The sequence below is a fragment of the Alosa pseudoharengus genome, unplaced genomic scaffold (genome assembly GCF_046254945.1).
Source record: "Alosa pseudoharengus isolate Yale_2024_CS ecotype anadromous, Long Island Sound unplaced genomic scaffold, YU_APseudo_1.1 YU_APseudo_1.1_scf_13, whole genome shotgun sequence".
NCBI classification, from domain to species: domain Eukaryota; kingdom Metazoa; phylum Chordata; class Actinopteri; order Clupeiformes; family Clupeidae; genus Alosa; species Alosa pseudoharengus.
The window spans coordinates 18418968-18546467 of NW_027468598.1; the positions used below are offsets into that span (position 1 = coordinate 18418968).

Sequence of the window (127500 nt, forward strand, 5' to 3'; positions counted from 1 at the left end):
TGCTCTGATACCCTGACAGAGAAGAAAAGACAGAGAGAAAAGGCATCCTAACCCTTGGCAATGATTTGAGACAGACAGACAGACAGACAGACACACAGACAGGAGGAGAGACGGACAGAGGGAGAGACAGACAGGTTAACCGGAGAGATTGAAACGGTGAGAGTGTGATGGACTATGAGACAGAGTGAGTGAGCTAATGCACTAGTGACAGACAGACAGAGTGAGTGAGCTAATGCACTAGTGACAGACAGACAGACAGAGTGAGTGAGCCAATGCACTAGTGACAGACAGACAGACAGAGTGAGTGAGCCAATGCACTAGTGACAGACAGACAGAGTGAGTGAGCTAATGCACTAGTGACAGACAGACAGAGGGACAGAGTGATCCTGACTTTCAGGGGCTTTCGCTGTAGAATTATACCATCATATGCTGTAGTTTGTGAGTCATAAGCTCTATAGCCTCTTTTGGGGGAGGAGGATTAATGCATTTAAGCTCTAACACACGCTTCTAAAGTGAGGTATGGGAAGGCAAAACGAATACCAAAAAAGTGTGTGTGTGTGTGTGCGTGTGTGCTTTTGTGTACTCCAAGGACAGACTGTGTATATGCTTAGTATGCCTCTGGGCTGCTTGCTGAATGACTAGTTGCAAATATGTGTTATGCACTATATATTTGTGTGTGTGTGTGTGTGTGTGTTTAGGTTATTTAGCATTTGCTTGTCTCTGCATGTGTATACTGCATGTGTGTATATGGAAGTCACTAGCCTGCAGCTCTTTCTCAGAAGGTGCACTGAAGGCAGCAGTAGAGTGTGTGTGTGTGTGTGTGCATGTGTGTGCGAGTGTGCGTGTGAGTGGGTCAGACTGCCGGCACTGCAGCCATAGATCAAGTTTTATTATGCACCAAAAGCTCGGCGTCCTCGTGCTTTGCAATGTCATTCTCTTTAGGCCTGCCTCCCTTACGCAACCTGCTGACTGGACAGCAAAATGCAAGCCCATGTTCTACTCAGCAGCATTGTATCTCTTTGTGTGTGTGTGTGTGTGTGTGTGTGTGTGTGTGTGTGTGTGTGTGTGTGTGTGTGTGTGTGTGTGTGTGTGTGTGTGTGTGTGTGTGTGTGTGTGTGTGTGTGTGTGTGTGTGTTAGTGTGTGTGTATGCTAGTGTGAGACTGTGTTGTGTGGGTGCAACTCCAATGTGTAGGCTTGTGGGTTTGCGAGGGTATTTATACTTGTTTGTGTGTGTGTGTGTGTGTGTGTGTTTCTCTGCTTCTCTCTCTCTGTGTGTGTGTGTGTGTGTGTGTCAGAAGGAGACAGAATGAGGGATAGGGGGCTAGAGCAAGGAGACTGGATGGAAGGCAAACACACTTTATTCAGTGTGCACACTCTCTGCATTTTTCCATCAGCATCTTGTATTCAGTTTGATTCAGTCTGCAGGTCTTGTGTGTGTCTGTGTGTGCATACTTGTTTGTGTGTGTGTGTGTGTGTGTGTTCAGGGAGGGTGTGAGTGTGATTTTGTGATGATATTTCAAATGTGGGGTCTGTTATTTTCTCTCTGGTTCTGTCTTCTAATCTAAGTATCCCCATCTCATCAGCTGTATTTGAATGACTGCACATCTGTCAATGCATCCAACTCTTTATTTGTCTGCTATGATGGCATAGCTTCATTGGCAAGCTACATGGCAATTGCTTGTTTTTATAAGTCAGGCTATATATATTGCTCTCTCTCTCTCTGTCTGTCTCTCTCTCTCTCTCTACAGCTCATTGTGTTTGTGTTTGTGTGTGTGTGTTTGTGTGTCTGTGTGTGTGTGTGTGTGTGTGTGTGTCTGTGTGTGTGTGTGTGTGTGTGTGTGTGTATGTGTGTGTTGATGAGGTCTGTGTCATTAAAATGGAATTCTGGGCACAGCCTCCTCCATTTATCTGAGCAGAGAGGGTGGGGAGGGTGCAGGATGTGGAAAACATGCAGAAGTTATTATGCAGAGATGTGCAGGCTATAAATCTCTATGCCTCGGTCTACTCAAGTGTGGAAGGATGTGAGTGTGTGTGTGTGTGTGTGTGTGTGGGGGGGTGTGTGTGTGTCTGCCTGTCTGGGTGCATGCACACATGTGGATGCACACAGAAGTGTCACCAAATGTATGTGTGTGCTAATGTGGTTGAATATGTATATGTGCAAATGACGTGTGTGTGTGTGTGTGTGTGTGTGTGTGTGTGTGTGTGTGTAGGCAGGCTCAGCTCCTCTCATTAACCCACTTGGTGACAGAAGTGTGGAATGAATCACCGTCTATTACTTCGACACACTCTCATGCTTTTTCTCACGTCTCCCATCTTTTCCCTTTTTCTTCCATTTCCCCCCTTTTTCAGCCTCTTTATCTGTTCTGTCTTTCATGTCACACAAGCTCCTGAAAGGACAGCTGTGCATATCAGGCACCATACACTTACACTTAGCTCCATTTCACCATGGCTTTGTTTTTGAATGTCGAAAAAAGTGAGATATAGACATAGCTAGAAAAGAAGAGAGGGAGAGTGAGAGATAGATACAGAGAGAGAGAGAGAGAGAGAGAGATACATAGAGATACAGAGAGATATAGAGAGTAAGAGAGAGAGAGGGAGAGAGAGAGAGACATGGCAACAGGTGCTTGTGGGCATTTCCCGTGGAAGTGCTAATTCAATAAGGCCGCAGCCACTTTATCGAGCGCCCTGAGGCATATGGTTGCGAGGTATGAGACTCCACGAGCAGACTGTGGTTGTGTGGCTTCGGGAGATGAGTGTTCTAAAGGGAGAGGGAGGGGCAGAGAGAGAGTGAGACAGAGAGAGAGAGAGAGAGAGAGAGAGAGAGAGAGAGACAGAGAGAGCGAGAGAGACAGAGAGAGATGCAGGAGTGAGAGTATCGGTGAGGAACAGTTGCAAATACACGGTAGGTATCTCAAGGACTAGATTCTGTTTGTATAGACAGAATAGTGCAGAGGCAAGGAAGGTAAGGAGCGAGGGAGAGAGGGAGGACAAGAAAGCGCTGTGAGATAGGAGGCGGGGTATTTGAGGATTCCTCTCCCTATCTCTCTCTGTCTGTTAATTCCCTGTGGGGCGGCAGACACACTTGAAAGCTGTGAAGTGTGCTGTTCTGCCTGTATTCTTGTCGTAATTGGACAGGCGGTGAGGAGAGGAGTGTGTGTGTGTGTGTATGTGTGTGTGGGGGGGGGGGGTTAGTGGGGGATGGTTGAGAGAGCTCTAACGCCCTGATGGCACGACCTCAAGACACCTTTTTTCTGTCTGTCTTCCTGTCTTTCTGCCTCTGGCCCGTCTGCCTGTTTGTCTGTGTCTGTCTGTCTTTCTGCGGTCTGTGGTCTGTTTTGTTTTGTCTGATTGTCTTTCTGTCTTTGTTTTTTTTTTTGTCCAACTGTCTGTCTGTTTGTCTACGTCGTGCCTACATTGTTGTTTGCCTGTGCCTGCCTGTCTGTCTGTCTGTCTTTGCTGCTTGTGAGTTTGTTTGTCCATCTGTCTGTCTGCATGTCTCCTGGGAGTGGGAGGAAATCTGTGTGCTGTTGCTGTAAGTCTTTAATCATTGATGGGCTTTTCCTATTTATGTCTAGCAGGCCGGAGGGCCGTTTTTTCTCTCACTGAGAAGTAAACACCAACCAACACCAACCGACACCAACCCCCACATACACACACATAGACTTTCCTTAGTCACACACCCTGCGCACACACACACACACACACACACACACACACACACACACACACACACACACACACACACTCACACACACACTCACACACATACACACACATATAAACACAGATAAACATACATGTTTTGAGGCCTTTTTGTGGATTTCATGGTGAATATAGTCGCTATGTAATGCATATGCGTGATATGTGTCTGGGCGTAGGGATGGAATCATTTTTTGATGTTCACATGATTAGTGCATATGCATTTCATTATTTTGTGATGCGTTTCATACACAAATGTACATTTTGTAAGTGCATGTGGGTGCACACGTGAATTTGTGTGTGTGTGTGTGTGTGTGTGTGTGTGTGTGTGTGTGTGTGTGTGTGTGTGTGTGTGTGTGTGTTCAGCGCGTGCGTGCGTGTGTGTGTGTGCGCGCGCGTGCTTGTGCCTATGTGTGCGTTTTACTCCATGGGGAATCTCGAGTGTAGCCTGCAAGTGTGAGATGAAATAAAAAGAGGAAGAAAGGACAAAAGAACATATTTCCAGCCGGCTGTCTTTGCTCCGGTCTCTCAGCGGAAGCGGCCGAGCTCTGGCGCGGATTAGACATTAAACGCGGGGCTGGCCGCGGCCTTTGAAGAATCCAAGCTTATTCGCCTCCATAATGAGGGGGCTCTCGCTCTCCCATGTGCGTTGTCAAACTCATTCCACTCATTTGATATCTAATCCTGTTTATTCTTCAGACCCCCGTCACTCGGCCGCACGTTTGTGCGCGTTGCTGGGCAATCCGCAATCATATTTATGTTTTGTTTTGATTTCATACGCCTTATCCTTTATTGTGTCTCGCAAAAAAAAAAAAATAATAGACAGTCGACTCACGCGCGTTTAGAAAAATAAAAAATAAAAAATCCTACTGTGTATTATGAAACTCTTTAAATAGGCAGCTCGCAGTACACACAGCCTCATTGTTGGGTAGCCGGTAATGGACTGGAGCTGCATTGTTATGTGACACACTGGGCCAGACGGTTGCTCATATAATGACTGTGATTTAATGGCTAGGAGCCAGCCTCACACAGCCAGTGGAGTGCTGCTGCTGTTGCTGCTGCTGCTGCTGCTGCTGTTGTTGCTGTTGCTGTGCTCTGCACTGCTCTGGTCTTTATGCAGCCCCCCAAAACTGCACAGACGGGCAGCCCGTCAGCACCACGGACAGCGCCTCTCTCCTTCCACAAACACCGTACCATATGCGGGCGGTATGACCCATTTTCCCTCCAGCAGCACATAAATAAGGCATATTTATTTAATGAGCTCAGAGTTCTGATTTCTACTCGGGATCCGCCATGTTTTTATCTCGGAGGATGAACATGGCTGCTTCATAGTGGGTAAAACGTATGGAGGAGGTCAATTAAAATAGGACCAGCTGGTGGGGCGAGCCTTTGTTAGGGCCCTTTGACTGTGAGACCTTCAGAGCTTTCTTTTGTTGGACACTGCACTATTTGCCACGGGTTCCTCTACATTAATTATACAGCAGGTCCTGTATATTTATATATAGTAGAGTCTCTATGCCTTGGCTCTACTGCATGGCTGCCTGCTCAGTTCTTTTTTAGTGGTCCTCCCATCTGAGGGATTTTTAATGTCATTTCTTTTTTTTTTTCATTTCTCGGGAGATTATTGAGGGGAGCAGCACCATGAAATATATATATAAAAGTCCTGCCGTTATTCTGTGTGCACAACCCCATCACCCCCACCCCACCCCTCTGTCTTTCTCTCTCACCTTCTCTCTCTCTCTCTCACACACACACACACACACATACCGTACACACACACACAGATCCCCCCACCCTCCCCTGAGCATGAGCTGCCCCTCCCCCCTCCGTAGACACTCTCTCCACGGAGGGTTCTGGATTAATGACCTCACTGGAGAGGCCCCAGCTCCCAAATCACCCTACAGACAGGCCTGATTACTGACTCCACTCCAACATACGGCTCGCAGTCTCTGTGTGTGTGTGTGTGTGTGTGTGTGTGTGTGTGTGTGTGTGTGTGTGTGTGTGTGTGTGTGTGTGTGTGTGAGGTTGTGTGTGTGTGTATGTGTGGATATATGTGAATGTGTGCGTGTGTGTGTGTGTGTGTGTGTGTGTGTGTGTGTGTGTGTGTGTACTCAGATATCTATGTGTATGTGTCTCTGGGTGTATTTTTCATGCATGTTTGTGTGTGTGTGTGTGTGTGTGTGTCTGATGTATTTTCATCAAGTGATAAGACACCATATACTTCACGACAATACATCAGCGCTCAGAGCTCAGGGTCCAGTGGCTGTGCTTTGTTTGCTGTGCACTGTCCCCTTTCATGGACGTGAGCGTGTGTGGTTTGCAGATTGTCCGTGGGTTTCTGTGCACAGATGTGCTCACTGCACTTGTACTTGGGGATGGGCTCCATCTTCTCATGGACTTCTCCCACTTCCTGTCTGAGTTCCTCAAGGCACTCAGTCATGAAAATGCACTGCTTGCAGTCTGCACATAGCTATTTAAAGAGAGAAGGGGTGGGGGGGGGAGAGAATTGTAGTGAGAAATGGTTACAGTCAGAGAGAGAGAAATAAAAGATTGAGAGGGAATGAGAGAGAGAGAAAGAGAGAGAGAAGAGGGGAGAGATTTGGAGCATAAAGCAGGAAAATCGTCCTTTACACGTTTCCTCCCGTGTTAATGACATTACAAAATGGCCTCCTGCTGTGCACCTGTCTCCCTCCCTGCACGTGGCAGGTCTGTCACAGCCCTCCCTCTGCTCCTGTGGAAATATTTATCAGACCCCCAGGCCTCCCAGCGGAGCGCTCCCCCCTCCTGTCCCCTCCCTCAGCAGTGCTTCGCTGGCAGAGCGCGAGCTGGAAAGTCCCAGGCTCCGCGTCGGGCCTGCGTGTCTCTCCATGAAGAAAAAAAACAACAGCAGACAGATGGAGGGAAAACCCACAAGCACCCCTCACCACAGGGAGAGTGCAGGCATCTCCAGACTGATTTTAGTTTACCTTTGTGCTTCTCTCCTCTTTTTCTTCTTCTTCATCTTCTCTCTCTCTCTCTCTCTCTCTAGCTCTCTTTCTTTCTCTGTTTCTCATCTCTCTGTGGACATAGCTTGTCTGTTGTAGATTTCTTACTTTGGTGTGTTTCCTTCATTAAACCCACTTGCTGGTTTGGCTGTAAGCTGTCTCTTTTGTCTTTGTGCCTGTGTGTGTGTGTGTCTGTGTGTGTGAGTGTGTGTCCCTGTGTGTGTGTGTGAGTGTGTGTGTATGTGTGTGTGTCCGTGTGTCTGTGTGTGTTCCACAGCCAATAATGATTCTGATCCTCTAGGGGGCTACTGTCCCATTACCTCTCTGCTCATTATGTAGTTGTAATGAATGGGGACTGCATAGTATTTGTGTTAGAGTAGAAAGACAGAGGTAGACCTAAATGCATGTGTTAAATTAATACTCACTGTGCTAATCCCGGCTTTTGGTTGCTCCGTCAGCCAAGAAAGCTGCCGACGGCTCGGTCATCCCGAACGGCTACTGCGACTTCTGCCTTGGAGGGTCCAAGAAGACGGGCTGCCCCGAAGACCTCATCTCCTGTGCAGACTGTGGGAGATCAGGTAGCAACATACAGCCCTCTCAACAGTCAGTCTCACACACATCATCCGCAGCAGCAGTGTGTTTTGATATACCAGTGCTGCTATACCATTTATTTACTATAACGTTTTTTACAAAATGGTTGCCAGCTTTCAACCAAGAACAGTTAAACCGATGGTGGCAATTGCCAAACAGAAACATTGGTTGCTAATTCCATTTCATTCTATGTTTTTTGTTGTCATTTTTAAAGCTCCCTGGTCACTTAAATCAGTTAATTCTATGCAAAATACAAAGGACTGAAGCAAATTGAGTAAAAGAGGATTTATTTTTTTTACAATAACTATGGTGGCCACAGTAGTGAGTTATATAAAAAATAAAACCACTTCAAACCACAAATTAGACATTGGATACTTTATTTCAGACATACAGTATTGATTATTACTTCTGGAGCGGCTGTTTCTGTGTGCAGCAGACCTCCAAGTTTGTGTGGAGCTACACGTGTGATTCATATAGTCACTGCTGTGTGAGTGTACTGCTGCAGATGCTTGTGTGTGTGTGTGTGTGTGTGTGTGTGTGTGTGTGTGTGTGTGTGTGTGTGTGTGTGTGTGTGTGTGTGTGTGTTATTGTGTGGGTGTGTCTGTGTGTGTGTGTGTGTGATCATGTGTGTGTGTGGGTTGGTGTGTGATTGTGTGTCTGTGTGTGTGTGCACGTGTATGTATGTGTGTGTGTGTGTGTGTGTGTGTCTGTGTCTGTGTGTGTGTGTGTATGTATGTGTGTGTGTGTGTGTGTGTGTAGTGGGGGGGCACTGAGACAGTGATGAATGTGAGACAGTTGTCCCTCCCCACAGGCCACCCCTCCTGCCTGCAGTTTACGGTCAACATGACGGCGGCGGTGCGGACCTACCGCTGGCAGTGCATCGAGTGCAAGTCCTGCAGCCTATGCGGCACCTCCGAGAATGATGTGAGCACCTGCCACACACACACACACACACACACACACACACACAATAACACACACACACAATCACACACACACACGCACGCACACACACACATACGCACGCACACACACACACACACACACACACACACACACACACACACACACACACACACAATAACACACACACAATCACACACGCACGCACGCACGCACACACACACACACACACACACACACACACACACACACACACAATCACACACGCACGCACGCACACACACACACACACACACACACACTCACACACACACAATCACACACACACACACACACACACATGCACACACACACACACACACACACACACACACAATCACACACCCACACACACACACACACACAAACATACACACATGATCACACACACACAGACACACCCACACAATAACACACACACATGCACACGCACACACACACACACATACACACACAAATGTTTTTTTTTAACAATGAACTTGTCTAATTTCATCAGCACCACTACACTGTGAATTTGCAAATTGCCACATACTTTCAGCACATTGGGAACGTCACAATTGAAGCTGCATTCAGTACAAACACAGCCAGCAGCAATGCTCAGCAAAGCAGACAGCAACACTAGTCATTGAACTGACATGGTGTTAAGCTTATTAACACAGTTTACAGGGGCCTTAACAACCACAAGTCAAATTTTCAATGTTCATCATCATGAACCTCTTCTAACTATAGCAAGTAGCTCATTTGGGTTGTGCTTTTGTGTCGTGTCCGTCTTTCTCTCTGTCTGTCAAACTCGATATGTGTGTGTGTGTGTGTATGTGTGTGTCTGTATGTGTGTGTGCATGTGTGTGTGAGTGCATGTGCCTTTTCTCCTAGGATCAGCTTCTGTTTTGTGATGATTGTGACAGAGGTTACCATATGTATTGTCTGAGCCCTCCAATGGCTGAACCTCCTGAGGGTAAGTGTATCAATACTAGGAATGGGTCTCCATATATATCAGGAAAACATCATGGTTCAAAGCTCATACTGTTCTGATAAACATGTGGGTAATATGACTGTGGAATTTGGAGTTCAGTTTCACTTAAAACATTATAGCGTTCGGTGGCATGTTAGCATAATTTATGTCATGTGTTTTATCGTTGTAGGCCATGAAATATTGGGACCGATATACCATTGGACAGATTTTGAGATATGCTTTTGGACCAGATTAGTGGGCTTATTTAAGTTTTAATTCAAAATACATTCAAATTTTTACATTTACATTTTAAATTGCATTCACTAAATGAATTACTTAATGCAAAATTGTTTCAGTTCAGTTCAAAATTCCACAACTGTTCAAATTCATGGAGAACGTGGAATGAAGTATGAGGTCACTGGTCATAGTAGTCATCCTCTCTAAACTGTCATCTGTTTTGGTTCTTGGTGTTCCAGGGAGCTGGAGTTGCCACTTGTGTCTGCGGCAGCTGAAAGAGAAGGCATCGGCTTACATCACTCTGACCTAAGCCACCGGAGCCTCGCATCCTTTCCCCTCCTCTCATGACATCGGCCCACCATTCTGTTGCCATGGTAAAATACGATGGCACATCCAAAGAGATATCTCCACCTCTCCTTTACCTTGAGCCTCCGAAACAATTTTTCCACCGCCCATCACTTCAAGAAAGGCAAGCCTTGTCACACCCTCCAACTGTGAGACGGGTGAGAGCACTCTTTTTTTCCACGCTTGAGAGAATGCATCTCCATCTGGGCTTGCCCCAAGTTTCCACCATTATTATTTTTCCTTCCCCCTGGGCTGTTTGCCTTTTTGCCCGTCTCTCTCTCTCTCTCTCTCTCTCTCTCTCTCTCTCTACGTTACTTTCCCCCCTCTCCTCTTCAGCCGCTGTACCCTGAGGCTCGCCACCCTCTCTCGGTCACTCTCTGGCCGCAGGTGGGTTTGCTCTGTCCAGAGCAGGTCAGGTGCGGAGCCTGTGAGTGTTCCGAGAGGAAAAGACTACTTAAAAGCATTCCTTCATTGAAACTGTTGATCATGGATTCCCTTTACTGAGGGTATAGTGAGGAAGGGGTCATGGATTTAGGGACTTCTTTGGAGGGGGTCGTCTCTTTTTGAGGGGGTCTGAAAGAAAAAGCCAGCAGCCATTTTATAGCCACAACAAGTGGTAACATCAGCAAAAATATGTGGACAAGCAGGAAGCCATCTGACAAAACACTCCCTTCACCAAAGTGGAGTCCATGTTTTCAGCAAGTTCTCGTGACCGACCAACCAACCCCACCTTCCAGCCTCACTCACAATCTTTGAGAAAGTATGGGAAATTTTGACGGAGGAACTTGAATATGATTATGATCTGTACATAATGCCTGGGTTTCAGCACGGGCAGAGGACCAATGTTTGTTGCAGAACACCTGCCTGGTCTCACAGAGGGGTGGTCAGTGTTAGGTCACTGACATGAAAACTATACCTTTTGGCCATACATCATCTGACTGACAGTTCAACCTATGCGGGAGGTAGAGGTGCATGCTTAACGCTTGGCGGAAATTTCAGCAACAACAATGTTAATTAGAATGGGACGTCTATGCCATAACCTATTGTACTTAACAACTTTTCTTTAAAAAAAAAAAAAGCCAACAGAAATTTACTCACCATCCGTGCGTGTTTTGAGTGTCTGTATATTTATGAGTAAAATCTGGCTCAGTTTAAAAATAAAACAGGGCAAAATCTTCGGTTCATCTTTTTTAACCATTTGTTAATGTTGTTTGCATGTAACATTTTGTCTTTTTTTAAAAGAAGTATACAGATAAAAATGTTTAAGAAGCACACTTAATTCGCAATAATGTTTCTGTGCCCTCGAGAGAGGTTGATTCTGAGTTTGTGTGTGTGTGTGTGCGTGTGTGCGGGCGTGTTTGTATGTCCATGTACTGTGCTCTTAAATTTGAGGTGGAGATGTGAGAGGGTCGCTCCTCCAACTCTGATTGGTAGAGGCTAAAGATGTAAAGAGGATGTTGGTCTCAAAAGTGAGATCAAGGCATAGGCTATAGAAAGCCTTTTCCATGAAATCGAGGCATTTTCTAAGTATCCTGATTGAAATCACATGTTCCAAAGACACATTTGGAGCATATTTTAAGCATTTTTTTTCCATGATTTAAGCATTTTCTGAATGAAGTCTTTATGTGTTTGTTTTGAAAAACTTAAAAATTACAGTGTGCTTTAAAAAGAAAAATATGTTGGAGAGAGAGAAAGAAAGAAATTAGGAGGGAAGGAAGTAATGAAGGAGGGAGACCTGGTAGAGAAGAGAAATGTAATGACCAGATCATACTTGAGATGCCTAGCATGTGTGATTGTGCTCTGGCACTTGTTTTAACCCAAAGTCCCCTCCATATGCGGCCTACCTAAAATGACACCTTCATCCTTCCCACGTCCACTTCAGTGGCAGTTCTTCCCGAAGTGTTCTGTTGTTAAAACTTAGGCAACGCATTGTAAATAGATTGTTACGTTTCATTGTCTCATCGCAAATGGCTGCTTTTTAGTGTGCTTCATTATGCATCAAAATGTGGAAACAAAGTAATTTCTGCAGACTTTGATTCAAAGGAAATGAAAGTTACTTTTAAATGAAAGGTTTAAAAGAAAGCAAGGAAAGCATTGAACAGTAGTCTTTGATAATGTAAGTGTATGACCAATACGATTATGTGGTGCGTACTGGAATATCAATAGATATCTATGAAACATATGCCTACAGTATGCCGTTGGATTTCTGTCAAAGTCACTTAGCTTACCATAAACCAAGGAGAAACATGCTTTGATTTCACATTTTGATAATTTTCCCAGCTCCTTTGTGTTCTTTGAACATTTCACACAAATGCGTGTGGGCTTTTTTTAATTGTTCTTGAAATAAGACACACACATACACACGCACACACACATACACACACACACATAGACACAGACACAGACACACACACACACGCAAACACAAACTACAACCTTTCCTGTTTGTCACCCAAGGCTGCACAAAGACAACGTGAGGAATGTTCCGGCCCTGTGTTTTTGTCTTCCTGATTGTATCACAGAAACTGCATATCCAGCATGCAGGCTCTTCAGGAGGAAACCAGGAAACAGGACCTGGCCTAACTGATAACTAATGTAAACAGTGTACTACTACATCGATTCCATAATCAGGGTGTGATGTCCGAAGTGGCATTTGGACCCCCTCTCTCTTTTTCTCGTCAGGGCTGAGCTTTTCGCTCCTCTGCCTTTTACCTAGACATGGAGAGACTGGAGTGATTGTATAAAGGTTATACAGTCTCGACGCTGAGTCGGGTGAGCCAAAGGATCAATGTGTACGGAAACAGTGTTCATCTAATGTGTAGTCTGTTCTGATCTCTGGCTGATTTTGGGCCAAGAAAGGCTTTGCTATCAGAAATGACTGGGTGTTCACACACACACACACACACACACACCCTCCTGATGTCAGTGGTTGGGCAAACCAGGGACCCTCCACCCTAGGATGGACTACACCTTCACGTCTGACCGCTCCGATGCCCACTCCTCTGCCCCTCCCCACTGGGAGTCCCCAGGCTCCTACTCCTTTTGAGTGGAGGTGAGAGTTAGAGGTGAATTGGGTGATGAGGTCGGGCAGCAGGGGTCTTTAAGGGTGTGACCGATGTTTGGACAGAGGCAGGGTCTCCTCTTATTTATCATTGTGCTGTGAACCGTGCTTGCACTCTTTCTTTGATTTCCTTTTTGAACAGAAGACAATAATAATAAATCTTGTGAGTGTGAGAGTGTGTGAACAGTTTCTGTCTGTTCTGTTGATAAACAACTAAAATAATGTGTGAATATCTTGTCAGGAAGAGAAAGGGGGACTTCATTTTTGATTGATTGATTCTTTCGTAAATGTGTTTTTTCTTTTTTTACTTGACAACACTCAGAAAAAACAAAAGACCACAGATGTTTAGCTGTCACCGCTGATGCCATCATACAACACAAGGAGACAACTGCTTTTTTTTTTTTTTATTTCCTGTTGAATTCTGCCGACATTTTGAAGAAATAAAAGTCTTAAATCCTGATCTCAAGCTGTTGTGACGTATGCCCTGTTATCTCTCCTCACACCCGTTTGACTTAGTACTCAGTGACTGCAATGAAAAAAAGGCTGGATTTGAACCAGTCTACATTGCTGCCTGCAATGTTCACATCTAGAAACAGATTTCTTGAATTGTCTCTTGTCGCATATGATAGATAAGTGTACTGTATTTTGGGAAATTCTGACACATCCCTGTGTTCACAAATTATATTTGAATATTTGTCTCCCATTTGAGTATTTGTTAACCCAAGTATATATCTTTTCCAATGAGGCTCATAAACCTAGACTGTGAAAAGATGACTTCTTACTCTCAGCAGAGCAACAATTTCCTGAACGGTCACGACACAGGAGTCGTGATGGAGAGACCTACCCAAGCGTGGCTGTCCAAGCACGTTTATTCTTTTCCATTTTCAGGGCTTTTGTTTGCCAAATGTACAAACAAAACAGAAAAACAGTTTGTCCATCCTGCCTGGACCCTCCTTGGCCTATCCCAAATCCCTCTGGCTGTTCAACCCAATGTCCCAACACCCTCTTCCTCAAACAGTCCGTACAAACCCCCCCCCCCCCCAAAAAAAAAAAGATCATTACTCTGACCTCAATCTTCCTGCTCCAGCTCTGCAGATTCCTGTGTGCATGTGTGATTACATGACTGTGTGCGTCATGCCATGCAGTGTGTGTGTGTGTGTGTGTGTGTGTGTTGTTGGGAGGGGAGGGGGGGGTGATTGGAGACTCCAAGCCAATTACCACATCTACCAGACAGACTCAGACTGCCTGAGCCTTGCAGCCAATCAGAAGAGAGCTGCACAGAGCCAGGGCCTGAGGTGGTTGCTATGGTAACTCCGGCGGCTGCTTGCATGGCGGATGATGCTGCTGTGATGGATTACAGTAATGGGATGGGGTGTGTTGAGGAAGACAGAAGTGTGTTTGTGTGTGTGTGTGTGTGTTTGAAGGAGATGGTGGGTGGTGGTGGCGGGAGGGGAGGGCTCATGCATAAATATATTGGAAATGTATGAATAAATCTGAAACGCATTGACTTTAAAGGCATGGTTAACAGAGGAGAGGAATGGGGTGTGAATGTGGCCTTTTCCACACTCCACTCTTCCAAGGGAAGGCTGAATGGCACACAGCCATTCTGACTGCATCCAGACGTCCCCTTCATCTCAAGATGCTCCTGGCTCTGACTCATACTGTACCTGTCAGTGAGGCTCTCACCCTCTGACAACAATGTTTTAGACATCCCTGGTAATAATCACAGGGCTTAAAGCCTTGTTATCAGACTTATTTGAAGCCGTCATATATAATTGCCTATTATCAAATCTTAAATGGCTTGAAAACTTTAAGCCCTTTAAAAACGACTGAAGTATTAAGGAATTGTATCTACATGCTGATTACTCTGTCTGATGGGATAGTCTTCAGGACTGTGTGTCATTTCTATTTGCTGTTGACACATTTGTGGGTGTGTCCCTAGACTACACACCAGTGAGAACTCTGCTCTATCTCTGCTGTAAGACTGTCTTCTAAAAAATGTTGATAGATATTATTTTTCCACAGAGGTTTCACAGAGTTAGCGCTGAGCGTTGAGTCTTCATTATTATGTTTTCTTTTTAATGAACCCCTGTACCAACATATTCCCTCCTTGACGCATGCAGAGTCATGGAGCATGGTGAAGCAGTAAACCTGTGGACAGCGCCAGCTTCACATCTAATGAGGCCATACATTAAATTCTAGGCCGCTCAGCACCTGTACCAAAAGATTAATGCAGGTTGTTTGTGCACACGTTTGTGTGTATGTGTGTGTGTGTCTGTGTGTGTGTGTGTGTGTGTGTGTGTGTGTGTGTGTGTGTGTGTTGGAAAAGTGAAATAGGGAGAGAAAGAGAGCAAGTATTTTGGTACCATCCACAAATTTGGCACTATTGCATTACTAAAATTGTTGTGCCACTCTGCCATCTAGAGGTATCTCATGGCAATTTCACACTGAGCTAGATTCACAACAACTCAACAAACTTACAACATGTCTAAAGAGGACTCCTGGACTCAAAGCTGTATGTTTGAGTTACTCTTAGGACGGGAAACTGATGATCCAAAACAAGAAAAAGCTCTATTTTAAAATACTTCCAAAGCCTTATTGTCATGGCTTGGTCATTTAAAACCTTTTAAAAAAACTCTGGCTTGTTTTAGCATCAAGCCTTTATCAGGGAGTTAAGATATTTTGACTGGAAAGGCTTGAAGGCTTGAAAAAAAAGGTTTCAAATGACCAAGCTATAACAATATAGGCTTTTAACTGTTTTGAAATAGAAAATGCCTTGGAGCTTTTTCTTGTTTGCATTCAAAAATCGTATCAGTTTCTGTTGCATACTAATGTATAATCATCATTTTAATTATTATCATTAATAATTATTATCTTTTTCTTGCTGTTTAAATGAATAATCAGTTACTTGTTGCATGGCTTGACATCATTATAGTTCACACCTAGTTAGTCAAGTCTTGCCTAATTCATGAGAAAATCCTGTTTTGGTTAGCAGGGTCTTGTGCGTCCATGAATTTGAGGGGAAAGTACAGTAAATACTAGAGCTCTCATTTTGATACAGAGAAATCTGGTCAACAAACTTTTGTTGCGCTTATCAGCTTTTTCAAGGCTGATTTCTCACTTTTTAATTCCACGATAACAAGTGCATTGAAGACGTGTCCAAGGTAAACTTGTAAAAGTCTGTTGTAGAAAAAGTACCACCTAGGACCGGAGTATTATCCCAACTAGTTTGGTTAGATCTCCTACACAAACACCTATGTGACTTTGGGTAAAATCAGGTAACATTGTAGCACACACACACACACACACACACACACACACACACACACACACACACACACACACACACTCCTTTCCCACACCCTGTCATCAATATTTAACCCTTGAAAAACACAGCAATGTTGCTGGCTCAGTCTCTGTTGTGCTCTGGCAGTGATCTCTGTTGCACCTTTCAGAACCAGAGGCCATCTCAGGCCACTCTGCCCATGACCACTCTTCTGCCTGGTGAAAGTCTTACAGAGCCGACTGACTAACGTAAATGTAAATGTAAATCAGGTTTCTAGGCCAAGTATACTGGCGTACACAAGGAATGTGGTCTCTGCATTTATCCCATTTGTGAATTAGTGAACACACAGAGCACAGAGTGAACACACAGTGAGGTGAAGCACACACTAACCCGGAGGAGTGAGCTGCTTTGCTACAGCGGCGCTCGGGGAGCAGTGAGGGGTTAGGTGCCTTGCTCAAGGGCTCTTCAGCCGTTCGCACTGGTCGGGGATCGAACAGGCAACCCGAAGCCCTAACCAGCAGGCCACGGTAAGTAGGCAAAGCCGTGTTCGGTGGCTCGGAGGAACAAAAGCAACAGAGGTGGTCAGGGATTCCGGTGGGTATCATGATGGATTGTATTTTAACTCCTGAGGATTTTCCTTCTCTCGTGCTGAGGAGAACACTACTTTTCCTCATGTTAAGTTATACCTGCAGCAAGAATACAGTGACTGTCTACCAGGCATTCAAGAGCCTTGCCATTGTCTTTGTGGATGATCACGTGATTCTGTGGTGGATGGATAGGTGTAGGCCTACTGTTAGTGTATCAACTGTCCTAATGGCATTGAGGTGGAACGTTTTTAAATACAAGGACAGTACTCAACAGTACCTTTTAAACTTTTTAAAATGCCTCACGGACGTTTCACAGAATATGTGAACATAAATGTTCTGTAAGAAAAAAATAGGAAAGGTTTTCTCTTTTTCGGATTGATACAGCAAAGTGGTTTATTCCAGTGTAAAATGGTAGAAAGGTTCACAAAAGTTCACAAAGGTTCAACTTATGCCTGCCCTCGGCATATTCTCTGGAGTTCTCTCTCCTTCGTCCTGTCTGGGTGAACTACTTCGTCCTGTCTCAATGAACAGATAGATAGACAGACAGACAGATAGATAGATAGATAGATAGATACTTTATTGATCCCCAGTAGTAGATAGTAGTAGATAGATAGTAGATAGATAGATAGATACTTTATTGAACTACCAAAAGTTACCAACTTAAGTCATTATATGCTGGTCTCAATGCAAATTAATCTGGCTTCTACCCAGATAGCCTTTTGTCCTATGTATATGATAATTGAGTTAACCTCACACCTTTGGCTGGGATGGTTTTCAATGGCTTACCCCCAAAACCCATTCTATGTTCGTTGGTGTTTCACACAGATAAATACTAGATAATATATTGGTATTGAGGTAGTTAAAACGCAACGCAGGGATAGCGATGGAGGAAAACTTTTGGCATTGGAGACACTCCCTGGGTACTCTCATTCCCAATAAAATGAATGAAGAAATTATTTTGACTTGTTTCTTATGAAATGTCCATGGAGAACATGGGTCATTTGTCAGAAATCTTTGTTGCCTTTTGTAAATAATTGTTACTTTGTGTCATGTACATAATTATAAATGTCATTTAAAATTGCAGTTGGGGCTCCTCCTGTTGGGGGACACTCACTGCTGACTGTGGGGTCAGAGCAAGGGAACGAGTAGTAATAAGCACGCCTATTTGTGTCAAAGGTGAAATTGCCAATGCACGCACAAAAAGGGCGTATGGCCCAAATTGTCTGTAAGGCGATTAAAAAAGTTTAAAAGGTACTGATGAGTGCTGTCCTTGATTTTAAAACTTTATACCCGTTACCTGAAGGATTCAGCACCCAGTCTAGTTGATATTGTCCTTGAAGGTGTTGAGAACATATACTTTATACTTTGAACATGATTATTATTATTATTATTATTATTATTATTATTATTATTATTGTTTACTTTAAAGGTGCCATGTGTAATGTCCGCCAAAAAATCAATTCATACTCCACATTCCATAAAAGATGGGGCAGTATACCTCCAGAAAGTGAGTTGGTCTACCCTAGAGTAACAACCGAGACACGTGTATTGCAGTTTGGCTGGCGGTTATGTTGCCCGCATACCGCCTCCCATGGCCGAAACTGGTATTATGACACCTGTCGGGCTGTGGCTAGTAATTTAGCATGCTAATTCAGGTTGATATCTCTGCAGCACTATACCTTGTCATTTTTTTCATGACATCATCGCCCTTATTTCCTCTCATTCTTTTGATGCGAGGTAAATATTTTTACCTCAATTCTTACACATGGCACCTTTAAGGTGAAACCTGGTCCAAAACTAGTAAAGGAACAGCAGTGAGACTGTGAGGGTAAGGCAGAATATCCATCTTTTCTCCAGATCATTTGTATGGTGAATATGTTTCTTTGCCCCCCCCCCCAAAAAAAAAAAAAATAGCACAACGTGACACCCATCAGATACAGCTACAACAGTATTTACTCAGCGTTTTAGGGGAAAAAAAGCTAATTTTAGTCCAGCCTGGTGACCTTCCCATGTCAGGAAAACAGTGATAGGGGAGGAGCAGGGGGAGATAAAGAAAAGCTATAAAATGCACACATACCCTCTGAGAGCTACTGCATAACACAGTGAGGGATTTGGCCATGCAGAAACCATTTGCCCTTTGTGTCCTAGTGACCACCTACCTGTGCCTGGTGGCTGGGGACGTGGTGTCCAACTTCTACGACATCCCCGAATGCTACGAGTCTTTCCACAAGGGAAGGATTCCTGACCTGGGAAAGGACAGGGCCGAGGTGGTTCACCTCTGCCATCGTTTCAACAACCAGTACCACTTTGCCACGCTGTACGACACATATCACCGTATAGCGGTCTACTCGGCCTACATCTTTGAGCCCAGCAATGGAGGAGGCAGGGAGAAACGCTGGTTCATTGAGCCCCAGGTGAGACCCACAGGTGAGAGCCAGCAGCAGATCAGCTATGTCAGAGATGAAATACCGAGTTCAATGCCAGCTATTTCTTGTCAAAAAATATCAAGACCCAGAAGAAACAAAAAGATCTGATTGTCCTTAAAATTCACTTTGACGTTTGACGTTTGATCACCATGTATCTTTAGGGAATAGGCGATGAGTGATACTGCAGTGTTGTCCATTTTGCAAATGGCCACATTAGTCAAGTTTTACCTTTTGACAGATGTCAACATACAGTATTATACACTGCTCAAAAAATTAAGGGAACAGCTACAGTTTTCCACAAATGTTAAAACACATTTTTTGAAACCTTCCACCCTTTTCTCCATTCTCAAACTACATTCACAGAATGTCTGACAACTCTTGCAAAATAAAACACTCGCCTCAAAAGTTTTACTTGTGCTCAGAACCAAACTAGCCTGGCTAGCGCCACCACTTCTCAATGAGACGTGGTCTGGGAACCGACCGTTAATTTTCTCGTATTTGAAAAAAATGCCCAGATCCGTTTATTGGGTGCCACGGATGTCTATCAAATGTGTCTGTGCTTAGCTCATCATCGTCTTGCTTTCCCCCTTGTTCTGTGATTGGTCCCCTATCTCAGGCGAAAATTTGCTCCATGGTCTCCAGGCTGCCTTAGCAGCGTGAATCAAATCGCGCGCAAGGCAGCATGGGAACACCCAGGCTAGAACCAAACAGTGTCAGAGTACCAATCCAGTGTATGCTTGAAGTGTTCCCTTAATTTCTTTGAGCAGTATACATGTTCTCCGTTATTCACTCAGTTTCAAGGGGTTATAACATACATTCTCCCTTCCAGCTGGTGGATCCCTCATGGAGTGGGGAAATGAAAGACGGCTACTGGCTTGGGCAGGACAACCCTGGCATTTACCTGGGTGAGAAGCAGGCTCTGAATGAAGACTACACACACTCTGGGTTTGACCGAGGACACCTCAACCCCAACGGTCATCATGCTGGTAAGTCCACCTCCACACTGGACTAATTCTGTGGCACGCACTATATGACATTGTCTTTCCTGACTTATCTGACACCATGTATGACATTGTCTTTCCTGACATAGTGGTTACAAGGCTATATGACTTCTAAAAGACATATAGCCACATACATAAGATAGAGCTTTTGTCATCATGTAACATCATTTGTGGTTCTTGTGTTTCCTATTTAGTTCCAGGACGCAACGCCACGTTCACCCTTACAAATGTAATTCCCCAAAATCCTACTCTCAACCAGAATGCCTGGCGAATCCATGAGTCCAAGCTCACGGAGGAGTTTCAGCGTTGCTGGCAGGCCCATGTCCTGGTGGGTGCCATCCCTTCCGAAAACAACTGGATTGTCAAGAACAACGTCAAGCGTGTCAACATCCCAGAGTACATCTGGAACGCCTACTGCTGCATGGACCACAATGGCAGGCCTCTCTTCAGCGGCGGTGCGACGGCCCTTAACACTGAGCAGAACATTGTGGTGGAACGTACACTGGATGAGATGGTTGACTTCCTCCAGCAGTACTCCAACACACCTGTGGGGGAGCTGTTCCGCGGACAGTGTCTGGTATAGAGAATCAAATACTTGTTTTGACAGCAGTAGAGCTCAACATGTGATTTGAACATTGGCTTCAGGCTGAAACAATTAAATGGCCTTACATTATCCTGTGTCTTTGTTAGTGATTAATAGAATGTTGGGGGGATTCAAACTCAGAGTGACCTTTATGATTCACTATAAACATATAGGCCTACTGTTGCAAAATGGCTCTATTCTGAGAGTTGACTAAACACATCCCAAAGGATAACATTATTAAGAAAGGCTAGCATATAAGAATGCCAAATGTTGCGTACAAGAGCTTGTTTTTACCTGGAAAGAATGACAGTTCACAAGGTTTACAAAACATGCTATACATATTCAAATAGTTACAACATAAGAGTAATCAATTCCAGAGGGAGCAGAGAGACATCATATGTTGAAGATCACTTGAGCTGAGGCTTTTCCCTTTCTTGCAATGGAGAACAACACTTACCCTGATGTTAAAATAATACTGTAGCAAATATAAGAGGACTGTCTGGCAGGCCAGAAGAGCCATTACAAATATACTGGTTATTCGGTCAAAAACAGAAATCTTTGGTACGTTTATACTAAGTAGAAAACAATAGATATAAGATATAGATACATAGATAGGTATAACAATGAGACATAGGTATAACAATGCACATCTTCTTTATAAATCTTAATTTTCCCCCCAAAAAATGTGTGTTTGAGAAAACTGAGGTAAGGGAAGGTTGTCAGTGCATATTCACTGTGACTAAATTGGTATTATGAATGCATGTGAAGGTAAGGTTTGCTGCTGCATATGGTGTTCCTACTCACATGAGTAACAAGAGCTCTCTCTCTCTCTCTCTCTCACACACACACACACACACGCACGCACACGCACACGCACACGCACACACACAGACAATGAAGCAGTTCATTGTCAAACAAACAAGGATATTTAAAAAGTAGTCACAGCATTACAGAAGCCCTCTTTCCTCTTTGACTTAACTGGTGATTTATTGACACCTTGTGGCAGCTATGGTTTATTACAACATCAGAACTGATTTATGTGAAATAATACAAAGTGACAACTGATTGAAACTTGTCAGAAGCTTTGTCAAATTTCCCATGCAACAGCCATCTGAAGGAAAGATTTATTTTTAGAATATTTATTTTAGATATAAATGTATTCCACTTCCCTTGTTACTATAAATATATCAGGGAGTTTAGACATATTAACCGACAGCCTGCATTCCTGGAACATATCAATATGAAACCGTTAACATACCTTTTGGGCAGTCCATGAGAGTACATTGCCACCTGGCATCCTTCAAAAGTATTTGTCTAAATACATATCAACCACTGAGCATGTCTGCCTTAAGGGGCGATCAGACAGGACGAGCTTTGCAGCTTATAAAACGTGAGGTGCTTTAGGAAACGATCAGACGGTGTGCATTTTTTGCAGTGAGGTTCGCCTTATTATGTTGTTTTGTATTGGCAGTAAGGGTTTTGCGCGCTGCTTGAGCGCCCAGAGTGCCTCACGTTTTTTGCGCCTGCCTCGTGTTTTTGCTAGGCGCCCTGGCCCCTGAGTGCCTCGAATTGAAAAAAGTTAACGGAAAAGCACCCACGTTGTTATGAAAACATTCAAGACTGGATTACGTAATCTAATTTCAAAATCCTTTTTTTCTTTTGAACAGCCCATTTTCAAGATTTGATCCAATCTGATGGCCTAAATCCAATCAGATTACTTCTAAACAACTGGGTCCAGGTGTTCCCATTCACTTCTGTTTAAGTCAATGGATGGTTTCTTTACTGATAAAGGGCTGCTGTGAGATTGGGGTGGCACAACTTTATCAAGTGTGTATGAACAAGAATCCTGGTTATACTGCCTTTAGCAAGATGACATTTAAAATGCTGAAATAAGCATCGCATGAGAATCTAATGTTTAGGCAGGCCCAGAGCGATAGAGGAAAATGAGTGGCGACACTCCCATAAGAGACTGTGGGAAAATATGGAAGCGCTTTTCCATGGCGGTTTCCGGATAATGGGAGTTTTGGAACTGAAAACGACCAATCACTTGGTCAGTAGTAAATGAGTTACTAGAATATGCCCTTCAGCATCCAGAAATACATCCCACCCTCCTGTCATACAACTATTCAGGGCAGGTTTCCTGTGATACTGCCACTCAGCGCAACTCTCTCTTTTTATGGCTCTGGGTAGGCCTATAGACCCTTTCAACAAGGTAAACACAAACAATGCTTGAACATTCTATTTGGGCCCCAATCTACTTCCTCTGCATTAAGATAACATATGGAATGTTAAAAAGGAAGTCTTGTGGGGCCAACTATGATGCCGATAATGGAACTCTCTTGAAAGGGTCCATAAAACTGCACCCTTTCCATTTTTTTTACAACATCATCCTAGCGCCAGGCCTGCTCAATTAGTCTGTCATTGCTGATGGCCATGCCACACTGAACATGTCAGATGTTGGAAACTAGGCAGTGTTGGGGGTTGCGTGCGAGTTATTGAATAGGAGACCACATTTTTTCCTAATTAGATTAATCACTTGAAAGATAATATGTTAACAGCTGCCAGGTAAAGATCATAACATTACCTGTTTCACCTGAGGCAATATGAATAGTTTAAAAAGGCACTCGTGACAGGCTAGACATCCAGTAGGAGAACAAGACCCTCAGGGTAAGTCTCACTTAAATTCAGCTGTTGGGGGATTTTTATATTTCTATACATTTTGGTCAATATATGTTTGTGTTCTGAGACCTACCCAAATACATATTTGATACTTTACTTAACTGTATCTTGTGCCTATGTAACTAATGTGACAACATGAGGTAATTATACTGATTTGTATTTTTCCTTACATATTTAAACATAACATTTAGAAAATGTTTGCTTTTGCAATTGCATGCATGCATGCTTCATTATTTTTTCCAACAAATGATGTGTGTCCTGTATAGAAACCAATAACAAATGGGGTTTTGGTGCTCATTATATGATGATATGATGACTATAGTTTGGTTTGGTTGTCAAACATGCTCCACTCACAGGATCATAAAGAGTGACAGGTAGACATGTTAGACGTGTTCATTCTTTTTGTCATCTGTCATTTGCATAGACATTTTTCACATTTTCAGGGCAGACAGGTTATACAGCAAAGCAGAGATGCAACACAACTGTCTTCAACAAAAATGTTCAGTCTATATGAGGTTGTCTATATTTTGTCCCTCTCCTAAACCCATTTCTGTATATTAGTGTAAGATTATAATAATTCTAATACTAAATATTCCACAAATATGAAGATACATGACAAACAGAAATCAATCAGAAATCAATACAAATACTGGGAGAGAAAATAAAAGAAAATACAGTAGACTGATGCAATAAAAAGCTTAAAAATGTGTCAGCAATGTATGTTAAAGAAGTTGGGGGCATCCTGTCTCCCAAACAAAAACTAAACACTATGTACAGTTTCTCTGGGAATACTGAAGGGAAGGATAATCTACCTCTTTGGTAAGTTTTCTTGCCCTTTGATTAACATATAATGTACCTTGTTTTGCTCAAAAGCGTCTGCTAAGAAATTTAGATAAAAACATAAACAAACGCAACTTTGTGCACAATCGCAAAATTGGTGACACACACACACACACACACACACACACACACTGCTTATTCAAGCAATGCTAACTGCAATCCATTACCATTAACTTTACTTTAGCAAAACATATATGACACGCCAAAGATGAGGACTCAAAAAGATAATTTAAAGATCTTAAATGAGACTGTATTATAACACCATGCACTTTGTTCATTTATGTACTGTCTCTCTTGATGCATCTGTGATTTCCAGTAGCCTTATGCTCTGCAACAGTGACAACGCTTTGATGCAACTCTAGCTCACAAGTCTATCAGTGGGTGATGGATAGACTTCAGCCAAGTTGCCATCAATGCTGTGGAATGTCAAAGACTGTTAATTATGATCCACACCCTTGTGCCTCCCTGCCGACTTTCCTTGCCAGAAGCGATCAAAGTTGCGCACAAATTGAGCGCCTTGCAGCAGCATTCATGCCTCCTTTACTTCCCGACATTGTACATTTAAAGCACTATTCAAATATTTCAGCTTGCAAATTATCAAATAGGAACAGCAAAAGTAAAGTCTGTAATGAGCACGGATGACATATTTAATATTCTTTAAAATAAGAAATAATGCTTAGCAGTGGCGTAACTATACGCACCAGGGCCCGTGACCTCCCGGGGCCCGTCGCTACCCCCGCCCTGCCTCCTTTTTTTTTTTTTTTTAGAACTTTAGAATGTTAGAGCACGGAGAGTGAAGCGTCACTTTGACGATGTATCGGAAGATGAGCGCTTGAGAGAAGTGCAGGTATTTAATAAACTCTGGACATCATAATCAGTCAGCTCTCCCAAAGATTTGCAAGTATGCGGGAAACTTGTCATGTGTTTAAGTCTTTACGTCCTATGACCCTTCAACTCGCAGGTGATGATGAACTGCTTGAAAAGGCAAGACGTTTGTCAGACCATTATAGCAGGGACATTGCACCGACATTCCCAACACAACTCCTCTCATTCAGGTCTTGCTTTAAAGCAGAGATTTCACAGAAGTCATCTATTTTTCAACTTGCCAAAATGCTGGTGGTAGATTATGACAGTGACAAGTTCTGAGTGTGCCACGACACTTATTCTAAAGATTATGACAGTGTAACATCCACATTCGGGGAAGTGTGTACTCATGTTGTTTCTGACATTGCCTGTGACTGCTCAACAGCTAAGCGATCTTTTTCCAAACTCAAACTTATTAAGACCTATACCTAAGGAGCAGCATGGGACAGGAGAGGCTCCGTGGGTTAGCTATCCTGTCCATTGAAAATACGAGAGCCAGAGCATTAAATATTGAGAACATCGTTGACGATTTTGCACAACGAAAGGCTCGTAAGATGGCCTTCTTCTAATGGCCTAATTCACGCATATTGGGGATTGTATGCATATGAATGATTTTATTTGGTTTCTGGACGGTTAAATAAGTTAGGCTACATTAAGTTTTGTTTCTGCGCAGTGCGAGTTTATAAGCAAGCAATCTACGCTTGCAGTTTCCGCAGAGGGTTGAAGAGGCGCATTGAGTGTTCCCATAATTCCATGCGAGTTGATGTTAATGCAGTAATATTAGATTACCCTAGCCTGCAGGCTGTTAATAAAATTATTTTTTAATGTTTTCACATGTAATGGATATATAGTCGTGTGTTTTTTTATTAACAATTGAAGTCACCCTTAATGTGTATTGCATGTATCAGAGCTAATACATCCTGGGCCAAAGTTCGTCGGTATGGGGCCCGCGTAGCGCTCTCGCATCCAGGCCCACCATTGACTTGTTACGCCACTGATGATGCTTAGACATCGGACCTAGCCTCTCCATCACTTCTTTATGAAATAAGTAGCCAAATAGGCTGTAGCCATGTTACCATCCATGCCCTAACATGTAAAGGAATGTTCAGTATGATCCCCACCTTCACTAGTTATAGCTTATTAAAGATGTGTTAAGCTAAAGCAACACCCAAAGAACTTTTCCTCTGTCACACGCACTATTTGTTTATCCCATAGACCAGTGTTTTTCAACCTTTTTTGTGCCATGGCACACTTTTGACACTTAAAATGTCCCACAGCACACTAACATCCTGTGTGAAGAAAAAATAAACATACCATAGCCTAAAATTTCATATAATACACAGATATGGCCTTATTATGGCTTCTATGCCAGGGTTGTGCAAAATTCGAATTACAATTCTGCTTCCAGTTTACTGCCTCAATTGAAATGCAAAGTGAAATTCAAGAATTGAATTGGAATTTAAAAGCCAGTTTCATTTCAATTCTGGAATTTTGCACAAGTCTGTTCTATGGAAGACCTGCCTAATAAAACAAGCACCCTCTGTTTCATTTGTAGGTGACTATCTAATTTAATTGTTGTTATGAACTGGATATGTAATGATTCTGTGAATACTGGATATGGGGCCCCCGTTGTACAATGCCTGCATACCACAAATAGTGCAATCATACAATCAATGAGAGCATGTGGTTATAAATTCTTTGAAGCAACAGTTGCTTTTCTGGACCAGTGAGTGACATTTGGGTAATTTTCTGCGGCACACCTGATGATCTCTCACGGCACACTAGTGTGCCCTGGCACAGTGGTTGAAAAACACTGCCATGGACTGTATACAGAACTATATATACCGTCTGGTTTATCCAGCACCGGCTTTGCAAATAACAATGTCCACAGACAAGATAGAATTGTTGCATGATTTTATGAAAGTACGATGTATTGACATCAAATGCAAGTCAAATTTGTAGTTTCTTATGTCTCATTCGTTCCATTGAACTACAGATCACCCGCTACCCAATCTGGCAAACTAGTGTGGTAATAGCCAATAGAGGGCCACAAAGTGAATGCAGAAGTGCCGTTCACCCTGTTATACGAGTTGATTAATCGATTTTGTAAACATTATTTTAAGGTACAAAAAACTCTTTGGTGTTGCTTTAAGATGAATAGACAGACAGACAGATTTTTCTTCATAAATAACTGTTCAATAGGATGCAAATTCTATCGATGAGAACTCAAAGCTGGAATATTGGGACAGAACACATAAATAGATAATTAAATGCTAATTTTCAATGTCAAAGGACATATTGCATGCATACCATAGTAGACTAGATGTATGTGTCTGTTTATCCACAATCACAAAATGCAAACAAATTATTTCCAGTGATTGTATGTTCTCTTAGATATGCTGAATCCCCAACCAAAGCAAAAAGGATTGGCATTTCAGACCAAGAGCTGAAAGTTCTCTTCAAAATACCACCATACAGAATCAACCCAGAATGGCCCAGGAAGAAGCCTACTCCGCACTGATGTGTGGTATAGAGGAGCTCAACTTCAAAGAGCAGTCAGTACCCAGTGAGCTGCTGCTAAATGGTCATCATGCGTTTCCTCTGGCTGTGAACACCCAGGATCAGGTCATCATAGCTGCGTCATGCTATGGCCTTGGCCGCATAGTGGTGATGGGGCATGAGGCGTACCTTCAAGACTTCCCAGGCCTAGTTAACAATGCCCTGGGTTGGCTTCAACCCTCATCTGGCAGGGCTAAAGTAGGAGTTCATTCCAGCTGCCAGAGCATTGTGGGAAACCTCTCCAATTCAATTCAAGCTGAGGTCTGCCAATTCAGAGTTGATCTGGGAGTCTACGTTACAGATGCTTATAATGTGGGCCCATTTAGTAAGGAGCTTATGAGTTTCCTCAAGGAAGGAGGAGGGGTCCTCATTGCTGGACAGGCCTGGCAGTGGTCTCACACACACCCTGAAGAAGATGTGCAACTCAACTTCCCAGGAAACTGGGTGTGCAGTGTGGCTGGTATTTACTTTACAGGGCAGTATGGGAAGCATGACTGTGTCCCAATTTCATCAAACATTCCTTTTAAATGGTCATCATTGTAAGTAACATTATATAACATTATATATTTTTAAGACATTATTAATTCAAGGCTTGGTAATTGCGTATGCTTAAAATCTGATTTAAGGCTATATTAGCTGATCCGTTGTCCATTGCATAGCATTTTTATCATTTGTAATCAATAAGGACAACATTTTGAATGCTTTAATGTGACACATATCAGCTACAAACATCTGACTAATTTATAATATTTTTACTCTTCAACAAAGTGCACTTGAGGGAGCCTATTCTACTCTGCTGCGTGGAATAGAGGAGCTCAACTTCAAAGAGCAGTCAGTACCCAGTGAGCTGCTGCTGAATGGTCATCATGCGTTTCCTCTGGCTGTGAACGCCCAGGATCAGGTCATCATAGCTGCCTCATGCTATGGCCTTGGCCGCATAGTGGTGATGGGACATGAGGCGTACCTTCAAGACTTCCCAGACCTAGTTAACAATGCCCTGGGTTGGCTTCAACCCTCATCTGGGAGGGCTAAAGTAGGAGTCCATTCCAGCTGCCAGAGCATTGTGGGAAATCTCTTCTCTTATATTCAAGCTGAGGTCTGCCAATTCAGAAGTGATCTGGGAGTCTATATTGCAGATGCCTATAGTGTGGGCACATTTGCTCAGGAGCTGGTGCACTTCCTGAAGGAAGGAGGAGGGGTCCTTATTGCTGGACAGGCCTGGCAGTGGCGTGAATATCCAGGTGAAAATGTTCTCATAAACTTTGCTGGAAACAAGGTGTGCAGTGTGGCTGGCATTTACATCACTGAGCACAAAGGGTCACATGGACAGATGACTGTCCCATCGAAAATTTCACTCAGATGGTCCACAAATTCGTAAGTATCTTAAAGGAGAAGTTTAGTATTCTTTAACCCAGTGTCTATTCTTAACCCACCAGATTTTGATTCACAATTGTAATGATCTTGTTATTGTATTTTCATCTCAAATCAGGGTGAAAGAATATTTAAAAGTGGACCTTGAGGTGCTGCTGGATGGAGTCTCTGAATTCGATACTCGAGGTGATATGCTGCCATCAGAGGTCCTCGTCCATGGCCCACTAGCATTCCCCATTGGTACCACACTTGATGGCAAGGCCTACCTTGCTGGAGCTCACTATGGGCAGGGCCGAGTCATCATAGCCACCCACGGAAGCTATCTAAATCATGAACCTTTTTCCCGCTTCTTAAAGAATGCTTTGCTCTGGCTGGACAAGGGACGCAATGGTCTTGTTGGGGTCTCGCGCAGCCGTAGAGGAGTTGCAGATCGTCTAAGCAAGTCAGGTCTGAAGTGTCAGGTGACCGACTTTAAGGATGACCTCAGTGTCTATGTTTGCACCCCGGACAAGGATGACATCAGCAAAGAAATCCAGAGGTTTGTTGCTGAGGGAGGCGGACTCTTGATAGGGGGACACGCCTGGCACTGGGCTCTCTGCAACAATAGAACTGATGCACTGACAAAATATCCAGGCAACCGCATTCTCAATGAAATGGGTCTCTCTCTCCTGCCCAACATCCTAGAAAAAGGAATATACAAAGCTCAGTCTGGAAAGGAATTAGTGGAGGTGTACCAGTTCCATCAGTTTCTGCCCGTTTTTGTTGATTACATGACCCAGAGCCAAACCCTCAGTGAAGATCAGAAGGGCTGTCTTGAGAAGATGAGAAGGGAGTGTACTACTTATCTTTCCATGTCTGCTCATCACTGTGCCTCCTACTCCTCAGTGCTCAAGATTCTAACAGATATGGTTAAGAAAGTCCCACAAGTGTCTAAAAGCCACCCGGTGAGTAGCGCTGAAGACCGCCTGCTCCTTGAAGTTGCCTGTGAGGTGTGTAAAGTGTGTCCAGATACACTTCTGCCCTACTTCATCAAGGATGTCCCAGATTTACCAACTGTCAGTAACACAAAGCTGTGCATCAGCGCTAGCACAAGAGGTCAGTTCCATGATCACACCTTAAACACAAAAATGAAGTTTATATGGCCAAGTGGTGATAATGTCTGCCTTGTACACCTTTGTATTTATACTTGTTTTTGTATATGGTGTCCGCATTGCAGATGGTGAAGAATGGATCAGCACTGGTCTATACCTATCCCCTGGTATGAGGACAAATATCAAGACTTCCCCAGAAATAGTGGGCAAAGGTTGGAAGGTAAACTGAGAATAGCTATAATATTCTTACAATTCCTTACCGACCTGAAAAATAGTAATGGAAAACTACTTCACGACTCAACAGAAACTAGCTAATTAGTATAGTATAACAAGTTCTATGACATTCCTCAGGTGCAGATTGGCTGCCAGTCTGATGACCTTCGGCACTTAAAAAAGTTGATACGAGCACCAGTGGTGTGTGTGCGCTTCCCTGTGGACAGTAACACAGTGCAGGTGTGGAACCTCTGGGGTGGACTTATCTACTTGGTTGCCCCACCAAAATGTGACGTGGAAGAAGTGGAGATAGTGGTGCAAAAGGCTGTTCGAGCACCATATTATAAATCTGGTAAGGAACAAATGAAAGGAATGGCTTTGCCAGCACTGACAGGGGCACCCCAGAGAGCCCCCCAATATATTATTGGAGGGCTCAGAATTATTGTCTGTCATAGGGCCCAACTTTTCTAGCAGCGCCCCTGCTTCCAACACAGGGCCATCAATCTAAGACCTGTGGGACTGGCTAAGCGTGATAACACTGGAATTAAGCATTTATTTAAAATGCAGTGACACCATTGTTTTGTTGTTCATGACACAGATGGCACGTACCAAAAGTGTATGGGTGTGGTGTTTTGACAGACAAACGTGTTCACATTAGAGTTAAATACAGGTCACTTTAAGCCGTGGCCTACTGGTTAGCGCTTCGGACTTGTAACCGGAGGGTTGCCGGTTCGAACCCCGACCAGTAGGCATGGCTGAAGTACTCTTGAGCAAGGCACCTAACCCCTCACTGCTCCCTGAGCGCCGCTGTTGTTGCAGGCAGCTCACTGCGCCGGGATTAGTGTGTGCTTCACCTCACTGTGTGCTGAGTGTGTTTCACTAATTCACGGATTGGGATAAATGCAGAGACCAAATTTCCCTTACGGGATCAAAAGAGAATATATACATATACTTGTAATTACAAATGAAAAACCCCTTGGGCCAAAAACATTTTCACATTAGGTGAAATTAGGTTCATTAGGTGTTCTCTATGTGATAAAAATATAACAATATTACAAGCTAATTAAACAGTAAATGTAATGGTGGGTATATCTAGGGGCAGTGCATCAGAATGTGTGTCATAGGGAATCTAAACAATCATTGTTGTGACATGGCAACGGCACCCAATCGTGACTGAGTTCTGGGGAGTTCTCCAGAACATTTGTGGCAAAACAGCTTTCCTGAGGATACTTTACAAGATAAACAAGCTATTGTGTAAGAATTATCTTACATTAGCAAGACATTGTTAGCTGTTTGATAACATAGTCAAACTAAGTTAATATGTCTTATCCTACCATTGACTTGTAAGCTACAAAGTGATAGAAAGCTAATACATTACCATTTAGATGCATCAACTTTGGATGACTTATTCCAAGATTCAAACTCTCCATTGTGTAGCACTGTGTAAATTGAAGTTTAAAAGTTAAAAGACTCATGTGGGGAGAAGAGACAGAGGGTACAGAGATGCATAAAACATAAAAGCATTTCAAGGCCATGAAAATATTCTGAATATGAATGTGAACTTTAATCCTTTTGAGGAACTAAGATGAGTATTTAGGGATTCATCAATCGCTGGAGATAGGTAAGAAAGGCAGACCTGATCTAAGCAAAACATTTGAATAGAAAAATGTGGCCTATGTGAACAGTGACTTATGTGATGCAGTCATAAAGGTAAAGTTATAGGAGAAATCCGAGGAGTTTTCACATAGATCTCCGTTGTAGTGAGATCTCGAGGTCACTGAGTACTGTCGGTACGAAAAAGCTTGCCTGTGAAAACCCGCTAAGTTGATTTTATTTTGGTCTTAATATGTGGAGTGACTTTGGTCTTATTATGTGGAGCCAAACTAGAACTAAAACTCTGACTTTTTTGTACTACATTTCACAGAATTTTTAACAGGTTGCCGTATCTTCATATAACAGGCAGTGATAATCAAGTCTCTCATTCTCAGGGGAGACCAGTGTACATGAATGGGTCAATAGTATTCGGCATGAACCTGCACCATGGGCTGAGCTGGAGTTTGAGAACCTAGTTATCACTCTGAACTCTGAGTTTATTAGAGACTTGGAGCAACCAGATGTGCTAGCTGAACAATATGATGCAATCATGAGGGGTGTAGCTGACCTGGCAGCCAAATCTGCCAAGTTTACACGCAAGGAACGGTTTGTGGGAGATGTGCAGATCTCAAAAGGTTAGTATGATGTTATATTAATGCTTATAGAAAGCATATAAATACAACATGCAAAAAATTATTTAGGACACTTCACTTTTAGTTTAACAGTTTATTGGTATAAGAAGAGATTCTTGACCAATGGCATTTATCAACATGTTTCATGTACTTTTTATATTATTATATTCAGAGTTTGATTTTATGTTGTTTAACAAAAGGATTTTTGCACTCTGGCTACCCAATCATGATGAACACCAACACATCCCGGGAGTTACTACAGGTAACCACCAAAACAAATGCTTGGGGAATACTGCATGAGCTGGGCCACAACCAGCAGACAAAAGTCTGGGAGTTTGAGCCATACACAACTGAGGCCACCTGCAACCTGTGGTCTGTGTATATATCTGAGACGGTGCTTGACCTGCACCGGGCAGAAGCCCATAGGTGCTTGAGACCTGCTAAAAGATTGAACAGGACCCAGAAGTACATCGAGGGAGGGCGAGACCTTAAACACTGGAGTGAATGGGTGGCCCTTGAGACCTACTTACAGGTATCACGTCTTTGTTTTGTGAAACAGTAAAAAGTCTTTAAATATCATGAAAATGAAACTCAAAAGGAGCCTTCATCCTTACCCTTTCCCTTCATCTTCATCATCAGCTCCAGGAGCAGTTTGGCTGGGATGCCTTTAAGAAGGTCTTTGCTAACTATCATACCATGGTGGGAGTGCCTCGGGACAACAACGGCAAGATGAACACATATGCCGAGACCTTCTCCAAAGTGGTGAACAGGAACCTGACGTCTTTCTTCAAGGCCTGGGGCTGGCCAATAGAGTCCGCCACTGAGGAGAAGCTCTCAGGTCTGCCTGACTGGAGTGATCATCCAATGGCCCAGTATGCCTGAGATAGGGTAGACTTGTAAGGTCTTTAAAATTAGTTTAGGCTTGTGGATTGACAGTGTATTAAGGTTCTTTAAAATGTGATTCTGTTCTCTTTTCAAATAATATGATGTGTTCTGTATCCTTGTAATGTAACAAAACAACAAACATTGTCTCTCTGTGTACTTGTTATTTTTTTTAAATCTTAGTACATCTTCACCCCAACCTCCCATTCCCACATGGTATGACACCTGCTGCTGTCAGAGGTTTTTAATAAATTTGAATTGTTGGAGCTTCTTGTGCTCGGAAGTAAAATAAATGAACCTAGTTACTCTTAAATTGTTGACCATATTTTTATATTTGTGTGTATGAAGATGTGTTTGTTTAGGGCAATTCCATGCAAACCTGTCACGTCTGTAACACCAACTAAATACCATGGTATTTGTGTGATGCGAATGATTATGTGAAAAGTTTTTTTTTATGTAAGTTCTACAACCAAGAAGAGTGAATGCTCAAATTTCATGTAATCATCATTCACATCATACCATACCATGGCATTGCCTTGGTGTTAAGGACGTTTTGTGTGGAATTGCCCTTCATATTAAACATAAACAAGGGTTTGGTTTCAGACTCCTGATAACTTGCTTACCTCCTCTGTGTTTACTACTAATGCAACTAGCCTATGTAAATTCCCTTCAAGTCGCAGCGCCTCAGGGTGTCTAAACTGGCTGTCATGGAGGTGTACACTTAATGAAGACACGTTTGAATGAATATGACTTCACAAAAAAAAATAGAAATGAGTTTGGTAAGGCAGTGTTTTTCAACCTTTTTTGTGCCATGGCACACTTTTGACACTTAAAATGTCCCACAGCACACTAACATCCTGTGTGAAGAAAAAATAAACATACCATAGCCTAAAATTTCATATAATACACAGATATGGCCTTATTATGGCTTCTATGCAAGACCTGCCTAATAAAACAAGTGCCCTCTGTTTCATTTGTAGGTGACTATATCTAATTTAATTGTTGTTATGAACTGGATATGTGATGATTCTGTGAATACTGGATATGGGGCCCCCGTTGTACAATGCCTGCATACCACAAACAGTGCAATCATACAATCAATGAGAGCATGTGGTTATAAATTCTTTGAAGCAACGGTTGCTTTTCTGGACCAGTGAGTGACATTTCGGTAATTTTCTGCGGCACACCTGATGATCTCTCACGGCACACTAGTGTGCCCCGGCACAGTGGTTGAAAAACACTGTGGTAAGGTATTGGTATGGATGGCATCCCAAAATACTTGCATTGACATGTCCTCTGGTGGTCCATGTATACGCAAATCTAGACCCTTGCACATAAACCACTTAGATTTATTACACTGAGAGCAATTCTCAGCTGCAACAGCAAACAGCCCCAGTCTGCTAAATACCAGCCCCCCCCCCCCCCTCCAGAGTTATCCATGCGCTGATGCCTTGAAACAACATTTTTATCCTTCAACAGGCGTATTGACTGTGTAAAACCAAAACAATGACATTTTTAGATAGTTTAAATTTTGACCCTTTTGAAACAAAGCGAGTGCACACCCTGATTGTGGAATTACCCATTCATTATTTATCAGGTATAATTACAACAAACAAGTTGGAGACACAAAAGACAAGGTGCCATGTTAAAGATTTCCCCCCCAAACTGATTAAATGCTTTCTATTTGCATCTCACTGTTTGTACTCTGTATTGTATTTTATTTTATTTTTCAAATAATCTTTATTTTTCTTAATATTTGTAATTTTGAAAAAAAAATTTGGACTAAAAAAAAGGACGAAATGAGGCCGTTGTACATTTTTATTTTAACGCTTTTAGTAAAGGAGTTTTTACGCAAAAATATGTTTTTAGGCAAAACAATAGATATCATCAAATAGTTCCCTTCTTATCAACCTCCTTCTCTCATTTCTCAGTCGCTCCTCTTCCATCTCTCTCCTTTTCCTTTCCTCATCTTCAGCTTTTACCTTCATCTTATTTCTTATTTTTTCCTGCTCTCTTGCTTTTTGTTCCACCTCCCTCTTCTTTTTTTCTCCATTTCTCTGTGCATTCACTCCTGCTCTGTCGCTCTCTCTACCATCTCCTTCATCCCTCTTTCTTTCTCCTTTGCTTTATTCTCCATCTCTCTCAGTTTTCTTAATTTCTCTCACTATTTGCTCTTGCTCTGTCGCTTTTTCTTCTGCCTCTATCAACCGTCTATCAAGCCTCTATTCTCCCTTCGCTTTTTCTCTTAACATTTCCTTCTTCTCTCTCGCCTCTATCTCTTTTTTGTCTCCTTGTCCTTCCCTGTTTTCTCCAGCTCTCTCAAAATTCTTTTCTGTTTACTTTATTCTTCTTCCACAGTAAATATGATTTTCCCAAAAAAAAATAGACATCCTCAAACAGTTCCCTTCCTATCCACCTCCTTCTCTCATTTCTCAGTCGCTTTCTTCCATCTCTCTTCTTTTCCTTTCCTCTTCTTCAGCTTTTGCCTTCATCTTATTTCTTATTATTTCCCGCACTCTTGCTTTTTGTTCCACCTCTCTTCTTTCTCTCCTCCTCTTTCACCTTTGCCTGTTCCAGCTTTCTCTTCTGTCTTTCTTCCTCTCTCACCTTTGCCTTATCCTCCTCTCTCTTTCTCTTGTCAGTTATTAGTGCTTCTATCCTTTGTTCCTCTAATAAGATCTCCTCTTTAAGCTTTGCTATTTCTTTCTCCTTCTCCTCCTCATCCATCCAAGAATCGTCCGAGTCAGCAAACGTGTCGGCGTCGCTCTCTATGTCACATGTCTTCGGACTCAAAATACTGCCTCGGCCATCTCTTCAGCCACTTCTTCCCCCCCCATCTCATTTTCCTCAGTTCCGCCTCTTCCATCTTTTTCTATTTCCTTTCCTCATGTTCGCCTTCATCTCCCTCATTTGTTTGTCTTCTTCCTCTGCTTTATTCTCCATTTCTCTGTGCCTTTGCTGCTGCTCTCTTGCTTTCTCTACCATCTCCTTCAATTGTCTTTCTGCCTCCATCGTTTTTTTTCTCGATCTCGAGATGAATTCTCTCCTGCTCTCTCGCATTCTCTACCATCTCCCTTGTCTGTCTTTCTTTCTCCTTCAGTTTTTTCTCTCAACATTCTCTCCCATTCACTCATTTCTGCTTCCATCTCCTTCATCTGTTGCTCTTGCTCCTTCACTTTTTTCTCAGCCTCTCTCAAAATGATCTCCCGAACTCTAGCTTTCTCATCCATCTCTCTCATTTTCCTTTTATGCTCCTTCGCTGTTTTCTCCAGCTCTCTCAAAATTCTGTTTTGCTCGCTGGCTTGTCCTTCCATCTCTCTCATTTTTATTTCTTCCTCCTTTTCTGCATTTTTTGGCATTTCTCTCATCATGCTCTGCTGACTCTACTCTGACTCTACTCTGTCTTCCAGCGTTCTCATCCCTTCCTCCTCTTTCTGCACCTCCATTTCTTTCCTCTTTACCTTTTCTCTCAGTTTTGCCATGTTGCCAAATTTCTTGAATTCTTCTGGTTCTCTCAACTTTCTTTGCTGCTCTTTCACAATGTTGACCATCTCTCTTAGCATTCTCTCTTTCTCTCACACTCTCTCATCCATCTCTAGTATCCATCTTTCTTCCTCCTTCACATGTTTTCTCCACATTCTCTCACACTCTTTTACTTTTTCTTCCATCTCCCTTATATGTCTTTCATCCTCCTTCGCTTTTTCTTTCAACATTCTCTCCTGCTCTCTCACCTTTTCTTCCATGTCTCTTATGTGTCTTTCTCCCTCCTTTGCTTCTTCCCTGAACATTCTCTCTTTCTCTCTCACTTTCTCCATCATCTCACTCAGCTGTCTTGTTTTCTCCTTCACTTTTTCTTTCAACATTCTGCTGTCTTGCTTTTTCTTCCATCTCCCTTATTGGCCTCTCCTCGTCCATTATTTTCTCTCAAGAGTTTCTCCCAGTCTCTCACTTTCCCCTCCATCTCTTTTAGATATCTCTCTTCCTCCACTGCTTTTTCCTTGATCTCGTTCATCTCTCTCTCCTGCTCTCTCAGTGTTGCCATGTTGTCATCTTTCTTTCTCAGATTTTCCACCTCCATCACCCTCTCTTCCAGTCCTGTCAGCTGGGCACCTTGTCTCTCTTTCTGCTGTTCATTCTTTGCTTCCTGATAGATACTGTAGATTAAACAAAAACACTGTGTTAATGAGTGAACCCATGCATTAGAAATGAACCAAAGTGCTGGACAATCTCAAAATATAACTAGAATGTAATGCCAGAGGAATTACAATAGTGGATGGAAAGCTACTGGCTTAATGTTGGAAAATTCCTTGAAAAAAAAACATTAAATCACTTAATCTTTGAGTTCATACAAACCCTCATACCAAAAGACCTTGTGTGTCAAGGCGTTCTTGAGATATAACACTCAAGGTGTTTTTGACCTTGACATTTGACCTTTGACCTCCAACATCAATTCACTTCATCTTTGAGTCCATACAAACACTCATACCAAATTTCAGGCATGTATGTCAAGGCATTCTTGAGATATCGCACTCAGAGTGTTCATTGACTTGACCTTTGACCTCCAACATCAACTCACTTCATCTTTGAGTCCATACAAACACTTGTACCAAATTTGAAGCATATGCGTCAAACCGTTCTGGAGATATAATGCTCAAAGCATGAGATATGGCTGTGACTTTTATTTTGACACACGGGAAACACTTAAACAGGATGTGTAGTTTTAGGGAGCACCAGATTGTATGCATTAGAAGCTGAGACGGTTGAATTCACAGGTGACACCTGTGCCAGTGTTCTAATTAGCCCGGGAACTACTCTGGGAGCTTAAAGGACCAGTATGTAGGAAATAATGGAAAACAAACTGTAACCATTCCAAAAATGATCACTATGTTGTCAGAGAGTAAGGAAACACGATGAATTGAAGTAATGGCTTATTTGACAACATTACTCTAACCCATAAAACCCATGAAAAAAAAAAAGAGTTACGGGGCGGAATCTCTTGGAATTTTTGTTTGTTTCGAACAAATAATTCTAGAATAGCGTATTAATAATGGGCTAGCGCGTCCTCGTATTTGGGTTGCCAAATTAGCAAAGGCCAACTGTCAACAGCTGTCAGTTGTAGTCATGAACGCCTACGAGAGGCAGGCAAATTTCCAAAATTAAAACAAGAAACAAATTAAGTGGACATCGGAGGAGCTTCCTGAGATGGTGACGTCTTCGTCAAACGAAGAATATCAAGTCTGATGCAGAGCTGGCCATATTTCTCCACAACAGGTAGCCTAGGCTACTTCATCTGCATCGCTAACTTCAGCTAAATATGTTACGTTGGTTAGAGAGGTATTTTTTGTTTTCACTGTTTCTGTAATGTGTAGCTGGGTCATGGTTGGAGAAACGTTAAAGCAGCTGCAGGTCAACTAACGTTAGCTAAGTCTTGTAGCCAACATTTCAGACTCAAATTTACATTACTTTGCCTCATCCGAATAATAATAATAATAACTAGATGTACCGCATAGCCGTACAAAATATGACCGCCGCTCAGTCCTGTACATCCGTTCCGCGAAAATAAATCACACTTCAATTTGTCCCCATATTTTACTCCATCCCCCACTCTTGAAACTTTTGTGTAAGCTTGTTTGGCATGCCTGAGTGTGTGTGTGCGGCTGCACAGAGAGCCTACTGGTGCTGAAAAGGTGAATAGATTGTAGAATAGCCAAAGAAGATGTAGCATTGTTATAAAACCTTCTCTAAACATCTCTAAACAATCGCAAGTAGGGCAGTTCATCACAGTTCATCCATTGCAACTGGATTGATGAAAGGTCACTTACACCTGTAGGCTACATTGTATTTGGGAAAAAACAGCTATCAAAAACAAAGGTCATTTTTGGATGGATGGACTTTTTGTGAATGTTTCTTCTTCTACATAAGATTTTAGTCATCTTTAGTTCATGTAATACTTTATTGTCAATGCACAAATTAAGTAACAGTAGTCTGAAACGTTATTGTTAATGCACAAATTAAGTAACAGTATTCTGAAACGAAATGCTGTTTTACATCTAGCGGAAATAACTGACATGTCCAAATGGGCCTTGATGAAATGCGTCGCTATAGACTGTTCATACACATTTTAACGGGCCAAAGTTGAAGAGCTGTTGTCCGTTATTGTTCGTGCAAATAGGCTGATTCATGTTCCCTTGCATTGTGTAACTGAGGTCCATGGCTAGTCTGGCTTTCACCAGACCAACCTCAATCTTTTAAGAAATCAAAAAATAAATAGCGGGCAGATCAGGCTGGGTTAACCAAGCCTAGTCCATAGGCACCCGATATTGTTCACGCTCTGGCTATTCTAAATGCAAAAATGCATCAGGGAGTTATGACAAAACTGTAACTAACAAACTAGATCCTAATAGAAAGCTGTTAGCTTCCCTAAGCTACAGATAGGCTTATAAGGTAGGCCTATTTACAACATAAATTGTCAATAGGCTATGCTGGCGACACAAATAAAATCTCCTTTGGAAACCAATGGCTTACGCCTTACAGTAGCCTATCAAGCGGACTTAAACTGTCATATCGTGGCGAAAAGTTGTAATAAAATTCACGCAGCTCCATGAGTCAAGGAAAGCGCGAATGAAGTAGCCACTTCTAAATTGGACCCATTAAACAGTAGCTTAAGGTGTGTTGCTAAAGCAGCCATAATGAAATGAAGGTGTCATTGTTTGGATACTTCACACACACGTGCTTTTTAATTTCACAGACTACAACTATAGCTGAAATCAAAGCACATCGATTCCCCTCTCACACCCTGCACGCACTTATACACAAAATAAACAGGCGTCTCAGTCTCACGCATGTATAGGCAAAACTGTATCAGACCGGTGTAACGTTGGTAAATGTTCCATTGCACAGAATGATTTTTGTAGCACATGCAACAAATGACAGTCGAAAGATACAATTTCAGTGCTGCTATCAATTTGCTTGGTATAACCGCATTTATAGTTTTCTACAAATGCAATCAATCAAATTGGCCTCCATCACTCAACCAACGCTAACGGTAACATTACCTAGGTCCTTATTGATATTATAAGATTAACGTACCTGCAGTAAAAACCAAGCATGTCCGATAAACATCCTCAGATTTATTTCGGCTTCAAGAAGAAATGGGAATTACATTTCATGTGAACATCATCCTATCCTTATTAGACGTTCTCTGCGGTAAACTATAGTCCTTGCAGGAAGTGTCCATTGTTATTCCAACCCACGTTTAACTTCCAACAAAATTATGTCTCACTGCAACGATGCGCCATCTAGTGGACAAACGACTACTTATCGCCAATACTGGAAATGCAGCCATGATGATGAATATATATTTTGGCTTTCTTTTAATCCTACTGAATTTGTAATTATGTATCGGCCGTTCTAATACCGATAGTATGTGGGTGCCTGTGTGTGTGTGCATGTGTATATGTGTGCACCGCCATCTACAGACCAATGAGTGTACAGTCACTAAATGTACACATAATCTATTTTTTTTAAGACCCCCCCATGGATGAAATTCTACGAAACTTGGCATACCCCCAGAAAATGCCAGGTCAATCATACAAATAAAATGTGGTGCAGTTCTGAACATCTTAACTGAAGATAGGGGCGATTAAAGCAGAATAATATTGCATTTTCATTTTTTACCGGGGGGGTGCAAATCACAAATGAGTGATTATGGGCCAGATTGATGTGGGCCCTTGAGACCAACATACCATAAAAATTTCTTCATCCTCGGTGCCACGGTTCAGGTAGTTATTTAGGAAAAACTGCTTTTTTTGCGGTTCGGGGGGCCCAGCACGGGGGGGGAGTGGACCCCGGGGACGAAACAAAATTTTTCCGTAAAAGTCTAGTGGGGCTACATACCCACCAAATTTCATGTGTCCCGGTGGTTCGGTGTCCCGGGTATCGTTGACCAAAAATTCAGGAAGTAGATGACGGGGAAAAAAAAAAAAAAAAAAAACTTTGACAATCCCTATATGACCGCTTCGCTAGCGGCGGTCATAATAATAACAGTAATAGTAGTAAAGTAATAGTAGGCTAATAGCCTAATTATAATAATAATTACATGTCCTTGATTGCCTAGCCTTTCTGCCCCCCCACCCCCATCCCCAACACACACACAAAACACACACACTTACATCATCACTGTCATCACCTCACATACATACATCACACTGCTTGCAGTAAGCCTCCTCTACATACTGCACACTGCCCCCCCCCCCCTACATACACAGCACATTGTCTTCAGGATCGATCTTCTCCAACACACATCCTCTACATACTTACAGCACACTGCCCCCACCTACCCACACACACACTACACACACACACACACAGTCACTGCTCCACTCCCCTCCCGCCCACACACACATCTTCACTGTCATCACTCACATACATCATACATACAGTACTCTGCTTGCAATAGTAAGTCCCTTCACCATACTTGCAGTACACTGCCCCCCCCCCCCCCCCCCTCCCCTACATACACAGCACATTATTTCATCAGGAAGCTTCTCCAACACACATATTGCACACTGCCCTCTCCCCACATACACAGCACACTATCCCATCTCCCCTGTCATCCACCCAACACACACACCAAGACCCCTGGCAGTTGGGTTAGCCCCTTGAGCCGTGGATCTGCCCAAGGTTTCTTCCTTGGTAAGGGAGTTTTTCCTTGCCCCTGTTGCCTTTGGGTGCTTCTTGTTAGTGCCCCCCCCCCTCCAATCCCAATCCTCCCCCACCTTTCTTATGCAGCCCTTGCCACTTAATCTACTAAACCCCTCTTCTACTGCACCCTCCCCCCCCCCATAAATGCACAAATAGGCTGACACCAGACATAATTTCACTGCATTTCTTACTTCCAGTAACTATATGCATGTGACAATAAACTTCCTTGTATCCTTGTATCCTTGTATAATAAATTATTTATGTATCGACTATGACTTTTCTGTTGCTCAGTCTTTATCAGTTCCTCATCAAATAAATTAAAAGAGGTTAAAAGCCCAATAAATGTGCCACACGTAATAGCCGAATATAAGATACCACTTGCCAAACCCATTTCAATTAGGCAGCACTACACCACCACGAACAAGCTGTCATTAAGTTTTTGCGTTTAGTAGCCTAGGCCTACAACTTGTATGACGTGACGTTTCTTGGGCATTTAGCTTCACCATCACGTCAAGTTGTAGGCCATGCTCATCTAGGCTATGGATTTAAGTGGCTTAAAGGCAGCAAAAGTGGGATATAGTGCAACTGCTTCCCCAAAACAATTCCTCCATAACTGTGTATTTAATCGTTTGATATGTGGATAACTTTCAGTGGACTAAACAAAAGGTAAAGATTTTGTTATCACAAGGCTAGCTAGTTCGTTATATGGCGAAGCATATAGCCAACTTTGTTTGCAGCAGTGAAGCTGAGTTTGTTGTAACATTGTTGGTAACTGTCAGGGAATTTAACCCCAACATACAAGAACCACAACACGTAGTATGGCTTTGCCCACAAACTCTGGTACCAAGAGGAGAGCCTGCTAATGTAAGGAAGAATTCCTCACACCATCAGTCTCTGACTCTGCAGCCCAAAAGCTGTGTCTTTTATTGTACAGATGCACACAGAAAATAGGAAGCAAGACATAGCGACTTCATTGTGACATACTCTTATCTCACCCACACACACACACAGACAGGGTGCAGTTCCTGTCTGTCTGGGTGCACACTTAACTTGTACTCTCTGTTCTTAGAACTCAGCACAACAACATTTAACTTGAACTCTCTGTTCTTAGAACTCAGCACAACAATATTTCTGCTTACACAATGGTTATACAATGATGAATTTCCTTACAGTAACGTAAACGTTTCTTTAGTTAGGAGCAGTAGCCTACTGGTTTTTTTTTTATGTTGCATTCATTTTCATTGGCAAAAGCTAGCCTAATATGCCTAAGAACCTATATAGATTTGAGGGAGCTGCAGCTGTTAGCATCAGCACGGTCATATTAACACAGCAGACACTAGCCCAGTGAAGGATCGTGTAAACCCCATCCCTAGAAACCAGTTTCAAACCAAGCTTGCGCTGATATGCATGATCACTGATCAAATTGCTATTTTCTGACAGGATGAGCACAACCATGCAGGTTCTCTGAATCTCAAGCTCTTTAGCCTAGCATCTTAATGCTGTCACAGCACGGTGAATGACAAACGGTGACAAAATGCTGTTGTTTATGAGTTCATAGCCTGGTTATTTATCAAGGACTATATCACGTTTTATATGTTATTATGACCACTCGCATCACATTACCATGGGGTTACTGTAGGGTGACCAGATTTGGGTTTGTGAAAAACAGGACACTTCAGTGGGGGGGGGGTGCTGGCCTCAAAAGACTATTTTGAAAACATGAAAGTTTTAAATGTGCAAAAACAATAATTACAATAACAGCAGGGCTGTTGAGCTCTATACTCGCAAGATACATTTGGATGGCGACCCATCTTTAATGTTGCATAGCCTATCTCTAAATTTGATCCAAGGTGTTTCTGAAAATACATGAATCTTTTACAGTAGCTCTATAATTTTGAACAATCTGTTTTAGAGCTTAATAGTCCTGACCTATGAAAACAGTTGTGTTGATGGGGACTGATGTGGATATGTTGTCCATTTTCAATCTATCTATCAAACCATCTATTCAATCATGTCTGGTCTAGGCCTACCTCTTTTCAATACATTATTATTAGATATTTCTTTTGTAAAGAAATAGGCCTACATCTATCCCTCATGTTATGTCAACATATTTAATTCACCTGAATAGGCTGCAGTAGATAGAGGATTATTGACATCTGCTGTTGTCAGTGTGCAGGCTAGGCCTATCCCTTAAAGGCAGTTTAAAGGTTCAGCTAAATAAATAGCTCAGACAATGGCAGAAGTGCCGTTCGTCATCTTACAGTCTATGGTTATGAGGTTATGTGCCATCAAAATGATTCTGGAGACGTAATGTTAAGGTCGAAAAACTCTGTCACTTTAGCTGATGAGCTCTCACCCCTCGCTGCCGTTCGATGCTTTGCTGAACATTGTATAGCCTACCTGTAGGTCGTTGGCACCTTTATTTGCGACCGACGCGTAAGTGCCTGCTTTGCAGGTCCGGCACTCAGCTTCATGTTGATATCGACCGAGACAAAAACATGGAAATTTACGTTTTAATTCTTCCGTGAACTTACACTAAACAAGGAAGTTTGCGCAATTGAGGTGACTGACTGACCAATTAAATGTTTGAGATTACTATCGACCAATGACGGTAGCTAAGGTCAGGCTCAACACCCTACACTTTCCACTCAATTCAAAGCGAACTGTAGGGGGAGGCCGTGACTAGTATGTGAACGAAAGACATAGATATATCCATGAATGAAAGAGAGAGCAATGCAAATTCGCTGTAAACATGTTTGAGGCTAGAATAACAAAATCCCGGACGACTTTGAAATTCCGCCCGGACACATTTTTAGGTTTCAAAAAGAGGACATGTCTGGAGAGATGTTAGAAAACTTTTAAACTTTTTTTTTATTGTCCCGAGAAGCTAGCTACTTAAGGTAGTTCGCTCATTATCTCAGATCAGTGAAGAACTACCAGAGAAAACGTTGGGGAGAAAACTCAAACAAGTTAATGTTAGACTTAGACTAGCTGTGTTACAGTTTCTCGTTGCAAAATTAAAATCTCCATGCGCTTTTGTAGGCTACACGCGGTCTCAAAAACACTGTTTACAGCTCTCTGAGTCACGTAGGTCATTTTTTTATAACGATAATTTAGATAGGCCTAGGCTACACTTATGGGGTGGGTGCTTTTGCGTTTTCTAAAGAATCTCCCTTCTTGGTTTTGTACAGAAATTAATGTAATGATCTGAGCCTAGCTGTTCATGACTGTGCTCCCATGATGCTGTGCAGTGTGTGTATGTGTGTAATGTTCATGTTCTAAACCAGGTGGGTTGACAACGTTGTATGTCCTGTCTGTTGTGTTTATGTTTGCAGCTGGTTACATTGTTCATAACTAGGGTTGATTGGTGTGTGTTTTAGATACAGCCTAAGATAGATGTTTAGTGCTGGAGCATAAGGGCCAGGTCTGGCCTGGAATTATGTGTTCGTGTGTTTTGGTGCATAACCAATAAAAAACATTCTGAGACAACCTTGCAGTTTGTTACATTGGTGTCAGAAGTGGGATGTCGACCCCTACTGGATGGGAGGAGAAAGCTGCAACCGATATCCCAGCGATGATGAGTTTCCTGCCAAGGCCACTCTTCGACAGCGCGCTCGCCCATGGCCACCTGCTGGGCCCAGCAGACGGAGCCAGCCTGCAGCGTGACCGTAACGAAGAAGCCCGCCCCAGGCCACAGGAGGAGACGAACCGGGCTGATGGCAGCATCCCGCCACTGGAACCCGCTCCACACGGGAGCGAGGGAAATCGGCCGGTCCCCGGTGCGACGGCGGCGGAAGGGCACTCCAACGCCAAGTTGCCCCGCTACAATGGTGAGAGGCCGCTGGCGACATACCTGGTGCAGGTCTGTCTGGCAGCCGAGCTGAATGGCTGGTCGGCGGGGAGAACGGGTGTACAGGTGGCGTTGGCCCTGGAGGGGGAAGCGCTACAAGTATTAGAAGACCTGCCACCGGCAGAGCAAGCAAGCTGGACCGCAATCGAAGCCGCTCTGCAACGACGATTCGGCCAGAGAATCTTCACCAGCAATGCTAGAGAACAACTCGCTTCCAGACGGCGACACAAGGGCGAGAGACTGGGGAAGTTCGCGGCTGACCTGCAGCTGTATGCCCGGCGGGGCTACCCAAAGTACAGCCCGAGTCTACATGAAGAGATGGCACTGGAAGCGTTTGTGCGAGGCATCCACCCGGAGCGGCTGAGAGAACACCTTCGCCTGAGCGACCCCAGCTCGCTGGCCGTGGCACTGGCGGAGGCCGAACGGGTGGAAAACATCTTCCACACAACGGAGTCGAGGCATTGCGTACGCCAGACATCGATGGAGGAAGACGGGGAGGAGTTGGAGACGACGCGACAGACCACAGCACAGCCACCACAACGCCGCCCACGCGAGTGGAAGAGGCCGGCCAGCGGAGACGGATGCTACCGGTGTGGCGAGCCGGGGCACATCGCGAGGTACTGTCCCATCCCAGCACCCCTCACGCGCGCGCCCCAGTCAAACTAGAGGGAGGTGGCACGGCGGGAGGGATGCCACCTTCAAGTTTCACTACCTCCTTGGCTATGGACTGCATACGGCTGGGCCGGCTCGGCCAAACAAGAGGACTCTATGTGGACTGTACGCTAGACGGGACTCGGTGTCGCGCCTTGATCGATACTGGCTCCACCATCTCGCTGGTGCGCCCCGGTCTCTTACCCGGCACGCTGGTAGCCAGACCCAGAGGCTGGAAAGAGACAAAAACACGCATCACCACAGTTACCGGAGAGCGAGCGGAACTGTATGGACAAAAAGTGGTGTGTGTGTGCATCAACGGTGAGATGGCGAGCTGCCAGCTTTGGTTGGCTAGCATTCAGGATGATTGCATTCTCGGCCTGGATGTGCTAGAGAAATGGGGGGCTGTGGTGGACATTTCCCGTTTCACACTACACTTAGGGACGAGCAGCGTAGTGTTGCACACGGCGGGGAAGACAGAGCACGAAGTGCGGAGAGCTGGCGCGACGAAAAACCCTCCAACTAGCTCCACACAAGCCCGCAGAAAGCAAACTCGCAAACATGTGCTCGCAATCCAAGACTCCGCCCCTCCCCACACAAGCCCGTGAAACTCAACCCCGCGAAAACAACAGGTCCTCTGTAGAGACAAAGCAAGCCGTAAATGAACTCTGCACTCGTAGCTGTGAGGGGTGAAGCACAGGGTAGCCAGGTGCGGAGGCTACTAGCAGCATACACCGACATCTTCGCCGCCAGAGATGAGGACTGCACCCGAACGAGCCTGGTCCAACACGATATCGACACCGGAAATGCCCGGCCCATTCGACTTCAACCTCATCGCTTACCGTTCGCCAAACGACAAGCAGCTGAAGAAAAGATAAAGGAGATGGCCGCGGCAGGAGTAATAGAGCCAAGCAGCAGTCCCTGGGCTGCGCCAGCTGTACTCGTCCGGAAGAAGGACGGCTCGAGGCGGTTCTGTGTTGACTACAGGCGCCTCAACCAGGTAACCCGGAAAGACTCCTACCCGCTCCCCCGCATTGACGATGCGCTGGACAGCATTGCCGGCTCCTGCTGGTTTAACTCGCTGGACTTGCGCAGTGGCTACTGGCAGATTGAGCTAGCCCCGGAAGCTCGACCGAAGACAGGGTTCACCAACGGGCAAGGGCTGTGGCAGTTCCGGGTACTTCCGGTCGGCCTATGCAACGGGCCAGCGAACTTCGAGCGGCTGATGGAGCGTGTCCTGGCGGGCATTCCACGAACATGCTGCGTGGTTTACCTGGACGACATCCTGTGTCATGCAACGGACTTCACCGGTGCCATAGGACATCTGGAGAAGGTGTTCGACGCCATACGAGGTGCTGGGCTCAAATTGCCACCTGTTCCGGAGGCAAACCGGGTTCCTGGGCCATGTCGTGGGGGCTGCCGGAGTGGCCACCGACCCAGCTAAGGTGGAGACAGTGAGACGTTGGCCTGTTCCACGCGACGGTGCTGAGCTGCGGAGCTTCCTGGGCCTGGCGTCATATTACCGGCGCTTCATTCGGGACTTTGCTACAGTCGCCAGCCCGCTGCATCGATTGATGCACAAAGGCCAGCTCTTTGAGTGGACACGGGAGTGCGACGCAGCATTCCGGCGGCTGCGGAGGGCGCTATGTGAGGCCCCAGTGCTCGCTTTCTCTGACCCTCGACTGCCGTTTATCCTGGACACCGACGCCAGCGACGTGGGCGTCGGCGCCGTCCTCTCACAAGCAGGCGAGCAGGGCGAGCAAGTGGTCGCATACTTCAGCCGCTCACTGGACCGAGCAGAGAAGAATTACTGCGTGACCCGCAGAGAACTGTTGGCTGTGGTGGTGTGTCCAGGCGTCCGTGTGCAGCAGACCAGTGCCAACACTGCCACCGGAGGGAGGAGAGGAGCCTGGCCGCGGCCCAAACGGAGCCCGCTCGTCGGCTACAGGCTGCATCACCGCTGGCAGAGAGAGAGAGAGTCGCTGTTTTCAACGCTCGCCAGCGTCACGCCAACGAGAGGGTCAACGCTCGCCAACAGCACGCCAGTGAGGGAGCCAACGCTCGTCAGCAGCACGCCAGCGAGAGACTCAACGCTCGCCAGCGCCGCGCCATCAAGAGAGCCACCGCTCGCCAGCTTCACGCCAGCGAGAGAGTCAACGCTCGCCAGCAGCACCCCGAGGTCGTCTCGCCGCCTTCCGCTACCAGCTACAGTGATCGAGAGACCGGAGACGACGCACCGCAGCCCCACGCCACAACGCAGTACTGCAGAGCGGCAGCTGCGGCCACGGACGCGCAGTCGCCGGTGGACGTGATGTCAAGGGAGGAGATCCGGAAGGCGCAATCGGAGGACGCCACGCTCGGCCGAGTGTGGTCATGGATCTAAGCCAGTCAGCAACCGCCATGGACTGACGTATCAGCACTCGATCCAGAGACCAAAGCGATTTATTCACAGTGGCCGGGATTAGTAGCACGTCAAGGACTGTTGTATAGACACTGGCGAGCTCCCGATAGACAATCTGACATTTTCCAATTGCTGGTTCCTGCTGGATTACGAGCCTGTGTACTGGAACATGTGCATGGGGCAGTGGGGGCGGCTCATTTCGGCATTGCGAAGACTCTTCGTCGGCTGAGAAGCCACTTCTATTGGGCGGGATGCAGGCTGGACGTTGAACTGCATGTTCACTGTTGTGACGCCTGCACAGCGAAGAAGGGCCCCACGCGACGCTCGCACGCTCCGCTGCAGCAATACGCAGTCGGGGCTCCCATGGAGCGGGTAGCCGTCGATGTCATGGGCCCACTGCCAGTCACAGAGCGGGGAAATCGCTACGTGCTCGTGGCCATGGACTATTTCACTAAGTGGCCGGAGGCGTATGCGGTGCCAGATCAGAGCGCCCACACGACAGCGGACAGACTGATCACCGAGATGTTCTGCCGGTTCGGGGCACCGGAAGAGCTCCACAGCGACCAAGGGCGGAATTTCGAGGCGGAGGTGTTTGCTGAGGTTTGCCAGCGCATGGGCATCCGGAAAACGAGAACGACACCTCTGCATCCACAAAGCGACGGGCTGGTCGAACGGTTTAACCGGACGCTAGCAGTGCAGCTGGCCATATTGGCCGACCGCCGACAAAAGGACTGGGACTTACACTTGCCCCTGGTGCTCTGGGCATATCGCACAGCGGTGCAAGAGTCAACTAAATGCACACCGGCAGCTCTGATGTTCGGGCTAGAGCTACGCACGCCGGTGGACTTGGTGTTCGGTTCGCCTCCGGAAGCGGAGATTGGAGGTAAGCCAGGGCTGGAATACTACAAGCAGCTGCGCGAGAGACTGAAAGGAGTACACGAGTTGGCCCGGCAGGCTATGAGCGAAGCTGGAATACGTCAAAAGCGAGCTTACGATACGCGCTGTCGCGGCCAGGAGTTCCAGACCGGCGCTAAAGTTTGGGTGTACTGCCCGGAGAGAAAGAAAGGCATTTCCCCGAAACTCACTAGCCAGTGGGTCGGGCCGTGCGATGTCTTAGAGAAGCTGTCTGATGTGGTCTATCGTGTGAGATTGATTAAGCGTCGGAGAGTTGTGGCTCTCCACCGTGATCGACTGGCCCCGTATCGACCCCTGGCCTCAGCTGAGGGTTGTGGAGACTTTGACACTGACTCTGTGGAACTTGGTGACAATGGAGCCGTGGCTCTAACACCGGTCATCGTGCAGCCTTCACCGGAAGTCACCGCCGCAACAGCGGGGCGCCCACAACGCCAGCGTCGCGTCCCAGCCAGGCTCATGGACTGACGTAGGGTAAGACTTGAGTCAAGGGGACATGGACAGGGGGCTGTGTAATGATCTGAGCCTAGCTGTTCATGACTGTGCTCCCATGATGCTGTGCAGTGTGTGTATGTGTGTAATGTTCATGTTCTAAACCAGGTGGGTTGACAACGTATGTCCTGTCTGTTGTGTTTATGTTTGCAGCTGGTTACATTGTTCATAACTAGGGTTGATTGGTGTGTGTTTTAGATACAGCCTAAGATAGATGTTTAGTGCTGGAGCATAAGGGCCAGGTCTGGCCCGGAATTATGTGTTCGTGTGTTTTGGTGCATAACCAATAAAAACCATTCTGAGACAACCTTGCAGTTTGTTACATTAATATTAAGTGCACATAGGCTAAAAGGGAGAAAAAAGGTCACCTTCCGATATTTAGCAGGCTACGGTCTGGAATTTAATTTAATATTGTTGTAATGGTAGGATAACTACACAGTTTACACAATAATTACACTGTGTTATAAATATTGTATATCAATGCATTTATTGTCTGTCAATTACCCAAAATTGTGGCTCTGTCTCTCATTGAACAGTAGCTTATTTAATGCATTCTAATCCATTGTCAATCACGTCCGGGAACTTTTTGAAGTTTACATGAACCACGTGACCTTAACGAATTTTGAACACCCATAGACCTCTCCAGAATAAGTCCCGCCTCCGTAACTTACGTATCCATCCAACTTCCGGTCGTCAAATGTCTATGGGAAATAACATGGCGTTTTGAAAGATCGTACCTGTCAAACTCTGTAGGTGACAAAGTAGAAAAAGCTGGTGGCACCGACAATCAAAAAACGGGGGTAATGTGTGTGTGTGTGTTTGTTTGTGTGTGTGTCTGTTTGTGTGTGTGTTTATCTGTGTGTGTGTGTGTGGATGTTATTATTGATACAGGAAGGAGATTTTTTAAATAAAATCAATGGGATAAATTAAGAATTGTAAGGACAGCACAGCAATGGCTGCTCACAGCTCTAAGTGTGTGTGTAGGGATGGAAATTAGCACCTGCCAAATGTGGGTGAATTCGGGTACTGTCGGGTGAATTTGGTGAACTTACCAGGGGCGTGTTTCCCAAAACCATGGTTTCTAACTAAGTTAGCAACTTTGTTGGTTGCAATTTCCCATTGCCAACCAACTAGGTTGCTAACAGGTTAGCAACTATGGTTTTGGGAAACGCACCCCAGCCACTGTGGTGGGTAAATAGATAGAGGTAGCATACCACAAATATACAGTCAGATCCGGTCTGGGCACTGGCGGAAAAAAATAAAAAGGTAGCTCATAGGGGTCATGTAACATTACCAGTAAAATTGCTCTGATTTGAATCAGACAACAATAACTACCAATGAGTCGCTATCTCCCCCACAGCAGGTAGGGTTCTGGTGCAGAGCGTCACTTTTTGCCACTACCATTAAGAAACTCCTGCTATAGATTTCATGCAAAATCGACAGATAAAGCAGAGCCTCATAAACTTGGAACTAGGTCATTTTGAGGCCCTGTTATAACTATAACGTCTGTCTTTCTCAAACATTATTCATATAGGCTACTATGATAAAATCTCAAAGAGCACCACCATCACAATAATAACAGTATCTCTACTTATCTAAGTATGTAAATAGGCCTATTATATACTCATCTAAGTATTGATCATAAAAAAACAATTAAACTTAAATACACCCTATGCAAGTTGTTTACCTTAGTATAACAGCTTCGAGTCATTTTGTCATTTTTCAATTGCATGAATGTGTCAACAGCACATGCTTTGGCACATTCATGCAATTGATTGTGTGCAACTTTCTGCTGTTTTTTACATGATCAATTGCTGATGTTGTATTGGTCAAAATGCATTACACAGGGTCTTTGTTGAATAGTCAATCTCTCCAACACAACAAGGAATTAGTTCATGGCTGGAGTCATTACATGCAAAAGGGTTGAACCAGTTATCATATGTAATCTGTCAAGTACTTTAAGTACTTTTTTCCCATTGTATGACAATGAACGACATGGTCTGCTAACCAACTGCAGTACAAACAGTAGGACTATTGTAAGTATACAGTAAATATGAATGCTCTCTGATATCCTACAATCTCATACATTTAATGTGTAACTTTTTGTAACACTTTAATGTGTGAACTATATTAGTATCTCTCAAAAGTAGAAAAGCCATGCTTCTGGACAGAGTTGTGACACCTTTAATTTAATGAACCTTTATTTAAGTTTTTAATGCATATTTATGAACATGAGATTATATCAGAAATATATAAAGAAGAAAAAAAATCATCCAATGAGCAAAGCCGCAATCATGAAATATTAGAGAGCTCTGAGATACAATTGGCATAAGCATAATGAGCATAATAATTAGAGTAAAAAGGAAACTCTACTGCTATTCATATGCCCTGGGGTATACATTAAATAAGACAGAACTGTTGTCATAAATCTATTACCAAACAGTTGTACACTGACCCTTTGTTTGACCATTACATATATCTGAAAATAATGAATGTGTACTGTGTAGTAAGAATATAGTATACAGTTTAGATCGAGTCAGAAGAGGATGACTATGAGGCTTCCATCTAATTAAATCTTTCTTCATTTCCTTGATTGTAAAATATATATTATGTCATGTCATACACTATTCATCTTCCATGATTTCCGTTGATTTCCTTTACTATAAAATAAATATTATTAGTTAGACTCATATCATATCATTCACTAATAATAATCCTAAACAAGCTATGATAATCTAGAAGCGTTCTCTTTTAGGCGTACTGGGCCATTGGATGGTCACTCCAGTCAGGCAGACCTGAGAGCTTCTCCTCAGTGGCGGCCTCTATTGGCCAGCCCCAGGCCTTGAAGAAAGATGCCAGGTTCTTGTCCACTACTTTGGAGAAGGTCTCAGCATACGTATTCATCTTGCCTTTGTTGTCATTAGGTACTCCCTCCATGGTATGGTAGGCAGTGAAGACCTTCTTAAAGGCATCCCAGCCAAAAGTGTCTTGAAGCTGGTGAAGGAAATTGTTTCAAAAATTATACTGAGGCTCCAGACCACAGTTCCTCTATGAAGTTGCACCCATCTTTTCTATACTTCTGCAAAGGGCTACTGGACTCAGTTCCAGCCACTTGTTTACCATTTAAGGGCAGGTGTTCAAGCACTGGAGTTTTTAATACACACACAGACCAGACAGCTAAGTTTGACCAAAATGTATAGGAATTACGGACAGGACCTTTAAGTGGATTATACCAGTGAATGCTACACTCATGGCTATAACTTTAGTAATTTCAATAAGTAACAGTCTGTACACTGTCAGTACCATGGACACAATTCACTATGTGCAGTTCCACACCACAATAGAAATGATTAGTCAGTCAGTTATTTCTGCAAAGAAGAATACTTAATCAGTGCATGTCCTCATAAAGAGTAAATATCCCACACTGTATGTCAACCCCCCACACTGTTGAGTTGTTGACCAGATGCTTTTGCTCACCTGCATATAGGTCTCTAGGGCCACCCACACGTTCCACTCGCCCAGCTTGCGGCCACCCTCGGCGTAGTTCTTTGCACGACACTGTCTATTCGCAAGACTCATGTTCGGGTGGGCCATGGCCCGGTCCAGGCCCAGCACTGTTTCATGCACGTAGACGGACCACAGGTTGCAGGTGCACTCTGTGGTGTGCGAGGGAAACTCCCAGACCCCTCGCTGCTGATTGTGGCCCAGCTCGTGGATGGCGCCCCACAAACCTGATGTTCGGGCCTGGTTGGGGTTCACCAGCTCTGCGGCTGATGAGGAGTGCATCATGACCGGGTACCCGGCGTGCATAAAGCCTTTCAGAGAAACAGAAGGTCTCAAATAAAGGCACGGAAGTAAAATAGAATAAAGACAATTTTAATCCACTTATGCATCTTTCTACACTGAAAAATATGGTCAAAAGTTTATCTTGTGGAAGGCAAGCCTGCGTAACTTACAGATGTTGAACAGTCAAGTGCCTTTATAGTATTTAATTAAAAGGCAATAGTGACTTAAATAGTTAATTAAAGGAATGACTATCATTTATCGTAACACCCCCAATTATCACCACTTTTGTTAAGAAATTCTAAAACAACGATGTTTAAGAACACTTCAAAATAACATTTACTAAATGAACCTTACATTTTTCAGTAGCTATAGGTGTGTAGATTTGAACAAAATCTGGTTTGGTTCTTAACGGGAGCATTTACTGCCTGAAATATCCGATTTTGTTTACCACGCTCGGAGTTATAGTGCTGGCCTGATGGGTCGCCTATTTACACCGTTTCAACGGCACATGAACGTTTAGACCGAGAATTCTCGTCATAAAATTCAAATTCCACTGGAGCTCCAAGCGGTTGTGTACACGCAGCCTTACAACACTGTTTACAGCTCTTCGAGTCACGGTAAAATGTCATTTTTGGTACATAGCCAATTTAGATACACCTATGTTGTGGGAGGTTGCGTTTCTTTAGGAGTCCACTGTCTTGGTTTGTATAGAAATGGATATTAAGTGACACATACACGCAAGACGGTGGAAATACGGGACCGGTGGAAATAAGGGGAGTTCCGATAGCTAAAGTTTAACATAGTTTTACTATGTTCAGATATCAGACTGTAGCAACTAAAGTCCTCTCTACCCATATAGGAAATATGGAATGCTAATCTTCATGCAAGTAAAGCATGCACAAACTTGAGGATGAAAAAATACATTTTTGGGAACAATTTAGTATCTCCTCTGTCACACTTAGTTGTCAGATATGATAACAAAAACATCAGGTAAGCTACAGAATTCATATGAAGAAAGTGTTTCTGCAGTACATCATAGTAGACAGCAGAGGGCAGTATGCAATTATACTGAGCCATATATCTGACACAATACCCATAGAGATCATATATAATGGTAAACTGAAATTATATCTTAAAAAATGTCACATGTAAGATCTTTCAAACACCAACCATATAACTAAACTGACCGTGAGAGATCTGGACGTCGGCCACAAATCGTTCTTTGCGGGGGAACTTGGCAGGCTTCGCCGCAAGGTCTGCCACTCCCCTCATGATGTCATCCCACAATGTCGCCACTTCGTCTGGCCGGTCCAGACCTCGGATGAAGTCTGAGTGAAGGGTCAGGATGATGTTCTCAAACTCCAGCTCAGCCCAAGGGGCAGGTGCATTCCGGATCTCATTCACCCACTGTTCTACTGTCGTCTCCCCTAAGATGAGGATCAAAGGAACCGCAATTATTATTAATAGTATTATTGTGTAGTATAATTAGTATTATTATGTTATTTCATTGCCTGATTGCTTGTTTGATGGACTGAGTGTTTTATTGTTGGTTTTGTAAGGTGACCTTGAGTGTTAAGAAAGGTGCCCATAAATAAAATGCATTAATATTATTAACAGTGTTAACTGTAGTATTATGCAGTTCAGTCACTGGTAAACTGGTGTAGATGTGGTGTAACATGTGAAGAAATAAAGAATGTCATTAAAAGTGCACAATTAATTTGCCACCTTATATTATTGTATAGGATAAACTGTGCAGCTTTGAAGCTGTGCAGACAGTGAAATAGTTGATGGTGGTGGAGGAGGATAAAAAAAGCCTTTTTAGCAAGCTACCAACCCCACCCTCACTCATGCCATATTGCACTGTACTGAATTGAAACAAACACTTCTCAATTCCTTGAAATAATAGGAAAAAACATTTATGGTCTATAAAGGCCATGACCATCGACATCGACAATTTTTGACAAAATAAGTCATTCTTGAATCAGCTGCAAAGATGTCTCAAAATCAAACATACTACTAATTCCAGTGTCATTTTGTGATTATCTGTCTTTAAAAACCAATATTTGTCTTTCTCACCAGATTTATAGTAAGGTGCTTGAACAGCCATCTGCACCACCACCTCTGCCCCCTCCACGCTGGCTTCGTTTGGGGCGATCAGGTAGATGAGGCCCCCCCATAGGTTCCACACCAGCATCATCTCTTCATCGACAGGAAAGCGCTCACACACCAAAGGGGCTCGTTTCAGCTCATCAGAACTGCCAATATTATCAGTCTGACAGCCAATCTGGATCTGAGGGAGGAATATATGTTATTGTCAATATATAAGTGGATGGATAAGTTATGTCAGCTTTTATCATCAATATTAATCAATTCATAAGTGTATAAAATGTGGTTATTTGATTTTCAATCAAGCCTTTTTTCAGAAGTCATACAAACTTTCTTCAGTCTCGGGTGACAAACCATAAACAACATTATATTATGCATATAGGCAAACAGAGGTGAAAAGACATGGTGGTGAACTCACTCTCCAACCCATTCCCACGATCTCTGGTGGCATAGCCATATATGTTTTCATTCCGGGGCAAAGGTACAGGCCGGTGCTGAGCCACTTCTCACCACCTGCAGCACACACCCAAGCCATGTAGGAACAAAGTAAGCACAGACAAAAAGGACATTAAAAGCTTAAGTAAATAGGAAGATTACTGTAAAAGCTTTGAATAAGTAAATGTGGCTAATCATTTTGACTATCTTGTTCATAACAGTGACTCAAGAACTTTTCATTCTGATGGCACTGACGTTGATTCACATAAATATTTGTTTTTGAGACAAGATGATTATGAGCAAGTTACATGCTTCTGCAGGTATTCCACTATGTGGTGCGGCTTGCACAAAATGTTTTGAGAAATCCATTACTGTTGTGAAAACGTTAAAGATGATCTGAGAAATGCTCCAAAGCAACTGAGAAAAACTGTAAAAAACGTTTTGAACACTAAAGAACCAGTACTGGACTCACCTTCAGAGTTCGCACTGATGCGGACCCTTGCGTTACTGACAAGTGGCATTGTAGGCTGGTTATTGATTATGTAGGGCAGAAGGGTATCAGGGTCCTGGCACACTTTGTAGACCTGGGCACTCACATTGAGAAGCAGATGGTCCTTGGTGCTTTTTACAGGGCAGTTGTTACACACTTGCGGGACGCCTGCCTTCTTTACCATGTCAGTCAGCATCGACACCATTGACGTATAAGCTGCACAGTGGTGGGCCTCCATAGCAAGGTAATGAGCACAGTCAGACCCAAGCTTCTTCAGACAGCCTTGATCGTGGTCTGTGAGGTTGTGGCCTTCGGTCACGTGACTGGCAAAGCGTCGGAGCAAGCCCCTGAAGTGATACGTGTCTGAGCAAGCATTCTCCAGATCGGGCACCTTGTAGAGCCCTGAGCTAAGGGTGTCCCCCAAAATGCAGAGCCCCATCTTATTAAGGATGTGATTGCCGGGGTACTCGGTCATGGCATTTCTGCCAGGATGGCTTTGAGCCCAGTACCAGGCATGTCCCCCAATAAGGAGCCCACCGCCTTCAGCAACAAAGTCCTGGATCTCCTCACAGTGAGCATCACTGTACGAGTTGCAGACGTAGACACTGAGGTCCTCTTTGAAGTCAGTCACCTTACACTGTAGTCCAGAATTGGACAGAACAGACATTGCGGATTGCACCGGGGGTGCGATACCCACTGCCCCATTGCGCCCTTCGTCCAGCCAGCAAAGAGCGTTGCTGAAAATTTTGGATAGGCTCTCACGCATCATGAAGCCCTCGTGGGTGGTCACGATGATTCGGCCCTGACCATAATAAGCTCCAGCGAGGAAGGCCCTGCCATCAGGTGTGGTGCCAATTGGGAAAGCGAGGGGTCCGTGGACCAGGACCTCTGAAGCTACTGCACCACCCTGGATGTCAAACTCTGGCACGCCATTCAGGAGGAACTCAAGGTCATCTTTGAAATTCTTTCCAATTCTGAAAAAGATGGGTGATAAGTATTCTGAAATCATAAGACTTAGTACATGTACCGAGCAAAAGCCTTTCGCTAAGGTGTCTTTCTTTCACTAGGTAAAACAAAAAGGAAGCTTTGCACACTGTGGCTCCACAAAATATATTATTTAATTTTCTGTTTTATAAAAATCGTTTTAATCTCTCAGGATCTTCCTCAGACCTCAGGCCTGAGGAAGACACTCTGTCTGGCACCTGATCTGTTTTGGATGTGTGTGCACACTTTTTCTTTTGTCATTCATTAGGTAAAATTTACATTTAAAATGATCTGACATAAATTTTTTTCTGTTTATGTTTACAATACTTACGAAACAGACAGCCAACTATATGGTATCTGAGGGGGCACAGGGAGCACTCCAAGCTCTCCGTAATGTTCTGAAAAGTAGATCCCTGCTACACTGCACACCTTGTTCCCTGGGAAATCCAGCAGTGTGTTTTTTGTAGGATTTTCTTCTGCCCAGCTCCAAGCTTGGCCGGCCACAAGCAGTCCTCCCCCTGCCTTGAGGAAACTCACCAGCTCCTTAACATGTGTGTCTACACTGTAAGCATCGGTGACATACACGTCGAGACCATCTTTGAGCTCACAGACGTCTGCCTTGATGCTGGAGTAGGACAGATTTTCCACAACAGCCTTGCAAGAAGGATGGATACCCACAGTATCTTTGTCAGGCGATTGCATTAGCCAAGACACGGCATTTTCCACTATGCCAGCGAAGTCAGTAAGGTGTTTCTCATGTCCGAGAACCACCATGCGACCTTTGCCATAGCTTGAGGCAGCCATTAACACCTGACCTCTGGGGTTCATGGCCAGTGGGAAGGCATGGTCACCAATCAGGACCAGGTCACTGGGAATGTGCTCGTTCTCGAAATTCAGCTGCTGAATTCCATGCATAAGTTTGCAGTACGCCTCTTCTCGTGCCATGTTTGGTTTTGTAGGTTTTGCTGTTCAGGAGTACTTTGTCCCTTTTGCTGTGAGAAATTGAGTATTGAAATTGTAAGAGTGGTTTTCTTTTGAACAAGGTTGGAACACACAGTTTTCAAAATTAACCATGCACAATTCTCACATTTAGGACATGAATATGGTAACACTTTACTTGACGGCTGATTTCATAACACATTCATAGCAGCTGTCATAAACTGCACATAAAGCATTCATGACTGTTTCATGAGACATGACTTAACATTCATAGAAAACCTTTCATGAATGTGGAAGACAGAACGACGACAATATGTAAAAATAAAAGTCCAACATCTTATTTGTGTATCCTGGATAACATTAATTTGATCTCTCCAGCCTTTGTAAATATTTCATGGATAGCTTATGAAGTCTACATTGAATGTCACTTTACTATGCAAGTTGTGAAGTATTCGTAATCACTGAGTTTAACACTGGGAGGTAAACTAGCCTACATTCAGCTTTATTTGTGTAACCTGGAACGGTTGGACATTCCCAGTAGCAAAAGATGAGAAATCATCTGCAAAGGTTACGTCAATGAACAAATACATTTTTATGAAACAAAAATTATTTGCTTGACCATGTTCTGTCTTTTTGGCACTGAAGTAGCCCATTGACTCAGATGTGATGTGATCAAGAGGTTTGGACCAAAAACGGCAATACTGCTTTGCGTTTGCTAGTTCTCGTCGTTCTGTCTTCCACATTCATCATCAAAGGTTGTCCCGCCTCTGTAACTTCCGTATCCATCCAACTTCTGGGCGTCGAATGTCTATGGGAAATAACATGGCGTTTCGAAATATCATACCGGTAAAACATCTGTAGGTGGCGAAGTAGAAAAAAAATGGTGGGCCGATCCCAGATAGCAAAGGGGCGTTGAATCAACCTCCGCCGCTTCAAACAAACGTGGATTCAACGCCCCTTTGCTATCTGGGATTGGCCTACACACTAGGGATAGGCAGAACGAGGCTTTGTGAAACAACGAAACGTTCGAAGCAATTGCGCCGGAATTGTGTCGAGGCTTCGAAACAATCCGACACACGTAGCTCCATGGTATATCTACAAAAATAATTCTGTGGAAATGCATGGATTCCAGTTTCTTCCAGTAGCAGCAACTGGAATCCATGCATTTCCACTGAATTATTTTTGGAATCTGATCCCTTATCATACCTGTTCATTCTTACTCGTCGCTCGACTTATCGTGACTAAATTCAAGATGGCTGCAAACGCTAAACTTCGTGAAGATACTGTCTGTATAAATCGTCTTGTAAGTAAACTACCAGTGCTTTTTCAAAGTTCTCAATGTCTCGTTTTAAATGTCAGGGCCCTCGGAAGTCTACCAATGAAGTGTGGAGATACATTGAGCCTCGTAAATGGTGTAAAACAGTGATTTATTTGCATGGCTAGGCCGATGCCGAAGCACCACCATTAAAAAAGCTGTTGGTAGCATCGGCTAACTAGCGCCAGATTTTGGAGTGCAGGGGACAAGCCGAGATGGGCTATGAGACATACGTTCACACTCGGTATCATGTTTCAACACACTTTAGGTCAATATCACACCGGAAATCTCCTTTAAGGTCATGTGACATGGTGTCACGGTGGTAAGTCCCTCCCCGGCTGACAGAAGTCGGACAGAATTTCTAACCAGCAAGCATTAGGCGTGTTCGACTTGAGGCAGATCTGTGCAGATCTGACTTGATGTGATGCATGCTGGGTTGAACACAATGCATACTGGGATGGACGCAATGCTTGCTGGTTAGAAATTCTGTCCGACTTCTTTAAGCACAGCTCAGCTTTAAGAAATTCAAATAGCCTAGATGTATGCTTAGCATTTTGTGATCATAAAGGCTACTTTCACAAACTCTTAGTCAGCTGTCCTCAGATTTACCAATATCTAGGCGATATTTGTAACATTTATTTTGTATTTGGCCCGTTATGAAATCATGTGGAACAATTTAAACACATTGTAAAACTTAAAGCCCAAATTTGGAGACATCCATGCATGTCGAAATTTACTGCAAATTCAACTGGATTACTCTGGAACGGCAAACTATACAGGGGACTGCTTTAGTGAAGTATTCCACCGAGATGAATGGTTAGGGAGATCATGGATGCAAAAGCTTCAGTAGAATGTATGATTAAATTGAATTATATTATTTACTTTTCTCGCGAACCGTTCACCACAGCAATTAGCGGCTAACATTGTTTAAAAGCTGAGAAAAAGTTCTTTCATGTGATGTGATACATGTGCCTGTGTGATGAGTAGGCTTAGCGATTGCGAGTATATTTCAACTGAGAAGAATGGGTGAATTTGGACGCACTTTTGTCTTGCCATGCGCTGTCATTTTCTCCACTGTGTAAAACTGAATTAGTTTGCGCTGTGATGCTAAGATTATTTTGACAGGCTATAGGCTAAATAAAAATCGCTATTAAACGGACGCAAAGCAGAATATTGAAAGAAGGGGGCACCAAGGCCAACAAGGGGCAAAGACGTGGCCGCCTTGAAATTTCATTTTGATTTTTTTTTATATGAACATAAAAAAATGCGTTGGTCTCGAGGACTCGGTCTGAAATTACGAGTCCTTCTCCTCCTACTGTGGTCCGAGACCGAGTCAAGACCGAGTCTTTGAAGGAACAAGTCCGAGTCGAAGTCGCAAAGCAGAAATCGGTCTTGATTTCACTGCAGACTGTAGCCTGTCTGTCCGTGATGAGCTGCCCTCTGTTGTAGCTCCTCCCGGCTAGCCTCTGAAGATCACGTTTACGTAGAAAGCCAGACCAAGTCAGATCTGCCTCAAGTCGAACACGCCTATTGCGTCCATCCCAGTATGCATTGTGTTCAACCCAGCATGCATCACATCAATCAGATCTGCCTCAAGTCGAACAAGCCTATTCTCTGGTTGTGAGCAAGATCTAACGCCCTCCCCCGCCCGCGTACATCGGAACTAGCTCCCGGTTAGCATTAATAATCGTTTACTACTTAAACGGCATCGACAATCAAAAAATCCAGTGGAAACTAGATGGCAGAAGTGTGTAGGCCAATCGGCCCACCAGCTTTTTCTACTTTGTCACCTACAGAGTTTGACAGGTACGATCTTTCAAAACACCAATTGTTTTTCCCATAGACATTTGACGACGGAAGTTGGATGGATACGGAAGTTACGGAGGCGGGACTTATTCTGGAGAGGTCTAATCAAAGACGTACCAGAGCCATAGATAGTAAAAGAAATGGACGAACAGACTCCGTCGTTCTCAATGGGAGGGTACTGAGTCATTTTTCAGTTGGTCCCCCCAGTACTGCGCAGACTCGCACTTAAAGGACAATTCCGGCGCAAAATGAACCTAGGGGTTAATAACACATTTGTACGAGTTCGACCGTTCGCTGGGCTTTATTTTCATGCTAGTCGAATGTGACCAGTTTTATTGCAAACCGCTAATTAGCGTTTAACGCTAGCCTTCGGGGCACACGTCCAGTAGAAAGAAATCGCTATTTCTATACCACTAACAAGGCTCAAAATAGCACCACACTTACATAGTAGCATAATGAGGGTCTCTACATGTAAACCGAAGCATTGAGAACTTTGTAAGTGTACAGGCAGTTTATTAAAAAGAAACACATTACCGTTCAAGTCTGGTTCACATACAGGCAGGCGCCTTGGGAAAACGAAACTCTGGGATGTGAAGTGAATCTCGTGTGAAAAGTTGTTGCTGAAAGAAAGGACTGTACAAAAGAGAAGCACTGAACGCAACAGGAGACGTAAGAGATGGCAGGCTATTTGAACGAATTTGAAGACATCGAGGATGAACCCTTATTGGACGTCGGAATATAGCCTACCAACGAAGAGCTGCGGAGCTCCGTGAAAGGGCTATGAGAGAGAGAGAGCTACCTGTAGTCAATGCTGCACACAGCCTCGCACTTCTGGAAACTGTAGGCTACCTGCGGACATTGTGAAGCTATAGCCACCGAAGAGGAGTGCCTGTGTTGCATGGAGTGGGACCTGTTGCGTCGCGATCCCCAAGAGACGCAGTGTTTTGTAGAGTATGAAGATTTCCCCTCATTTATAAACAGGGCTGTAGTTGAAACTTTTTTCCATGTCCCGAAAAGAAATTGGAGGCGGCGATCCATACCAGAGAGACCAGATGGACATCCACTAAGAAAGTACACTATACAAGTTATGTTACATCGGAGCTATTACTTCTGATAGGCATATATTGAGCAAATTACGTTTGATTTTAGTTCACATCGCCTGCCTGTATATGTGAACAACCAGACGTGAACGGTAATGTGTTTCTTTTTAATAAACTGCCTGTACACTTACAAAGTTCTCAATGCTTCGGTTTACATGTAGAGACCATCATTATGCTACTGTGTAAGTGTGGTGCTATTTTGAGCCTTGTTAGTGGTATAGAAATAGCGATTTCTTTCTACTGGACGTGTGCCCCGAAGGCTAGCGTTAAACGCTAATTAGCGGTTTGCAATAAAACTGGTCACATTCGACTAGCATGAAAATAAATCCCAGCGAACGGTCGAACTCGTACAAATGTGTTATTAACCCCTAGGTTCATTTTGCGCCGGAATTGTCCTTTAACTTCGTGACGTTAGCCATCGAACTGAATCTTGTAACTCGTATGATAGATAGGCTACACAGAAATTCTTCTCACACTTCCTTCGCCTTCAGTCATCAAAGTTAAAAATGTATTTATGTATTATTATTAATATCATCCTCACAAGTGATATCAAGTCATGTTAATGTTGAAACTACCACACATGATCATCTTCGAAAACAGTCATGGTAAAACAAAACAAAAAAGTTATAGCCTTGAGGCTAATCTTCTTTCCACTTTTCTGACCTACGTCAATCCATCGAAAACCTCTGAAATGATTAACGTTAGACTACCTAACGGTAAAACTACTGTTTTTTCATTAGGTTTACTTGCCTCTATGCTTTACCTTAACATAGGCTACAATGCTATTGTAGGCTACATAGCTTTGTTCACGAGTTTCCGTGCTGGCTGGACTACGCTTCTTATCCAAACAATACGGTTATCTCCCTTCAGTGCGTTAGCTTCCCTTCTACCGGACATGCTAAACATTCTTCTTACGGGAACCTACCGTTACGTACGAGGTAGTCGAGTCTTGTTTTGCCTTTTATTGTTTATGTAGATAACACAGAAGCTAAAATATCGGCACATGATATATGTTATATGAAGTTATGGGAGTTCAAAAAAATCCTAAATGGATGGGCGTTCTATGGAGTTAGCAGAGAGTTGATAACCACCGCTACATCGATGCTTCTACTTCCGGGAATACTCCACCAAGTGTATTTTCTTTGCCTCCCCTTTCGAATACAATACTCAATTTATCCAGATAAACTAGCAAACTGGCTAGTTAGCAAACAAAGTCACACCGTTTATCTTATGTCAAACTGTTCAAAACATTACGTTCTTTTTGTGATTTATGAAGCATATCCGTGTTAACTATAGTTGAACAGACATTCTTTGAATGAAGGTAATAAGCATTTCTCTCCCTCTCCGTTGACCAAAACTGTGCCTTGGTATTTGCTGGACTAATTGAGTGACATCGCGTCATAAAAGCTGTGAGGTAAAAATGTTTTAAAACTCTGCAACTGTGATTTGACATGTTGAATCTTTAGTGACAGCTTGAAGCTGCTTGCAATTGCTTGCAACTTTTGATTGACACCTCCGCAACTCCTCTCTGCAACCGTCACAGACCGTCGCAAATCTTAGGTTTGAACTGGCCTTAAGAACACAGGAGTTTTAAAGTTTGCATCCTCTTTGATCCAAAACATCCCCTAAAAGAGTAACTCTTTCAAACACCCATACACTTTCCTTTCGACGTTGAGTTAAAAAAAACGTCTAATTGCTGTTCCGGTGTTGCCTTGTTTGGTTCCTTTACTGACTTGTTTGATAGAAACATGTGAGGACTTCATATACGAGAAATATATTTGGGTAATGTATTGCTGGGTAATGTATTTCAATAATTTTACAGCATTAGGTTTCCTGCATTATCTCTCTGGCTTTTATACTGCTATTTCCATGGCTTCTATAGTTGTGTCCGCTGTTCTTACGACTCAACAAGGTTCCATAAATTCACTTTTATATACAAATATATGTGACAAATTAAAGGGAAAACATTTATTTTGAGTCACACAATGTTTAAGTGCACTTAAGGGCATTTTACATCTTCACATTTGATTTCCCCTTTATTTTGTTCACTTAACTAGTATGTTCCAGTTCAAAACATACACTATTTAGCATTTCTTAATAACACTAGAGTTTACCATAAAATGGGCAATGTTGATTTTCTTTTCTTATTTTAAAGGTATCTGTCTGTGACTGGCTTTGTCATCAATATTGAGTCATTCACCATGATGATACCAGAGCTGCTTGAGAGACAGCAGTATGTGTGCACTTATAGATTCAGCCAGGACCACTTAGAGCTTTTTTTTAATTCCATCAGGGCCTCAGGTAAGAACAGATGTTTATTGCATGCGGTCATTGACATAACTATTTCTACCTTCCGCGGTTTGTTTACCATTTCTGGGCATGATGCGTCTAGTTGTTATGGTAGCCTAGGTGGATCTCAGAGATGCAACACGGATCTGAGCAATTTCATTATGCAATGCGAACGGTCAGTCAGAGAGATCAGATTTTGATCGGATTTCTGCTGACAGTCTGAACTAAGCCTATAACAGGTTAGCTTGGTCATTTCTGAATAGGTTTTTGTCATGTTTGTACCAAATGAAAGTATGTGAAACCCTATAAAAACAAGGTCTAGGCTGAAATGTGCACTCATTTAAAGTGGAAATTATAAACACCAAAATGTCTTTACATAACCCTTAAACAGGCAAGGATAGAAATACAAACACAACTGAAATTCTGGCTTTTATTGGTCTTATATCAGAAAAGTAGTGTAAAAATGCGCTACACTGAACACTGCTCAGCGCTTAATGCGTCTGAACCATGACATGAAACATTCAAAAGTTCAACCCTGCTTTTGTCTTTTTCTCTTTTTTTTATTATTATTTCAGGAGGATGGAATAACAACCCGAGTGTTGTTAGCTTCCAGAATTACTTCAGGCACATTATGGTCCGCTGTGGCATCACTCCAGGAGACACAGGCAATGTACAAGCACAGGACACCACCAACTGCCTGTCAGCTATTGACATGTCTTCAGTGGCGCCAGCTGTGGAGGATGACCGTGACATTGCACCCTCTCCTTTTGAGCAAGTGACTGGTGTGGTGTTAGACCATAGCTACCTACCTACCAGCTTTGGGGCCCTAACTGAGAATGCTCTGGTGTATATCGCAGGATTTGTTGTTAGGCGGGTTATAAAGAACCTGAAATGTGATGTATGCTGCAGTAGCTTGGTTAGTACAGCTGAGCCCTCATCTCTCGGTGATCACTATCATTTGCTGACCTTGCATAACCATGGAGGTCTGTTTGTACCGAGCTATGGTACAGTAAAGGTGATTCGCTCAGCTGGGCACTGCATCAGACGTGCCTCCAATATCACATCTGCAGCACATCAGTGTTCAGAGAAACTGCTAAACAGAGTTGTGAAAGCAGATATAGGCTCTCAGGATATATTTAATCTTGGCAAACACAGTACTGAAACTCAAGATGGCATTGACAACCATCACTACGATTTAATTTCACATATCGTGTCTTGTTTTTACAAGTTGAGACAGCACCATGTGGCAAGAGTGCATACTTTAAAACTACAAAGTGGTAGTTTAAGGAAGAAGCTGTGTAAGATAGTATTGTTACAAGGCTATTCATACTAGACACTGAGCCTCTGTCCCACAACATAGAAGACATAGGAGGGAGGGAAGGAGGGAGGGAGGGAGGGAGAGAGAGACTTGAGTATGGTGGAGAGAAAGAATGAGAGGAGATGGTTTTGAGGAGAGGGAAAGAGCACACACTGTATTTGCAGTACAGTTCATTTACACTGTATATTAACATTACACATATAAACCATTTACAGTCATATCCTTTTAATATATACGATTTTACAGTACCTGTCCATAATATTGTATCTTACAATACAGTACTGCTACTATATTTACCTCTACAATATAAATATTTTCAATGATTTAGTATGTGTTTTGCAAAACGTGTACATTGTACTTGCACTTGTTCAAAAACATGTAAAACCCTGGGGCATGTGCAAAGAGTGGGTTTGCACTTTGCTGTGTAGGCTGTCAAAATCAAAAGTTGGAAAACTGATTAAAAACTAACAGCATGAACATAAATGTGGAAAGTATTTTCCTTGCCTGGAAAATGTATTGTGTAATTCATTGTCTCTATATAGCTGTACAATATGCCGGTGTCTATGGACTAGTCCTTTCTATTTTTTTTTTTTTTTTTTAAAGCAGGTAAAAATATATTTTTTTACTATATTAAGATATAGTATTCTTTGCCTGGAAAATTAATTGTGTACAGTAAATTGTCTGGAGTTCTCTACAAATGCCTTTTGCGTATAGTGTGCTACCCCTGAGATTGTGGTGGTTGCAGGTAAGTAAACGGATAATCAGGGATCTCAATGTCAGGCCCACTTTATCTGCCACAACATGGGAAATTAATGGAAAAGGTTGTTTTGCAACATTTTTTTTAAACCTGACTAGGACTTTGAATGGTAACGCTGCGTGCGCTTGTTTGATTGCCAGCATCTTTAAATTTACATTAACATTTCTGGCCTATTTTGGAATGGAATCATGTCCATTAGATTGAACGTAAAAACAGGTTATGTTAACAAAAACCTCTTATTTTATTTTATTTTGACATTCGTAACGAAGGAAGAAAATAAACTCGCCGATTTAAGGTATTTTAATTATGTATGAATAGCCTATGGCCTTGTCCCCGATTGACGTTCGAAGCTGCGTGCCCCTGTAGCAAGATGGCGGCTTTGTTGACGCATTCGTTCCAATAGACCGTGGTAGTCAACGCGACTTCTAGTGTTTATTTCTATGGGTTAAGCATAGACAGTAACAGAAATGGACGAACAGACTCCGTCGTTTTCAATGGGAGGGCACTGAGTCAAATAGATTTTTCAGTTGGTCCCCCCAGTACTGCGCAGACTCACACTTAACTTCATATCCATCTACTAAAAAATTACACTTTTAGGCTTGAAATGATCCCAAACACTTACAGATTATGACAAAACTTTCCAAAAAACCCTCAACAAATCCAGAAAGACATAATGACCAATTTATTAGTAAAATTTCACAAGTCTCCATTGACATTAGTGCAGCGAGGGTTTACTCTGGTCTGCATAAAGGGGGATTTCCCCCCCCTCACCCTTGCAATAATCGAATGCCGAAAATTATGTAAGGGATAATGGACGACACGGTGGTCTGTTCACAGAAGTTAATGCACGGTCGAGGTTGTAAAACGGCCCCGACGCGAAGCGGAGGCCAAAGGCCAGTCGTTAGTTCTATCTCTCCCGTTGTCAAGCGGGCAAATCCCAAGATTCTGATGAATTTTAGCTTTGAAACATCGCTATTTTACTTAGCCTGCTGTCATCCATCTAGCTAAAACTTCCGTGCTTTAACGTGGTCTGCTACTTATGGAAGCCCGTTTGCGCCACATAAAAAAAAATTCTGATCTATTATATCTCATTAATGTGAGATACTATGTCATTATTGTGAGATAGTATCTCGTTATTGTGAGATACTATCTCACAATAACGAGATATCATAGATCAGATTTTTTATTTTTTTTTAAATCTGATCTATGATATCTCATTATTGTGAGATACTATCTCATTATTCTGACATAGTATCTCACAATAACGAGATACTATCTCACAATAACGAGATACTATCTCGAGAGATAGTATCTCACAATAACAAGATACTATCTCACAATAACGAGATACTATCTCTCACAATAATGAGATATAATAGATCAGATTTTTTTTTATGTGGCGCAAACGGGCTTCCATAGCTAGCCTACTTCATACGCCAGTCGTTAATTTTTTAATCATGGGCCAATGCTATGGGCAAACGAGATGTAGCTTAATTCACAAATGACAAAGCCATGAGAAAAGTGATTTTCTTACGTTTCAACAACAACGAAACAGAGTTTGCCCTCATTGTGAGAAGTTCCCAAATTTGTCGCTAATCGCTAAAAACGTTTTCTGTCGCTGGGGATGGCCAAACGTCGCTAAATAGGTAACACTGACAATACGGGAGAACTAGTTTAGAGCTTCAGATCCCCGCTACAAGATGGCGGCGGTGTGAATGAATGGAACAGGCATGGGGGACAAAAGAAACATACCATTTAAGCTATGTACTTCCCACAACTTCAATATTTGACAACATAGCATGAATGGTACTTCAAATAGGTGTTATTTTAAATAGATTGCTGATGGGCTATACACCAATCCGCCGCGAACTTTATGGGCGCTGCCATCTTGCCTGCCGCCATTACTGCGTGCCTGCGAGTGTGAAGTGTGACACTTGCTGGTGCCTTCGGTTTTCAATGAAAGCATCCTGTCAGAGAATATCAAATAGGAGATCCTGCTCATGAAAAAATGTCAGGTGAAAGGGAACATTGGGTAGATGATGTCAGGCAGTGGCCAAAACTTACTGATTAAGGTAATTTATTGACAACATAATGTATTAAGATGTGTATTAATTAATGACAACAATAAACCGAATGCTATCATTAGTAGCTGTGTTGCTAATATGTTCACAAGCTTCAGAAGTTGCAAATAACTATTAGCCACGACCACTTGTAGCAGTAAAATACATGTTCTTACAGGTATTCAGGATTATTTTATTATTTTATAATGCTTTATTTTATGTATTTCATCCACTTTTAACGCACATCTTGGTCCTCCACTCCACAAGGAACTCTGTGTAGCAGAATCCGTAAGCCTGTAAACATGGGCACTCAATGTGCAACAAAGGTTTGTGAATTTCACAAACGGTTTAATTCTAGGTCTGTATATTCCTACTGTTGTTAAAACAGCCGACCACACAACACGCTTTTCCCGGCATCACTGAACAGCATACGTACTAAATAAAAATTAAGAAAAAGAAGATTTCGCATCTACAGCTAACGTCTGCTACAGCCGCCTAAGGGACCAACACATTACTTCGCTACTTCCTTAGCAGCAAGGCAACGCAGTAACTTCCGTGTTTCGCCGGATTTGTTTATACATCTTGGTGAACGTCTGTTAACAACTTCTTGCCGTTATCGTGAAGCGTGTATCTCGCGGTTATGGAAATATCATGCAATATGCTATTTTTTTTTATAGTTAGAACAATATGTGTTCCTAATTATATCATGTTTCTATAGTGTAACATGTTATTTCACTGTGTCTTTACGTCGGTTAGGGCACCACATCCAAATAAGTGCCCTTCATGACCCACAGGCAAAACTCGAAAAGCTTGTCAGACCTCCCGTGCCTAGTGTCGGGTTGCTAAACCACGATTGGCCTGTGGCGGTTTTCGGGTGTGGCTTAGCGAAGGGTGATTTGACCTGTCGCTAAGCCCCGCCCCCCATTGTTAACGTGTGAAAACTCGGACAAACAAACCAGACTTGATTAGAAATACATTGTCGACAATGGCAGCTGACAGTATACGAAAGCAGACTTTGAGGACGTTTTGGTCGATAAAAGGATTTACTTTCCTTCAGAAGCTATCAAAAGGGACTTAATTATGCTATGGAGGGGTGTATTCAAAACTTTAGAATACATACAAGGTGGCAAGCAGTTGTGGCGAATAGCCGTGCAAATCCCACTGACGTTAATGCTAGCTAGCTAGCTAGTGGAAGATTGATACTAAGATATGTTAGGTTACGTTAATATTTGATGTAGTAAGAATATAGTAGTTGGTTAATGAGCATTTGCATCTTGGGATTTAACAGGGAACCTGTGCACACGTTGTTGGCTTAGTTGCCTACATTACGTTGAGCTGTTGCAAACGCGAGACGTCCTGTAGGCTACTTTTGATGAAAATATACCCCGTTTTCTAGCCTCTCGGGGTACCGGCTATCAGTATTACACGTCCCCAATGCAAAACGTTTGACCATGGTTATCCGTCGGGGTTTTTTGAGTTAATAAACTCCATAAATAACCAGTAATTTGTCATTTTATGCCTGCCCCCTGTTGTTTCCTATGGAGTTGTCCGAGCTGATGTCCGAGTCCCGTTGAGGCTGGACTGTCATTGGCTCATCAGCGTTCTAAGGGTGGCGCTTAGCGACAGGTCGTTTGCGTCTCTCGCTCCGCTTTAACCCTCTCTGGTCTAATGTTGAGTCATGCCTCATGAATCAGTCATGAATGCTTTATGTGCAGTTTATGACAGCTGCTATGAATGTGTTATGAACTCACCCGTCAAGTAAAGTGTTACCTGTCATGAAGTTACACTCATCCTCATATTCACTAAGCAGGTTGTAAAACCGCAGAATGTAACTTACTGTTTCCCATCCTATCAGTGTACAACCACCACAACCACAAAGTGTAGTTATTATAAATAAAATAATTTACTCAGAATAAGATATACAATAGGTATGCACTGACATATCTGTGAAATTATATGATAAATCATACAAAATAAAACGCAATCCCTACATTTGACAACCCCATCTTATGACTGTTCAACTCATCTATCCATACAAAACAGTTAAGTCTTTAAAAACTGTAACAAAATCACTGAGATATTATTAAATGTTTTGCTAAAATTAGTCTTAGCTACTAGAAGTGGGAAAGGGATAAGCTGAACTCACCAGTCCTGATGGTACTGAAGTCCTGTCAGTAGTAAAGGAGAGAAACATTAGCCTATATGCCTTGATCTGGTAGGGGTGGGACAGAAATTCTCCAATGGCCTGTTTGTTCCAGGAAAATTTCCATCATCACCAGGCAGCACAGACACGCCCTTTGCAGGCTAGGCTACTCTACCTTCCTCAGGACACAGGCTTAAATCAAACAAACATGCACATTACAGTGCAAAAGGTGGCACACAGGTAGGCTACCAACCAGGAGAATATGGCAATAAGGAAATCATTTTGACCCAGACAAATACACCCAGAGTAGCCTAATTTTAAATAGTCAGGGACTGGTTCACGGTCATTTGAATATTACTTCCCCAATGAAAGGTGTGGCAATGAAAGGATTGTTCAATTAATAAAAAGGAAAAACAATGCGTTCAAGTAGGCCTATTCAATTCACAGCTTTCGACCATAACATTGATTGCGACTACCGACATCGTGACAGGTCTGTCTGTCTGACAGGTCAGACAGGTCAACATTGTTAAAAGTGTTGGGTTTGCCTAGGCCCTAGGGCGTGGATATGCAATCGATCTGTGGCTTTAAAACTGATCCCTTCTCTGCTCTTCAGGTAATGGCTCGGTCCTAGACTTACCTTTAAAGCAGCAATTAGTTTTGTTCTAAAACTAGCAAGCTAGGTAACTGCCTAAAAGCATTGCAAACAAACACAGTCCCAGTGATCTTAAGCAATGACGAACTGTGAACGTTTTTTCTTTCATTTTCGCCGGGTGTCCTGGTCTGATGCATATGTAGGCTAATGCATTACCCTCTGATGGGAACAACACAGGCTAATTACAATGTTAAAAGTTCCCTGAAAAGAACAGGCTACCTCATATTGCAAAGGGAACGAAATTAGCATCAGCCATAGAATATTAGATTTCTGGTGTATTTCTGGCTGGTGATTTGAATAGTTGTCTGTCAGTGGCTGGTAGATATTCACATTTTAAAAAGTTAATTTCCAACAAGTCCCATTAAAATAGGTATACAAAACAAAAAGGTGTGTTTGGCTTGTTATCTCAATGAAGTCAAAGCGGAACCAACCCCTCCTCAAGTCATACTTCCAGTCGGAAATGTTTTCGTGAAGATCCTTTAAAGGTAGGCTAAGTTCTTTGCACAGCTATCTAAATACATTAAGTAACGGCATTTACACCTTTCCGATGCTTCGATAAGCATTATCGAGAAGTCATACCCATACTTCCACTATCAAACTGTTGTAGCATTTGTCTAGAATAATATCTGTACATTTAACCGCAATTACCATTAACTTTTGCTAAGCTATCAACTTGCTAGCCATCAAGAACGTACATCATCTTCAATAACGTTACAATGTAAGTTGTAAAACTTCCATAACTTCTCATTCACATAGCAAAATGCAGAATGGCACATAAGTATGCCATTGATGCACATGACGGTTCTAGTCTAAAAAACCATTAACGTTACAAGCATTAACGTTAGTCTAGTCTAAAGAACCATTAACGTTACAAGCAAGTTATGGGAAAAACATATGAATTCGGTCTAACGTTACTATTTTAATTGTTTTTGGTTGACTCACCTTCAGGTGGTTATGAAGTTGCCTGTAAATCTGTTTTTTGTTTTTGTTTTGTTGGTATCTAGATGCAATGTGTGTTGAAATGCGTGTCTGGAGCTCTCATCCCCTTGACTGACGGACGGGCCCTGATATTGGGCCGTGGCCCTGAATCAGGAATAGCAGACAAAAAATGTTCCAGGCACCAGGGTGAGTCACTACAACTGTGGCTTATAACAATTGGCCAATAACATCTTCAATCTATCTGTTGTATGAATGGTATGCATGAAGCTGTCCTTGGGAGGATAATCCCAAGGAATCCACCTCTCTTTGTCTTTGTAGTGAAACTGGTCGCCAACTATGCAAGTTGTGAAGTACTTGTCACGCAGGTAACAACACACACCGTACATTTCTAAAACTCTCACAAAGAAGTCAGTTACCTAAATGTAACATATGATAAAATAAATGTCTAAGTCACAGTAAAAGTCTTATCTTTAATCATACAGCTGGGTCCTAACCCTTCATCGCTCAACCATGAATCCTTGGGCCGGGGGCAGACAGGCATTCTGTCTGAAGATGGTACTCTTTACCTGGTCAATCAAAGCCACCCTTTCACTGTGCATTTTACGGAAAACTCCAATGGCAACACCTCTTCTTCTGCTCAGAAAAGGAAAACAGAAGAAAGAATTGGGACAGATGAAAAGAAAACTGCCCCTAAACGGAACATACAGGATTTCTTCACAACATCCCCCAAAAAGGTATGGAATGGAGGCAAAGACCATGTCATGGCATAACAAATATATACAGGGTTCCCACGGGTCATGGAATTTCTGGAATATCATGGAATTTTAGAAAGTCTATTCCAGACATGGAAAGTCAGGGAATTTTATCAGTTTTGGGGCAAAGTCATGGAATATCAGGGAATTTTGTTGTAGCAGTTCAAAATGCACTTGCCAAAATACATTAATACAAATATTTCCACGCAGAACTGGTAATTTGCTTTACTGCTTCCTTGAGTATCCCAACTTCGTTTATTCAATTCCCATTTATTCATCTCTCACTCTAAAATATTCTTGAACGCTATACGTTAGTAAATAGTATAGTAAGTCATGGAAATTTATTTATTTTTGTCAGGGAAAGTCAGGGAAAAGTCATGGAATTTTACGTTTGACTTAGAGTGGGAACCCTGTATATAGCGAAATTGAAGATATGGTGCAACACCAGGTCAAATACCTGTGTATTCTTCTCCTTGGATGTAGTCAGTGAAGAGACCTCATAGTTCAGAGGAAGATGAATGGGAGCAGAAGCGTGGTCGCACCGAGACGTTCAACGACGACTCTGAGGGGCTTGCTGAGGAGAATCTGAGGAAGCTGCAAAGTCTTGCTGAGAGGGCCAGCTCTTCTCAGCAGGCACCAGAGAAGACGACCCAGAGCGGGTCCTCAGCCTGCTCCAAGAGCCACTGGAAGAAGATCGGCCATCTCATACTGTACACTGCTGCAGGTGTTAGAGGAAGTTCAAAGGTGAGACACTCAGTAGTGGCAAACGACTCTAGTCTAACTCATAGGGACGGATACAAAATGTTTAGGTCTATGAAGGACGACCACTTAGGTCTAGTCATTCACCTGGCTTTCCAAGTATATTCCTAAGCATGAGAAAGTTTGTTGCATTAGTGTCTCCATCTTAGTGTCCTGCAATCTTTTTTTCACAGATCTCTTGGAACCCCATACCTGTTGTATATCACTACATTATTTGTATCATAAAGATTTGGGCCACAATTCTAATCCAGTATAATTTTTGTCAAATTAAACATCACTCTTCACAGTCCCCCAGATATCAGTTCAGGGTGCATTGACAAAAACGCAAGGGTTGGTACACTGTGCTGACTCTGTAAATGGGAACGGACCCAGCCATAAATATTATGAGCCAATCGACACAGGGTCTAAAGAGCATGCTCAGGATCGCTCTAATATCAATCTTTCATGGAGCTGAAATCAAATCACACACTGTGTCTTTAAAGCAACACCAAATAGTTTTGTATACCTTAAAATAATGTTTCCAAAATCATTTCAGTGGTTCATCAACTCGTAACAGGGTGAACGGCACTTCTGCATTCGCTTCGGGACCCTCTATCGGCTATAACCGCACTATGTAAGTTTGCCAGATCGGGTAGCGGATCTGTAGTTAGATGGAACGAGACATAAGAAACTACAAATTTGACTTGCATCTGATGTCGCAATACATCGTGCTTTTATAAGTCATGCAAGTCATTCTACCTTGTCTGTGGACATCGTTATTTGCAAAGCCGGTGCTGGATAAACAAATAGCGTGCGTGCGACAGAAGGAAAGTTCTTTGGTGTTGCTTTAACTTGTCAACAAACCCATTTTTCTGCCTTATTTCAGATTGCTGGTTTTGACATTGATGGCTGCATCATCACAACAAAGTCTGGTAAAGTGTTTCCTACAGGACCAGATGACTGGAGGTGAGTACTTTGCGAATGTGGGCTAACCCGCATGCTCGACAGATATCTTACCATTACATTTAACCATCAGTATCATTTCTAACTAATGAATTGTAAAGACATGAGTTACAGATAATGGTGAAAGTGTTGTCATAGTTTTATGTATCCATGACAATAATGTTTGTGGCCCTCTTAAGATCAGTTGAACCCATTATGTGCTTAACTTGTTTTGTGTTGAAGATTGTGTTTGCTCACATGCGTCGTTTAAACTATTGTGTTCTCATTCCTTTTGCAGAATTCTGTATTCTGAAATTAAGCCAAAACTTGCCAGTCTGCTTGGATCAGATTATAAGGTGTGTATTCTATTGGTGACTCAGATATATAAAGGAACTTTGGCAGTGAAAGGAAGAATAATGAAATGTCCTGGGTTTTTTTTTGAGAAAATATAAAAGAACGAGTGAATGGGGCTGTAATACAATACAGGATGAAAAACAGTGCAAAACAGAAAATGTTCTCTCAATGTCAACCAGGTGGTGTTCTTCACCAATCAAATGGGCATAGCGAAGGGAAAACTGAAAGAAGAGGTGTTTAAATCCAAAGTAGAAGATATTCTTCAAACACTGCAGCTACCTGTTCAGGTAAGTTCAGTATCACACTTTACATGGCTCTATTGTTTACAATACCCTGCTACAACAAGCTATCACTCACAACTGCTTAATAGTAGTAGTTTATGTTGGTGAATATATTGCACAATACTTACGCCAATGTATTGCACACTTATATGCACTTATGTTTTAGGTATTTGTTGCTGCTGGTCCAGGAACTTTTAGGAAGCCAGTAACGGGCATGTGGAAGCATTTGTGTGAGGAGGTATATGGCAGTCAATACTCATAATTCATTTGAAATACTGATCTAACGCTATGGTAAGGCAATCTTGTATTGCTTATTATATTAGAGGGAAAGGGAGTCATGTAGAACATTGAAGATTGAACACTGCCCCCTGGTGTATGCAAAGAAGAACTGGGGGAAAATATGTGTAGTCATATCATATCACATGTATATCATATATCAATGGTTTGATGGTGGTGTTGTTTCATACAGGCAAATGATGGAATCCCTGTGGACAAATCGCTGAGTTTTTATGTTGGAGGTCAGTATTTTAAAAGAGGGCATTTGGAATATCCAATACACCTCACTTTTTTGTTTTTTTACCCTAAATGTACTGTATGAACCAGACAAGCCTGATCAACTAGAATGCACAGAAACACCAGTACTTCATAATACCAAATGAAGTTTGGTTCCAAAACATTATATCCTCCATTTTAATGAATTTTCATAAGTAACTTCAGTAGAACTGTAACTGGGTATTGATATTTGATTCATCTTTACTTAATCAAAACAACAACACTGCAATTTTATTGATATTACCTGAGTTGCACAATTAAATGACTTTTAAACAATTATGACAATTAAACATGACTAATTGATGTTTTTAAATATGGAGATATAGCGTTTTGGAACCAAACTATCCAAATTGTTTTTCTGGTCACCAGATGCAGCAGGGCGGCCGGTAAACTGGGCCCCTGGGAAGAAGAAAAAAGATTTCTCGTGCAGTGACCGACTGGTAAGAGAGAATTCTGAGAACTGTAAACCGGTCTTCCGAGCAAAGTTCAAAAGAGCATAGTTGCAAGTCATGAAAAGTCACATTTCTTTGGAGCCACCATAAAGCATCTCACCTCTTTAGACTCACCAGTGCCCCCCCCCCCCATAGACATTCCTTTCTTTCTCCAATCATTGTATCTAAATGGTGAGGAATACAGCAGAAAAGTAGTAGCTTTTTTTTGTTTAATCGTCTCCATCATGTGGCCCAACCCTTCAGTTTGCCTTAAATCTTGGACTGCGGTTTGAGACTCCTGAGGAGTACTTCCTTGGCTGGAAGAAGGCACCCTACAGTCTGCCCTCATTCGATCCAGTAAGTGAATCTCATTTTTTTGTGTGAAATTGATATATGTGTGATATATTTGATTAATCTTTGAGTCCAGCATCTCTATTTGCAGGGAAATGACATTCGCTATATGTTTTGTGGTTGTACTGTCTTATTATCTCAGAGTAAGCTGGACCCTAATGGCCGGTTGTATGACCCCCCATCAGCCTCTCTCACTTCCAGCACGCCAGAGATCGTTGTGGCAGTAGGATTCCCTGGAGGTAGGTTTGAGCTGCTGTTTGGGTGGTTTGCCATATTTTGGTGACATGATTGCTGGAGCAACTCCTAATGAAAAGCCTCTCTCCTCTTTTGTCTTGACCTTAGCCGGGAAGTCAACCTTCTTCCATAAGCATATGGTACCAAAGGGCTACACTTATGTGAACCGAGTGAGTTGAGCTATAGGTTTACATTTACACATTCAATTACACATTCCTTAAGGCAATGCTCTGTGGCAAGGGAAATGGGATAGGATTTGATATGAAAATCTGTTTTATGAAATATTAAATGCAAGATTTAATCAGGCATGCAAACTCCTAACCTTTCGGCGAAATTCGCCGTTTTGAATCCAAAATGACTTACTTACGTGGTTTGTGCAGAACCGATGAGAAAATATTTAGGGGGGGGGGGGGTCAACGTGAGCTTACTATTTTTTTAGTTTACTATTGTGCAGACTCAAACACATCTTGGTGTTGCCAGAGCGCAGCAACGAATGTTAGGCTATGTGCGTTTACTAAACATCAGTGGACGCTTGTTGCTGCAGAGGCAACGTGAACAGAACGCTCGCGCAGGTATAGCCTCCTTTTGTGAGCGCAGATAGGCCTAGATGCGTCTGAAATGTCGGCTGGAATGTGAGCACAGCGAGGAGAGGTGCCTAGAGATGTCACAGGTGGGCTAGTTGAAACTTTCAACTTCTGTTAGCAAAAGACGTTGAGATTAGTGTAGCAACGTAGCATTGGCGGTTTTGTTTTAATGTTGTTAAAGTTAGCGATATGAGACAGAAATATAGACACAACGAGTTAATTTGATGAATAGGTTACGTGCTGTAGCCTACTTGGTCTAGATCGGCAAAAGGTGAAGCAAATACACAGACCTTATCAGTATAGTAAAGGCTAATGTGAATAACCTAAAGAGTTACACGTCTCCTAAACTGGACTGTGCAAAACGTTTAACTCTTTAATTATTCACATTTCACTCCTTAATTATTCACATTAGCCTTTGCTATACTGATCTTTGCTATACTGATCTTGCTCAGAGACAAAATCAGTGTTAATTGACATGTCTTTAAGAAACGTTCAGTGACCTGATCTGAAGTAGCCTGTGCCTATAGGGTAGGCTACAGTTTATCACAGTGGTCTCCAACACGGTAGCCCGCGGGACGGCTAGGCGCCCCCAGCGCACCTTCTAAAAATAGCCAACTGGTCACCTGCAGATCTCGCTCTAAAAACACGCTCCATTGTGAAGTTTTCAATAGATATTTAAGTCTAGACCAGAAACATTTTTAAGAATGTATGTAACCATACATCTGTAACATTAAATCGATATTGGTGATACCTTACAAATTGTAGCTGCGTTAAATTTTAACCTTTGGCTCCAAATCCGTTTCCCATTCAATCTTTGAACAACAACGGAAGCGGAGCGCATACACGCTGCTCCCACGCATAGACAGTAAAGGGGGGGAAACTTGCTCGTCTGGTGTAGCCAATGGAAGCATATCTTTGCAAAAGTTCTGTGTCCATTCCATGTTCGTCAAATACGGTTCTTGCATGATTGTGCAAGGACTGAAAAACAATTGCTTTAGCTCACAGGCCTTTTCTCCTCCGTAGGCTACTGCCGTATAGCGCTGCAAATTTTGTGACATGCATGACTGAGCAGGACTGTGTATTAGCTTTTTTTGTCAGATCATGGGGAGATTTCAGGTGTGCAATAACTTTAAAAGGAGTCTTCATTATGTTAGGGTGGTGTGGGCGATTACTATTGAAATGTTAAAACCGAATTGTCCAATGAAATCAGAATTTAAACAACCCCTGAATTCATAATGGTGGGTGGGTATAAATTGGGTACAAATTGTAACCCAAATTATTAATTGCACAAAAAGATTGTTTTTTTTTTGTTAAAAAAAATAGATTAGATTCCCCATGCAAACTTTGAAATGAATAAACTGGACAAAAATGTTGGTAGTGTTGCATATTGATATTAACCCTTTCATGCATGAATTATTAATTCACTGAGGTAGATTTTTTTGCCTAAGCTTTTTCTTACTCCCATTATGTACAGTTGCTTAATATATAAAGAATTATAGGCCTACACAATATTGATAATTTAAAAGTAAAAATCACATAGGCCTATTATTTAGGAGGACTACCCTCGCAAAAAAGGGGTGAGGGTCTGTTTGTTTCAAATGAGTAGCCCTCCATATGATTTCGGGTGTTCAGGTAGCCCTCATTCCCCAAAAGGTTGAAGACCCCTGGTTTAACATGTAGTGTGACACTATTCACACAACACAACTTTATTGGTTGGTTAAACAAACTAACTAGCACAATGCCACAATCTGTAAGTAACCTAGGCTGCAGGATAGCACTTGTTATGAAACAGTGTGCCCTCCACAACACACCCACCCCACTCTCCCCCAACATTATAAATCAATTGTACCATATTGCTATGTAGCATAGTAATGTTATACACCATGTGAAAGCTTGGACACTTGGGAATCCATATGACAACCTTTTTCATGTACAATCTGTATAGTGCTTTACATTGTCAGATTAATCTTACTATGTCTCAATTAAATTGTATCAAATTGCCCTCCTCCCCCTCCGGTGCTTCACTACCTTCTAGCTGCAGTGTGTATCCTTATCAATAAGATAGATGCAGCAAGTTGGGTGTTGAAATAGTCACAGGAATCCATATTTTTATCCATTGTTTTATCCAATATTTGTTGTGCAGATGTATAATCCATTTTATCCACACCCATTGAACCAACAAAGAAAATGCAAAGACATTTCTGTAATTCTTCCATAGTGTAGTCATTCCATCAGAACCTCTGACAAACAATCCAAATAGTCCAGAAACCACACAGTAAGGCTTTTATTGTCAGCAGTGTTGGGAGGGTTACTTTCAAAACGTATTCCGTTACAGAATACAGAATACATGGCCAAAAATGTAATCTGTAACGTATTCCGTTACGTTACTCAATCTGAGTAACGTATTCTGAATACTTAGATTACTTCCGCATTGAATTGCATTTTATAAGTGTAGGAATGCGGCCATCAAATCCTGCTTAGGCCTAGTAAACAGGCCTATTCTGGTGTGTTCTTCTGTTCCAAATGGCTGAAGTGTTAGGCCCACATAGGAGAATGTAAAGTCAACTAAGCTACCTGATACAACTTTAAAATAGCAAGGTGACCACTAAAACTACAGCAGGCAACTAGGCTAATTAAAACAAACGAAATAAATAGGCTACTTTAAGGGCGTACTGCAAAGGAATGAAATGCCCGCACTCTGCTAAAACTCCCATATATTTAATGTGCTGCAACGTTTCGACCCGACTGGGTCTTCCTCAGGCAGCCTACCTCAGGCAGAAATTATAATTAAGGTGTGCCTGTGAGATTTTTCGGTGGCATCAACCCAGTACAAGTGAGGGGCGCATATGACAGGTGGAACGCAAATGACCTGTACATGTAAATATGGGCTACTGTATATCAGTGCTCTCAAAATAAACGTGATCGCATAATAATGACAATCAAAAACCGCACGTTAAAATATGCTAGGCCTACTCGCAAGAATAATTCTTCAGAGGCTGCACCATATAATTCATTTTAAAACGTAAATGTAGATCTAATTAGAAAAAATAATAATCCATAAAGCTATTTTAAGTTAGAATAAAAAACGTAGAATGCAGTGCCTATTTTAGAGATTGGTTTTATTGTAGGTCTGAACTAGGCTTTGCTTAGGCCTATTGCTTAGCAAACTGTGTAACCGATTGGCCGAAGTAGCCTGAGCTATTAATACTTAGGAAAATATACTTTGAACAGACATCAGGAACCACGATCAGTGAGGAACAGGAGTTACCTCCACTTACTTTACTCCTAATTTGCTGTGCAAACAGTAATTTCAGGGTCTCCGATGACGCGTCCATAATGCGCGCTGGCTGCGTTTTGAGGCTAGTGCAAGACGACGGGGCTTGGATTTAAACATGTAAACAATTTCATCATAGATTGCTTTCAGGAGCTTCTGGGAAATGGAGTTGATTTAATTCATTTAGAGAGTGAGCAAAATATTATGAAACAGAGAAGTATCGTCATGAAATCCATTGATTTCAACAATGTAACTGTATTCTAAATACCAACTATTTAACTTGTAACTGTATCGGAATACAGTTACTCATAATTTGTATTCTGAATACGTAACGCCGGTACATGTATTTCGTTACTCCCCAACACTGATTGTCAGTATGCATTTTGGGTAACCAAAAGTCCTATGGGGTTTCCATTGGGCATTTTACAAAATGCATGAGCATACCTTAGCAAATAATGGTCTAAATGACTCATTTTTCATTTTATTTTGATCTACTTTTGCACACGGCTTCACAAGACCTGGTCTAGACACAAAAATGCCCATTCCATAGGAAGTTAAAACATTTCAAATCGATTTTACAAATTAGTCTAGTCTACCCTATTTTATATAATGTTAGTCTGAAATAGTGTGTGTCTCAAGCAAGTTTCACCTGGTTTGGTTCAACAAATATTCAAACTTATCATCTTTATTCTAATACTATGCCTACTATGTCTTCATGTCCAATAGGCCTGAAATCTTCAGAAATGTCTGAACTTCAGGCACAGAGAAAAAAGAAAGAAAGAAAACTCATGTAGATTACTTAGGAGGAGAGGAGGGCCATGCTGAAGCATGCTGCCAAACAGTGCAACGGGCCCCTCACACTTAAGGAGAAATAGGAGAAGAAGACACTTTTTTTATATTCACTTATTTCTATCATACATATGATATTTTTGGCCACAACAAATTGGTTTTGGGCCATTTGTGTCACTTCGCGTGCCCTTCTCACCTTTTTCACCCCTGACCAGTTTGCATGCCTGTTAATACACAACCCACCTGAAAGTGCCCTGATCATTAAAAGTAATGTATTCATTTTGTTCTTCTTATACTTCTGTGGTGTCACCAAGGACACATTGGGTTCCTGGCAGAACTGTGTGTCAGCCTGTGAGAGAGCTCTGAAGCAAGGCCACAGTGTTGTCATAGACAACACCAATCCTGAGCCAGAGTCTCGTAAACGGTACAGCTGCCACCACAACACTGTCATCACCACCCTAGCCAAACATAACATGTACAAGTTAAATAAACATTATGCATGGCCAATATGCATTGTCATAGTATTGTGCATGACTGGTCTTAACCATTTATATGTACATTGTACATACATACATACATAATAGTCATAAAGGACTATATGCATGTACTTGTGATATATCTGAAATTCATCTATTTGATATTTCTTTTTATTATATCTAGTTATTTTCTTTTTCCAAAACTTCCTGATCTTTTGTAATGCAGGTACATAGATGTCAGTATAAAAGCTGGGGTTCCTTGTCGCTGCTTCAATTTCACTGCATCTCTGGAACTATCTAAACATAACAACAAGGTAAGGGTTTTTATTCATACTGTGCTTTTTTTAATCAGTTCTGTGGCATCCTCAGCTATTTGTTTGTGCACAGTTGTCGTTGACACATGAATAATAAATACACCAGTCACACCACAACGACAACAACAAAAGCCACTGGTTTGCCAATTGAAGCACTGCAGAAAAATGACATAATGAAATGAAATATGAATGATACAAATTAAATAATGTCTATATACATTTATATACTTATGCTCTTGGTTATAGATGTATACATTACATCTATAAGTTGCTTGAAAGTAAATCTAGCCAGGAAGAACAAGGATACTGCCAGCAGCCTATCATTCAAATGGTTTGCATGTTCATTTTCCAGTTTCGGGAGATGGTTCCGTCAGACACAAAGCACATGATTGTCACTGACATGATCTTCCACAGCTACAAGTGAGTAATCTTGATGAATTAATAGAGTAATAGTGAATCATCTTAATAGAATAAATATTTCAACTTAGTGAAATCATTTGTAATTTAAGACGTCTGTTTTTAGTTTGGGCATTGTGCGTTTATGGTATTGGCAACAGTATTTTTGTGTTTCTCATCAGGAAGAAGTTTGTAGCGCCCAGTCTCTCTGAAGGCTTCTCAGAAATTCTGCAGGTCCACTTTATCCCTCATTTCAAGAACAGCCAAGAGGAGGCTCTCTTCAGGCAGTTTAGTGAAGGCTGAAGACGAAGCTGACAGAAAGAGGCATCCAAAGTATTGTGGTGTTTGGGGTAACAGGAACAAATGTTTGGCCTGATCTGGTCACTCCACTACACCTCCCCAAACAGACAAGCTCCAAAATAGGCCTTCCTTATTTTTACACGTTTACATGTTTTTTCTACTCCACAGTACGTTCAAGTCAGAGGTAACGTTGAATTTTTTGGTCAGAATTTTAGAAAATCATGTAAATGATTTGGATGTAGATAAAGAATATAGAGTTGTAAACCTATGTTTTAGATGAATACATTAAAGTGTTTTTTTCTGAATCTTGTTTGGTGTGTGTGCGTGCATATACTGTGAAAACACAATAACCATTCATTATGAATTTATTGTTGCCAGTAGAAAAAAAAAATAAGGACAACTATTTGACTACTGACCTTCCCTGAAAGGAAACATTAACAGAAGATTAATTTTTTTGTCATGTAGATTGGTACATAAAAGTACCTTTTTTATAACTGACAAGGCTGTGTTTTAAATAGCCCATACATGACATAATGGTATCTAAGAGCTCCACAATCTGTGGTCTGCTTTGCACCAGCATGGCCCTCGCCTTATTCCCATCTGTGTCTGGGTCAGTTCTCAGGGGGCAGGAATGCCAGGGCCTGGTGGAGGTGTTTCCGAAGCCAGGGCATCAAGGAGAAGAGGCTGATGTGGAAGTCCCGAGCGTTTGGAGGGTGTTTTCCGATTTTACAAATGTCAATAGTGCCCCAACTGAGAACTCCGACCTGTGAAGATCACAGAGCACATATTCTAGGTACATAGTATGAAATGCAGTCTTCAACATAGCACTCTGCTGAAGAAAAGCTCTTAATGAGCTTTAGACATGCTGAACTTTTTTGTATTGTATTATTTGTTGTCACATTTAAAGAGACAGCATTCAACAATTTGTAAACGATTTATAAAGCATATTTTTTCTGAGCATGAAGTACTCGTACCACCTTCAATTCATTGTATATGGTATCACACAAAGGACAGATAAACATACTTGTAGTTCCTAAACATACTTGTGGTTCCACTAGCCTTCTATGCAAATGCGGTTCTGTGCTCTGTCGGACCACGTCGCTAAAAAAAGCTTTCCCAGTTGGCTTATGACATCATCAAAAACATTGCCAAAAGGCAAGAAAGTTAGAAAGCTATAAATCAGTGCCAACTGTGCCCTGGTGTTAATAAAGCTACTGCATGTCTTATCAGTAGTTAGACTGCTAGTTTTAGACTAAACCCCCCTCCCCCCTGCCCTAAGACAATGATGAGAACAATGGTAATGAGCCGATCAGTAATAATAATGTGCTTGTAGTGTCCATTCCATGATCCGTGAAGAAATGTTGAAGCCTGGTTGGATAAGACGCACACTACTTGTTTCGTTTCAAAAGCAAATTATTTGTCCAGTTACAGCCTTTGCCCACTTACATTACTACAAACATGCCAGGCAGCAAATATAATATAAATAATGAAAAAATGCAGTCAGTCACACTTCAGTTAGGTTGGTCGAGAATAAACTCAAGGGAAGGGAAAACCTAAACAATAGGTGTCCGCTCTCATCGAGTTAACAAGTTCCATCATTTGTGTTAGTTGTCCTCACTCACCTGAAAATAACGCATCCTTTTACGAAGGAACAAAGCACCTCCAGAATCACCTGAAAAGATGAAATACCTCAGCCATCCACAAAATCCATGTTGTGAGAATATAACAAATGCTTAAAGTTGTACTGTTACAAGGTGTGCTCTATGCTGAAAGTAAATAATAAGAGAGAATAATAGTAAATTATTCAATTTAAATGATTGTGATATAAGGCGTTGGCAGTCAGGGCCATGTGTGTGTGTGTCTGTGTGTGTGTGTGTGTGTGTGTGTGTGTGTCTGTGTCTATCTAGTTACCTTGACAGGATAAATCATCTTTGTGTGCTTTTGATCCTCCGGTGCACATGAACCTGTCAGTCACTACATCAGTCACAGAGGCATTTGTGTCCTTGGAGAAAGTGCCCTTAACCACCTCGAGGCACTCAGGCCGCTACAGAAATCAAATAATGACAATAACTGGACCACTCTGTCATCTATAGACTGAGCAACAAAAACAAATAGGAAAAAAGAAAATGGACACTGTAAGGAAGAAAAAATAATAGTAAACCTACTGACAATAACAACATACCCTCTCATCACCCAGCTGGATGTGGGTCTGCATCCGTTTCATCCCATCATGCTTCTTGCTCATGAAGTGGGCCTGTGTCTCGCTCAGATCCAATAGAGCGTTTTCTGCATACGCACACATATTCACATTCAGGTTCATTAGTGTAGCTTAAAGTTCAGTTATACTAGTAAAAACTATTTACTGGTGAAAGTAAACAACTGGAAAATCTAAGCAGAGAATGAAGTGGGTTAACATGGTACAGTATTCACAAGGTAGGCTACACATGTGGGCTGAAATGGCATGACTTGTGGCTGTGCCACCGAGAGGATAGATTGATCATGACAAAAAAACATGGTGATGTCTTACTATGCTGGGCACAGGTGGAGTTGACCATTTTCAGAGCTCGACTTGCGGGCACAGTGCAGGGTAAACAGATAGGCCTGTGGGACAGAGAATGCCATTCCTTTATCTTTGTCCAACCCAGATGCCCATGTAAGACATGAATACCTAGCATTTAGCATAAGGTGTTCAAAATAATGAATGAAAAACATGTAACATGGATACACTGTATGTGAACATTTATATATTTTTTCCATATCTATTGTCACCTACCTTGTCTGGTACGATGCTGATATATTCTTCTCCATTTTTATTAAGGCTATGTCGTAGTCATAAAACTCTTTCACATTCTTGGTTTGAAGCCCTCTAACATTGTATTGTGGGTGTATGATGAAGTTTGCTGATTTCAAAATTTCATTTGTCCCTGAGTATCATAGCAAAAAAAAAACATGTTGGATGGTGATAGCATGGATTTGGCTTTTTTTTTCTGTAGCCACTGGGAACATTTATTTAGAAATAAATGCAGACTGTAAAAGGAACACTTTCTTGTCTTAACACTGTCTTCTAAACTGACTAACAATTAAAATCAAGATAGGAAACAACTTGAAAAGATATAGAAGAAAAAGAAAATGTCTCGATAATGTCTCTAGTATACTGAATAATAAAATAATAATGAAATATTAATCACTGACCAGTTGTAACTTCCACATCTTTAGCATCAGCAATCGTATTGCCCCCGCTCACAGTGGGCTTAGTCAGACAGTGGGCTGCTGTGAGGACCCATAATGGAGAAAGTAGAGAGCCCTGGCACACTTTCCCATCCTGAGTGGACAGAAAGGGTTAGGACTTCCTTCTTGAAAGCCGGGACGCCTCATCAGTGAGGTATCCTGGAGTCATCAGGTGTTTCGGATCTTTTTGAACATCACCCAGGGTGAGTCCAATCCATACACAGCAAGGGATGTTTTATGTGTGACTGGACAATTGTTGGATACTATTAAAGTATACCTTAACCTTAACATTACATTTACTTGTTTGGCAGACGCGTTTATCTATTACAGTTTTTTCTGAATGCTTAAACACATTTTTTGTAACTATGGCTTTTTTTGCAAAACTCTACACACAAATGGCAAAACCACTCACTGAGTTCGCAAAACTAAAAGCACAAACACTGCTTTGCACTCAGTTTGCAATTTTGTAACACACACTTTGCACAACTGTAGGCACAATGGCTATTATTTACACTATTTTGCCAACTCTCTGGCACACTTTCTTATGTGAAAACTGTTTTAGATAATTAGTTCACTTTGCAATCAGCCTAAGCACTATAAATAAGCCACAGGTAATGTACAATGGGTACAATGGAGTGAGCAGGAAGAGTGAGAAGAGAAAGAAATAGCCCTTTTACAGACAAAAAAACAGTCTACATGTGGGGATATTGTCATGTCAGGCCTGGATACATCATTCCAGAATATATTTTTCCCGGTGCCTTGGACTAGGACATTGCATGTGATGTAGACAGAATTTTGAGAGAGACGACCCGATGTAGACTGATTTGTGTTGTCTCAGTGAAATGCTATTTTGTGTTTTGACTTGGAAAAACACACTTGTGTTTGTTTTGATGTGTGTAAATAAACACTAATACTTGAAGTTTGGATCCCTGTATGTTTACAGAACTATGACAAAAGTATGACCTCAAACTGACATAGTCTACCTTGTGCACAGAGAAAGCAAAAGCCAGATGTGTTTTTTATTCATACCATCAGTGTGTTGTTGGCACATTGTGTGCTTACTATTGTGATGGCTTGTGTTTACTGTTAGATACGAAAACACCATTTTTACGAAGGTGTGAAGAGTTAAGCAAGGTGTGTTAGCTTTTGCAAGAGAACTACAATGTTTTGCTGATTGGGTGAGAGGTTTTGCCATTTGTGTGTAGAGTTTAGCAAAGAAAGCCATAGTTACAAAAAATGTGTTTAAGCATTCAGAAAAAACTGTAACATTTAGCATTTTAACCTTTAAGCTACATTAACCTCAATTACTGTCTCTTAGAGACAAAACATTGTTTAATTATGGGCCTACTGTATGTGGTTATAGTACACACTGATAATCTATATTAGTGACATTTAAAAAGGAAACACTTTTATAATATATCAATGCAAAGGCAATATTTTCCATGAAACTATTGCTGTACGGTCATGAATGTCTTAGCATCAACACATACACATTCAGCACAACTTTCTTTAAACATATTTAACCTGAAATACATTTGAATGTATCCTTTTGCTAAATGCCACGTAATGCAGTATTATAATCCTCTGTAAACACTGCAAAAGCTTTTCATTGGCATGGCAACACATACCCATTTGACATGAACATGCCAAGGCCTTGTCTCTGCGGAGTTTTTTTTCCCCTCCTCCTCCTCTCTGGCCACACCACACATTGTCACTGCCCTGTCACCTGGAAAAAACAGGGGGACGTTTACTACTTGGTGGTATTGATCGCAATTAGAATATCTAACACCTGGCATTGCACCCACTGATCATTTTGTTGAAGACCTTTCCGAGTTGTTTATAGTCCTGCAGAAGGAAAACGTGTTCTTCCCCCCTCTTTTTGGATGCAAGGTCATTGAGCTCCTTCTTGTTCACATCTTGTCCGACACCAAACACGTACACATCTGTAGAGGTAAGACAAAGTTATTTACCGGTACTACCCTAATTTAATAGAGGTTATCAAAAGCAAGACTCTGTATGACCCTCAAGGCATGGAACATAATCAGTATGACTCAGAACTAGCATTACTGAACCAAGTAGCCAAACCAAATAATTCAACCACAAAATATTTAGCCTTTTTTGTTTTTGTTGATGAAAAAACATTGGAATTACGCAATAAACATTAAATTGGCTACTCTTGTACATTAGATACGTATTGTCTGGAGGTATATTCTATGTAATGAAAAGTATATGCTACACAGTAAAATAGAGTCTCATAATTGTGAACAGAATTTCTGAAATGTTAAATGCTCTTATATTCAATACATGCACTCTACGTTTATTCAGCAGCAATAGTTGCTGTTGAGCTGATGCTGGTGTGACTGACCAAGGAGGTTTTCATCTGTATGATCTGTGAGTGAAGTATAACCAAACAGGTCACGTATTTGAAGTAGTACAGCCTTGTGACTGCCTCCTGTGTTTGATTGACCTTAACACACACACACAACCACAAAGAGAAAGAGAGAGAGAAAGAAAGAGAGAGAGAGAGAGAGAGAGAGAGAGAGAGAGATGTTAATTCTGCTACACTTTACCTCACTTTACATTTACCTTTGATGGTTTTGTCATCAGAAATTACACAGAAAGCACAAAAAAATATTCGAAAAAAATTGGAAAGAAGTGTGGTTGCCAAATTCTTTTCGCTTTGAATTTACCATCAGTTGTAATGAGAATAACATTTGCGGTTTCGTTAAATCCTACATTTCTGGTCTTCAGTAATGACAATTCGTCATAAACACTCTTCAGAGCACTCTGAATGTTGGTTCCTTTTTTGTTTCCATGACCTGAAATTGAGAGAGAACTTGATAGAATAACTGTCCTTGCTTCCTCGACATGTGCTTAGTACACTTGCTTTAAAGGAAAGAAAATACTTAATTGAAAGGACTTTATCGAAAATAAGTATTTTTGTTTTTAAGATATTTGCCTGAAAATACACTTACTGACAACACGTAATCAAAAAGGAAAACCTACTTTCATATTTAAATTTGTCAAGTTTGCTCAGAACTTGAGATGCTTGGTCACTGTCAAAACTATTAATGTTCACAATCACTCTGGCCGTGGTGGCAAAGGAGACAATGTGGAATCTCAGGGTGACTTCATAACTGTCCAGCTGAAAGGCATGTGCACTTTAATTACATTCATCAGACACAACTTTGACTCATTCCTAGTGGTAAATCAGCTTGTGTATGACAAGCATAGGGGTGAACACCAACTGTACTGTACCTTGCGGATGAGGCTGGCAACTGCCCTCCTTGCCTCTTGAAAATACTCCTGACTGATGCTGCCAGAGTTGTCCATCAGAATGAATATATTGAGGCGTCCTTTATTTACTTGCAAGATCCTCCCATAGCTTTTGGCTGGAAAAGTCAGAGAAAGATTTGGGTTAACACGCACACTCGTGAGCATACTCGTTTCAGATACTGTAACTTCACGTTATAGAGGCACATGAATATATTTGATCATACCAGTACTTGGTTTTGACCAGCAGATGGTGATAGAGCACCAGAGAGCTTTGTTTCACCTTGTCTAGTTTAAACTCCTGTCCCTAATTTGTTGTTTTGTTCACTCTATGATTTATGGCCCCAAACAATTGGCAAATCAGTGAGATGTGCATTGAACAGATTGAACTCCTCAACTGACCTCAACTCCTATATTTAGCTTCTCCATTAAACAATGGAGGGAGGACAGAGAAAGAGCCCATCAACCATTTATTCATTTAGCAGACCAGAGGGTTCCCAGATACTGCATGACTCAAGAGCGGATCTGACTCAGATTCTCTGACTGCAGCTGACTGATATCTGCTTACATTTGAATCCATCTGACCTTTCAATGTGATGTTGCTAAAACATATGAACATAATATATATAATTGAGCTCATGTCACCTTTCTTTTTAAACTCAGGAGAAGAATAATCCATGATGGATGACAGGGATCCTCCCATAGCTTGGGCCACGGTGTTGGGAGAATCAAAACCATACCAAGCTGTCAGAAGAGGAAGAACAGATTCCAGTCAGTTTATGGTAAGCAGATACTTTTCTCTGGCATAAACATTTAAAGATGAACACCATGTATTTTAATGTTCATGTGTTGCCCACAAGCAACATTATCAGTATCAACAACAGTATCAAGATTCTCCTCTATATATTAATTGTGAGTTAAGCAGATAAGCCTATGTGGGTGCATGTATGGCCTTTGAGTTGGACACTGGGGATGGCACCATGTTAGCAGGTTCTAACCCTGGCAGCGGGCCGGGGCTCCGCTCCACTCCCTGGACTCCAGACACACTCTCTCAGCACTGCCCAGCAGATCGAGTTTCAGGTCACATCTGAACTGCACCTTGTCCCCGATCCGAAAACGATTGCCTGACCGCTGGGCCCCAGGTGGGACACCGGGATTGGCGCAATCATCCGCTACAATAAAGAACAAAAAAATTAAAACAGTTTGAAAACTGTAAACTCTGGAAATACTAGTTCTGCTGAAAAGGCTATACTCTGTCCAGAGTTTTGTCTCCAGAAGTCAGACTGTTAACTAGACTATTATAGCTGTGTACATAATCTTGTTACTCTTCTGTATGTAAGTTTCATAGCTGCCCATTGTGGTCCTCTGTTTGGTCTTGTATTTAAACACTCTCATCTTATTTTGTAAGCTCTTAGTTTGTACTTAATGCTCGCTCACCCTGATCGTCACATATAGGGGTTTCACCCGTCCAGCCTCCCCATGGGGTACATGTCCGCACAGCCGACCCTCCCAAGTTGTAGCCACCGTTACACGAGAATGTCTGATTCTCGCCAATCTTGAACCACTGCTGCCGGGGCGTTATGTCCCCATTATCCAGCTGCAGCTGAGCTGGACACAACATTTCTGAGAGAATACATGAAGAGAGAAAGAGAGAGAGAGAGAGAGAGAGAGAGAGGGAGAGAAAGAGAGAGGGAGAAAGAGAGAGAGAAAGAGCATTGGGCATCTGTGAACATCATACATAGCATGTGTGATTCCCCATACTATATATTGTCAGAATATTTTAACTGAGACCATTTTTTTTTTTCAATTAGAAATACACAAGCTTAAAGCAGACCACTCCAGGATAGACAGACAAAGACAGAGAAAATATGGCTGTGTGTGAGTTTCACAAAGACTGAACAACACAATAACATTGTAATTATTATACAACACACCAGTGTTTTCATCAAACACAGACAACATGTTTAACATATCTGGCCCAAGAGTAGCCGAAGAGAACCTTCGGACGTCCTGCACACCTTTACATGTAACTCTGGACACAGGCCTCCCGCTGGGCTGTCTCATAGGAGTCCATTTGCCGTCTGGCCCACACATGCGCTGGCTGACCGGGTAAGGGGCGTAGTTGTCTGGGCATGTGTAGGTCAGTACGCTGCCCTTCATGCCCCCTTTGGAGTAGGACACTTGGCCTTTGCTGATGCTCTCCGATAGGGAACAGTTCCTCTCTTCTTCCATTGAACCCTCTTCAGAGTCTGGTTCCAGCTCTTCCAAAATGGGTAGGGGGTGCAGACAGACAGACAGACAGACAGACAGACAGACACACACACACACACACACACACACACACACACACACACACACACACACACACACACACACACACACACCCACACACACACACACACACACACACACACACACACACAGACACACACACACACACACACACACACACACACACACACACACACACACACACCCACACACCCACACACACACACACACACACACAAAATCATGCCCGCCTTTTGTCATTTACAGAATTATATTAAAAGACAACAAGATGGAGCCATTGGTGTGCTTCATTTCATATTATATCATAAACAACTGTGATGGGAATTTCTCTATTTACTTCCATTATTTAAATAAGAAGAGTGCTTAATGTCAACTGGTTACAAGACACTAATTACAATTTAGCGACATCACAGCCTTGTGTGATAAAAAGCTGACCACTAACAACTCCAACTATCATTCACCCGTCACTTTAACTTTACCCCACTTTCCCTCCCCTCTCCACTCCAAAATTACTTTTGCACTCAGCTCTATCAACAGGGGTGCCGGTGATTGATGTCATAATGGACCATTCTCCATCTGTACAGCTTCTGGTGGTCACAGGGTAGGGCACAAAACCAGATGAACACTTGTATGTGAGGACACTGAATTCATTTCCCCCATCGGAGTATTCAACCGTGCCTCCAGTGATAGACTCAGATGTCTTACACTCTGTCGGTCCGTAGTCATAATAATCTATAATCAAAACATATCAGAGTAAATACAACAACTGCCACAGTTTAAAGAGAATGTCATATTGCTTAATGTTTCACTGTGTACTGAATAGCTTTTTCTTTGCATTTTGTATTGTTATCAGTTACTAAACATTGTCATGTCAAGATCTAATTACTCATTCTCAGGCATACACATCACTCCAACATGTTCTATCTGTTTCATAAATAAGAAATCTGAAAAGCCGTATCAACAACAGCAGCAGTAACAACAACGCAGACATCATCACTTGAAATGAGCTTTACCTTGGGTGAAAGTGGTGTGCAGTAAGGTAAAACACAGAAGGAGGACACTGAACAGACTCATGGCCAGCTTGTCTTGGGAGCAGTCCTCTGCAAGTCACTGTTGTCCCTGATGTTCCTGCTTAGATTGCAGCATTTCAGCTCCTAACATAGACAGTTATATTTGATGAAGGTTTACATATTAACTGCTCATATTGAGTAACACTGGAGCCCACCCTTTTTTTTGTTGACTGAATTGTGGCGTTGCAACCTTCTCTTCTAATTCTTATAATAATTATCAAAAAGTTTTTATTACCATCCCCCCACTCTCTCTACAAAATGTGAACGTGAAACTGCAAAATAAAATAGGTTGAAAGGGCCTAATTAGGTTGAAATAACATTCACATTTCTCTCTGTCTCCCTTTGTGTGTGTGTGTGTGTGTGTGTGTGTGTGTGTGTGTGTGTGTGTGTGTGTGTAAAGTTTGGGATTAGAAGATCATTACAAGGCATTAGTTGTAGGCCAAGCCCCCTGCCTCTCCCCCCTGCTTTTGGCCCTCTCATTCTTCTCAGCTGACTCGGCTTTGCTTCAACTGAGGAGGTCTTTACGTTTCTAATTGCAAATTACACACCCAGAAGAAGAAAGGTCCACCTCACACTGAGAAACCAGCCAACTTACAGGGCCAAAAACAGTTGGTGTTATATTCTTCCTCAAAATACAGTCTAGTGAACTGTCTAGTTGTATATCAACTCAAGGATTATGGAGAGACTTTTTTCATCTGTGACTATATTGACTAAATAGATCTACGATGGTCAGTGGTTTGTTTGGCACCATGAAGCTGCCTGGCCTCAACATCAGATGTCTTGATCCAATGGACGAGTAGACTAAACTGTCATCACTGAACATGGGATTGATGAGACTGAACCAAATACAAATGGCTTCGAACCGACAGGAGGACACCACACAAATGGCTGTGAATTTCTCAGAATATCCTTTTCTGAAGCATTTTAATTTAGCACAAGAGATTTAATGTCTTGTGTTGACTGCTGTGATATCGTCCAGCTGGATCACTTACGGATATCTTCCTCAATTCCAAGCGAAGATGACTGATCTGACCGAAATATCTTTAGACTCAGAATCTGATATATACAAGGTAGACCATCACTGCATTGCTGTTGAACAAAATGTTCTTTTAGATCATTTGTCTTCAGGCCTACTTTTAAGGAGGTTTTTTCACGGTCTTTCTAACACTTTGTTGCAATTTTCAGAACGTATATTGCAATCCTGCCTTCGAGCCAGAGAATGAGAGGGAGGAAACACAGCAAGAATTCAAAACTCATGTTTCCTCACCAGAGGTCAATAAGACCCCTGAAACAAGTGAGACTTACTATTGTGATTGGGCTATGCTATAGGCTATGACAGTCTCACCAAAAAATAAAAAATCTTAGAAAGATAATTACTTTGAGTAAAAAGTACTTATTTTATCAAAAATGTATTTTGTTCACTGTTTTTATCTGCTTTGGTTAACCTATTTGCTATGTGTTTTAACTTAAGGCCGGTTAGTGTGTGCCTAATGTTTGGGTGATGTTTCCCGTTTTCCTCCTGTCATGTTGCACAAGATAGCGGGATGCTGAGTCTTTGTGTGGTCCGGCTGAGAGGTCCCTGGTGTGGCTGGGGAACAGTGGTGGTACTGGCTGCAGCATCACTTCTAGTGACAGCTTTGGGGCTTACTCTTATTCTCATTCTCACTCGTGAGTGGAGGATTTTTTTTTACCGTGACTGTATGGATATAATATGATATGCATTTTTAATAGGGTTGTGGATGTGTTGAGGTTTAGTCTCTATTTTAGCTTGGAAAAGCCATTAACTTCATGTCTCCACTATTTTAGGCATGAAATATGCCACACTGATACATTGATTAATTCTGAAAAACATTAACTCGGACTGCGTTTCCCGAAAGTGTCATTGAACAATCACCATGCGCAGTGAGAGTGACCTTTAAGGTTCATAGAGATGCAACAAATCGATACAGCTACAGATAAATGTAGATTTTAGTTTTCATATATCATGTATATTGAAGTAGACTGCAAGGCAGCTTTATCAATGTGGTCAATCTGATTTCTAAAACAGAACTAAATGGACCCACTTCAGAACCTGGCCTGGTGACACCTTTAGACTCGTGGAGTGGAGATGGCGTACCACACAACACCCCATTAAGACCCACCACCTACTCCGTCACTCACAGCCCGATGACAACTCTCACTGGGAAAGACCCCACCTCCCCTACCAGTACATGTTTGTTCTATGATCTGTTAGAGCTGTGTGTAAATAGCCAGCCAGATGTTTAGGCTAACAGATAAAAAAAACAAACGCTGTGTGGGAATTTCACACAGTGAGACTGGATGTTAAACAAAGAAAACAAAAGCCATGTTTGTCTGATACACAGATTATAATATATATCATGTGGAGGCTAATACTAGTACTACTGATACCTACATTATAATCATCATGGGGGCAGCTGTGGCCTACTGGTTAGGCTTCAGGCTTGTAACCGAAGGGTTGCCGGTTCGATCCCCGACCAGTAGGACCACAGCTGAAGTGCCCATAAGCAAGGCACCTAACCCCTCACTGCTCCCCAAGCGCCGCTATAGCAGGCAGCTCACTGTGTCGGGATTAGTGTGTGCTTCACCTCTCTGTGTGCTGAGTGTGTTTCACTAATTCACGGATTGGGATAAATGCAGAGACCAAATTTCCCTCACAGGATCAAAAGAGTATATATACTTATACTTATACTTATTATCAGAGGCGGACAGAGTACACAGCTTTATTACTTGAGTAAAAGTACAGATACCCTTTGCTCAATTTTACTCAAGTACAAGTAAAAGTACAACAGTCAGATGCCTACTTAAGTAAAAGTACTGAAGTACTTGTTTTTAAAAGTACTTGAGTATCAAGAGTACAAGAGTAGCCTGTATTTTCAAAATATTGCATTACTACTGCCACAGTGCTTACATTTATGTACAGAAACATCCTACATGAAGTTATGAAAAATGTTAATGTTAATACCTTGGAGAATGTAAAAGGAATTGAAAGTAAAATCAAGTCATTTTCATCTTTTTACCATGTTGCCAGGGATGGGCAGTATTTCTAATACATGTATTTAAAATACGTATTTCAAATACAAAATACTATTTTGTAATTGAAACACTTGAAGCGAAAACTATCATTAAGTTGAAATAGTCTGGCGAGGTGGGGCCACAGGTTGGCACATTCCCGGGATGGACCTGCTGCGTCTTCATCCATTGTTTCGTCCATGGTTTCGTCTCTTATTTAAATCTGACAATGGAGTTGACTTTGGCGGAAAGCTGAAGGTGATTGCTGATAGGCTGTCCCAATCAGTGGCACCTGCACAATCCAATCACGTTTTTTTTTTAGAAGAAGTAACTGGTACTCACAGTTATGGATAGAAATGTAGTGGAGTAAAGAGTACAATATTTGCCTGTCAAATGTACTTGAGTAAAGTCATGAGTACTCCCCAAAAATGATACTCGAGTAAAGTACAGATCCCTCAAAATTGTACTCAAGTACTGTACTCAAGTAAATGTACTCCGTTACTGTCCGGCTCTGCTTATTATTAAGTGGAGGCTACTATTAGCCAGATATCCACTGCTAAGGGAGAAGAATCTGCCTAGACAAGCTCTGAAATATGCTGTGTGAAATATCATTGTTGTTATACATTGTCTTATATTTGTCCATTAAAATGAACAGACTAATAAGGCGTTCACTGGCGGTCAGATCTCAGTCACACCTCCGATTGGTTTTTTGTTTCTAGAATGCGGGGGTGTCTTGGCAGACCCTGGTGGCACTTTCAGCTCTCCCAACCACCCGGGCTCATATCCCCCCGATTTGCTGTGTGTGTGGGTGATCCGGGTGCCACCCCCAAGCCTCGTGCAGCTCCATGTGTCATCACTGGACATCGAGGGGCCTTCACCCTGCCTGTTTGATTGGCTGGAGATTCGAGAGGAGACCGAGCAGACATCCACTGTAACCAGGTGAGGGGAACAAACAGCCTTTTCTTTTACTCTCTGAAGTATTTAAAAAACACATATTGTGTTCATTCCTTCACTAAAAGGAAAATCATTAATACAGCATCAGGTATTTATTACTGTTTTTTGGGTGAGCAGAACATGTGTGACCTTTAACACTGTGTAATGCCAAACAAACAATTTCATATGAAAAATACCTTGTTTGATGTTATGAAGGCTGAACGACTTTTAAAGCTGCAGTTGGCAAGATTTTTTTTATCATATTCACTGAAACCGACGCTATGCTCTGACAGAACAACATAAATCAGCCGGTTTTAGAAAAAAACCTGCATTTCTACCTCCACCTAGAGCCTGTTATGTGTTTTGCAAAAATCCACAGCTCCCGGTTCTTCTGGTCCAATCAGAGCAGGGCTATGTGAGATCTGACTGTCAATCACAGTCTGGTGCGCACTGACAAGCACAAACTCGATGAGAGGGTGCTCGGTGGTAGTGGGGGAGGGGCATGAGAGTTGTAAACATTCCAAAAATTGGCTAACTCCCCTCAATCTGTCAGACTTGCCAACTGCAGCTTTAACAGGGAAGTCCTCCACCCTGTGACAGCAGGCGCGCTGCTAGGTAATTTGGGCCCTATGACAGACAATAATTCTGGGCCCCCCAATAATATATAGTATTATTTGGGGGGCTCTCTGGGGGCCCTTGTCAGTGCTGGGCCCTTAGAATGGTCCTACCAACCCCCCCCCCCCCCCCCCCCCCCCCCCCCCGCCCGCCCGCCCCCCTAGTGGCACCTCTGTGTGACAGTAATTCTAATTGTTAACTCTCTTTACTTCTTAGGTTCTGTGGTAATGTGGCCCCTCCCACAGTCAACACCAATAGCAGCACAGTGTGGGTCAGCTTTCGGTCAGATGGGAGCATTGCAAGAAATGGTTTCAACGCCCAGTACCATTCCATTTTACCTGGCCAGAGTGAGTATGATGGCAACTCTGGCAGATTATAGACTTTTATGGACTTACATACACATTAGAATGTGGTACACCTACCACAGATTTGTAGCCCAATAAAACTGACAAGTGGGGGGGAGTGGTGTGTGTGTGTGTGGGGGGGGGGGATTTGGAGGTGGGGCTGTGGGCGGTTGGGAGGATGTGGTTGGGGTTGGTTTGTATGAGGGACTTTTTCATTGGTTTGTTTTTTCCCTTTTATATATTTTTCCTTCCCTGTTATTAGTGATTTTCATGTATTTATTTACTCATTTCAATGTGTTTGGAAAGATGTAATGGCTACCCTGTATCTGTTTCAAGCTTCAACAGATAACTAAAACAGACACCAAAAAACACTTTAAAAAAAAGATAGGAAAAGTCCCCCAATGGGGGGGGGGGGGTGTGGATGTGTCAGGGTAGCATGGATTCAGCAAGCTTGTCAGCATGGCATTAATTTCTTAGCAGTGGTTAGTCTCATTATTTGGACACGTAACCTTGGCTTGCCAGGCAGTGGCGTATAGTAGGAACCAATTCCTTCACTCTTAGGTGCTGAAACCCTCATTGCGTTGTTACGCAAGTGTTAATAAGCTTCTCTTCCTGGCCCTGCTCTCGATCTGTATTATGAATGGTAGACTGATAAGCTGTTGGTATGCACTAAAACTCGTAATCACCCAATCTTATCTGCAGATTAACATATGTTTAAATAAATCTGCCCCCGAGAGTGTGGGGTGATGGAGATGAACGGGAGTAGAATGAATGTCATAAGGATCTGTTGTGGTACAGAACACTGAAACACTGTTGAACACTGAATGGGAAATTAATCTCACATAATAGAGCAAGGAGTCAAAATATTTGATGACAATGTCACTGTTTTCTTGTTTTGATGTATGGAAGTGTGTAAATGATTGTGTGTGTGTGTGTGTGTGTGTGTGTGTGTGTGTGTGTGTGTGTGTCTGTTTTAATTATCTTCAGAGAGCTGTTCAAGGGAAGAGTTTATGTGTGATAATGGTCGTTGTCTCCTGCCGGTGTCTGTTTGCGATGGTCAACCAAACTGCCAGGACCAAACTGATGAGGCGAACTGCAGTCACAAGCACAAAGGTAGATACAGGGCCTTTTGTGAGCCTATGCCGAGAGGCTCTCAGCAACTCTAATTCTCTTAGTTGTATCTTTTATTTTTAGACTATGAATAGCATAAGTTGTTTTTGGAACATAATGATGGTACACTTTAATGTTAGTTTTACTTTTGTCATGTGTTATGTCCTTTCTGTGAACTCCTGGACAATGCAGAGGATCACTTCTGTTCGCATAAGGAGGGAAACCCACACACTCGGTCTCTAATATTAATGGCCTGTTGCTGTATCAGTGAGATGTGATAATAAACTTACTCTTGTTTATAGTTTCATCTAAAGGTTTTTCTTTACCTCAATTAGAATGTGGTGGCCAGAAGACTGGATTGTCCGGCTCCTTCTCTAGTCCAAACCACCCCAAGCCCTACCCCCACCAACAGGTATGGTAAACACAATCACAGCCAGGCTTGTTTGACTCCTTATGCCCCTTCATTATTGATCAATCTCTTTGACCACTCTGACATGGTTGTCAAGTTTGGTTTCAAAATTGTATTGCTCACAAGCTCCACCTAAAGGCCAATGCAAACACTTACTTAAAATTGTGGACAGTTACTTAAAATTATGTGAGCTTTTGTCAGAGACTATCCTACTTGTTGACTACATATATCTCCGTGTATTGCTTGCAGTTCTTTAGTTTTCTATTAGTATTCTATCCTACAGTAATGCTCACAGCAGGACCTTTTAGAGAATGATCACATTATCTGTGTGTGCAGCTGTGCACCTGGCATATATCTGTGGAGGATGGGCATGTCATCAGGTTGAGTTTCCGTAACTTCAGCCTGGAAACGCAAGACGTCTGTGAGTTTGACTATGTCGAGGTGCACGACAGTGCTGACACTGGGGACGACAGTGTTCTTGGCCGGTAAGACCTTTATCAGCGCTACTTCCTCTTCTGGGCCTATTGAGCTTGTTGACCTTTTGACGTGTCTTCATTGTTATTTGTGTTCTTCTTGTAACCCTTTCCAATCTTCCTTGTCCCTAATTAAGTTTCTCAATTTGTCCTCAGCTCACCAAGTAAATTTGCTCTTGGCCATCCTTTATCTGTCTCTTGAGTTCTATCTGAAATATTTGTTATTCTGCCTTCATATCAGCTAAATCCCCGAAACGGGCCAATTTGTTTCTTGAATTTCCCCTTGGGGATCAATTAAGTATCTATCTATCTATCTATCTATCTATCTAAAACACTTCAAAGACATTTTCTGTACACATACTTAAATTACGGCCCTAGAGTCAGTGGTCACTTACTATGATTGCACAAGACTGATGCCATCTGACTCTGCCTAGTGATGCGTATTGAGTGATTACCCAGAATCCTGTGCTGCTATAGGTACTGTGGATCAGGACTCCCTCCAGATCTGACCTCCTCGGGGACCGTCATGACTGTGGTGTTTGTGGCCGATGAGGGCGTGGCAGACAGCGGCTTCTATGCTTCCTACCAGGCCATTCCTCTCTCAGAGAGTGAGTCCCACGAAGCTCCTGAAACGACATTCTCTCTGTAAAGGATGGAAACAAACTGTGCAGAGGGTCACAGTTAAATTAAGCTATAACAGAGAAGCTCCATTTTCCAACTTCTGTGAATGTTGCTTGTAACTTCTTGCCATTTCTAACTGGGCTATAAAGAACTTTAATTAGAGTAGGATACAAATTCAGTTCCATTATCAATGCATGATACAAAATGTATTCCTAGCAAAAAAAGTCAGTGCACCCATAAGTTGTCTGTTGCATGTAGAATGTGCATCCTGTCCAGAAGTTAAGTGTTGTGAGAATGTGCTTGCTCTCCTGTACATCAGGGACCTGTAGCTCAGCTCAGTTTGCCTGTGGCAGTGGGGAGTGTCTGCACCCGGAGTGGCTGTGTGATGGCTGGAACGACTGCGCTGATGGAGCAGACGAGCTGGACTGTGCCAACTCCACTTATCCCCCTATCAGTGAGAACACATGTTTATCTCCTCTGAGCTGCTACGTACCACAATGTTATGGCTTATTTAACATGTTCATGTCATATCTAGCCATTTGTTATAGTTTTGTTTATCGCCATTTTAGTTAAAAAACATAACAATCCAGATTAACCTTTTCAACAGATCTGATTTTAGGCTTTATTAAGAAAGTAAGGTTGTTAGTGTGTGGCTTTAATGTAAGGCGTTGGCTCATGCTATACAGGAGATATCAATTTAGAAGGCAGCTTCAAATGTGGCAACTCTATCCGGACGAGTCTCAGACCACCTCGGAATGCGGTCTGAGGTATCGGATCTCAAATGCAGATTGAGTATGTACACACCTGGCATTAGACATGTGAAATGGCCGCCAGTGAAACCACCTCTTGCCTACCAGGTGTGAATGGGGCCATTGAGTCCAGAGGCTGCTACTATCATGGAAAGTTATTGCTTTATCATTGAAACATATTCAATGGACCATTATTTGGACTGTTGGACAGAAAAAAGTCTTAATCCAATTCAAATACACTGGTTGGATTGCACAACATAAAAAAACAGCATGTTTGAGTGGTTGTGACCGCTGAAGTGATCTACCTGTTCCGTGCTTCCTCAGCGTCATCCTGCGAGCCCATACAGGTGCAGATGTGCCAGGGTCTGTCCTATAACCTCACCTCTTTCCCCAATATCTGGCTCTCCATCGCCGACCAGAGGGAGGCTGCGGCCATGCTGCAGCAGTACAGGGTGAGTGTCAAACACATCAGAGGTGCGTTCAAGTTTGGCAAACAGTGGTGAACGTTCGTGGCGAACATGTTTTCTCTGAACAGTTAAACTTGAACGATTTGTTGTAAACATTACGGTAACACTTCGTCGAGTGTTCACAAACATTTGCCGAGAATTCAAGGCAAACAGAAAACTGTTTGCAAACGTTCGCCTATGTTTGCGACTTTGAACACACATCGGGCATCAGCCGCCACACCAGAGGAAAGGACCAAGCACTGCCTATCCCAAGAATGGGGTCATATGCAGGTCATGACATTTTTGGCAAATGGATTATAACTCAGTTACTGGGTGTATCTTGCGGTCCAGTGTTATACTGTATTAATACATTTAAATTATACAGAAAGCCAGTGCATGGAGACCATTATTAACAATAAAACTTATTTCTAGGCAAGCACTAAAATGTAGATCATATAGTGACTAGATGAATATATTATACTTACATACCCACACTTAATTTCTGTATGTTGTACTCTTATGGTTGAAATCAGCCATGGCAGTAGAGTGCTGTGCTCAGCAGTGGTGTGTGTCCTCAGGTGCTGATGGAGCTAGCATGCTTCGAGCCCTTGCGTAAGCTGGTGTGCGGCATGTTCCTGCCCCAGTGCAGCCCCCGGGGCGGCGTGCTGCAACCATGTTGGTCGGTATGCTCAGCGGCCGAGCAGCAGTGTGCCCAGGCCCTGGACCTCTTCTCCCTCAGCTGGCCCTTCAACTGCCACCTGCTGCCAGACTCGGACGATCCCGTCGAGTGCTCTCACCCCTGACCGATGGGAAGTGGGAACCACAACATCATGGCTCATGTGATGACAGTCGGGACGTTTGTGCATGGTGACTGTTTTATTACCGAACTGTTCCAAGTGTTTGTGATTCGGTGTTTGCTCAGTTGTGGAGCAGATCAAATAAAACATCTGTTTTCACTTGCTGGACACAGCACTTTTGGGAGCAAATGCCGCCCAGAATGATGAAGAAAGACACTTTTCCTCTATTTGGCACATAAAGATGCATGTTTTTCCAAGGCCACTGTTAAGAAAGCCTTCTAAGAGACCAGAGCTCTGCCTTCTTACACACTTAGATGCCTTCCAAAAGATCAGACTTTTGCCCTCATACACATTACAGAGTGCCAGTTGTCATCTTTTGAGAAAAACATCAACTACCTCTCCTTGAGTCACTGAACACCTCTTTCCATATCATGGTGAAAAGGTGCTTCTTGCCATATCTGCAGACATGCCTTCCATGAACACACTGCCCCCGGTATCACATATTTCAGTTACAACCAGTCTTCAATGTTCACTGGTGTTTGCATAATGCCTCTGGTAGAGTGATGAAGTACAAACATGGACAATCTAAACTTCATTCACTTTAAAAAAAAATGTTAAAAAAAAACATTAAAGGAACCATATGTAAGATTGTGGCCAAAACTGGTACTGCAATCAGTTTCAAATTACTGTAGAGCAGTGTATCCCTTCCCCCTCCCCCCTGACTCGAGGTTGCCAACCCGGATGCCGAAACACTACCGATTTCGTGATTAGTAGATAGGTGGAGGGTGGCGCATCAGGTCAAAACACAACATGACATGACAAAACACAACATCAACATCAGTTGAGGGCTGCAACTTCACTTTTTAAATGACAATATCCTGGCCGGACTACTGTTGTCAGTGAGTATTTGAAAAGAACATGATTTCTTAATGTCTAGTGACATATCAGGGCCATTTTATGATTAATTGAAATACATTTCTTACATACAGTTCCTTTAAGAAAGACAATATTATGTTTTTGTTGGTGATACGACTGTATGAATTCACAAACAGCAAACTTATCAGGAATGATACAACTTCACCAGCATTTTAAACATGATGTCCTTAAATAAATTTATTTGAACTGTTTGTGTTAGCACATCTCTGTGTGATAATGTATCTTACATGTGGCATAGAAATATAACTGCAAAAAGACTTAATCGCAAGAGTAAAACATGTATAATTGCATATGCTAGATTACCTTAAACTTCCATGGTGATGGAAAATGTTTACTTATATTGTTCCTTGACCAATTACTAGTGATAAAAATAGGTCCAGAGAAATGAATGAATTACCATATTAACTTCCATTCTTACAATATATAGATGTATGCCATCTTATCTGGATGTCTTACATAATCATGGCATCTTTAACATAGCACGACTGCAATAATTCAGGTGAAAGCAGATGGCTTTTTATTCCAGGCTGTGATCATTATTCAATTATTCAAATTGGCATAGAAGTAAAATCACTGGAAAAAGAGACGTCTCAGCACCACCACTCAGAAATACCAGACTAGACCTATCGTGTTACTTGATCAGGTGTTCCAGAAATACTGGAAGCATATTTAACAATTATTGGGATAGGTTTTAAACATGACTACTAGAGTGTTTTTTTGTGTACATCTGTTTGAGGTAAGGAATAAAATATCAAATTACATTCCAAACTGCATTTTCATTTTCAAGTCTTCACAGCTCTGCATGCTTTGGCAGTAACTCAGCTGGGCGTTCGTTTCCACGGGAGAAATATGACTAATCAGTTTGGCTGGGCTGCTATGGCGGCACGATGAGTTTGAGTGTGTGTTCCAATGCCACAGCCGTGAGACCCCAGACACGGTGCTTCCCATTACAGAACACCGGGAGAGTGTAGCCGTAGCGGTCGCCTGTTCGGAAGTTTGTGTAGCCCCGGTTCCTCGGGTTGCAGACGTGAGCCAGGCTGAGTGTGAAAATCTCCTCCACCTGAAATATGGGATGTGTAGTTATTTTTCACTGACATTTAAGTTTTTTCTTTTTTTTTTTTTAAAGGAGTAGTGGCAACTGAAAGCCAACGGAACATACCTCACTAGGATTAGGCCGAAATGACAGGGCCTCCAGGGGCCCGAGGTTAGCAAGTACGGGTGCGATCAACATGCCAGACTGGAAATAAGGAATCACACAAATTAGATGATTACAGTGTTCCAACAGTGACTGATTGTGGCAACTGGATACATTGAAATGGTCAACAGAGTCAGTTAACTTGTTCCTGTTGGCAATGCAAAATCCACAGACGTCTATCATCCACCTCCCTTCAATATGTGTACACACACAAAAATTGTACAAGGTTGAGTACTTGGAGGTTTTCCTGACTGATTAATAATACAGAGATTGGGATGAAATTTCACTTGCTGATTACTGTATCCAGGATTCCTTGAGACAATTATGGGCTATGTTCCTTTACAGTAAAGGCCAACAGCCAATAACTCTTCTGTGAAGAGCTATTGAGAGCTGTGACAGACTCATCTACCGAAGGGTAGAACCTCCGTTTGACAACCCTCCGCATATACTCCGGAGGTTATATCTGAAAGCCCTTTCAGTCTTGTATCAACTATGCTAATGTCGTACCACAAATAAGACATGCCTTTGATCCGTCCAAACTTACCATGTCCCGCAGAGGCTTGAGAACACCCCACACCTGATCCGCCCTCACAGTAACTCCCAACTCCTCATGAGCCTCCCGTAGAGCAGTGTCCACAACGTCTGTGTCAGCAGGGTCCTTCTTACCCCCTGCAAAACTGAACAGACAAGGAGCGTCACTCCTAATACATGTATACTGATATATATACTGATGTATACAATATTTTGTCCACATGCCACTAACTTCTGAGCCTGGCATACAGGCAACTCCACTCACCTGACATCGCCCTTGTGCCTGCCCTTGAGCTTGCTGGAGCGGAGAGTGAACAAGAAAGCTGGCTCTCCCCTTTCAGTGCAGAGGCACACCAGCACAGCTGCCCAGCTCTTCCCCTTCTCCTTCTGGTACAGTGCCGCGTTGGACTGTAGCCTTTTCCGACATCTGTCCTCGTTCTCGGCAGACAGGCAGTACTCCGGGGTTACCTTCAGCTGGGTCGCACCATGCATACCACAGGCCTGGATCGCCAGGTGCTGTTCCCACAACCTCCCCGCGACGATGCTGCTGCGAGTCCATAGGTTTGGCGTAGATAAAAGTGATCGAGGAAACAGAAGCTTATGAGACCCCCTGAGAAATGACACTGATGAATGCGAATGCTGCTCACTCTCAATATTGCATGATGTGGTAGCACCAACTTTCTGCTTACCGGCTTGGTTATGACTATGCAGCAAGAGGCACTTGTGGTCAGACCTGCCCGAGGTCTCAGCATTGATCAAATACTCCAGTAAATTGGTTTGAGAGTGGTTGTGTGAAGGCAGAGCTAACCATGTAGAAGACAATGGATGTACACTACAGGAAAAAAGTCTGTTAATTGATAGCTTCAGGTGCTGTGAACAAGGAGCAATTTTAGTCAGTTCATCTGGGGCTGGAGGGCTGTTGTCAGGAGACCCTTGGTTTGCTTGTGTTTTTCTGATGATTTTCTGCTCTTTTGCAATGTCCTGAGGTAGTTTGTCTTGAATATCCTCTTCCTTCTTTGAGCAACATGATTTCTCAACAAATCCAAGGGAGAGTGCTCTTCTTCCATCGGGTCCACTCCTCAGGTGTCTAGGGCAAATGGACGGCAGGGCCTCTTTGGAGAGGAGTAGCAGTGATCTTTGGGTCCCTTTTAGGCTTGGTAAGGCCAACAGCTGGGGACTCCTAAACATCCTAACAAAACAGGAGTCTTTTAGATTATAGAAATAGTTTTTTTCGATCCACATTAAATGGACTATGGTTTAAATAGCTGATTTTAAGCAAATAGTAAATCAATGGGGCAATGTTAATGCATCCATGTCTAAAAAGTTAACTTAGCCACATTTGTTAAGGCCTCGGTTAGCTAATGTCAACATGTAAGTTAAGCGCACTGCTTTGCAGACAACTAAATAAACGGAAAACCCTTCTTAAACAAAACATTGGCTAACGTTAACAGTGACCGAGTCCCCAAAACCATTTGCCAGATGTCTGAGAAAGCGAAACAAAACGTTATCCTGTCACTAGCCAAGTTATCCAGCTAGCTCAACATCAGTTTACTTTCGATGGCTAGTTCACCCATTTAGAATTGTAGCAGCTACTGGAACTTGACTCACGATAGTCTACCTTTCCCCTTTCCAGCTAGTTCAATTGCAAAACCAAAATAATGTTACAAACTCAAATTCCGTCAAAGTAAAGTTACCGCTCTGATCATGGACTAATGTTACTTATCTAAGGTCTCAAAACGCAAGCTGTTAACGTTAAATCACCTCCTAAAACGTGTTTTAACACTAAACGTTAACATTAGTTACCGGTAAAAAAACTAGTGTTAGCTAACGCTATTGCCTTGACGTTAACGTTATCGTTACTAGCTCAAGGACGAGTGTTGGCTAAGCTCCAAACGGCAAAGAACCATTTGTACTCATTTGTTAGAACAAGCTTGCAAATAAGCAGATACTAGCCAAACTAGCCACCCACAACAGCACACTGCGGTTCATCTCCCATGCATACAAAGATTCTACACAACAAACATTGTTATATTGTAACATTAAACCTGGTCGATGCTGCCGAATACTTCCTAAAATTGCCAGTGTCAACTCACCTTGTACCATGCTAAACTTAGCTCTATTAGAAACAAAATTACTCATGCCTTCTCTCTGACGGTAGCCTACAAAATAGCGGCTTGCCATTACTTGACATGGCTCCGAAGATAATGCTTCATTTGTCTCCGATTTGCCCTTACTTATCTTAAAGCACCCCGCCACCAGATTATGTTTTCACTGCCAAATCGTAAGGCAACAGTCAGTTAGACAGACTGATGGTAACGTTATTGAGGTGACTGCGGATATTTGACCAAAGATGACCCTTTGATGCTGCCTTTAGGAATTTAAGCCTATTCATGGGTTTCAGGTCTTGCTACAGGTGTATAAAATCAAAGCTCATGCAGACTGCGTGCTTGAGGCATGATAGCACAGGGGCGTTGAATCCACGTTGAATCAACCTCCGCCGCTTCAAACGTCATTTCAGGGAGGGATCACGAAGCCCCCCCCCAAATAAAATAAAATAAAATACTAAATACTAAAAAAAAAAAGTTTAGCCTACTTAGATACTGAAATACGGATTAATATATTTGTTCAATAATGTCTAGTCAGTACACCAAATAAGGAAGGCCTATATAGATAGTAATTGTGAACATAAAATATGTAGATCTTTCAGTTTGGTCTTTTCATGTAGCCTTGGCAACTAGCCATCTAGTGTAGGCCTGAATAATATGCACATGAACTGACACTAGTTAAACTCACCACATGTTTCAATCATTTAACCCGCCATGGGCAAGGCTAAAGTCACTGTTACAAACAGTGCAGCGTGCAAGACTAGGCCTATCATTATTTTTTACTCTTATAAACAAGGGTACACTTTGAAATGGGTCTTACATTTTCTTTCTTTTGGGGGACTGCCGTGAATCTCCTGTTCCTAGGTACACTGAACTAATTTAGTTCAGGAGAAAAGAGATAAAAAGCTCGCCTACACTGAAAACTGATTGGTCGATTTAGCGAAACAGGCCAATCAGGATGCTCACTGTCTTATGCAAAAATAAACGCCATTGTCAAAGCAGCGACCTTGCGGTTCGCGCACGCACCCGAACATAACCTGATAACCTGAACAAAACCTGCCCCTACTGACTGACTTATGGCTACATAGCCTGACCCAGAGCCTCTATTTGGGGGTTTCTGCACAGCAGAGTTCTAACCTGGTAGAGCCAGTCTGTCCACTCTCACCGGATTCCACTTAGCATGAGTGTTGTGTGTCATGTGAGTTTCACTCCTTCCCTCAATCAAAAATATCTAGTGTTACCTGTTCTACCAGCCTTGGCCCAACCCAGTTCACTCCATTTAAAAGCATGTTGTGGGGTTCAGTGGCGTCATAGCTTCAAGGAAGAGTGTCAGAAGCTAACAGCATGGCTTCTTCCTCGTGGGCTCCAGATGAATTTGTTTGCTCAGTGTGTCTGGAAGTCTTGCGCGACCCCGCTACACTGCCTTGTGGACACACGTACTGCATGCTCTGCATCAAGAAGCATTGGGACCAAGGGGCATCCACAAACTGCTACAGTTGCCCCCAGTGCAGGAAAAAGTTTAATCCTCGACCATCTCTATCCAGGAGTACTGTGCTGGCTGAGGCCTTGGATAAATTAAAACTACGATCACAGCAGCAAACTGGTCCTTCATCTCCAGTCTATGTCACTGTCTTACCATCTTTGCCAACTTCTCAGGATGGTTCTACAGCAGCTGAGAAAGGATTGTACCCACAGCTTCCAGTGACTTCCCCTCGACTTTGCCCAGAGCACCAGCAACCACTGGACCTCTACTGCAGTGACGACAAAGTGTTTGTATGTGAGGATTGTGGACTGTATAAGCACAAGGGCCACCAGGTCGTCCGACCACATGAAGAGAGGAGAGAGAAACAGGTGAGTAGATGTGGATAAAAGCTGAGGGCTATTTTTTTTTAACAAAGCCTACTGTAGGCTATGTAGGCCTGTTGTGTAATGTGGTCTGTTGTGTTCTCATATCTTGTAAACAGCAAGAGGTGGTTCAGATGCAGGCAGAAATTCTAAGGAGAATTCAAGAGAAAGAGAAAGACCTTCAGGATCTCCCAAAGGCTCTAGAGGTTTACCGGGTAAAGAAAGTTCTGGAAAATGAAATGTGGCTGTTAGCATAATTAAAGTAACTGTGTTTGTGTTTAGAAATTGCTATCAAAGACTACAGTGAATTGTCTAAAAAGACACCTAAATTGTCACATCTCATCATTAAAACTCCAATCTCCCTCTTTCATGTACATGACCTTTTCTCCATTGATGCCCCTTGCCTTTAGGACCAGATGCAAGTGTTCCAGAATGAGATTAAGGAGACCATTGTGGAGCTGGTGAAGAGTATGGAGCTATTGGGCTCTCAGGTGGAAGAGCTCGTTCTCCAGGCCCACGAAGCCTTTTCAGAGAGCAGAAAAGATGCCCACCTCAGTAGGCTGCAGCAGGAAGTGGCTCAGCTTCGCAAACAGGACCAGGAGCTGCGCTCCCTCTCCTGCACACCAGATGACGTCAGGTTTCTGGAGGTATGTGTGACATGAGGCAATCATTCCATTACATCATAGTGGTGTTTAGGTGTATGGATCAGAAGGTGGGGCGTGGAAAAATAGCTTAGGACTTACTGAATAGGTTATTGATACCTATAAGGAAATTTAGTTTGTTAATTATGAAAGATGAAAGAGATCAGAGAGACACTTTTTTTTTTAAACATGATTAACTGGTCTTTAACATGATTAACAGGAGCTTAGAACCCTCTCTGCTCAAGGCCTGGCTGGAAGCGAAGAGGTTATTGATCCAGAGTTTGAAGCAATTAAGTCTGGAGTGAAAGCAAAACTGGGGAGAATGACAGACAGGCTACAGGATCTTAACAAAGACACACTGACTCAGATATTCAGAATTGGTAAGTCAATATGTCTTGGAAACTGCTTTCCGCAAGACCATCACACATTTCATATCACTTCATGTGTTGAAATATACTTGCCATTAGTTTAACACATGAGATTGCGCATGGTAAGAGAGTGGGATATGAGACGACTACTATACAGATTAAGATTATTGATTTAAAATCCTGCCATGAAATCTGAACCATAACTGATAAAATACTGAGGAAAAATAAGGACTCATTTGCAATTCTTTTTCTCAGTTAATGATGCCAATTCAGCACGTCGCATGTCTAATTGTCAAGAAGCAAGTGCAGGACCCACTCACAGTAAGTATCCAACCATAATAAAGCCCTGATTAACTGATTGATGTATTGATTAATTGTCATACAGAGATGTTTTGTTCCCTGCATAGTAAGTGCTGCCTCTGCTGAAGGTCCGCCACTTCCATCATGCCCACCAAGAATGGCCCGCTCTGCAACTGTGGCGACCCCAGGTTAGCTACAACAACTGAATGTTTTTGTATTTACAGGTGCAATGTGGAGGTTTTATTGTTTTGTGTATGTTAGGTTTCAGGTGATTTTGGTACAATAAAGACGTGGTGTTGCTGACAGTGTCCATTCACAACATAACTGTTTACATTTCACTGTTTGTGCAGGGCATGCCAGATCTGACGTCCCACCCCCGCTCACAGAGAGACCTCCAGCCATGATGCGTGCTGCAACCTTACCTGGTACTTAGCCAATGCCCACTGGCAGCGTCTGACGCAGTCAAGTGACGGCAAAGTTTAGAACTCCATTACTTTTAAAGGGGCAAAGCCCATTGACGACGTCTGATGTACATCAACGCCAAACTTGAGAAAATTGTTCTATCTCTTAAGCGTCAAATCGATAGAGAATGTTGTGTGGGCATCTGCCTTTAGACCAAAAAACACGTTGGTGTGACTTTCTTACATTTGTGTTATGACTGTTGTAGAATTCTATATAAACAATATAAATATTCTCTTTCCCTTGTGTCTCATCAGTTCAAAGGCCCGCAACCAACCTTCTGGCAAACCCAAAGCCCAAAACCAGAGAGGAGATGCTGAAATGTGAGTATTTTGGACTATAGACATAGTCCACTAAACAACATACATTACTATACCTTGTGTATACATTCTGCAGGAAAAAATAAAACTTCTGTTTAAACTGCCTTTGTGCAGCCATGGCCCACTGGTTAGCACTCCGGACCTGTAACCGTAGGGTTGCCGGTTCGAGCCCCGACCATTGGGAGCGGCTGAATAGCCCTTGAGCAAGGCACCTAACCCCTCACTTCTCCCCGAGCGCCGCTGTTGTAGCAGGCAGCTCACTACGCCGGGATTAGTGTGTGTTTCACCTCACTGTGTGTTCACTGTGTGCTGAGTGTGTTTCACTAATTTACGGATTGGGATAAATGCAGAGACCAAATTTCACTCACGGGATCAAAAGAGTATATATACTTACAGGCGCGCCTGCAGGTGTACGTCCGTACGCACTGTGTGTACCATCAGGCTACTCAACAGCGAGAGAACATTTCCCTCGTATGTGTGTGTATTCACACCAAATTGGCCTAACATACCTTCCCAACTATGCACAGTATCTCATTAGCTGCATGCCATCAGGCTATTTACCATTTTCTATTACGTAAAGTTAGTGAACACGTTATCAAAATTAACGCGCACACATTTTGTTTGAGCAGGAGAGGGAATACGCACGCAGGCACGCAATAGGCTACTTGTTGTTTTCTTTTACTCGGCTATCTATATATGGTTCTCAGCACAAAATGTTGTGTTGTGTACCATAGCATTAATTCCTGCAGGCGCCCCTGTATACTTATACTTACTCACTTAATCATATGACAATATTAACATCTGCTCACCCTGTTTATTCTGCAGGAAAAAGAAAACTCCTTTGCCTTTCAAGATTATGCATGGATTCTACCTCAGGAAAAATAGCTGAAAAAATCTCACTTTGAAAATATCAGTGGTGACCTTGTTGGTATTCTATTTTTCTTGTTTTTGGCCTTCAGTTCGATTTGAGCCCACGCTGGACCTGAACACAGCATATCGCCACATCCGCATCTCTGATGGTGACCGGAAGGCCACTCTGCGGGCGGAGGTGGTGGATGCGTCTCAGCACCCCGACCGCTTCCTTTACTGGAGGCAGGTGCTGTGTAGGGAACCCCTGGCCGGGAGTCCCTACTACTGGGAGGTAGAGTGGACAGGGCATAAGGTAATTACCAGTGCAGTGTGACTTTTTGAAAAATTATTAGTTTAGCTTTATTAGTTTTATTATTATTAAAAGGATTAACCACCAAGAATGTGTCCTCAGGTACCTGTGAAAGTGTAATGCTACAGGCTATTCCGAGTTTTGTTAGTAGAGTGCCACTTCCAAAACGTGAGATTATGAGGAAGACGTAGGTCAACTGAATAACGTCTTCCTCCATGGACATGTGTGGTCACAAGCAAGCCAGCCGAGACATTTTGAATAGCCCTGAGGACTTTTCTCAGGCCAAAATGACCCTAAAATAGAGTGTGCTTTTTCTCAGTAAAGCTCACATATGTGTTCTATCTTCCCTCTCTCGCTCACACACACACACACACACACACACTATACACGCTATACACAAGTGGCATAGTTCCCAATCTGCTGATTAAAGTAATTATGGAAACACTTGATAAAGAACTTTGATTGAGATAAATAGATGAATGAAGTATGAGATTCATTCTTTTTGACATAAATAAATTCTGTTATCCTGCTTCACAGATACAACTTTTAAAGTCCTATTATTATTATTATTATTATTTATCATTATGGAGCATCTCAAAATGATCGGTCCTAATTGCCACTCTCTGTCATGTAGGTGACCGTCGGTGTGACCTACAGAGAGCTGGAGCGGGCAGCCAACGATAACCGCTCCAGGCTGGGCTATAACCCTTTGTCCTGGGGCCTCTACTGGTCCGGCTCCGCCTTCTCCGTCTGGCACAATGACAAGGAGACTCCCCTGGTAGGCCCCAAAGCACACAGGATTGGTATCTATCTGGACCAGCAGGAGGGTGTGCTGGCCTTCTACAGGGTCTCCCATGGAAAAGCAGAGCTCATCCACAGTCTCTGGGAAAACTTCACCGGTCCGCTCTTCCCCGGATTCAGGTTCTGGACTGGAGTTGGTGCCACGATCAAAATTTCTGAGCTGAAGTAAGGATGTGGAACATTGCAGTGCCAGTTCGGACTTATATGCCAGCCTGATGTCCAGCGTATGTTCCAGTATACTGATGAGTTTTATACTGATGGTATAGGTGCTGATGGATAAAGTGATTGAAGTCCTGGATGCAAATCTAGACAGCTAGAATATGTTTTCCTGGTCATTTTTTTTGTTGTTTTCTTCTATTGTTTTGGTTTACTCTTTCCTCACCCTCTCAGTGGAAAATGACTCTCTGCTTGTATTTATTGTTGCTGATAAATTTACACACAGAAGTAGTTACTTGAAAATTACCTTAGGCTTTGGTCTTTAGCAATGCATTTCCATGTAGTTCTTCTGTCAAACACTCCCCCCTGGTGGAATTAGGGAAGTGTATCTTTGAAGTGAATCTTTTGGGAAGAGGCCATTTGTGGCCTTATCCTCTGGATATGCTGGCCTTTCCTGTGAACTAGAATATATGACTACTGATTGTATGAATTAATATAGTTACTCAGATGCTTAATATTTGTCTTGCAGTTATTTGTTGTGTCACATTAAGCATTAAATGTCACATTAAGCATTAAAATGTATGTAATGTAACCAGGTACTTGCACACTGACTTTCAAGTGCCAACCAACTCCAACAAACACCAACATTTGGAACAGTATTCACCGTCAGATTGAGTTTGTTGGTGTTTGTGGGATGGAATTCTTTGAGTTAAATTTTCTTAAAGTTTGTCAGCGATTGCAGGCCCAAAAAAGGCCCAAACATAAATTATCGCGTTCATCTCACGGTCTCTGTAGGCAGCCCAGGCTCTGAGATCTGCACACAAAAACAATTGCTAATAACAAAAGTTGCCAACCACTCAAAGGCAAAATAAAGTGTTCCAACCAATAACCGACGAGATGCACGTTCAGGAGAGTTTCAATTGCACAGGAAGGAGGGGGATTCTCTGAAGACCAGCTCACAGAGTCCACCTTCTGCTTTAAGTACAGTACATATTGAGTTCACCAGGACATGGACAAAACCTCTTTCAGTTTAGCCAGTGTGGCATCATATAATCATTTAGCTAACACATCCCTTTCATAGATAAATAAATAAATTAAAAGGTGCTCATGCTTTTTTTGTGTTGATGATTCTGGCAAATTTCACTGGATTTCCCAGGCATGCTAGAACAGTTTTAGTCCACTGTATGGTCAAGCTTCGTACATCACTACAGGAGAAAAAGTAGCCATAGAAATCTTCTACCAAATAATCAGTTTTTATTGCTTTTTCTTTTTTTCCATGTTGATGGCCTGTCAAACTAGCCTTTATCTCCTAATATATTTGTTACACTCCTATGTATTGTCCCTATCTGGACACAGAGATGTGTTTAAAAACAATGCATGTTGTGTTGTTTTCAGCGCATTATGTGTAACAAATAAACAACGAAAACAGCACAAGCTGTGTTGTCCCTATCTGGACACAGAGATGTGTTAAAAACAACACACGTTTTCAACACATTCATCACATTCAAGTGTAGAAATGTTAATACGTTTCCCTCATATGCATCACATTTATCTGTAGGCTAATAAGTGCTTATTTGGCTTATTTCTTTCAAAGTAAGTTAGTTGGCCTGAGTTGGCTTACAGTGTTTATAAAATGATTATTTCATTAGTTTGATGGCCTTAGTTATAGTTTTAAAGAACATGATTTTCACTGTACTTGTAGTCTGCACTAAACCATTTTTGTGCTTGGTTTAGAGGGTAATGAGATTTGGGGAGATTGTAGATTTGAATATAAATTGGGCCACTTGTTATGTGTTCATTCAAAATATATATCATATACGTAGGTCTTCCCTCACCTTTTTCAGATTTCGCCTTTTCTTTCCCAATACCTTGTATTGTAAATAACTTATTAAATGATTTAGTAAAGATTATTTGGCATGCTTTTCACACAGTTTCTTATATGTGATGCATAATATCTTAATGTCATTTTGTTGTTACATAAGAAAGATCGTTCATTGATGACACCAACTTTTCATTTGATTCAGTTCTATTTCACCTGATTCACAAAAGTGACCCAGTTCCTGCTTGTCCTTTTGATTAATGTATTCAATCTCCCTTATCTCACTGACACCTGTAATATTCCCTGTTGGCCAAAACCCAGAGGAGCAGATAGCACATGATACCCTCTTCCATACTTCCCTTCCCCATCCTCTCTATTCTCTGTCATCTTCCATCTAACCTTGCATTTAAAGCCCCAGCCCTCTCTTCTTTCCATCTTATGGGCAATGACCCAAATATCCCATAATGCTCCTCTATTGTTTGCGGCACCTGACATTTTCTTTCCCACCAACACCAATAGCGAAGGCTCATGCTCATGTTTTGCCACCAGCTCTTTTCCAAAAAAAGCATACAGGATTTCAAGTATGTTTTCATTTGGCATTATGTATATACGTAACACAAAAACAAATGATGGTGTCTACACAAACTTGTGCCTGTGAAGATACCAAAATTGATCTAAGTGGTTTTAAAATAATAGGGTTACCAATCCTTTTAAACTAACGGTTAAAGGTCTCTACATCATCTACAATGTTAAATATACTGTCAAGACTAAGAGACTATTTTCTCTCTGCTTGCTTCTTCTGACATATTTCACTTTTGTGGAGAAAAAGTTCTGTTACTGACCAGCTTAACACACACACACACACACTTCAGGCTTTTGAGAATGTTTCATATTATATCTATGGCCTTTTCTACACTGTTTGTTGTTATAAATTGTATTTCAATTGTTTTGCATTATTTTATTTTGACTGTTGTGTGCATTGCTTATAACATCAAATGTCATAATTCTTGTTTTACATCAAAACAGATAAGATTAATTATAGATTCATTTTGGAGTACTCCTGAGAAACGTTGTCTGTCTTGTCCATTATGGGACTGAATGTGACACACTTTTGACACCACTAGATGAAATTCTCCTCTTCTAGTATGCCTTTATTGACAGTGAAATGTAGGAGAAGATAACAACCAGCTATTCTTCCCATCACTTGAACCAATGTGATTTGCTGTCTTTGGGTCATGTGTCAGGGGACTCATATTCACCATCAGTCTTCATTGGTCCCTGGGGACCCTGTGCTAAATAACTAAAATCTGGCCTCCACACTCAAGAAGCATCTTCGAGAAAGTGTCATTGAAAGAAATATATTATCATGTAGTCATGCACAACAATTATAGATTATCATGGAGATTTTAAAAGGTGGAACTGATAATGGATAAATGACCTATACAAGCCTACCTTTTTGTTTGTTGGTTTGTTTGTTAGTTTGTTTACCATTTTGTGTTGATGAACCACCATACTGTACTTGGCAGAACAACAAACACATGCAGCAGGTCATCCGCGTGGCTCTCTGGAGAACCACATTGCCCAATGGCTTCAGCCTCGGTTTTAACTGTCTACCTGTCAGACAATGCCTGCCCCACATAAAGCTCTCCTGCAGTGAAGACAAAGCCAACTTGGAGCCCAGCCCTGCTGCCCTGGGGACAGAGGGAGGTGGAGCCGTCCGCCAGTTTAAAGGCCACCGTCCAGCACCTTCACAACCAGTACAGCTAACCTGTTGCACTGTAACCGTCAGATATCGTCGTAAGACGTAATCCACCTGTGGCAAGATGAGAGGTAAATCCACAGGAATCCCAATCAAACTCGCGGCATGGTTTGTTTTGGTGGTATGAAGGACTGTAGATGTGAAACTGACTGTTAAACTGATCAGGTCATTTTTTATGGTGATTGGCTGCAAGCTGGATGGGGAGGGGAAAGTATGATTAGCATTATTTAGTTAAACTGTGGGTTAGGTTTATGGTAGAACTGGCAACACTCTCTCTGGTTGGGGAGTGTATTGTGATTGTGAACATTCTGTATGCTATTGCAGATTTTGAGATTGAGGTTTGTTAAGAGTTTGAGTTTGAATGAATGGTGTGACATGCCTCAAAAATTTAAAGGTAGATAGATAGATACTGCAAGGATGAAAATACATTTGTGAGATGATCTACCAGTCTGCTAATGGTACCATTTGAGCTTGATCTGACAAACATCACATTAGAGTGTTAGTTATCAATGGCAGTTTTGCATTTCTTGGTAAACTAATATCAATCTGTCTTTATTGTCAGCTATTGTGATGTTGTGTTTGCTGGGAGTAGCTGTTGCTAATGACCCTAACTACTCTTGGAATGGACCAAATGGAAAAGAGAGCATTGACCCTGCCACTGAAAATGGTGAGAGCGTGGGCAGATATGGAGAGAGAGCGAATTCTGATCACAAGATCACTCAATCCATCGATCTCTCAACGACAGTCAAACTGAAAAACATAATTCCCACATATCCCCACAATAAACATCTGTTCTCCATCTCCTGAGTGAGGATGTTTGTTTATCGGTCTATATGTCTGAAAGCGCTTTGTGTGTGCTTGCAGTCTGTCTCATGGACACAGCATCCTGCGGCTGCTGCCTGATGCAGAAGCAGATGTGGAGGATGGAGACCCTCTTTAACATGTCACTCAGTCAGTTGAAGCGTGACCTGGAGAGGGCTGAGGCTGCACTCCACAACCTCCGCGGTGAGTGGCCCTTTAAATTTGATTAGTATTTTTCACTGTGTTTATGTTTCACTACAGTTTATATTTCACCCAGTTTAGTTACTTTGGTGACCAAAACTCTTTTGAGGGGCTGAGAATAAAAGGCTTAAGATATCAATATAATTATTGATCTCTGTTTTCCTCTTGGAACTCTCTGCTCCAGCCAGCCGTAGTGCTTTCTCCGTGGCTCTGACAGACACCCGCCGCTGCTTGGGCCCCTTCCGCGAGGCCACCGCCATCCGCTACGAGGTTGTCTTCCTCAACCTGGGTGCTGGCTACAACACCTCCACCGGCGTCTTCACCGCCCCGCGTGCCGGCGTCTACAGCCTGGCGCTCACCGTCTACAGCGACGCCGGCTCCCCGGGGGCCACTCTGGCTGCCTGCGCCCGCCTCCGACGCAACGGCAGCGTGCTGGCCGCGCCGAGCGAGAACAACACGCAGGACCAGGAGGACAGCACCAGCGTGACGATGGCCGTGCAGCTGAACGCCGGGGACAGGGTGGACGTGACGCTGCCCGCTGGCTGCTTTCTGTGCGACACCAGCAGCCACTTCAACACCTTCACCGGCTTCCTGCTCTACGCCACCGACTGAGCCTGAAATGTTGTGCTTTGTGTTCACTGTCCATTCTGTGCCGTCCATTCCTGCCCTTATTGCTCTCTTCCCCCATACGTCTTGTCCCTGCTCCTCATTCTACGGTTATATAGATTCTTTAGCTCTAAAACAAGTGACTCCTGCCTCAAGTCTGCTGGACATGAAAAGCTTTACTGAAACGCCCTTTCTCCTTACTTTGAGTCTCATACATTAGATTCATCATTATGCTTGAGTTTCCTGGCCTCAGCTCTGTCCACTTTTCAATTTCCACTTGTTTGTACACTTGTACATTGCTATATCATTTTGTCATGTGTCATGAGAAGTGATCACTGCATTCAACGTATGTGTTCAAATGCTCAAAATCTGTTTTAATCCTGTTTAACTGAGAGGCTTTTTTCAATTCCTCTGTTTTATGGAGACTTGTATATGTGCAGGATTTTTTTCTGAAAATAAATTTTGACCTTTACAACAAGCAGTTATTGAGAACAATACTTGACTATCATTTAATTAAAGTTATATTTAACTTTACCTACTTTACAGGTACACTTAAAGGTCCAGTATGTAGGAAATAATGGAAAATAAACTGTAACCATTCCAAAAATGATCACCATATGTTGTCAGAGAGTAAGGAAACACGATGAATTGAAGTAATGGCTTATTTGACAACATTACTCTAACCCGTAAAAACCCATAAAAAAAATGAGTTACGGGGCGGAATCTCTTGGAATTTTCGTTTATGTTTTGAACGATTAATTCTAGAATAGCGTATTACAGTTTTTCTCAGTCGCTTTGGTGCTTTTTTCAGATCAGAATGAAAATTCTCATAACTTTTAGTTCAACCTCCACAACATTTAGTCATTTGTTCACATCATGGTAGCAATTTCTCCTTCCTCTGATCAAATTGCAAATATTTCTCCTTCCTCTGATCAAATTGCAAATACTTTTGGACATGTATCAGTTGCTTTCACACAACATTATCATTTGCTTATGTCATGTCAGTCAAAGTGAACTATACTTTGCTGAATGCTGAATAGTCGTTCCCAATAAAACTAATAGTCTTCATTTCATTGCTTGAGTCATTACATACAAAATTGTTGAACTAGTTATCAAATTCTGTCACAATGCTGTAGAATTGCAAAGAGCATACAGTAAAAATTTACGTATTCAGTGTCTTGTACTCACTTACTCACCTAACTACAGCAATGTGTAACTTTACTGTAGTTTTCAAATGGCTGTACAAGCCACCTATAGTGCTGTCTTGAGCATGCAGGTACAGTTTTTCTCAGTCGCTTTGGTGCTTTTTTCAGATCAGAATGAAAATTCTCATACTATTAGTTCAACCTCCACAACATTTAGTCATTTGTGCACATCATAGTAGCAATTTCTCCTTCCTCTGAACAAATTGCAAATACTTTTGGACATGTATCAGTTGCTTTCATACAATTCTTTGCTGTTTTTTAACATTATCATTTGCTTATGTCATGTCAGTCAAAATGAACTATACTTATGAATGCGGAATAGTCGTTCCCAATAAAACTAATAGTCTTCATTTCATTGCTTGAGTCATTACATACAAAATTGTTGAACTAGTTATCAAATTCTGTCACAATGCTGTAGAATTGCAAAGAGCATACGGTAAAAATGTACGTATTCAGTGTCTTGTACTCACTTACTCACCTAACTACAGCAATGTGTAACTTTACTGTAGTTTTCAAATGGCTGTACAAGTACTGTATAGTGCTGTCTTGAGCATGTTCAGGTAGTGTCACCGAGTTCTGACCTTTTTTTGCATTGGAAAACACTGAGAGAACTGTCATAATGAAAACATGACAAAGCCATTTGACTATCTTGTTCATAAACAATGGTGTCAAGACTTCTCATTTTGATGACACTGACAGTTTCATTGACATGAATACCTGCTTTTGAGGAATGGACTATCCATTTTGAACAAGTGACGTGCTTTTGCAGGTCATCCACTAGGTTTTGCAGTTTGCACTAATTGTTTTGAGGATTGCACTAACTGCTGTGCAAATGTTAATAGTGATGTGAGAAAAGCACCAAAGCGACTGAGAAAAACTGTAGCGTCACCGAGTTCTGACCTTTTTTTGCATGACACTTGATAGCATTGGATAACAGCAATGAGCAGACAGTCATTATGACATACATGACAAAGCATTTGTCATCTTGTCATTAATGACGACTGACAAGTCTTCATTTACTGAATACGTGCTTTGAGGAATTCAGGTTGACAGTTAATGACATGAAATTGAAGTGCAATTGCAGGCTCTCCACTTAATTTGCAGTTCTGCCTCCACTTGATTTGCAGATTGCACTAACTGCTGTTGAGCAAATGTAACTAGGATGAGAAACTGCAACTAGATGTACGCAGAAGCGACAAATATGACCGCGCCCAGTCCAGCACATTAATTCCACAAAAATAAATCACGCTCAAAGGCCTATATGATTCTAACTGTCTCACTAAATTGCATTATCCACACTCAATTCTCACTGATATCTGCTAGACAACAAGTACCAAAACATGATTAGTTCATAGATTTCACATGTAAAATTCATTTTATACAACCCCACCTCCATCTTGCCTGTTCATAATTCTGAGAAATTCTTGAATTGTGTGCATGTGTGCATGTACATGTTTATGTTATGTGTGTGTGTGTGTGTGTGTGTGTGTGTGTGTGTGCGTGCTTGTGTGTGTGCCTGCGTATGTGCCTGTGCAAGCGTACATATGTCTACTGTGTGAGTATGTGTCATACGTATGATTACTGTGAATGTATGTGTGTGTGTGTGTGTATCTGTTTGTGCACATGTGTGTACATGAAATGGGTTAACATGACCCCTGGAGGCAAACATACGGAAAAAAATGGTCATCCAAGTCCCTACAGTTCTCAAGATATTCACAGAAAACTGTGTCTGCCCTACCCTCCTTTCGGGGGTCCAGTCCAGCGGGGGGCTACAGATCAAAACGAAAAACGATGGTTCCATGCTATCCATGTGGGGTTACATGCCCACCAAGTTTCGTGTACCCCGGTCTTTCAGTGTCCTGGGAATCATTGACGGAAATTTGGGCATGCGAAAAAAAAAATCTGACTTCGCTGCGCGGCGGTCATAATAATGGGCTAGCCCGTCCTCCTATTTGGGTTGCCAAATTAGCAAAGGCCAACTGTCAACAGCTGTCAGTTGTAGTCATGAACGCCTACGAGAGGCAGGACATTTTCCAAAATTAAAACCAGAAACAAATTAAGTGGACATCGGAGGAGCTTCCTGAGATGGTGACGTCTTCGTCAAACGAAGAATATCAAGTCTGACGCAGAGCTGGCCATATTTCTCCACAACAGGTAGCCTAGGCTAAACTTCATCTGCATCGCTAACTTCAGCTAAATATGTTACGTTGGTTAGAGAGGTATTTTTTGTTTTCACTGTTTCCGTATGTGTAGCTGGGTCATGGTTGGAGAAACGTTAAAGCAGATGCAGGTCAACTAACGTTAGCTAAGTCTTCATTACATCTGGCAACCCAGAAGAGGCTCGCGTCTGGTAGTCTTGAGAACGTTCACCAGTGTTTTGATTTTGGCCTACAGAATGTTCGGTACAGGGGCGGAGCTACGTGGTGGCCAGGGGGGGCCACGGCCACCACTGGTCAAAGCTTGGCCACCCTGCTGGCCCCCCCAGCTCCGTTCATTGAAAAGTAAAAAAAAAAGATTGCTGCCGTTTTCAACGGTACTTTGAAAGGAAGTGTAGCCTACGGTTCTAATCAAATCGTGAGTAGGCCTAGTGCAGCAGCAGCAGGGGACAATTCAGTCATCTGTTAAAAACACTTGACAGTAGACTACTACTTACTTAACCTCAGTGACAACAGGTGAGTTGATGATGACTTGGAACATTAATGTTAATAAAATGTTAAAATGTGACACGAATCATAGCAAAGTGAGCTGCGTTGGGCTGTTCTTGTTAGGTAGGCTCTGACATTGACGTGTGAGGCTGATCAAAAATAAGCGGATGCCCGCGGTAACGCTGTTACAAACATATTTTGATAATATTCGGGTGAAATGCAAGCATATTAGGCACATATCTCCGGATGGCTCCAATAAAAGTAGGCTAATAGTGTCTAGCCTAGGCTACTTTATAAAAACATAATTTGCTGACTGAGTGTGGTTCTTGCCATAGCTGGTCAGGCAGAGCAGGCTGCTGCATTGCCTGAGTTCTTTGTTAGCCTACATTGCTCCGGTAATTGCAACGAGATGAAACCTTAACTGCGTGACAGAGCAGAAGTGGGGCTTTCCAACGAGACTAAACACTTGTCTGTGCGATCAAGTATGAAAATACAAAAAATCATGAAATTAAATCAAATTGCATCATATTTAGTTCACCTGCGCACCCACACTCTCGTTTGAATTAGGCTACTCGCAAACCCGTGATCGCATAGATATGGCATATCAGAAGAAAGAGGAGGCACAGGGCTATCCATTGGTACCAAGTATATCAATCCTTCTGGGCTATAAAAACAGACAACGTGACTGAAAAATAACATCATGTACAAAAACCAACGCTGCACAGCCATTACTCTCGTTTGAATTAGGCCCTACTCACGAACCCGTGATCGGATAGATAGGCTATGCCACGCATGTCAGATGAAAGAGGAGACACAGAGCTATCATTTGATACCAAGTACATCCTTCTGGGTTATAAAACAGACTAAGTGACTAAGTGACATCAAAATAATAACTTCATATAGCTCGACTTACTTACCCCACGTTTTTGTGTGTTGTTGTGGTGGCAAAGCATGTTAATAATCCAACGCTATAATGTGTTTCTCTATGGCATAGCATGTTCATAATCCGGTTTTGAGATCCTAGCAAATTCCTACATGGCATCCAATTCAAGACTCACATTGCATCCCAATTTATTCGACAAAGAAACACCTTTTTCCCTTCACTTTGTTCATGGCTCATTGTTCTTGTTTGTGTATGGCACTTACAATGACCAGGATAAATGCTTCTAACTAAAGGTAGTGAAAAAGCCCTTAAAACAGTCTAGGTTTCTAAGGGTTAATGTCTTAATTCAGAGCCATGTTACTTACAGCCAAGTACTTGGAGTGGATAACAGGAAGAAATATAGTTTTGCCATCAGTATAAGATTAAATATCTGCATACCATATTTGTAGTATTTATTATTGTTCTTTGAGTTAACATCATTTGAATATGACTGATTAAGTAAGGTGCATTATCATAATGTACTTTTTATAGCATTGGCCTATTTATGGAAAATGTGTTGGAGTGGACAACAAACTGTTCAGGTTGTCTGTGAATGGACCTGTGTATCAGTGTTGGCTTTACACAATTTATTGCCATTATTAAAACAGGGTATCCTAATCTTCAAAACTTTTGAGTAGTTTTCAAATTGTAGTTTTGATTCCCAAGTGCCACCCCAATAAAAAGTCTGGACCCAGCTGGCCCCCCCTATAAAATAATCCTGGCTACGCCCCTGGTTCGGTAACAATCCTACAAATCGCACCTTTAACTATTCTATTTTCCCACAGTATAATGAATACCAGATCGTGATAGTTTGACAATCCTTTAAAATACCAGTACAAGGTTTACATACATATATTCTGGGTTGGTTAAAAAAAGCATATAAAGAGGACATTTATATAATTTTATCAAACACATAAAACAAAGCAAAGGTGTCAATGGGGTTTATAAATACTTATCTTTGCAAACACCGCACTCTCCCGATTGTTCTCTTGTTTCTTTACTTGTGGGTGCGTGATCCAGGGAACTCACAGAAAATAACAGAATGGTCACACTCCAAAAATCTTTTCTTTCTTGCTTTTAATCCATTTCGCAACAGGGGTTAACGAACAAATGTTTCAGCCTGTTACGAAATGGTTTATAAATACTTAAAAAGGTTCTGAAGACTGAAAGATTGAAATGTTGTCCAGCCAACATGACAAAGTAAAATACAAAAAAAATATTTGAGATATTTTTAAGCATTTACTGACAGTTTTTTTATCCCGCACCTGATAAGTGCAAAACAATCTAAACTGAACCTCCCTAAACTGTACAGCAGTAGGGTTTAGCCATAATAAGTAGTTAGTAAGTTAGACATTCTCTTAGGTAAGGGTTGCACTGTGGTTAGTGGATTCTGTGTCAGTCACAAAGATCAAGAGGAAACGCATACGGATACATACAGACTATTTCAAGCCTTTTTAGACTCCAACACTCATCCACTGACTTGCTTTGCAAACCTTCAGAAGCACACCTCATCAGTGATGAATGATTTTATTTGCACAACTGCCCAACAGCATCAAAAATATTGGCTTATCCTCTTGACTATACAGATTTTTAAACGTTAAGCTCTAACCAATTGCTGATGTTTGTTATGATTTGATCAGGTGAACTAGGTCTTCACACTAGAGACTCCTAGGAAGGACAAATCACATTAGAGGAAAATATGAAAAGTAAAAGACTGATACTCATCTATGAGTAGGGAACGAAAACAAAACATGCGTGGCAGCCCTATCAGATGGGATCATTTCACCAGAGCAATTCAATGCTGCACTGACCAGCTATCACAATGAGTAGGATCATAAGCCGACTCATTTTTCTTATTTTTTTAGCTCCTCCATAACATAGCGCTGTCCCCGGAGACACAGGCAATAGGATCCAGGTGTCATAGGGAAGAGTTACTATTGTGGAACAAATGGCTTTTCAGAGTTTTTCAGATGCTCCCACCCAGTGAGGATACTCTGTCATAGACATATCAGTGGGATCTAGGTGGGTGGGTGTGTGTGTGTGTCTGTTATATGGGTGTGAGGCCATCCAAGGTGAGTGCCCTACTTATACGTGCACTAGTTCTCAACACCTGATGGAAGTGGGCGTGTGTTCAATATCTTCAGGCGCCCAGAGTGACACCACCCCCTGCATAAAACTCATAGCATCAAACTAGCATACTGCCTAATACACTGACACACTCTCCCTGGCTGGCAGGAGTCTTCACTGGCTGCCGCTGTAAGTAGAGAGAGCAAAGAGGAAATATAAAGTTGTAAACCTGGGTAAATGATAACTTTTTCTTTTATTGTGGGCCAGTTAAGTTAAGTGCAGAGTTAAAAAGTCAAAATAAGCTCTAAAATTAATCTGTTTAGATGTTTTCTTTAAAAATTTTGTCTGCGCTTATTTTAACTTATTTATAACTTGTTTAGATTTAGATTTATGTTGCCCATACTTTCAAATATTATTGGTATGCTATGTGTGATTTCTTGTCATTTTTCGTAGTTTCTTTATGTTAAGTTATAATTTTGCTAGTCATTTAGCAAAATTAAAAAAGTTGTCTTGGTTTTAAAATGAATCAGTGCATTTATGTTTGTGTGCTAAATTTGCAATTACTGGTTTCAAAACATGTTGATGTAATCTGTAGATGTAAACTGCAATAACACTCAGAAATAGATTTTTGTAAAATAACTGAGAATTCACTCCTCTAATCATGGGTGTTTATTGCAGAATTGTGAAACACTTTGAATCGTGAAATCTCAAGTCCAGACTATGAGGACTGCAGTAACTGTACTGTGCCTGTTGGGGGTGCTGTTTGTCAAGCAGGATGCAGAGGCGGGCACCGCGTTTGACCTCATGAGAGAGACTGCAGGTTTGCTCACCCTCTGTGGTCATTAGTTGAATGCTTTGTGCATCTTTCTCTGCACTATTTCTGTGCCTACATCCATACAGGTTTCTGCTGTCTGCGTGTCACATCTAATAGGCCTAGCTAAGTTCCTTCAATAT

At 42.3% G+C, this 127500-nt stretch overlaps 12 protein-coding genes across 13 annotated transcripts in view; 9 read left to right on the forward strand and 3 right to left on the reverse strand.

Moving 5' to 3' along the window:
• The window catches only part of dpf1 (double PHD fingers 1), a 42308-nt gene extending 32592 nt beyond the window's left edge, over window positions 1-9716 (forward strand). The window contains exons 9-12 of the mRNA XM_076282369.1: window positions 7143-7262; window positions 8087-8199; window positions 9091-9172; window positions 9646-9716. Coding sequence (XP_076138484.1) covers window positions 7143-7262; window positions 8087-8199; window positions 9091-9172; window positions 9646-9716 — 386 coding nt within the window. The remainder of the gene's footprint in view (window positions 1-7142; window positions 7263-8086; window positions 8200-9090; window positions 9173-9645) is intronic.
• A 9086-nt stretch (window positions 9717-18802) lies between these two features.
• On the forward strand, window positions 18803-20695 carry LOC143121332 (endonuclease domain-containing 1 protein). The gene is made up of 3 exons (XM_076281690.1): window positions 18803-19099; window positions 19941-20097; window positions 20307-20695. Exons 1-3 carry the CDS (start codon window positions 18803-18805, stop codon window positions 20693-20695), a joined length of 843 nt encoding a protein of 280 aa, XP_076137805.1.
• A 6873-nt stretch (window positions 20696-27568) lies between these two features.
• On the forward strand, window positions 27569-33419 carry LOC143121158 (TRPM8 channel-associated factor homolog). Its single transcript, XM_076281551.1, has 7 exons — window positions 27569-28176; window positions 29127-30103; window positions 30225-30319; window positions 30451-30664; window positions 32301-32540; window positions 32738-33069; window positions 33177-33419. Exons 1-7 carry the CDS (start codon window positions 27569-27571, stop codon window positions 33417-33419), a joined length of 2709 nt encoding a protein of 902 aa, XP_076137666.1.
• LOC143122212 (TRPM8 channel-associated factor homolog) lies at window positions 28401-29015 on the forward strand (the record flags this gene model as incomplete). Its single annotated transcript, XM_076283068.1, has 1 exon — window positions 28401-29015. A coding segment is annotated over one exon (615 nt), but the record flags the coding sequence as incomplete, so codon positions are not given.
• A 19192-nt stretch (window positions 33420-52611) lies between the features above and the next one.
• On the reverse strand, window positions 52612-73633 carry LOC143121782 (TRPM8 channel-associated factor homolog). Its single transcript, XM_076282370.1, has 9 exons — window positions 73551-73633; window positions 71960-71981; window positions 58561-59221; window positions 57228-58219; window positions 56739-56833; window positions 56291-56504; window positions 55402-55641; window positions 53906-54243; window positions 52612-53422 (listed from the first exon to the last, which is right to left on the reverse strand). Exons 3-9 carry the CDS (start codon window positions 59172-59174, stop codon window positions 53180-53182), a joined length of 2736 nt encoding a protein of 911 aa, XP_076138485.1. The 5' UTR covers window positions 59175-59221; window positions 71960-71981; window positions 73551-73633; the 3' UTR covers window positions 52612-53179.
• Window positions 72995-85279, forward strand: pnkp (polynucleotide kinase 3'-phosphatase). Of its 2 annotated transcripts, none has more exons than XM_076282372.1 (18): window positions 72995-73093; window positions 73613-73733; window positions 73866-73912; window positions 74030-74281; window positions 74783-75043; window positions 75924-76003; window positions 76278-76335; window positions 76513-76620; window positions 76781-76852; window positions 77084-77132; window positions 77536-77606; window positions 77862-77954; window positions 78091-78187; window positions 78291-78352; window positions 83144-83253; window positions 83532-83619; window positions 83972-84039; window positions 84198-85279. In XM_076282372.1, the coding sequence occupies exons 2-18, from the start codon at window positions 73613-73615 to the stop codon at window positions 84316-84318; spliced, it is 1758 nt and encodes a 585-aa protein (XP_076138487.1). In that variant the 5' UTR covers window positions 72995-73093; the 3' UTR covers window positions 84319-85279. The 2 variants fall into 2 exon arrangements, with proteins under 2 accessions (XP_076138487.1, XP_076138486.1); XM_076282371.1 differs by lacking the exon at window positions 72995-73093 and adding an exon at window positions 73105-73326.
• On the reverse strand, window positions 84844-93749 carry LOC143121333 (complement C2). The gene is made up of 18 exons (XM_076281691.1): window positions 93622-93749; window positions 92835-93077; window positions 92254-92439; window positions 91815-91988; window positions 91462-91560; window positions 90802-90935; window positions 90550-90688; window positions 90234-90362; window positions 89909-90010; window positions 89349-89486; window positions 89172-89269; window positions 87508-87637; window positions 87089-87239; window positions 86843-86916; window positions 86498-86601; window positions 86227-86359; window positions 85938-85987; window positions 84844-85079 (listed from the first exon to the last, which is right to left on the reverse strand). Exons 1-18 carry the CDS (start codon window positions 93665-93667, stop codon window positions 84927-84929), a joined length of 2283 nt encoding a protein of 760 aa, XP_076137806.1. The 5' UTR covers window positions 93668-93749; the 3' UTR covers window positions 84844-84926.
• A 1448-nt stretch (window positions 93750-95197) lies between these two features.
• Window positions 95198-104173, forward strand: mfrp (membrane frizzled-related protein). Its single transcript, XM_076281692.1, has 13 exons — window positions 95198-95248; window positions 95364-95472; window positions 95715-95846; window positions 96226-96384; window positions 97928-98147; window positions 98973-99103; window positions 100088-100213; window positions 100546-100622; window positions 100956-101104; window positions 101570-101700; window positions 102033-102167; window positions 102787-102914; window positions 103487-104173. Exons 1-13 carry the CDS (start codon window positions 95198-95200, stop codon window positions 103709-103711), a joined length of 1773 nt encoding a protein of 590 aa, XP_076137807.1. The 3' UTR covers window positions 103712-104173.
• Window positions 104174-105135: 962 nt separating this feature from the next.
• nudt8 (nudix hydrolase 8) lies at window positions 105136-108768 on the reverse strand. Its single transcript, XM_076282373.1, has 5 exons — window positions 108461-108768; window positions 106633-107556; window positions 106381-106513; window positions 105801-105878; window positions 105136-105701 (listed from the first exon to the last, which is right to left on the reverse strand). Exons 2-5 carry the CDS (start codon window positions 107553-107555, stop codon window positions 105516-105518), a joined length of 1320 nt encoding a protein of 439 aa, XP_076138488.1. The 5' UTR covers window position 107556; window positions 108461-108768; the 3' UTR covers window positions 105136-105515.
• A 999-nt stretch (window positions 108769-109767) lies between these two features.
• Window positions 109768-116431, forward strand: ftr86 (finTRIM family, member 86). Its single transcript, XM_076282374.1, has 10 exons — window positions 109768-110323; window positions 110437-110532; window positions 110728-110964; window positions 111179-111338; window positions 111582-111647; window positions 111734-111814; window positions 111977-112051; window positions 112343-112408; window positions 113365-113567; window positions 114199-116431. Exons 1-10 carry the CDS (start codon window positions 109817-109819, stop codon window positions 114532-114534), a joined length of 1827 nt encoding a protein of 608 aa, XP_076138489.1. The 5' UTR covers window positions 109768-109816; the 3' UTR covers window positions 114535-116431.
• Window positions 116432-118657: 2226 nt separating this feature from the next.
• Window positions 118658-119713, forward strand: cbln20 (cerebellin 20; the record flags this gene model as incomplete). Its single annotated transcript, XM_076281694.1, has 3 exons — window positions 118658-118766; window positions 118964-119104; window positions 119286-119713. Coding segments are annotated over 3 exons (678 nt in total), but the record flags the coding sequence as incomplete, so codon positions are not given.
• Window positions 119714-127266: 7553 nt separating this feature from the next.
• Window positions 127267-127500, forward strand: part of cbln18 (cerebellin 18) — a 1751-nt gene continuing 1517 nt past the window's right edge. The window contains exon 1 of the mRNA XM_076281695.1: window positions 127267-127366. Within this exon, the coding sequence (XP_076137810.1) occupies window positions 127267-127366 (100 nt within the window). The remainder of the gene's footprint in view (window positions 127367-127500) is intronic.

Excerpts from the sequence above, each read along its gene's own strand:
- nudt8 (XM_076282373.1), bottom strand. The coding sequence starts at position 107,555 with ATGTTTAGGAGTCCCCAGCTGTTGGCCTTACCAAGCCTAAAAGGGACC. Across the intron at positions 105,879-106,380 it reads TCAAGCCTCTGCGGGACATG|TCTGGCATGTTGATCGCACC; the intron begins GTAAGTTTGGAC and ends CCTTATTTCCAG. Across the intron at positions 105,702-105,800 it reads TTCGGCCTAATCCTAGTGAG|GTGGAGGAGATTTTCACACT; the intron begins GTATGTTCCGTT and ends CCCATATTTCAG.
- LOC143121782 (XM_076282370.1), bottom strand. The coding sequence starts at position 59,174 with ATGGCACGAGAAGAGGCGTACTGCAAACTTATGCATGGAATTCAGCAG. Across the intron at positions 56,834-57,227 it reads CATCAGTGCGAACTCTGAAG|GTGGTGAGAAGTGGCTCAGC; the intron begins GTGAGTCCAGTA and ends TGTGTGCTGCAG. Across the intron at positions 56,505-56,738 it reads TCGTGGGAATGGGTTGGAGA|ATCCAGATTGGCTGTCAGAC; the intron begins GTGAGTTCACCA and ends TTCCTCCCTCAG.
- mfrp (XM_076281692.1), top strand. The coding sequence starts at position 95,198 with ATGACTGATCTGACCGAAATATCTTTAGACTCAGAATCTGATATATAC. Across the intron at positions 99,104-100,087 it reads TTCCATTTTACCTGGCCAGA|AGAGCTGTTCAAGGGAAGAG; the intron begins GTGAGTATGATG and ends AATTATCTTCAG. Across the intron at positions 101,105-101,569 it reads GACGACAGTGTTCTTGGCCG|GTACTGTGGATCAGGACTCC; the intron begins GTAAGACCTTTA and ends GTGCTGCTATAG.
- LOC143121332 (XM_076281690.1), top strand. The coding sequence starts at position 18,803 with ATGCAGAAACCATTTGCCCTTTGTGTCCTAGTGACCACCTACCTGTGC. Across the intron at positions 19,100-19,940 it reads GCTGGTTCATTGAGCCCCAG|CTGGTGGATCCCTCATGGAG; the intron begins GTGAGACCCACA and ends TCTCCCTTCCAG. Across the intron at positions 20,098-20,306 it reads CCCCAACGGTCATCATGCTG|TTCCAGGACGCAACGCCACG; the intron begins GTAAGTCCACCT and ends TTTCCTATTTAG.
- pnkp (XM_076282372.1), top strand. The coding sequence starts at position 73,613 with ATGCAATGTGTGTTGAAATGCGTGTCTGGAGCTCTCATCCCCTTGACT. Across the intron at positions 74,282-74,782 it reads TCACAACATCCCCCAAAAAG|TCAGTGAAGAGACCTCATAG; the intron begins GTATGGAATGGA and ends CCTTGGATGTAG. Across the intron at positions 77,133-77,535 it reads GCTGAGTTTTTATGTTGGAG|ATGCAGCAGGGCGGCCGGTA; the intron begins GTCAGTATTTTA and ends TCTGGTCACCAG.
- ftr86 (XM_076282374.1), top strand. The coding sequence starts at position 109,817 with ATGGCTTCTTCCTCGTGGGCTCCAGATGAATTTGTTTGCTCAGTGTGT. Across the intron at positions 110,324-110,436 it reads AAGAGAGGAGAGAGAAACAG|CAAGAGGTGGTTCAGATGCA; the intron begins GTGAGTAGATGT and ends TCTTGTAAACAG. Across the intron at positions 110,965-111,178 it reads ATGACGTCAGGTTTCTGGAG|GAGCTTAGAACCCTCTCTGC; the intron begins GTATGTGTGACA and ends CATGATTAACAG.
- LOC143121158 (XM_076281551.1), top strand. The coding sequence starts at position 27,569 with ATGGCCCAGGAAGAAGCCTACTCCGCACTGATGTGTGGTATAGAGGAG. Across the intron at positions 30,665-32,300 it reads AGCACCATATTATAAATCTG|GGGAGACCAGTGTACATGAA; the intron begins GTAAGGAACAAA and ends TCTCATTCTCAG. Across the intron at positions 33,070-33,176 it reads CCCTTGAGACCTACTTACAG|CTCCAGGAGCAGTTTGGCTG; the intron begins GTATCACGTCTT and ends CTTCATCATCAG.
- LOC143121333 (XM_076281691.1), bottom strand. The coding sequence starts at position 93,667 with ATGACATCAATCACCGGCACCCCTGTTGATAGAGCTGAGTGCAAAA. Across the intron at positions 92,440-92,834 it reads GTCCAGAGTTACATGTAAAG|AAATGTTGTGTCCAGCTCAG; the intron begins GTGTGCAGGACG and ends GTATTCTCTCAG. Across the intron at positions 90,689-90,801 it reads TTGCCAGCCTCATCCGCAAG|CTGGACAGTTATGAAGTCAC; the intron begins GTACAGTACAGT and ends CATGCCTTTCAG.